Raw genomic sequence first — 144,179 nt, 5'->3', positions numbered from 1 at the left:
TTTAACAATCCCGGGCTAGCCTATAAGGACTCTTTCCAAGGACTCCTTCCATCCTGGCAAGACTTCATTTCTACAATTAGAAGAAGTTTCTGTCCTTTTCATTGAGATGCTATATTTATCATACATGCATGTGCAGACACTACCTGCAATATCAGTGTTATTGCTAGTCATTTGAGGAATTTTTCACTATTGCAAGATTTTTTTCATTTATTTTGATCATTCTTCATATGGACTAGAACATTATTTTTTACATATTTATATGTTTGGGTTTGAATGTATATTTGCCCTGTGTTATGACTTTTGATTTATTCATTGAGATGCAATATTTTGGTCATATGCATGTGCAGATACCATCTGCAAGATAATTGCTATTGCTATCTAGCTATTCCAGATTACTTATTGGTATTGTTGTTCTAGATTATTAATAATAATATAGCATCTTCTGGATTGTTAAATGTATACATGTGTCTTGTCTATTTCCTCCTCATAGATCTCTGGATTTTTACATGCAGCACAATCTGTGTTTTTGCAAATTGGTATCTTTTTCGTGGCCCCTTTGTCTCCACCTTTTGCACGGTTTCTTTTTCATTTGCGACCACACTTGGAGTACTGTGTACAATTCTGGTCACCACATCTTAAAAAGGACATTGTTGAACTGGAGAAGGTACAGAAGAGGGCAACCAAGATGATCAGGGGCCTAGAGCACTTTTCTTATGAGGCAAGACTACAACACCTGGGGCTTTTTAGTTTAGAAAAAAGACAACTGTGGGGAGACATGATAGAGGTCTATAAAATCATGCATGGCGTGGAGAAAGTGGAGAGAGAGAGATTCTTTTTCCTCTCACACAACACTAGAACCAGGGGTCACTCCATGAAATTGATTGCCAGGAGGTCTAGGACCAACAAACGGAAGTACTTTTTCACACAACGCGTGATCCACTTGTGGAACTCTCTGCCACAGGATGAGGTGACGGCCAACAACCTGGATGGCTTTAAGAGGGGTTTGGATGACTTCATGGAGGAGAGGTCTATCAATGGCTACTAGTCAGAGGGCTGTGGGCCACCTCCAGCCTCAAGGGCAGGGTGCCTCTGAGTACCAGTTGCAGGGGAGTAATGGCAGGAGAGAGGGCACGCCCTCAACTCCTGTCTGTGGCTTCCAGCGGCATCTGGTTGGCCACTGTGCGAAACAGGATGCTGGACTAGATGGGCCTTGAGCCTGATCCAGCAGGGCTGTTCTTATGTTCTTATTTTTTCTCCTGATTTGGCGTGCATCCCATTTTTTCTGCACTGGTTTGTCTGGTGGCAACACAGAGGCGGGCCTTCTCTGTAGCTGTTCCTAGGCTGTGGAATGCACTCCCAGTAGAAATCCACAATTTGAATTCTTTACTGGCCTTCAGGAGAGCCCTTAAAACCTGTCTGTTTGGCCTGGCCTTCCAGGGATTTTAAATAGTTGTGATTGGTTTAAATGTTGTAACCTGATTTTCAGGGTTTTTTAATTGTTGTGATTGTATAATTGCTGATTTATTATGTTTTAATCGTTGTTTTATACTGTTTTATAATTTTGTTTTAATTGTTAACTGATTTTAATGGTTATGTTTTAATTGTAAACCGCCCTGAGCCATTTTGGAAGGGTGGTAGAATGAATGAATGAATAATTTATTAATTAATAAAGAGCCTCCCCATCTCTGGCAGGGGTATCTCTGAGACTACTTTCCTGATCTTAGGGACAGCAGCTAAGATGCCAGGGAAACGTGCCCCCTGCCTTACATAGCCACAGGTAATCTGTCCCCTAAATCCGGTCATGTTCAAGACCAGTTGGTATATGTAGTAAAACAAAGAGAAAAATATCCTTAGCTGCTAACTCGAAACTTCCCTGTCCTGATTTGGGCAGGAAAGCTGGCACTTGAAATGTATAGCTTGCAATCTATCCCAGAGGCTAGGTCAAAAGTGCATTGCACAAGGACTGGGCAGACCGACTGTTGTCTTTTGGGTTGCCACACGGTAAACTGAGCTGTGCAATGAAAATGTTAACTGTGCCTGAAAACTGTATTTATGGAATTTAAAAGAATACTGAGTGAGTCACTGGTCCTGAATATAGGATCAAACGTCACCACAAAGTATGTGCAGAGTCTACCCAGCAACCTTAACACAGTCGCACAAACCTTTAATTTTTTTTTAATTGGTTTTGCAAAGTTGTGCTTACATAATAGCTGACTGACTGGCAAGACTAAGTGTTAAATTCTCTTGGGATGTTGTCCTGCAAACGGATAAATGCAACATTGCATAATGCATAGCAGACCTGCGTATTTGTGTCAGACGGACAGGTCAGAGCCACATGACTTTTGTCAGGCCTTGCCAGAGGGCATTCTGAGGGAGTCTCCAACAGTTGGAACCATTGGGAAACTCTCTGTTGTTGGTTTTTGAACTCTTTCAAAGATCCCACATCTCTGCTGGACCCCTGCCCTCCTCCATGCCCTGCCTTGCATTCTCCCCCCCCCCCCCGCCGCCTACCCTCCACTTGAGACTGACAGAGTAGAGGGAGCATTACAGTAGCCACTTTACCTTTTGCCAGCTGCATTGCAGTTTAAAGGGCACTTTCCTCACCCCTAAATTATTTTCTAGGTCCCCTGGAAACCTAGTGGTGCAGATGTTTCTGAGTTTGGGGAGGCACAGGTGATTGCAGAGGGAAGGGAAGATATTCAAATATTGTCCCTCCCCCATTTGCATGACAGAAAACACTGGAATGTTGGCCCAGTATTAGTCTGGATGTCATCCACTGAGTTTAATCACATTAATTCCCAGGTAAGTATGCATAGATTGCAGTCTAAGTCTATACAGTTTTCAAACTGTGTGACAGACTCCCCTTGGGGGCACATAATATCTGAAGAGAGGAGGAATCAAAGTTCCAGAGGCAGGCAAAATCCTGAGACAAGTGGTGCTTCCATCTCACAAGCAGCCAAAAGGTGGATGTGTCAAATGCTGCTGACAAATGATCCTCACTGAAATATGTTTGTTGTTGAGATGACTGCTGCTCCTCCATTCAAACCACCATCTCAGTCCAATTTGGATAGACCTGCTGCTTTGTTTTTATTATGTTTCCTCATTTGTGGTTTTAGGAGGAATCTTGAGAAATACTCTCAAATTCCTAATGACAATATTGGATTAATGCCACAACCCACATATCCTTATACTCAGCTAGCAAGTGCATGTACAAATCTCTGCCTGCTTAGCCCTCAGAACTTCAGATTGGTGCTGGGTTGAGAGGTTCAGAAAGGAGAGTAAGTATAGAAGGAGAGGCCTGAGGTCAAAAAGTTTAAGAAACATTGGCAGAACAGATATAGTAAGGAAAATTACTCAAAGTAAAGCCTAACTTGTTCTTTTAATTTCAACTGGACTACTTTGAGTAATCTTCCTCATTAGGCCATAATTTTAAGTGCAAATCTGGGTTTATCCCTATCACAGAAATAGATCTATTTTTGTTGTTGCTGTTGTTGAGAATTCTCTCTGGTAAGAGAAACCCTTTTTCATTATAGCAGAGTGCACAGAGGCACAACACAGTGGAATTTAGTTAGGCATGCGTGTATGCTGACAGTAAAATAACTTGAAGCCAGTTCATAGTTTCAAAACAATATAATTAGTATTTATTATAGAACTCCATTCTAGATAGAAAAGTGAGGAGACAGAATCTCTAATCTATCTAGCTGGATGCAGATGGATTCTGCATCTCTGCACACATGGTGCAGGGGAGAGGAGCTTGCATGTTGCAAGGCAGAAAGAAGGGAAGAGGAAGTGGCAGGCAAGAAGGAAGTCCCTGAGATTAGCAACCTACATATCAAAGGGATAGTGTCAGAGCAGTAGAGAAGGGATGACCAATGTCTTGATCCTCTAGCCCTCTGACTCACTAGTCTGTCCTCCTATGTCATTGAGACAAGAGACAGCACATAGTCCTTCACTTCCAACAGTAGTAGTTGTTGTTATGACTACTGCTACTACTCAGGTGCTTTGTGTAAAAAAAGGAAAGGAAGTAAGGCAAAGCAGCTTACAAAAGAGAAAAGCAAACCAAGAACAGGAGTAGTAAAATCATAGCGCAAAAGAAATGAAGTAGCAGATCACAAGTTACAAGTTCACTGAAACAAATTCTATTGACTTTGTGATCAACCTAAGAATGTTAAGAACTCAGCAGCCAACAGATGAACATAAGAATAGCCCTGCTGGATCAAGGCCAAGGCTCATCTAGTCCAGCATCCTGTTTCACACAGTGGCCCACCAGGCTACAAAGCACTTTTGTTGTGTACACTACATGGGAGAGATAATTTGTGTTGGTCTCCCCTTCCCTCAGAAGCCCACTGTGACTCCTGAAAAATATGTTGCTGAGGGCTGTACAACCCTTAGGTACATATTTTCAGGAGTCACAGTTCACTTCAGAGGGAAGGGTAGGCAGAGACAAAAATTATTCCTCCCCCATAGATGCATCACTATAGCGTTGCTTCATTTGTCCGAATGTTTCCCAGCATCTATCTATATTATTATTTCTCCTGGGTGTGCCTTTGAATGTGTGTCCCAGCGCCCCAGCTGATTGGCTGGGCACCAGGTGACACACCCAGGAGACCAGAAACATTGGGGGGGGCATGGCCGGGGAGGCCAGAGGAGGCAGGGGGCCTGGCCGCAGGGGCAAGCGGCAGTGGCGGGCCCAACAGCTGTGGACCCAAGCGGCGGCGGGGGCGCCAGTGGGCTTGGCCGGCAGCCACACAGGCAAAAGGCAGCAGCAGGCATGGCCAGGGAGGCCAGAGATGGCAGTGGGCCTGGCCATGGGGGCAAGCGGCGGCAGTGGGCCCGGCAGCTGCAGAGGCAAGCAGCGGTGGAGGTGGGCACGGCCATGGGCGATGCCAGGCCCAGCCGCGGCAAGGCAGAGTGCACTGGGGTTGCTGCACTGTCAGCGCCATTCATATTTCTGATGCCTTGTTTTGAGTTTTATTGCTGCATAGTAGTCCTATAACATTGTACTGTATATGTGTTGCAGGAAAGTAGCTGTATTTTTCCATTGTACGCGGTTTGCCCCGTCGTTTATGCATTGCAGTGTGGTGTGGACACACACCACAGCCTCTTTCCATCCCATTCATGAAATTATTTTTCCGGCCCATTCACGAAATGGATGCATGGTTGTTTCCCCCCACTTCGGTTCTTGTGCAAAGGTACAACCCGATTTTCATCTGCTTTTGGCTTTTGATTTTGATCGCATCTGCTTTTGTTTTTTATCAGACTTATTTTTCAGACACATTTATGTTTTCCCATTCTAGTATGCTGTGGATTGGCTGGCTCTTTCAGCAGATTGAGGATCTGTTGATATGTAAAGTATCATTTTTTAAAAAATATTATTGCTCCATTTCTTGTGCAAGGGCACAATCTCCTCTCAATTCTATTTCAGATTTCAGCCATATCTTTTGTGCACATTTGTCTCTGCCATTTGATATGTAAAGCCGTGTGTGTGTGTGTGTGTGTGTGTTTGTGTGTATAATCACCCCATTTCCTGCACAAGGGTGCAATTTCCTCTCAATTTCATTTCAGCTTTGAGCAAAGACACCAAGAATGTTTTAAAAGAGTTAGTCACATCAGCAGTTCCATGCCCCCTCCACGACCCCATTGGCCTGAAATGGAGGAGGAATGTGATTCAGGTGAAATATGGACAGCTCCTGTCCAAAAAACCCACTGCAGTGGTGGGTAATATGAACAGCCATAACCCTGTCATGAGGCATTGAAAAACACATTGAAAAAAGCTGTACTCAAGCCTCTGCTCATACTGTCACACTTTACAACACTTTTAGTGGTGAAATCTCGTAATCTGGAAAATGACCTGGGTAGCTTTTTCTCCTACCTTGCTTCCACATAATCACGTCTACCAGGTTTTCCTCTTGCCTTGCTTCCACACAACTGAAAACTGGGAGTGCACACAGCTCCCAAACTAGTGATGTGCATGGACTAGTCAGGAGGCCATTCTACAGGCCTCTGGACCCGTCCGAGCATGGGGCGGTTCGCAGTTTGAACGGTGTGGAGGGGGGTGTTCCTTTAAGGGCAGAGGGAGGGTGTACTTATCCCTCCCGCCACTTTCCCCTCACCAACGTGCCTTTTTTTGTTAGTATTTGTGGCGGCAGGATACTTCCCTGCCGCCCCTTCCACCTCTCCGCTGCAAAAGGGCTGAAATCTGGAAGCCTTTTGCGCGTGTGCACGTCGCGTGCACATCACCTTTTGCAGCAGAGCTAGAGCCTTTTGCAGCCGAGAGGGGAAGGGGCGGCAGGGAGTTATCCTGCCACCCCAAATGCTAACCAAAAAAAGGTGTGCTGGTGGGGGAAACACAATGTGAGGGGTAAGTACACCCTCCCCCCACCCTTAAAGGAACCCCCACCCCAGTGCTGGACTGCAGCTCCGCGGTTCCGTGCACATCTCTATCCCAAACCCGGGTAGAACACAGTTTTTGATTGTGTGAATGACCTCTATATGCTCTTTCCTAACGTGTTTTCCCCTTGTGCTCTTTCCCTTACTAGAATAGTTACTATAACAAAGTAGTTACTGTAACAAAACAAAGTTACTGTTTTGTACAGAAACAAAATAGTTACTGTAATGAAGGACAGAAGGAACTTTTCAGATAAGCTGATAATTGGTATTGGCTTGATGGTATCAGTATTGGCTTCATGTATCAGGATGGGGGTGGAGGAGGTGGGATGTGGTGGAAGGGCTCACCTTTTAATGAAGAGCCAGCTTCCCTGAAAAAATTAACAGCTTTCCAGGCAGCTGAGATATGCCTTCCCTTTCCTGGTATCACCTTACAGTGCACCAAGCAAAGAAGCAACTTCATGACCTTGTGTCTTTCCCCTGTCTTATAGTTCCATTCTACCTACCTACCTACCTATAGTTTCCCCCCCCCCCAACCCCCAGTAATGCACCAGCAAAAGGACAGAATGTCATAGGAACATAGGGAGCTGCCTTATACCAAGTCAGACCATTGGCAGTCCACACTGACTGACTGCGACTCTCCAAGGTTTCAGGCAGGAATCTCTCCCCACCCTACCTGGAGATGCCAGAGACTGAACTTGGGCTCTTCTGCATGCAAGCAGATGCTTTACCACTGAGCTATAGCCCCAACACCTGTGGGGAACATCTCACAGTGCTCACATGTAGTCACCGGTCCGAATGCAAGCCAGGATGGGACTGGCTTAGCAAAGGGGAACATTCATGCTAACTACCACAAGACCAGCTCTCCTCCCCAACCGCATGATGTTGCTTCTTTTCCTTGTGCTGATTTGTGACCATGACAATAACCCAGACTAAAAACTTCCTTTCCTGGTGCATTATGGGGCAAGGCTGTCATAAACCTGTCAGGCTAATCAAGAGCTATATATCAGCAGACAGAGCATGAAGTAGGCAAAAGGTCAAAAGGAGAATGTTAGAGCCAAGCAGTAAGCAATTTCCAAACCAAAGCCAGTCTGAGTTGTTACAATATCCAGTTGGTCAAACCAACTCCAAATCGAATTCCACAAACAGAGGCCAAATGGTCCGGAGTCAAAGCACAGTCAAAACAAGCAGGAACACAGCTGGGTAACTCACCAAAGCACGATGTTGCTACCAACAATGCGGTTGAGGTGAAGCCATCTTAAACAGGCTGAAGCCATGTGCTTTCAATCATGGGTCCCTGACTCAGCAGCTCTTCTTGTTAGCCGAGCCCTTCTGTGCATGTGTCTACTTATCTCCTCCTGTCTCTTCAACTGATACCTCTCTACAGCTGAGATCAGCTGCGCCTCCTCCACAGGAGCTGTCGTACTAGGCTCTGTTTCTTTTTCAACATCCCATGAGTCAGTCCTGCTTGCCTCTGCAACGTCTTGCCTTTGAGGTTGCTGCACTGCCTCCTCCACTGTCACACTGCCTGTCTCCTCCTCATCCTCAGAGTCTGATAGCATGCCTATGACAGAGACTAGGGAAGCAAAGACAACATTTTGAAAAACCGCTGATGCAGGCAACATATTTCTCTAAAAAAGCTGGACCACCTCATCCCCCAATATTATTTAATTGTAAACCGCCCAGAGACGCAAGTTTTGGGCAGCATAGAAATATTCTAAATAAATAAATATTCGACACAATACTGATACTGTGTGATATTGTATTCAATCTTTTTCAGATATTGGAGAGATTTTTTTTAATCAGAATCCTTTTGGGTGGGAAATGATATGATAGACTTGCATTGCTTCAGGCCGAATTATCAGTTCAATGTGATGTGAGCTCAGTTCATTTACTCGTGGAGTCATCATTGCAGGTTCATAGGGATGTGCACAAAATCAATTTTCCCAGTTTGGTTTGAATCCAAACCAGATTCAAACCAGACCAGACTGGCTCAGTTTTGGCACCTTCAAGCTGACTCTCAGTTCAGTTCGAGTTCAAACCGGTTTGGAACCGGCTCAAAGCCCTACTGGCAAAGGGGGATCTGGTGAGGATCCCCCTTTACCTGTAATGGGGTGGGGAGGATTTCCCTAACCATTATATAAACTTAATATGCCGGTCTGGTGGTGGTAGTGCCATCTGCGGCATCTGCGATGGTGGAGGGGCTCCCCCAATCCCCACTGGCCTCCCCTGGAGTCTCCTGGACCCAATTTGGGCTCATTGTGGGCTGTTTCAGGCCTCTGCACTGGTGCAGAGGGGCCCCCCCCCTTTTTTTACCTCCACACATGTGCACGGGCCATTTGCATCACCACATACTGGGTTATGGTTTTCTAGTCTATTATCCAATTTTTCTTCTTCTTTGAACTTAATTCTAGCTAAGAGCCAATACAAGAGCCAACCCACCGTGATACAGAACATGATATGCTGGGAATCCACTTAGATATGGTACCATGTCCCACAGAGATACAGTATGTTACCAAATAGTTACCTGTGGGCATGTCTGAGAACTTTTATTTAAAAAATTACTTGTTAAGGGAAAAAGGACTTGCTTAATGAACAAGTTGTTCTATCTTATCTAGAGACTATTCTGCAGTGATATTAAGTGAGGCCAAAGTGACTTGGGTTATCGCCTGCATATTTAGCTGTGCTGCAAGTTAAAAATTACCCAGAGAAAATTTAGGGTGTCTCTAATAATTAACAAAGTTTCCAAATAGTAACTATCTTGTCTGTTTAATGAGATGTTCTATTACTTGCTAAAGATTACAGGATGCATATTGGCAGTCATAGTAAATATAATAGCCTTAGCCCACCCCACCCGAAATAGCTACCTAACGGTGCAGTGGGGAAATTCCTATCAAGCTAGAGGTTGCCAGTTTGAATCCCCTCGGGGAAACTCCTATATCGGGCAGCAGTGATATAGGAAGATGCTGAAAGGTATCATCTCATACTGTGCAGGAGATGGCAGTGGTAAAGCCCTCCTGTATTCTACCAAAGACAACCACAGGGCTCTATGGTCACCAGGAGTTGATAGCGACTTGACGGCACACTTTACCTTTACTCCGCAATAGCCCACAAAAGTTACTTATACACAAACATGTAGGCTGAAAATATACATAACTTGAAAGGTGAGTCCCTATTTGGACAGGTGAACATGATTTTGAAAGGAAGTGAGCCTGGAGTAATTGGTTCCAGAAAAATGTAGGAGCTGGAACAAAATGGAACAGCCTGGAACAATTCCCTAAAAATCAAACTGGAGAACAATATTTTACATCTGAAATCTTTCCAACATTATACTGTTATTAACCCGCTCACAGCCAGGAATGGCAATTTCACAAATCATTTATTTGCCAAAAACAACAGAATGTGTTAAATATACATATGAACATTAGTTTAGGAATGTAACACAAACATTAGCAAACTATTAGTAACCCATTCCCAGCCCCAAACTCATTTTTATGGGTTGTTCTGGTCTATTTTGAGGTTAAGAAAAGTATAATAATTGACTACTTGCAGTTCTAACACATTTTCCCCAAGTGTCTCCAGCAGAACCCACTGTTTTCAGCACGCAGTTTGATTTTTAAGGGATCATTCTGTCCAGTTTTGGTCGGTTCCAGCCTGGCTTGGGGTTGATAAAAGTATACTGTTGGACAGATTTCAGTTCTAATACATCTTTTCTCAAGTGCCTCTAACACATCCCACTGTTTTGGAGATCCAGGTTGATTTTTAAGGGGTTGTTTCAGGCCCATTCCACTCTAGGTTTGGTTGGGAATGGATTAATAATGTTTCAGGGGCGTAACAAGGCTGCAGTGGGCCCAGAGACAAAATTTTAAAATGGGCCCCTCGCTGATACACACACACACACACACACACACACACACACACACACACTTCACAATATATAGTCATGTGACTTGCCTCTGGAGGGCCCCTCGAGGCGTGGGGGCCCCCAGGCAGCTGCCTCCCCTTGCCTAATAGTAGTTACGCTTCTGTAATGTTTGACCAATGCATCAATTTAATTCCTAAGCTCACATGTGCATTTGAAATTTACTTTTTGTGCTGCAGATGTCAAGGGAAGCCCCATAGCTCAGTGGTAGAGCATATGCCTTTCCTGCAGAAAATACTAGGTTCTGTCCCTGGCATTTTCAGGTATGTCTGGATGGACCAATGGTCTGACTTGGTATAAAGCAAACTCCTATCTTAATTACTAGCAGCCTCACACAGATTTGGCACTAAAGGAAAGGGCTACCTAGTTAGATGTCCAGGTAAACTTGAACTCTGGCACCTCTTATTTTGCAAGGCATTCCTACTGAGGGTAAATATTCCAAGTCAGCATGCATGTTAGACTAGGCTGCTACAGTGAAGAAAAGAGAAAAAGAACTGTGTGGGCTTGGGAAAGAAATGGGAAATATGGATGTTGTCCATATATCAGAGCATGAAAAAGAAATTGGGTGGATTCAATATGATGGCAAGTAAGTGGAGGAAACTGCTGGTTCCTAGTGAACACATGCTCCTGGTGCTTCAGGCTCGTCTATGTTGTGTAAACTTGACACTGAAGTTGTGCACACAACCTCTCTGGGATTGTACAACATGATCACCCTCCCCAGTTCATTCTGTTGCTTGCCGTGGCACAGAAGCCATGCCTTGCCAAGTCGTAGACCTGTAGATGAAGGCAGAAGTCTTCTGGTATCCCTCAATGCACCACATGAGGAGCACAGTGCACCAAGGGCTTACCCCAGAGCTGGGCTCTCTTGCCACCCAGCTCTGTGTGTGCTTGGGCTGCCTGCAGCCCGAGCACACACACAACCAGGGACTGGGGTAGAAGGCACACTCATGTCTTTCTACCACAGTAATAGCCTGGGGGAAATTCCTGGCCTACCCAGCAGAGCAGTGCCAGGATCAGCCTTGATTCTAATGCTTCACACAAGCAGTCCTACCCCAGTAGGGCTGTGCAAGCCTAGGGTTGCTCATGTGAACAGTTTCAATGTTGGGTGTAGAATTTGGGTTCTCCTCCACCACCCGACATTCACTTAACTCCAGTTATTGGTTATGAATGTTGGGTAAATGCCAGATGGTGAAAAGAATCTGACACTCTCTATCTGATATTGGTGAGTTCACATGACACAGAAGAGGTGGAAGTACTGGAAGTGTGCACTTGCTGGGAACCAGTGGCTTCTCCTACTTGCTGCTGTGTTATGGTAATCTGCCCATTGTGGGTGTGTGACATGAGAGAGAGGGGAGGGGGGAGAGAGAAGGAGAGGGAGAGTGGAGGAGGGAGAGGGAGGGAGGGAGGGAGGGATCGAGAAAGAGAGACAGAGAAAGAGAGGGAGAGGGGGAGAGGGAGGGAGGGAGAGAGAGAGGGAGAGGGAGGGAGGGAGAGAGGGAAGATATTTTAATTGTTTTGATAAACCTCTCTTTCCCTGTCTTTATCTTCCATGGCTCTGACTTTCTCAGTTTTATGTGGTTTACAGAAATCCTGCTGAAATAAGTGACTTGGTATTTCCTCAAGAGAAAAGAGAATGCTGCTGATCTTGTAAATGATAATAAATGTAAAATGATCCATTAATTTCACAGCTAATGAATGCCTAAACGGAGAGTTAATTGCTAATGCACCATCCGTATGCTGCAGGATCACTTGGTTTGTGTGTCCGATTACACAAATTAACTCTGTTTGCCGGACCAGACATTGGAGCATCGTCTTTAAAGACAACTAATTGGCTTTTAGGATCTATCTGAGCGGCAATAAAACAATGAAGGAGACTCCAAGATGAGTGTGCAATGACTCAGGATGCTAAAGTGCACAATCCCATTCTCGAAACATAAAGTTCTCCAATATCAGGCAAAATGAGGTTTGGAAGGCAGAATGCTCTGCTTCTTGCTTGTTCCAGATTTTGTAAACCCCAATAAGTGCCACCCTTCTCTATTATGTTAGCCTCTATAGTGAAGGGGTCCCCAATCCTGGGTCCCCAGTTGTTTGTTTTATTTATTTATTTATTGTTCAATTTGTATACCACCTTTCATAAAACTTATCCCAATGCGGTATTCACCGGTCAAAGATAATCTGCCTTTGGAGACATAGGATAGCCATGCAGGAAAAGGACTACAGCTACCATCATCCCAGCCACAATTAGATGATGATGTGGCTGGGGATGATGAGAATTGTAGTCCAAGACCATCTGGGGACATGGGGTAGGGAACCTCTGATACCAAGTACATTCTACAGGTATGTGTTCTTTCACCTTATGTTTCCAGGAATTGACCCTGGAGAGACAATTGAGGGACGTATTTTCAGGTGGCTCAGAGGGACTTCCTGGGGAAGGAGAAGTCATCAGCCATTACACTTTCCCCAGCCCACTGGTGCTTCCTTGCTCGCTCGCTCTCTCTGTCAGTCAGTCTTCTCAAGAAATCCTTTCTGCATTCAGAGGGGGGAGGGGGAGGGAGGCCATACCTACTGGCCACACCCCATGTGGCTGGTGTCCTCATGAGAAAGGTGCTGTACACAAACACACCACTGGTGCTGGAACTTGCCTGCTCAGTAGTTTTTATTCTATTTTATTTAAAATATTTATATCCTGCCCCTCCAATGTAATTCTGTTCAGGTTGGCTCACATCATCATCACTTTATTTATTTATTTATTTATTTATTTTATTAAAAATATTTCTATCCCACCCTCCAGTGCAATACTGTTCAGGGTGGCTCACAGCACCACCACATATTACTATTATTTCTTGTTTACACAGTCAGACAGGTGTTATTGACTGGTTTGTTTTATCCAGACATCGAGTCCTTTCCAAGGACCTGGAATTGCTGAATTTTATTGTCAATTGTTATAGATATCGTTGCAGAATATAGGCTGTTCCCAGTAAAGTTGCTTTTTGTAATTGGCTGATGATGATGATGATGATGATGATGATATTCAATTTCTATACTGCCCTTTCAAAAATGGGTCCGGGCAGTTTACACAGAGAAATAATAAATAAATAAGATGGATGGATCTCTGTGCCCAAAGGGTTCACAATCGAAAATAAATGTAAGATAGACACCAGCAACAGTCACTGGAGGTACTGTGCTGGGGGTGGATAGGGCCAGTATATGTTGCTTTTTAAAGCAATATGTATTGCTTTTCAACAAAAAGCATTTTCAAACCAATTTACACAGAGAAAAGAATATAAAAATGTCTCTCAGTCTCAAAGCACTCATAGTCTAAAATGAAACATAAAGTAGACACCAGCAACAACTACTGGAGGGATGCTGGGCAAATAGGAATAATTGCTCTTCTCCTGTTAAATTGAAGATAGCCACCCAAAGGTGCCTCTTTGCCAATTTAGCAGCATCTTCAGGTAACTATCTGTGGTTCTGCTCCATCTGCTCCTGTGACTGAAGTGTGGCAGGTATCAACTTGAAGCAGGGCTTTTTCAGTAGAGGTGCCAGCCTTACAGAATGTCCGTTCCAGGAAGGCACAGCTGGCCCCACCATCAAAAGCCTTCAGGTGTCAGACACAAGCCTGTCTTTTCAATGTAATAATTCTTACATCAATTGCTTTACAGCTGCTGCAGTCAAAGTAATTTCCCTTTCTGTTCATTACTGCTGATTTTATTCTGCTGTAACAACAAGCTGTAACAATTATTCTGCTGTAACAACTATATTTGTTTTATTGTTCTGGGTTTAGTCCGTTTGCTTTTTCTTTCTTTCTTGTTTATAGGTTTGTAGTTCAAGTTTTTTTGCCTTAAGGGGGGCTATTTTGGTTCATAATGAGCCATAATGATAAAACCATAAAATCACTTTTCAGTCCCATCTAGAGTGGACATTCTCTGCATTTGGAAAGAAGGTAGGAGGGAAACAGTTTTGTCCAACACTGACAAATTGGCAGAACATGTTGGAGACTATAAGATAAGGATAGATATGCAGGGAGAGGCCGAGCCGTAAAAGAACTTTAAAGGTGAAGGTCTGAACTTAAAATGGTACATCAAGGGAAATCAGTAGAGAGGCCTGGAATGCTGCATTCAGCTTCTGACAGATGACGAGTGGCTTTTGGATTGTAAGAAATGAGCAAACGGGGGTGGGGGGAGAGAAAAAAGGATCTAGGATTAAGCAACAACACCCTGAATTATTGGAATGCAAAACGAACGGATTTACCACAAGTCAGAGAATGCATTTGAAGCTTGTGAAACACTGGGGTTTACTTAATAGTAATAGTGCACAGGGAGCATTTATTTATTACATTTATATTCTACCATCCTCAAACTCAAGGCAGCATACATGGGGTTCCCAGGCAGTCTCCCATCCAGACACTGACCAGCTCTAGACCTGCTTAGCTTCAGCAAAAGGGTTGCCACTTTCAGATTGTGCCCTAAAATTGCAGGTGTTGCTAGCTGTTCTGTATCTGGCAGCCAACGGGAGACAGCAACAGCCGTGTACCCAGTTTTTGAATGCTAGAAGAGGATTACAGTGGTATTCAAAAGCAGTACATAAGTTAAAGGACATCCTACTATATTATCAAGCTCCGCCCTTGGGCACCTGGACAATGCCACAACTACAAATAATATGTGTTGATATTCAGCCTCAACATGTAGGCCACACAGCAACCCTGTGTTTACAAGGTTGTGGATTACTCTGTCACGGATTCTGCTGCATGGACATGTTCACATGGACCACAAAACAAAAGGAACAGGTAGAACAGTGATCTGGAACATCCAAAATAACAAACAAAAGGATTCAACCACAAGCAACAGACTTGGCCAGAGGAGGGGCAGCGTACGGCTTCAAAAGGTACATGGAGACACAAGAGAAGTAAAAGTGAGCACAAGATGTGACAGCCAGCAACCTGGATGGCTTTAAGAGGGGTTTGGATAACTTCATGGAGGAGAGGTCTAACAACGGCTACTAGTCAGAAGGCTATAGGCCACCTCCAGCCTCAAAGACAGCATACCTCTGAGTACCAGTTGCAGGGGAGTAATAGCAGGAGGGAGGGCATGCCCTCAGCTCCTGCCTGTAGGCTTCCAGCAGCATCTGGTGGGCCACTGTGTGAAACAGGATGCTGGACTAGATGGGCCTTGGGCCTGATCTAGCAGGGCTGTTCTTATGTTCTTATGAGCATCAAATGCTGTTGACTGAGCATCAAAAGGGAGCATCAAATGCTGAGATCCCAAAGACTTTGACATATGGCAGACCACACATACAAAAATGAAAATATGGCCATGTCTTAAACTGAAAAAGACTGTTGGTCTGTTGAGCTCAGTACTGTCTTCAGGGACTAGCAGGAACATTCTAGGATTTCAGACAAGGGGTCTTTCCCAGCCCTACCTGGAGATGCCAGAGCGTGAACCTTGGGCCTTCTGCATGCAAAGCAGATGCTCTACCCCTGCCGCAGCCCCTTCCCTAAATGAGCAGAACAGAAGAAGGCTGGGGGATTCCTTCTCCCGTATGAGTTCTAATAAAGAAGTCATAATTGCTTCCTTGAACATGTATGCACTTTTCCAAAGGAAATGGTTTTGTTTATTTTATTATGCCAGAGAAAGGAAATGTTGGGGGCGAGGTGGTGGGGGTTGGAGTGCTCTCAGATCACAGTCACTGGCAAAACAAGGTGATATCTGATTAACAAATTGTCCGTGCCCTTTAAAAACATTCACTTTCATGCTAGGATTCTCTAGAGAGAAGAACAATCTTGCGAAGGTTCCTTCTGGTCCCAGCCTGACAACACTCTTTGTTTTTTCCAATACTTCTACACCCCTTGGGCAAATGCTGTTACCTTGTGAATGAAACACAACACATGCAGCATCCAGCATAGCATTTTCTGAACTATAAGCCTTCAGAATCGTAAGTCACTCTTCAAATCATTTCCTCATCGAAGTTTTTCGGAAAACGATGTCAGATTTATAACATGATAAACTGCAGAGTTTATTTATAATGTGTAGTTTCTCAACTAGGATATTTTCAGCCTAGACACTGTTTCGCCGTAGCAATGTGCTTTAGCTGCAGGAGGTGACCTAGCTGTCTAAAAATATAGCTTAATATTTTTGCTTGAAGAGATTTCATATGTAAACTTTCAAATGTATGATTTTACCAGTACAGATGTATACTGTCTCTTTTTCCTTCACTGCTGGTCAAAGGGAAGATTTTTAATTTGAAAGATAGGAACAGAGGAGGCTGCTATATACTGAGTCAGGTCATTGGTCCATCTAGCTCAGTATTGTCTGCACTTAATGGCAGCAGCTCTCTAAGGTTTCAGATAGAGGTCTTTCCCAGCCCTATCTGGAGCTGTAAGGAATCGAACCTGGGGCCTTCTGCATGTAAAACAGATTCTCTACCACTGAGCTAGAACCCCCATTCCCATTTGAGCTATTCACACACACACACATGTGCAAAATCAGGCTAAGGAAGCCCAGCCTGGTTTTGCACATGCATGTGTACCACCGGGATCAGGCCCGATCCCGGCAGCACTACGGCAGCAAATCTGCCTACGGAGCCACCCTCCAAAATGAGGGTAAGAGAGCGAGCAAGCTCCTAACCCCATTTTATTGATTGTCTGCCATTTGAGGCTGCTTGCAGCCATGGCTAGCAGACTGAGGCAATCTTGGAGAGGGGAGGGGGGATACCCATAATGCACCACACACTTGGGCGGTGCATTATTGGGACTCTGGGGGATGGGGCAAAGTGGGGTGACACATCCCGCCCCCCCCCCCCCCGGCCCTCCGAGCTACCGCAGGAGCTGATAGTAGTCTGGGCGGGTGATTGCCCACCAAAAGGGAGCTCAACACTCATCTGCAGGGAGGTAAGTTCTTCAGGCTTCCTCCCCCTAACTCTCTTGCCCTTTCTCACTGCTCGTGAGAAAGGGCTCAATGTCTTGTTTTTTTTTAATTGAAACTGATCATGAAACATTACATCAGCAGAATTTGAGAAAAATCGTCCTTCACAAACTGTTCCATAGATGAGATTGCATTCATAAATAATGGTAAAATTCAGAGTTAATCTGTTTGAATTGATTAAAAGCAATGGGGCTTACCCTTGAGTTAGTATGCCTAGGATCAGGCTGTTAATAATCCAGTTTGTTTTTTAAATTATATCTATTTTAAATGTTAAAGGGTGGAAGGAGGGCCCTGAAAGGCTCAAAATGTGCTAAGCGTAACCTTTTAAAGAAGAATCACACTTGGAATCATCTCACGGATGCTTTTGGACACTCAACGGGGAAATTCTCCTGCAGAAGCTCCATTGAAATGCATGGGTGGACCAGTGGGTTCTCAAGCACCTCCTCTTCATTTCCTTGGAAATTTCCCAGTGGATTGGTGGGCTTTAAAGTTTCTCTTGTTGGCTTAAAATCCTTTCATTAAATACATGGCAAAATGCACACCCAGAACTGAGTGTATAGCAGGATTGTTGCAGAGCAAGAGGTTTCCTATATCCTTCCTGCACTATCTTGAGGAAATGAGGCACCAAATAAAAAGGGCGGAAATGGAAAACAATTGCCTGCAGGAAAAGTCCCACACCATGAAGGCATCCGTTTTTCTCCTCCTGCTGTAAATAAATCTCCAAGGCCATGTGACTTTCAAAGCCAAGACAAAATGGCTCTGGGGAATTCTTACAATGCCAAATGTCCTATTTGTGCTTCTCATTTTCCTTAGAAATGCACAGCCTGCTGAGAAGTTTCCTCTGACTAACTAGAACAGAGGTTCCCAGCCGTGGATCCTCAGATGTTGTTGGACTACAACTCCCATCATCCTGACCACCCAGGGTTGGGGACCCCTGCACTAGAGCAACCAGCCTTTAGAGATCGGCTGTACAATTTCAACCCTCAATTGAAACCCATCATTCCCAGCCACAGTAGCCAATAGTCAGGGATTATGGGGATTGTAGTCCAATGTCTGCAGGACAGTCAAAATTGTGCTGTCCTCTTCCCATCAGTCTGCAACATGGAACACATTTCATAATTTTGATCCTGTATGTTTGTGCTTCTTCCTTTCTAAATGGACCACATGCAATGGATGACAGGCTTCCTGTACCTTTAATTGCCATGCAGAAGAGGAAATTTTAACAGATGCAGCTTTTATCACTTCTGTGAAACAAGTGGCAGCTCTTTTCCTTTCCATCTTTTATATTACTATTAAAGGTAAAGGTGTTTTCTCCTCCTTTGCATCTGAACTCTTCCTGTTTCTCTTTTTAAAAGGAAACTCGAGGCAACCCCACCCCATTTGTGTGCTCCATTTTAGTTCAGAGTGCTATCCACTTGTCCTGAACTGCCAGCCAGAGTACAGAGTTCTACAAAACGGGCATAATTTATTTTTAAGAAAGAAAGCAAATATATGGTGATGATACAACTGGTGGTCAACTCAGGTCTTGGTGCAACCCACTTGTGAATTCCAGATTCTGAGCTGAAAATTCTCACGAAAGAATTTTCAAATGCTCCTTCAACACTGGCAGAAGCCAGTTTTCTCCCAGTTTCCTCCTCATTCCCAGTGCATTATGGGAGAATAATGATTTCAGGTAGCAGGAGCCATCCATACAAAAGCCTTCACCACTTCATGTTTCCCCTGTTCACATAGAGGGACTGTGAGCTGTGAGCTGTTTTGAGACTGAGATGTTCCTTGCTCTGAGAATATCTGAGACCTCTGCCTGAAAACATAAAAGCCTTGCTTGATCAGGCCCAAGACCTGCTTAGATCAGCATTCTATTTCCCACAGTGGCCCCCTGGATGCCTCTGGGAAGCCCAAAAGCAGGAGATAAAGGCATATCCCACTTTTACTCCTTTGTAACTGGCAATCGGAGGCATACTACTTCGGAATCTGGAGGTAGCATATCAGTTGGGCTTGCCAGCTAAAGAGTTCCAAAATAAGGAAAACATTGTAAGACCTTAATAAAATCACACACTCCACTGTATGAAACTGAGAAGTCTCTGTAACATACACTGCTATGAGCTTTCAAAGCATTATAATGCACTTTATGCAACAGACCTCCTTTCCCCATTCTTCACAATATTTCTGCATCCACCTGCCTCTTTTTGCTGGAGGGAGAGTGGAAGAAGATGACATGATGTCAGCAGGCTGCCAAAAGCTGTTCTAAATCAGAGAGAGAGAGAGGCTGCATTTGCACATAACATGGGACTGGAGTTGCAGGGATCTGCGGTTTCCTTGCCATTACGTCCCGATGCATCCTGTCTGAAGCGAGCCAAAGTTGCGCTCAGGATACTGAATTTGAACCCTCGGTTTGTAGTGAGTTTCAGTGCTCCACACTGAGGCCCAGGAAACCTCTCTTCCATCTGAATGAAGCACTGGAGGCAACTGCAGATAATGCTCTCCAGTACATCCTAATTCGGACTGGAGAGCAGGGGGAGAGGGAGTGTGCAAATGTGGGTCCATTAGACCTGAGGTTCTGCATTACATGCGAATGTGTCCAGAGAGAGAGAGGGAGTGAGGGGGAGAAAGTCTTAGCCACTCTTTTACAGGCCTGGCTGTAAGCTTCATGGAAGTTGTAGTTTCTACCACAGTGCAGTCTACTATCTGTCCCACAAGATTGAAAACTGCTTTCTAAGGACCTAGGCCACCTCTCCTGTCATTGTGTGTGCTATTCACTGTAGTCTGTGGCTGTGGCCCAGCCTCAAGGCCAAACAAGAAGTTCGGGTAAGAACTAATCTGCCTACTTTCCTTTCACTATACTCTTAATTAATAATTCCCATCTTCATACATTTGCCCACATGCACCTCATTTGTTCACACATCTGCCATCTTGAATTGTGGTGGATGACATCATCACAAACTATGCTGTTAAGGTGTCTCTCTGTGTTGCTACAGCTGTTCCAAATTTGGTTCAAAAGTTAGGCAGTTCACAAGTTATATGATCTGAAGAGAAACCAGAGTATGCAGTTCACAATTTAGCCCACTTGTGCCTCCAATGTTCATGCATCCACCATCTTGAATTGGGGTGGATGACATCATCACAAACTACACTGTTGAGGTGTCCCTATGTGTCCCTACAACAGTATCAAATTTTGTTCAAATCGGTCCGGGCACTGCGAAGTTGATATGGGGACACACACACATACACACGGCTAAAAACGGAACTAACTGTGTTCTTTATTAAGCTAGAAAGGAACACTACATTTTAATCCTAAATAAGGAACAGTTCTTTGGAACAGGAAACACATGGCAAGCCTATAGCATATAGCCATCAAGTCTAGTCATTATTAATAGACCTGTCCTCCATCTATTTGTCTAATCACCCTTTCCAGCCATCCCAGCTAGTGGTCATCACCACCTCCTATGTCAGAAAATTCCACAGATTAATTACTTGTTGTGTGAAAAAGTACTTCCTCTTGTCTGGCCTAAATTTCCTACGAGTCAGTTTGATGGGATGACCCCTGGTCCTAGTGTTGTGAGAGAGGGACAAATGTACACTTCTCTTGACTGCATGTTAGCTGCAGGGTTCTGAGATAGCCAGAGTAGTGCAATGTCAAAAACAAACAAAATAAAGGAGGTGCATATTTGAAGGGAGAAGTGAATTGTGTTAGTGGAAGGATAGTATCAGGAGAATGGTTGGGTTGTGGGCCAGCCAGTGTGAGTAAGAGATACCGTACAAAGGTTAGAAGTACCTGATACATGTTTCACAACTAACTCATAAATCCTGGAAATGGAGTGCTAATTGGTGCAGAGTCATAGACTGAGATTGCAAATGTTATTTGCAGTAAATTCAGGTACAAAAACCAGGAAAGGCATGCATACTCTAAGATCAATGGAAAAAATACAACCAGGGGCATGCCTTTTTAACATACTTTCTGATTCAATATATATAATGTGGTGTTTGTTTTTTAAAAAAATATCCCATACCTTTCAAGGTTTTACAGAGAAAAAGGAAAGATACATCACCTTTCCACAGAAAACTATGCAAGTCTTTGAGCTGCAAGAACAATGTGCAAGGAAAGCTATCTTTTGATATCTTTATCTCCTTGCAGACATTCAGAGGAGGTCTCCCCATGTAGAAATATTGCAGATGTACAAAACGACAACAGTAAGGAGGGAGGGGTGAAGCCTACTTTATCCTGAAGATTTGAAAAGGTCTACTGAAAATTAGTACATACATTCACTGCACCAGCTGTGCTTTAATTACGAATCCCTTAGGAATTCCCACATCCATTTTCAGGAAGGACAGGAAAAAGGTAACACACCAAATAATACAATGAGGCTATTCACACGATGGGGCAAAATTGGGCTAGCGGAGGCTAGCCCGAATTTGCCCCATCGTGTGAACCACCGGACCTGGCTGCGAGCCCAGTGGTTCCTAGGTGGGTAACCCGCCTAAGTACCCCTGCCCGTAAACCAGGTTTTTGAAGCGAGCACTCCGCAAACCTGGTTTTAATAATCATGAGTAGCCGTGGTGCGGCTTCGTGCCACGGTTACTCATGAGGAGACTCCCAGAGGGGAGGCGAAAAGCTGTCTCCCGGCTCCGGGGGTCTCGCCAGCATGCTCTGCGCGCTTGCACAGGGCATGCTGGAGCTTGCAGGGGCCGATTGGCCCCCGCTCCCCCCAGCCCCTGCCGGCTCCATCACGGAGCCGGCAATCGTGTAGGTGGCCGATCCGGCCGCCCAGGGCTCCCTCCCTGCTCATGTGCGGGGAGAGCAAGCTTAGCCTCTAACATTCTTTTTAGATTGTTATCCCTTTTGGGTCAGGGAGCCATCTTACTTACTTACTTATTTTCTCTCTATGTAAACCACTTTGGAAACTTTTTTTGAAAAGTGGTATAGAAATATTTGTTGTTGGTGATTACACATGTTGGGCAACTTCCTGGTGGTTGTGTGAATCTGCGTATGGATTACATGCTCACTTGGCAGGCAAGTAGTGTGCCAATTGTCTTTTCCATACAGCACTAGGGATTCTCAACCTTGGGTCCCCAGCCCTTGTGGCTAGGGATGATGGGAGCTGTAGTCCAACAACATCTGGGAACCCAAGACTGAGAACCCCGATGGACACTGTTTGAAACAAAAGAAATGCTTCGCTACAATCACAATCTCTGGGACCACCACAACACTGTATATACAACATGCTTACAATAGCCAGACTACGTCCGTCCCCCCACCACCCTGTCATTGTTCCAGAGCTTTGCCCTAGCCAAACCTTTAATTATCTCAAACTTAAGATAAAGCATTGAGGTTTCTCAAAAATGCCTAAAGATGAAATCTGATCCACATCAATGAGATTGAATTCACTGTGACAGCTGTGGTCTTTTATGGTGGGAATAAGACAGGATGATAAGACAGGATGCAAAGGGGAGAATAAAGAGAGAGCTTATTTGCTACAGATCAGAAGCAGCAGAACGATAGAGATAAGCAGAAACCTTTAATTTGCACGGTCAGTTTTGGCATCACAGGAGCCCTTTACATCATTATTGTTGCCTTGTGAGACTCCTGCCGGACTCCTGCTTTAGAACAGGAGTGTTCCTTCTCTGTATATCAGCTGGCAAATGCATTTACATTAGCAAATGTGGCCACACTCTGAGGGCTTCCTCTGCCCCAGAGGCTGGCTCCAAGGAAGGAGAAATATTTTTTAATTCTGTCCACCAAAGTAGGTTCAACAACAACAACAACACTTAACATTTAAGGGGTGCATTGTACATGTTCAAAACCAGGAGCGGAGGGAGGCTGGTGACGGCCCATGTTCAGCTGCTGCGGCGGCCCCCGGCCCCACTCCCTGCGTCTGATGTCAGAAGTATTGGGGGGGCAGCTTGCTACACCCCCACATCTGATGTCAGGTGCGGGGACGGGGTTTCCCTCCCAAACAAGGCCATGTGGGAACAACTCTCCCTGCTAGGGAGATCCGTTCTGGCCACACTGTCAATGCAGCGCGGGCTGATCTTCATGCCAAACAGGGCCACGGGGCCCTGTTTGGGAGGGAGATTGGCCCCGCTATGTTGGCAGTGAGGCCAGGAGCGGTTCTCCCTGACCTTTAAAGCCAGGGAGAGTCGTTCTGGCCCGCGCTGCCCTGTTTGAGAGTGAAATAATGCCCCCCCCATGTCTGATGTCAGACACGGGGTGTGTGTCTGAGGCCGCAAGGTGCAGCCCCTGGGGGCAGCGGCCTGGGTTCTTTGAACCCACTCACCCAATGGTGGCTCCGCCCCTGTTCAAAACACTTCATATACATCAAGGCTGTTCACATGCACAGCAAAGACTGGGTTTGGCTGCCTAAGCCAAATCTTTGCTGTGCGTGTAAACTGTTGGGAGCCTCACAGTTCCTGGTGGTGGCGGCGCAGCAGCGAACCTGCTTAGGGAGCCCGCCACTTAGTCAGAGTTAAGGGTTCAAGGGTGCTGTTAACTCGGGCTAACTGATTGTGTGTTGGTGCCATCCAGTTCAGCATGGCATCCACACACCTGCAGCCTCCCGGCCGGCGTCAATAAAACATGCATTCACACGGTGCCTTATGGGGGTTCTGGGGGCCTTCTGGCCCCCAAACCTCCAGGCTGCCCAGAGCAGCTGGCAGTCATCTGGGTGGGCGATCCGTCACCCAGCAACAGCAGGGAGATCGTCTGTAGGGGAGATAAGCATTTAGAGGCTTCCTCCCCTCGCCCCTTTTGAGCCCTTTCTCCCAATCATGAGAAATGGTTCATTGTCTCCTTATCCCTGGCAGCAACCCTGTAAGGTAGGTCATACATTGTTTCCTATATTGTAGATGGTGATCTTCACTATTTTTCAAGCAAGGTACACTTTGGCAAACGAAAAAAAACACACACACACACCCAATAATCCTCCCTCTAACAGCCATTTCCCACTGTGCTGACCTCAGAGTACTGCACTTTCCTCAGTGCTGGGAGGGCCCTTAAGAAGAGACAAAGCCCTCCTTAGGAGCGCTATGGGAGAAGCACTGGGAAGGGCAATACTCCCCAGCTCTCCATACATGCCTTCCAAGTTGGTGCAGGGGCTCAAGAGGGCTCCATTTCCCTTATAGGAACCCCACCCGCGGTGGACAAAGGGCAGCACTGCATGGAGGGAATGGTGACCTCCAGATGGTGCCAGGGCAGAGAAGTCAGGTTTGGCCGAAGCTTTGCACAGGGCCAAAAAACAATTAGTCACACAAATTTTAATCTATGTGCATTGGAATTTTACGCCCCTAGGCAGCATCCACACATTCTGTACAACTGATGCCGGTAAAAGTGGGGCCAGGATCCTACCTGTGAGGAAAGGGCAAGCGTGCTCTTTGTGCTTTCCTCCACAGGATGGGCCAGGGTGGGAGGCAGGCAAATATCATGCCATCCAGCCCACCCTTGAGTGAATTTAACTCTCCTAAATCTTTTTTTTAAAAATAACCAAGCATGTGATTTACCGCTCAATCATCTTTTTAAAAAATGTAAATGTAGCTCATAGAACTATAAAGTACTGAAATAATATCTAATGACAACAGATATATAAAAGGTTAAGTGTGGGGGCAGCGGAGGTGTAGCGAGACTGCCGGCGGCCCGTGTGCGGCCACGGCGGGTGCCCCCACTAACCCCGCCCCCTGCGTCTGATGTCAGACGCGGGGTGTGTGGTCTGGCTCCCGAACGGAGCCTTGAGGCTCCGTTCGGGAGTTGCAGTTTAACTGCCGAAGGGGCCGCATGGCCCCTTCGGCAGTTAAACTAAGGCGGGTGCTGCTTTCGCAGCCCAGGAGCAGCTCTTCCCTGCAGGGAAGAGCCGCTTCTGGGCTGCATTGTGAAGGCAGCGCCAGTCTTTTGGGGCGGCCCCTTCAGGAGCTAGTTAGGCTGGTGCTGCGAATGCAGTGCCAGCCTTAGTTTAGCTCCTGAAGGCATCGCGCGGCCCCCGCTCGGGAGCTAAACTACCACCCATGCATCTGACGTCAGATGAGGGGGGCGTGTCGGGGACACTCTTGCAGTCTCTTATTGGTCAGCGGCCCGGGTTCTTTGAAGCCGTTGGCCCAATAGTGGCTCCGCACCTGGGGGGCAGTGAGTGGTGCAAAGAACCTTTCCTGACATGGGCAGCTGTTCCATGGAACATAGGAACAAAGGAAGCTGCCATATACTGAGTCAGACCATTGGTCCATCTAGCTCAGTATTGTCTTCACAGACTGGCAGTGGCTTCTCCAAGGTTGCCAGCAGGAATCTCTCTCAGCTCTATCTTGGGGATGCCAGGGAGGGAACTTGGAACCTTCTGCATGCAAGCAGGCAGGTGCTCTTCCCAAAGCGGCTCCATCCCCTAAGGGAAATATCTTACAGTGCTCACACATCAAGTTTTTCATTCATATGCAACCTTGGTGGACCCTGCTTAGTTAAGGAGACAAGTCATGCTTGCTACCACAAGACCAGCTCTCCTCTGCGATGTCATTTGTGATGCACCGCGACAGGCCGATTGCCCAGAAGTAGTTAGCAATGGCTGGAGCAGTGGGAAGAGATAGCAGAGCAGCAAGGACAGCATGTGGGTAGGCAGGAAGGCGACGAGGACAGTCTACCTGCCAAGTAAAGGGGATTGTGAGGGATTGAACCTGCCAAGTAAAGCAAGTACCCCATCAGTGAATTACAGCCTCTCCCCTGGTTTGTTGTCAGGGCCATAAAGACGTGTTCAGACTACTTATATTACACTTACAAATGCTACTTGGGAAGTCAAAGTATGTCCTATCAGATGTATGTGCACCAAATAAGAAAAATGCTATACAGGAGCCCAAGTTACTAATCAAAGAGGGAATCCCTCTCCTTCCCAAAAACATAAATACAACCAACTCTTCTTTTTAAAATTTATTTTAAATAGTTATACTCCGCCCCTCCAGTACACTACTGCTCGGGGCAGCTCACAACATCACAAAACAGATGCAAAAGAGATACAACGTAAAGTAAGAGATTAATAAAGTTAAGCAAGTTGAGAGACCAGGCTAAAACCACATTGAAATTTACAAATTTTAAAAGTTCCAAATGGCCAAGTTATTAATAAAAAGCTTAAAACTGAGAACTAAAAAGCTAAAAAAAACCTTACCAGATAGCAGCAGCAGATAAAATATTTGAAAGCCTCTTTAAAAAGATGTGTTTGTAACTGTCTTTTAAAAACACTGAGGGAGGGGGCATGGCAAAGCTCTTCAGGGAGGGCATTCCAAAGCTGAGGGGCTGCAGCCTAAAAGGCCCTGTCTCTAGACCCCGCCAACCTGATCTCTGTTAGTGGCAGGGCCATGAGCAGAGCCTGTGAGGCTGAATGGAGGGCCCTGGCAGGTTAATATGGGTGAATGTGGTCCAACATTCTCTTTTTGCTGCCCTGATTACTATGAATCCCACAGGGTTAAGTAATCTTTCATATGTGCACCCTCACTGCAGAATTGACAAAAATCACATTTCAGCAGGTAGCAGGCAAAGAGATTTCAGTGGGGTGGGGTGGGGTGGGGTGGAATGGGATAGGGTGGGGTGCAGTGAGGAAGAGGTTCTACAGGGTTCAAGGACATTGCAAAAACAACTGTGTTTGATTTGATCATATTCTTTTTCATAGCTCAAAAGAACTAACTATAGCAATCTTGGTAGCACAGGACAAAACTAAGTGTGCATAGGTTTTTGCACACTTTCCTGAGAATAAGTCCCATTAAACACAGTGAGACTCGCTTCTGCATAAGCATGCACTGCATAGACTTGCCCTGGCCTGCATGGCATCCTTTCCTTTTTGGTAGTGAACACTGTGGTCTTTCACATCCTTGGATGGTTGTGAGCAAGCCCAACTGAATTCCAAGGGTTTAAAGTTGTCATTACACTTTAAGAAGCCATAATGGTGTTTGCTCACATTCTTCTCGCCCTACCTTTGACTGTCACTCCTAATGTTCTTCCTCTTCCCCACTCTGTAAGGTGCAATGCACAGTACGCTCACGGCACGGGTTTTCTATTAAGTAAATAACAGTCATATCAGGCCTCCATGGTTAGGTTTAACACTCTGCTGCTGCCATGATCAGCACCCTCCCAGTGCCCTGGGGTGGAGGAAAGCCCCTGTTCCTGCCAATAGGAACTCCCCCCCGCCAAGCAAATAGTATCTGCAAGGGTTGGGGAGGGAATCTGGATTTGGACTGTAGTGAGTGCTGTGAGATAACCCCTCCTCCCCGCTCCTTCCATGGTCCCAAACTATGTAGGGGGGGGGTGGCTTGGTCCCACTGCCATTTTACTGAATACAAAGCTGGTCCCCATCATAGCTTAAAGTAATGCTCTGGGGTCAGATGGTGTGGAAGATATTGCTGGTCATTTTTTGGAAAAGCCAAACCAGTTGCCCTGAGGAAGCATTCTTAGACTTGAAATGAGTTGGTCAAGAGAATCACAGACTATTAGAGTTGGAACCTAGGAACACAGGAAGTTGCCCTTATATACGGAGTCCCACCTTTGGCCAATCTAGCTCACATTGCCTACACACTGACTGGCAGCAGCTTTCCCAAGGTTTCTGGTAGGAGTCTTTCCCAGCCCTATCTGGAGCTGCCAGGGATTGAATCTGCACATGCAAAGCAGATGCTGTTCCATGGAGCTACGGCCCCATCCAGAACCTGTAGGTCCTCTAGGCTAGTCCAACCCCTTGCTCAGAGAGCAGGAAACTGTTAAGGCATCCCTGCCAGACAGCTATCTAACTTCTGTGAAAACCTCCAGTGAAGGTGAGCCCACCATTGCATGAGGCAGGCTATTCCACGGTTGAACAGCTCTTAGAGTAAGGAAATCCTTCCTCATATCTAGCTCAATCTGCTTCCTTGTCATTTCAACCCACTGGTTTTAGTCCTGACAGAGAAGCATCCAATACACCACCCTCAGTGTGCCTTGAGATTTTCTTTCTCTTCATTCTTGGCATTAGCACCCTCCCAGGTTTCCTTCTCAGTTCTCAGAGACAAGCCTGGTATACAATGTTAAATAGATGGTACACAACTCGACAAAGATCAAATAGTTTTTTCAGGGTGGTGGTGGTGGTTGTTTTTTAATGTCCATAAGGCAGATTTTGCATCCCGACATGTGGCCTTGCTGATAATTCAAGCATTGGCCACAGGCTACCCAAACAAGCTACCAAATAACAGGTAAGAGGCTGAAATGTGATGCTTTGATTGTTCTTTTTAACCATACAGAAGCTTTGTAATGGTTTTATACAGAGAGCGTAATGAGCTAGCTGTAATCCATAGCTTTGGTTGGAGGTGAAGTCTGTCGCTTCCCTGCCAAAGAAAAATTCTTGGCTGTCATGGTAGAGGTGGTAAACTGCACCGCCCAGGCTGAGTGCCATTCTGAGAAGATGGCAATAATTTTGAAGGCTGCTGAGAAGTACTTGGGTATGGGCTCGGTTATGGCTGGCCAGATTTGTGCGGAGTTGGGTCACCCTGAATCTTAGGTTGCGACCTCTAACAGTTGGAATGCTCATAGCCTTCTTGCTCACGGCCAAGAATTAAAGCTTGTCTTGTCCGGACTTTTGGATCCTCCTTTAGTTGTTTGTATTCAGGAGACTTGGTTGGTCCCTTCGTTGACCTTCCGACTGCCAGGATACTTTTTTTTAACGTAAGGACTGTAAAGAGGGGAGGGGTGGTGAAGTAGCTTTTGGAATTTTGGAGGGTCTGAATTTTTTGGAAGTTGATCTCAGGGTTGATGATATTGAGATTTTAGCTATTGAAATTCCATTTGATGGTTCTTCAGTGCCAGTTCGGGTTGTAAGTGTTTATAACCCATGCCGGCTTCTGTCTGGATTTGTTCTGGATGCTTTGGTTGATGGTGCCCGAGGTCTGGTTATTTTATGTGGGGATTTTAATAGTCATAGTCCCCTATGGGGTAGTTCCAAGCTTTATCCCAATGGGAAAATTTTGGAGGCTTTGTTTTTTAGTAGATAAGGGTCTTGTAGTCCTTAATGATGATACGCCAACTAGGTTTAATGCCAGTACTGGATTAATGTCTCCTTTGGATTTGGGAATAGTCTCTAGTTCTATTGCGGGGAAGTGTTCCTGGGAGATTTTGGCTGAATTTCACATGGGAAGCGATCATCTTCCTACTTTGCTGCATTTTGGGGAACAGGGTCAGTTTGAGCAGGGATCATTTGGCCCTCACTGGAACTACTCTAAAGCTGATTGGGGTTTGTTCCAGTCTTTATGTAAGCAGGAATTGGCGATGGTTCCTGGTTTGGTCTCGGTTGAGGAGTTTTCCAGTGTTCTTACCAGTGGGATTTGTAAAGCAGCTACTCTTGCTATCCCTAAGACTAGGGCCCGGGTTGGTTTTTGTTGCTCAGTTCCTTGGTGGTCGGAGGAATGTAGATTGGCTGTGAAAGATAGGAATCGTGCTTTTAGGTGGGCTCAGCGTTCTTTGTCTGGGGCTGATTTGATTTCATATAAGCGTTTAAGGGCGAAAGTTAACAAGCTCATCTGGTTGGCAAAGAGGAAGAGTTGGAGGTCTTATTGTGATAGGTTGTCATCAGATGTTCCAGTTGGGAATGTTTTTAGGCAAATTAAGAGGATGAATGGGGTTAGTATGAGATCTGTGGGCATCTCTGCTCTGAAGTCAGCTGTGGGTTTTGATTCTGTTTCGAACATGGAGAAGGCTGAAATGCTTGCTACTGTGTTCCAACGGGTCAGTAGTTCGGACAATTGGCCGGATTCCTTTAATTGGCATCGAGTAGTTTTTCTGGATCGCCATAGGGCAGTTTATGATGTGTCAGCTCCCTGTTTTGAGGGTGAACTTGAAGCGTTTTTCTCTCCTTGGGAGCTTCAGAGGGCTTTAAGTTCGGGTAAAAGGTCTGCTCCTGGGGAGGATGGGATTAGTTATGAGATCCTTCGGCACTTGCCTGTGGAATCCTTGGTGCTTTTGCTTCGCTTTTATAATTTAGTCTGGGAAATGGGTATTGTCCCTAGTTCCTGGAAGGATGCTGTCATGATTCCTGTGGGTAAGCCGGGTAAGAACTTGTCCGATCCGACGTCCTACCATCCCATTGCCTTGCTTTCTTGTTTATGCAAGCTTATGGAACGAATGTTAAATGATAGTTTAATGGCTTATCTTGAGAAAAACCTTTTAATTACGGATTTTCAGAGTGGATTTCAGAGGGGTCATAGTACATTGGACCAAGTGGTCAGATTGGAGACTGACATCTGGAAGACCTTCTGTTTAAAAGGGTTTTTGATAGTGGTATTTTTGGATTTGGAAAAGGCTTATGATATGGTGTAGAGAGAGGGTTTGTTGTATAAGTTATATTGCTGCGGTGTTCAAGGGAGACTTTTTCGATGGCTACAGTCTTTTTTCGTGGGACGGCGAATTAAGGTTCGGGTCCAGGACTTTGTTTCTGAGCCTTGAGATGTTCAAAATGGGATTCCTCAGGGCAGTGTTTTAAGTCCCACATTGTTTGACGTCATGGTAAACGACCTCCCTTCAGTTTTGCCACATGGTGTGGTTTGTAGCATGTACGCTGATGATTGCGCAATTTGGTGTAGGAGCAGGAATCTGGGTGGAGCTGTTGATAAGATGAATAAGGCCCTTCTTGCCTTGGAATCTTGGGGTAATGAGTGGGGCTTTAAATTTTCGTCTTTAAAATCAAAGGCAATGGTTTTTATGTGGCGGAGGGTTCTGGTGGCTCCTTGTTTGTTATTGTATGGCTCCCGACTTGAGGTTGTCTCTGAATTTAAGTTTTGGGGGGTTATTTTTGACTCCAAGTTGTCTTGGATTCCTCATATTCGCTATCTTGAGGATCGGTGTAGACCGCGTCTTAATTTGTTGAGAAGTATCTCTGGTACCCATTGGGGTGCTGATCGTAGGTCCCTTTTATTGATTTATCATGCTATGGTTCGATCGGTTTTGGATTATGGTTGTCAGGTTTTTTCTTCTGCTTCCAAGTCCGTTTTGCACAAGTTAGACGTGATTCAGTCTACAGCTCTACGAACTATCTGTGGGGCTTTCCTTACTACGCTGTGTAGCATGCTTCGGGGCATAACTGCCAAAATGCCAGGGAGCTTACATCGGAAATTTTTGGATATCACACTTTGGAATCGCTTGCGGGATTTGTCATTTGGGACTTGGGGTAATGTGTATGATCTGAGTTGGGAATTTAGTGATCCTGGGAAATTCTCCGGAGGTCGTTATCCTCATGCAGTTAGACTTTCTTTATGGCCTGGATCTGACCTTCCTGAGGGATTTCAGCGGGCGAGATGTGCCTTTGATATATCCAATATGGCTCTTTTGCCCTCCGGTGGTTCTGCTCAATGGTTTAGAGGTTGGTCCTTTTAATAGATCTAATGCTGTACTGAAGTCTTTGACTTTGGAAAGCTTGTCTACTGATTTGGACTTTTGTAGCATTTATACGGATGGTTCCAAATCTGCTCAGGGTGATAGGGTGTCTGCTGCTTTTGTTATACCCAGTTTGGGCATAGAAAAAGGTTATAGGTTAACTGGAGGCATTAGCATTATGACCGCTGAATTAACTGCAATGCTCCTGGCCCTGGAATGGGTTCAGGACTTGTGCCCTGGGGGATCTGTGATCCTTTCGGATTCCTTGTCAGGATTGCAAGCCATCCAAGGGGATAGTTTTTTGAACAAGTCTCCTGTTGTTGCTGACATCTGGAATTTGAATAATCTTCTTCATTCCCGGGGCTTTTGCGTTAGGTTCTGCTGGGTTCGTTCTCACATTGGGATCTTTGGGAATGAGCTTGAAGATACTATTGTGAAACGGTCTTTGGATCGTCTGGTTGTGGATTGCAAAGTTCCCTTAAATGGTATGGAAGTTAGGTCATGGGTTGGGTCGGAGATGAGGAAGATTTGGCAAGAGGCGTGGGATGTTGATTCTACGGGTTGGAGGGTTTATGCTTTTTGTCCGAATCGAAATGATTTTCAACTTTTCAGTATACCGGGTAGGACCCGACAAGTTTCTTTGTTTATTATTTATTTATTTATTTATTTATTTGATTTATATACCGCCCTTCCAAAATGGCTCAGGGCGGTTTACAATTAAAACAATAAAAAGCTAAAACAAGTTAAAAACAATATAGCCACAATTAACAATTTAAAAACATTTTAAAACAACAATTAAACAATTTACTGTAATTAAAAGCCCCAAAATTGGGTTAGAATTTAAAAACCCTGGAAAGCCAGGCCAAAGAAATACATTTTTAGGGCTCTCCCGAAGGCTAGTAGAGAATTCAAATTACGGATTTCCACAGGGAGCGCATTCCACAGCCCCGGAGCAGCTATAGAGAAGGCCCGCCTCTGAGTTGTCACCAGACGAGCTGGTGGCAACTGGAGACGAACCTCCTCAGATGACCTTAATGTGTGGTGGGGATCACGCAGAAGAAGGCCCTCTCTAAGGTAACTCGGACCTAAGCCGTTCAGGGCTTTAAAGGTAATCACCAGCACTTTGTATTTTGCCTGGAAACATTTTGCCCGGAAACGTTTAGGATGTTAACGGGCCATTGTTCAACTAGAGACAAGTTGTTTCTCCTTGGAAAATCTGAGGATGATTTATGCTTGTTCTGTGGAGTGTCCGAGACCATAGATCATCTTGTGGAATGAGGGGAAAATGCCTTTTCTGAAAGCTGCTTTTGTGGGACTGTATTCGGTTTTGTGATGACCGTGAACGTTTCCTCCTGTCTCTTCAGTCTGCTGATCTTTGTGGCGGGTCTCTTCAGGCATTATTTTTGGACCATCAAAAATGGAAGATTGCTACCTCTCTTTTGTGGAGATTTCTTCAGTCAACGCATCTTTTTGAGTCTTTATGAAACCATCTCCTTTTCCGGACAGTTGTGCTCTTTTTTGGACTTTCACTAGGTGGCGTTAGTGGGACCTTACGGTCCTGGTACGCCATTACCTTACACAAGAAGAAGAAGCTAGCTGTGGGTCTTCTTGCCACAGCAAGAATTGGGTTGGCCAGACTGTGGAAATCTGTTGCTGGGCCTACTGTTAGGGGAACACATGGAATCACAAGAATGGACAAATGGATGGGCATGGTTTGTTTGTTTTTAAGTATAAATGGCCTTCTGTTTAAATGGCAACTTCTGGAAGCAGCATTAGGAATGAGAGAGACTAAACCTTTTTGTACTTATTATGTGTAACTATTGAGTCATTTTTAAAGTACACTAGAAGGAACTCTGTGTGCTCTTGGCATGCGTACCTTGTCCATGTGCAGTGCTCTCCTAAGCATGTTTAGCCAGAAGGAAGGCTTAGAGAATTCAAGGAGACTTGCGCCCAAGTGGCTGGGCATGGGAGTGTGAAGCCTTAAGGGTCAGCGCATCGCATCGGGGAGTGATCCAGAAATGAGGATCACTGAGGGATCCTGCGGAATAATCTCGTGAAGCTCAGGGAGGGTGGGCGGGACGGGGGAGACTCCTCAACGGCACCCACCCACCACGGGGGGCCACGACCCAGCCCCTTCTCTCAGCGAGGAGTCAGTGTGCCAGGGCAGGGCTGTCTGTCACGAAGTTTGGCAGCTCCTGGCGAGCCGCACAGAAGGCGCTTGTTGCTCGTCTGACTCCAGCTGCTGCTGCTCCTCCCACGGTAGTCCTCGCTTTTTCCATAGGCTGCTGCTGCTGCTGCTGCCCTTCACGGCGCCTTCGGCTCGCCGGCTGCCAGGCCTCCTAGTCTCCTGCTCGGATCCAGACACCACCGCTTCCAGGAGCGACCGGATCCCGCGGCGATCCCCAGCGGCTTAGCGGATCCAGGGGCTCGCCTAGGGCGCACGAGGAGGACTGTCGCCCCCGAGCAGCCCCTTCCTCGCGTCTCTCCATCCCGCTCGGGGGAGCCGCCGCCGCCGCCGCTGGGCTGCTCCCCGGCTTCCTGCGGGACTCGCTGTGTCGCGCGGGCGCTCGCGGAGGCCGGGCCGGGCCGCGCCTGGCACTGCGCGCGCTATGGAGAAGCGCGGCGGCAGCAGCAGCAGCAGCGACAGCAGGGTGGAGGAGAAGCGGCTTTAGAAGGTGAGAGCTCTCGGGGTGCCGCCGACGCCGGGAGGGGAAGCCTGGCTGGGAGAGGGGTGTGGGAGGCCGGCTGGCCCAGGCGCCCGCCGCTCCCAAGAAGCCTGTTGACGGCGCAGGAATGGTTTCAGGAGCCGGGGTGGGACTTGTTTCTTGGGAAGCCCGAGTTGGGAATGCGCCGATGTCCCCCAGCTTGGCATAGAGCGGGAGCCCCCTTTTCGGAAGCCTGTTGTGAACTGCGGGGGAGAGGCGCCCTCTTGGCTCCCGAAACGGTCTCCCGGGGGCAGAACCATGCCCCCCCCAAAGCATTTGGAGGAGGGCCCCCCATTTAACTCAACCCTCATTTTATTACTGAGAACTCCCCTTTCTGCCAGACCTCATCACTCCTATCCCTCCCCAAGTGTCTTTATTTATGTATTAATCATATCTCCCCCCTCCAAAAATAATAATAATAATCAAGTGAGGAGTTGCTCCCCACGTTTTCTCTCTGCCTGCACCGTTGCTGTTCTCTCCCAACTGTGTCTTCCTAAGAGAAAAAGGATCCCGCCCCCTTCGCCCAGAAATATGCCCATGCCCAGTCGGGAGACGGGAGCCAACCATTCAAGCTCTCCCTGCTGCTGGCCTTTTACTCTCGGCAGCAGGGCAAGCGCCGATAACAGCCTCTCGAGTGGTTTTGTGGGCTGCTGCCAAAGCTGAAGAAGTGATTTCTCTAGATGAACTGTGCGATCCGCAAGCCACTCCGCAAACCGGATTCAGCACGCTTTCTCCCATTTGGATTTGCTTCGGAGTCTTTTCTTCTTCTTCTTCTTCTTCTTCTTCTTTTCTTTTAAAAAAGTATTTAGGATGGGAGAGCGAAGGCGCTTTAAACACGCAAGCATGTTGGTTTCGGTTGTGATTGGTTCAGGCAATGGCCGTGAATGATCGCGGGGATTTTTCTCTAGGTCTCCTGCCAAGCGTGGAATCTTGCTGTTTCCTTTTGGAATGCTGGAGATTTCCTAGGTTTCTTAGCACTGCGGATTGCGTTGCAGCTGGACTGTGCTGCGGTGGAAGAGAGCAGGAAGGACCTATAGGGGAAGAAGGGGTGACTCAGAACTGTCCCTTTCCTTTTCTCGCTCTTGGGATTCTGCGGAGGTGGGATTGGCAAAACAACTTCTAGTGAGAGTAAATACCAGAGGAAAACGTGCAAAGTGGCATTTTCCTCCTGCAATAAAGCAAAATATTTTAAAATTTTGCATACCAGAGGAAAACGTGCAAAGTGACATTTTCCTCCTGCAATAAAGCAAAATATTTTAAAATTTTGCATACCAGAGGAAAACCTGCAAAGTGACATTTTCCTCCTGCAATAAAGCAAAAAATTTAAAAATGTCACTTTGCAGGTTTTCCTCTGGTATGCAAAAGCATCCATTTTAGGGGGTGGGGGTGGGGGGCAGAAATGCTAAATGTTGTGGATGTATGTGTGTGTATATATATATATAAAAGATGGATTGAGTATTGGTCTCTAGCTTCTGTTTGACAAGGGAGAAAATGACTCTGACTCTTCTTAAACATTGCACTGGAGTATTAGCATTAAAAAAAGTTCTGATTTAAGTCCATTTGATGTGAAATTCAGATTAAAAAGTGTTGTAGAGGGGAAGGACGGTGCCAGTGTTCTCTCTAATTTTTTCATCTGTCTGCGGAATGAGTTTTGTTCTGGGCAGCAGTATCAAGGCAGTGTGTGTGCACATGCATTCAGAGTGGGACCTTCTTGATTAAACCTGAGCGGGATCTAATATTAACTGAATGGTCATCAAAAAATGTGTGAGTGCATGCACATGTGCACACCTTATTGGGAACACTGGATGCTGCCGGCATTCTTTCCCTGATACCTCCATAAGTAAAAGTGCTTAGATACATAGTTGTTTTTTTCCAATGAATGCTGAAATTGAGGAGTGGGGCTGAGGTACCCCTGCGGGGCTGAACCCACATAGGCTCCTTTGCCGTTTCAGCTCTGAACTGATCGTAAATTCTCACCAAGTTGGGTGTTACATTTGCACGGAAACACACATGATGCATCAACTTTGGTTCTGTCTCTTCCGTGCCTCAGTTCGAGATCTCCAAAGAACCTTGTGGATGCTGCATTGATTTTGCTGTCTGGAGGAAAGGGAAAGGGAAGACACACGTGTAATAAATGAACATGAAATTAACTTTAGCTTGACATGGGTAGAAAGACTGCTCGTTTTATGCTGAAAGTGAAAATGATCTAGCTAGGTTTTTGTTGTGCATTTCAACAAACGTGGTGGTCTTGCTCTATGGGAAATTTCCTCTCTGTGCAAACCTTCTGTTGAAATGTTTACAAATGAAATTCCAAAGGACTGCACAGGACGTTTAGCAGTTTTGTTTAAAACCTTCCCCTAAATAATGTTAGGGAACATTCATGTCTTTCATTCCAAATATGGGGTGCGGCGAAGTTACAAGCATTTTCTTTAGAATATTTAAAATCTGATCATGTTTCCTTTTTTAGATGTGAAGGCATCTTGGAGCCTGTCTTGTGACATTTGTACAGGATAAGAAATGGAAGGGGACAGTTTTTGCACGGAATGGAACTTCTAGTCAATGTATGTTATACACATGGCCTTCGTTATTTGCAGGGATTCCATTCTTGCTTATAGGCACAGATATAGAAACCATGAATAACAAAGCCTTACCCCTATGGGAATCCAGGGGTTAGGGTCCTTAAGCTTCAGTAAAAGCCAAAAGAGCAGAAATAAAGGGAATAAAACACAGTACCTGGCTCTCCAGGCCTGCAGCGCTCCAGCAAAGCCCCCCCCCCAACGCAACCTGCAAATCTTCCAAATTTGTGTGAATTTTGGACAAAAATCTCAGGGAACTTTGCAGGGGGCACAAAATGGGTCTTTGCTGCAAAATGACAGTCAAAAGTGACATTATTTATTCATAATCAAATAAATAAATAATACATAGTTTCCGGCCACCCAGAAAATGGGTGATTTATTTGCGCTTTTAAAAATAGGTGAATTTTGCCTATTTTTAAAAGCACGAATAAAGATACTGGGCCTCATTGACCCAGCCGTAGATACACAAAACCACAATCCACAAGAGTGCAGGTAATGAAGTCCACCTGTGAGTTTAGAGGCAGGAATTTTGTGTGTGTGTGTGTGTGTGTGTGTGAGAGAGAGAGAGAGAGAGAGAGAGAGAGAGAGAATGAATTCCCTTGACTGTTTTTCTTACTAATTTGATGTATTTAGCATTTGATGTGCAATATCGCTCTGATCAGAAATTTGCTCTGCTGGAGAGCTGTTTTGAGAAGAGCACGCAGGATTGTGGTCCAACACCTAAAATGGCCTGCTAGCTATGTTTTTATTTATTATTTTACTTAATACATTCTTGCCTTTCCTTTTGGATTCCATCACAGAACTCAAGGTGGCTTACATGTGATTCCTAGATAGTTACCCCTCTAGATACTGATCAGACCTAGATTTGCTTAGCTTCAGCAAGATGGCTGTATTATGTGCCCTTAGACCATGACCTGGGACCATATGCTACTTTCTCCATACCTCTTTGACCTCCAGGTTGACAGATGAATTCGGGGAGGATTGGGGTGAAGGTAATGCCCCTTGATGACCCAGATTCGGTTCCTTTAACTGAACCTCTATGCAATTGAAAGGAATTCTTAGGCAGATTCCGCCCCCCCCCATTTGTTTACAGTGCATCCATTTATGCAAAATTAAGAGTTTAGGACAAGAACAGATTTTTGAATTTGTTTGCAGTTACCAATTCATTCAATTGAGATAAGTTCAGAATATTTTAGTATAGTTGAAGCTTCTCTCTTTTTCTCGGTTTGGCACAGAGTTTGCACTTGATTGTCTTCTTGCTCCCTTCCAGCTCTGTGCCAATGTTGTTGTTCAGGGATACTGCACGGCTGCATCAACAACAACAGCAAAAGCTGAATATTATAATTTTGTGTAACTGTACACTGAGTACTGAAGACGTTTGTATGCAAACAAGTGCAACATGATTCTCACCATGTGCCAACGTGAAGCTCAGATGTACCTTTTGTGCTTGTGTCAATACAGGGCTCTTTAAATACAGCCCTAAATTTATTGTCTATTTTGGTGCAGTAGTTAATAGAATGTCAAATTTTGGTCTGGGAAAGGCTTTGGTTCAAATCCTGCATTATATGAAGCTCTCGGGGTAACCTTGTGTCTCAGCCTAGTCAATATATTTCATGGGGTTGTTGTGTAAGGATAAAATTTGTGAGGGAACTCCAAGAATGCTTTCCTGATTTATCACAGTAAAATCTCCATAAAACAATCCCCAGTTGCTAGAGGATAAAAGGCAGGATGGGGAAACACCACTAATGCTTCCTTGATCTATGTTTGACCTCAACAAGCAACAAATTAGTGTCAAAAGCCTGATATTGTTTCCCAGTCTTGCACTGTGCCTTATACAGAAAAAAATCACTTTTGAAATAAAATGCACCTTAGAGCTCTATTAGAGGAGAGTAACAACAAAAGCTACATGCTCCAGTTTATAAACACGATGCAAATATTTTATCAAAATCGTATTGAAAGTACCGAGATGGAAAAGTTTTTCTCATTTGTGTGCTGAAAAAATACCCATTCTAGTTCTCTGTGGAAGGTCTATTTCTTGCTGGACCCAGCTCTCCATATACAGAATGCTGGATTGTGACCATTGACTTTGGCCAAAATGCAGAAGCAGGTGTTGTCTGCCTTGTTTGAATCTGTGGATATAGATGAAGAGAGATGCAGTCTTTGTTGAGTTTTATTCCTTAGAAAAACTCTGATTTTAGGTTTTTAAAGTTATGGTTTGATCTTTTGTATATAAATACATTAGTGAAGAATGTAGTACATTGTTGAATTATTGATAAAAGTGAGAAAGCTGTTTAAGATTTTTCCTAAAACGAGTGGACTGAATATTTTGTTTTTTCCTTGCTAATGATTTAGTTCTTCTGCTGTTCTGTCCACTAGATTTGCTTCCTGGTACTTCTCGGCAAAGACAGCCACAGTTGAGATGTTAATGGAACTTAGTGGGTTTATAATCACATAATGGCTGAAGTCCATTGTTCTGGCATTACATTTGCCAAGTTGTAGTGAATGTACTTGAGTTCTCTGTATAGATCTCAAGAAGAATATTTATCCTGCGAACCAGGTGGCATCAGTTATGTTACAGCACTTTTTGTATGCACCTGGCAGTTTGTACAAGTGGATTTTAAGAGGGATTCCCATATGTTGTTGACTACAACTCCCATAATCCTCAAGCAAAGGCTATTGCAGTTGGGGATGCTGGGAATTGTAGTCAACAACATCTGGGAATCTCTCTTAGAGGGAACACTGCCTGTGACACGAACAGTTGCATGTAACCAAGTATGCTGTTTGCCTATAAAAGCAAATCACAATAAAATGGTTAGTCTTTATTGATTTAGAACCGGCTTTTCAGTTAGTACTAATCCTCCAAGTGGCAAACGGTCATAAAACAATATAAAATTTAAGCCCAGAATAACTAAAACAATTTCTAATCCAAAGTCAAACAGTTGCAGGAGATTTACAATTATACTAAATAAAAATTCCAACATTCTTAAAGGTTAAAGACCTGCTTTAAAAGGAAAGCCTTAACAGCTTTGCCTAAATGGACCATCAGATGAAAAGGAATTCCAAACACACACAAGGCCATCACTGAATATACTCTGTTGATTCTTGATGGAAGCCTGACCTCTGATGGAGGTGGCATCTGCAGCCAAATCTCCTTGCCAGGCCTCAGTGAATGAGAGGTGTGTGTAGGAGAAAATGCCCCAAGATTATTTGCTATATTTGCTGTATAGACTAACATTGCTGCTGCTGCTGCTCTTCCTCCTCCTCCTCCTCCTCCTCTTCTTCAAAAACTGTGCTTAGCATTTATAGCAGTTGTGAAGGTCATTCACATGACCATATTGGGGTAGGCTGGGGCAGCGGGGAGGCAGGCTCCTCCCTGCCTCCTCCCAGATGACCGGAGACTCTTCTTTGCTCTGTTGATCGTGCGCCCACACGAGCAGCGCGGTGGCAATCAGCAGAGCTGAGATCCAGAGGAGGATGAACTCTGGTATCCCACAATGCACCATGTGAGACACATGGTGCATTTGGGGAGTCCCATGCTGCCAGAGGCTCCTTCCGGCAGCCCAAGCTTCCACACAACTGGGTGGTGAGACAGAACAGTGCGTGTGTGCCCTCTTCCCTCACTTTTAGTCTGGGTACAAAACTCTGGCTATCATCTACTTCCCTTGGGATAGAAAGAAAAATAATCCCTTTTTTAAAAAATCCTGGTAATGAAGTTTGTGTGGGTATATGGGATGATAGGAATAGGGAGAACTAATATAGTCCTGGGTTGTAACACATACCTCCAAAAGAATAAGAATATCAGTATAAATGGGTATTTTATTATTAAACATTCTACATAGAACAGCTTACAACTCAGTACAAATAGTAATAGTAATAATAATTAAAAATAATAAATAAAACATTAGCAGTCTTCATACACATGAATAAAATAGTGTAAAGGTCCTAAGGCATATATAATATTTTTATTTCCTAAGTGTAAAGGTGTACAGGTCCTTAGTGTAAAAATAGTGTAAAGGTCCTAAGGCATATATAATATTCATATTTCCAAATGTGCTGAGATCCCCTTGGATTCTTATCAGTTCAGTACTACTGTGTTCCCAAGTAAATTAGACTTCTCTTAAGGTCTTTCAAGTCTGTTAAAGTAAACTGAAGTTCTGTTAAGGTCTCGTCAAGTCAGTTCTATGCGTTTTGGCTTAAATGTCTTCCTCAGTGACTTTTCATGTATTTTCATGAGGGCATACCTCCTCCAGATACAAGGTTCCCTTCTCGCTTAGTAGGACATTTTTCTTCCATATATCAGGCCCTTATTATAAAAGCTTTTTAAAAAATCCAAATACATTGGCTTAAAATACAACCATCTACTGCAAAGTTTACAGAATCAGGGTTATACCCTGTCTTGTGTTGTATATCACATGGGTAGGAATAGGACCTGACAAAATCGTCCTCCCTTTGAATTCAACCAGGGAACTGACTTTCCCCTGGTTGAACTCAAAGAACCTGAAGGATCCTTCTCCCACAGCCTTCTTGAGCTCACCCCTCTCCGGATGGAGCTGAAGGGTTGCTGTTCCTGAGGGACTCCTTCCCTCCACACACTGCCTCTTGCTGCTCCTTCTGGGTCTTTGTTGGCGATTACAAAGCCTTTCTTGGCCTGGGATCTTCTTCTCCCAGCCATCCTCTGGCTCTCTTGGCCAGCTGCCACTTCAGTGCTTTCTATTCTCTATTCTGTGGGAGACTAAATATGTGAGTGCACTGTAAGATATTCCCCTTAGGGAATGGGGCTGCTCTGGGAACAGTATCTGCATGCTTGCTTGCAGAAGGTTCAAAGTTCCTTCCCTTGCCTCTCCAAGATAAGGCTGAGAGAGAGTCCTGCCTGCAGCCTTGGAGAAGCCGCTGCCAGTCAGGGTAGACAATACTGAGCTACCTAGTAAGACCAATGGTCTTACTCAGTAGAAGGCTGCTTTTTATGTTCCACCCACACAAACTTCATGACCAGTTTTGGAGGACAGATTCATAGATCCAGCTACTGATTCATCTGCAAATTTAGCTCTATTCAGATTTTTTTTTTTAATTATAATAGCCCAGTACGCACTTAAATGTTCTATAAGTCCCACCTTGGCATATGACTCACCACTTCTGCCTCACCACTCACAGTTAAGGTGGGAAATGCTGTAACTGTGATGGTGGATGCTTCTGTTATTGAAGCCTGGAGTGATCCAGTCTGCCAATCATGGAAGCACCAGCCATCATGGTTACAGAATTTCCCACTGCAGATTTCCCTCCTGCTCTGTTCCTGATTGCTTGTCTATGTGCTGAAGCTCAGCATACCCTTTCTGCAGCCTGACTGATGAGTTTCAGAAAATTATCACTATTCTACCGAAGAAAACCACATGGCTCTGTGTCCAGGAGTCAACACCGATTCGATGGCACAACTTTACTTTACTCCCATTGGAATTAATAGGACATGGAAATTTGTCTTGTTATGAATAATTTAGTGAGCCAATGTGAGCCAATGACTGCCTCCCTATAGTATCCCCATAGTCTAATGGTGTGCCTCCCTAATTGTAACAGTTGAATTTGTGTTTGTATGCATACAGGCAAATCTCATTATCTGTGGATCTGCCATCTGTGGTTTCTCGTATCCATGGTCAGGTAATTGAAACCCAAGATCGGCACACGTGGGGGGGAAAGGGTCAACAAAGGGTTAATTCCACATATCCATGGGTTCGGGATGGCCAGAAATGAACTCTAAGGTAATTTCCATCTGCTATTTTAGGAAGAAGAGCCATTTTGTGGCTCATTTGTGTTTAAAACCACAGGGGGAACCACATTATTTCTCTCCATTTGGGACATGGAGGGGGGCATTGCTGGACATCTGGAGACCCACAGAGCACAATAGGGCACTTATTTCTTAATCTCCAGGGCCCTTTTAAGCTATTTTTGCCCGTTTTCCATGCCTCCAGGAACCTAGCCCTCTGAGACCAATTGACTCAATACATTCTTATCTGTGGTAAACTGAAGGAATGCAAACCCCACAAATAATGAGGGACACCTGTATATGTGTATACATACATGCACACAAGTTTAAATGTTACAGTTTATAAATATTCCAGTCGCTGGTTTACATCCAGATTAAGTTGAAATGAATGGAACAAGTTTACTTTCCCCATTATTTTCAGTGGGAATACTCATGGGTAATTTAGGCTGGATGCAAGAGGCAGCGTTGGAGGGAAGGAGCTATTTTATTCATTTATTTATATCTATGTAAACTGCTTTGGGAACTTTTGTTGAAAAGCAGTATATAAATATTCATTGTATTCATATTCCTGTAACATTTAAATTTTTGTGTGTGTGTAGCTATATCTATATATCTATATCTATATCTATATCTATATCTATATTTCTCTGTCTCTGTCTCTCTCGTACCTGAGCTGAAGGTTTGCAGAAGAAGGGGTGTACTTCTTTTTCTTCTTCTTTTTAAAGTTGGAAACCCCTTATGTAAGGTGAGGTGGTTATGGAAAAGTTTGTTGTAAATTGCTCTGTTTGATTTCTCGCGCTACATACGCAGTTATTTGTGTGAATCTGTCAGTTTTCTTCATGCCGCTGAAGGCACCTTTATTAAAAACACAAGTAAATAAAAGGACTGGAATGGGATTGACAAAATTGCCAGATCCATCTGGCTAGCTGCTGCATAAAAACAGTCTGTTACAGAATGACCTCATTGTTTAGAACACTGTAAAGCAGCCTTCTTGTGACAGCTATAACATGAGCCAGTATTGTGTAGTAGTTAGAGTGCCTGACTATAGGCACATTCGCAAGTTATGCTGAGCACTTGTACAACGAATGTACAGGGTACAAATGTACAGATCTGTACATAGGAACAGTCATGATGTACGTTATGCTGAACACAGGTACAGAAGTACACTTCCTATCTGTACCATGCATTTGAAGTTTCACTGGATTAGAGAAGGAAGTTTAAACCCATATGAATGAAGTTAATCATAACATTGGGTTAAAGTAACAATGGAAGATGTCTACTTGACAACAGGTTTTGTATTTAGAGAGGTTTAGAGACTATTTTTCTTAGAATTTTCTGCTCATGAAATTTGAGGATGAAAGAGATGAAAATATCATCATCATCATCATCATCATCATCATCATCATCATCATCTATATGGCAGCGGTGGGTGGGGGAGAAAGCAGCAGCAGCGGGTGGGGCAAGAAAACAGTGGCGGTGGGCGGGTGAAGAAAGTGATGGTGGGTGGGCTGGGAAAGAAATCAGTGGCAGCAGGCGGGCGGGCAGGGGTAACTAGAGGTGCAGATGCTCTGCGCCCGGCCCAGCTTGTTGTTGTTGTTGTTGTTATTGTTGTTATTATTATTATTATTTATACTTGTAAACCACCCCAAACCTCTGTCTCTGGGAGGTTTAGAACGACATAAAATAGAACAAGACAAAAAAATGAAATCTTTAAAACACAGTCAAGATAGATGCTAGGTTGTCTTTGGGCTGCTTCACATGACTCTTCCTTACTTCATGGTTTGTAAGTTGATACAGCACTCCTTGAACTATGCTCCTTGAAACTATCTTTTGTGAAATGCTTTGTGTATTCATTGCTGTGTTGATATCTTAAGCTTTGTCTATGTCAGTCTCCAGTGATTGCTGATCTACAACTCCTGTCATCCCTAGCTGCAGAGTTCAGCAACAGCTGGAGAGCCAAGGTTGCCTACTAGGGATGTGCCGAATGTTTCGCAGTCAGAACATTCTGACCTTTTGAGTATTCTGAGCTCAGAACGAATCTACCTCATTTCAATCAAAGTGTTTCGATGTTTCGAATGCCATTTTGGAGGCCTGTTTTCCCCTTGCTGATTGGTTTTCTGGCACTGGCTTCTGATTAGCTTGTGATCTCCTTGCTTTGTGGTTGGCTTGTTATCATACATCATGCTGACAGTGAGAGAGGCTTGGCTGCCGTGCAAGCAGGACAGGGCCTTCTCAGTTGTTGCCCCCAGACTCTGGAATGCTCTCCTAGTAGCCATCCACTCCTCAGTCTCCACAGTTTTTAGAAAGCATGTGAAATCTTGGCTTTTTATCCAGGCTTTTATATGATTGTTTCTATTGCTATCTTTTATGGTTATATTGTATAATCTTTTATTGTTGTATTGTTCTTGTTTTTTTAACCTTTTAATTGTATCTATATTTTTACATTATAAGTGATGTTTTAATTGTGTAATTTTTGTTGTCTTGTTTTAACTTTTGTGTGAACCACCTTGAGATTGTTTTAATGAAAGGAGGTATAAAAATTTAACAATTTAACAATAAATAAATCAAGTGTTGTCATGGGCAACTGTGCCCCCATTGGCTGGGGGCGGGGAGGAGCACAAAAGGAGGGAATTTCAAAATGTATTCAAAGGGGCTAGGAGGCAGAGAGGGCCCTCTTGAAGAGGATACATTAGGAGAGGAGATGAAGGTTTGATCTTGTGGTATTTGTTTCCCAGCACTAAGTATAATATACTGTTTTATGCTGCTGTAACTATCTGGTTTTGTTGGATCTCAGATTGACAAAGGCAGAATTTGGATTACTGCCTTTCTTGAGTTGTGATTTGTTTTGTTTGTGAGATAGTGTTGATGAGAAATGGACAGTAGCAGCTCTGTGTGTGTGTGTAATATTTCTTGGTGATTGCTGTGATGAGCTCCATGTCTTGAGTTGAGACTAACTTGTGCTTTACTCACTGCTCTGCTCTGCAATCTGCATTGCAAGGTGTACTAAGTCAAAATGTGGCTGAAGTTGCTCTAGCTGCACTTATGGTCATGCTTGCTGTTAAGGGTGCTGCTGTGGCAGCTGTTGGAATGCTAGGAAGTAATGTATTAAGAGTCATAATTGTGGGTGAGAGAGCAACTTGTGCCAATGATGTTAATGAAGTGCAGGGCAGGCACTATGGCTGGCAGTGTATTCTGGGCCAGTGATTCTTTTTTGCGGGTTTTTGGACTGTATTTGAAATGTGTGTTGGGAGGGACACATTCCTCTTTACTGTGTGCTTCTGCAGTGTTTTTCCAATGCAAAATGCATTGGAAATTGCAATGAAAAACTGTTCCAGCCATAGGGAACAATGGAGAACTCAAAACACCCCATTGCTCCCCATGGGTAGCTCCTAGGGACACCAAAGTGGATTATGTGGTAGGGCATGATTGGTGCTACCTACCACCCAACACTCAAAAGAAATGGGTAAGAGGGCAATTTAAAACAAGTTTTTAACCTTTTCCCCAAACCCCCATAAAATCCTTTTCTATATTTACCCAGCAAAATATTCTGGGAAAAGCAGCTGGTGTAGGCACACCCTTTCAAAATACAATAATTCAAATAAGCAGTGGAATAGAACAGCCAAATAAATGCTTCCGCATGTGGAGTGACTGCAATGGGAGATATCAGTTCTCTAGTGGAGGCATTCCATTACAATTCAACTTGCATAGTACTCTTATTCTTTTAGCACAATGTTAATGGTGTTCTTTCATTCGAGGCACGAAGCTGGACTCTTATTATCTGGTGTATAACAATTTGAAAAGTAATGGTCTTAATTTTAACCATACAGGGTTTTAAAAATAACAAACTGTCATCAAAATCACAATTTTAAATATTCACTAAAGTAAGTTTTAGTAAACTCTTTGATCAACTACTCTAGTTTTCTTTGTTAATCACCTGCAGTTCAAAGCTTACAAACACAGCATTTACAAGTAGCTTGTAAAACGTGTGTGTGCACATGTACTCCCTTTAAGGAAATTTTAAGCAACACTGGTTACTGCAGCTTTAAAGAAACTAATGCATTTGACTTAATTTTTGTACAGGCTACAATGACATTAATAATATGGTGCTGTTTTCTGAAATACAGAGCTAAATATAAAGATTTGAATTTGCCCCTGCCTCTTTTGTTACCCTTCCATTCTTTGAGAGCATGTATTGTCTTACTTTCCCCTACATTTTATGCAATTGTATAATTGCATAATTATACAATAATTGGCAATTGTAGTCTTTTCTGGGACTGTGGCCTTGTGGGGCCAAGGTTGGCTTGGGTGTATCATCCGAACTGGCCCTGTGTCTACTAATCAGTGATATAGTGCATGCCAAGACTCTTTGTCCCTAATTTTCCATAGTTTTGAGTACTGCTCTAGCTAGTATGATCCTGAGATTCTGAATATTGCCACCCAGTGCTATATTAAAGAAGCTGGGGAAAGTGGGAATCCTTTATTAAACAACATATTGTTGGTCATGTGTTTCCCATGACAAAGTCTGTTGGTTTCTGTGTGTATGTGAAGACAGACAGAACATCTGCATAGCAGTGGGACTAATATGGAAGCTTCCTCATCAGATTCAGTATAAATGTACCTTTCTCTCATCAAAGTTCAGCTCTGGGAGGCTAAAGGGTTTTACACATTTGCAAGGAAATGGATGATGCCTCTTGGCTAGTGCTCAGGATCAGGGATCCACAAACTTCGGCATTGCTTACTAAAGTAAGGTAAAGTGTGCTGTCAAGTTGATTCAACTCCAGGCGCCCAAAGAGCCCCGTGGTTTTCTTTGGTGGAATAAAGGAGGGGGTTAACATTGCCTCCTCCCACACAGTATGAGATGATGCCTTTCAGCATCTTCCTATATCGCTGCTGCCCAATATAGTACCAGCGGGGATTCGAACCGGCAACCTTCTGCTTGTTAATCAAGCATTTCCCCGCTGCACCACTTAAGGTGACTTCTATCCAGCAATTATTTGTGGTTGCCACCTCCTCTTCCCTCGGATCCTTTTCTGGCACACACACAGGATGAGGTCCTGGGAAGAAGCAGATCTTCTGTCATTTGCACTAGGATATGGAGATGGTAAGAAACAGTGGGAGACCTCCCCTACCGCTCAGAAAGGATTCCTGCTGTTTCTTACTTTCTGAAAAATGGCAGTGAAAATGAGACTTCTTGGGAGGAGATCTGTTTGGTGCTGTGGGTCCTGCTCTCCAGTGGACTAGGGGCACTCACCACTGGTAAGCTAATCTCATGATGTCACCAAGATACCTCCCTCAGCAGTTTTGTAACCTATTTCCACCCCCCACTCTGCTTTTCATGTTCTCAATCGATAGGGAAGACCATGGTGCTTTCTAACAGCCTTTTTACCAAAGAATAAGCAGACATCCCTTTCTTCAGTGCTTTATATATGACGTGATGAGTAGATAATATGTAGCAATAGCAATAGCTATTTATATACCGCTTTATAGCCGGAGCTCTCTAAGCGGTTTACAATGATTTTAGCATATTGCCCCCAACATTCTGGGTACTCATTTTACCGACCTCGGAAGGATGGAAGACTGAGTCAACCTTGAGCCCCTGGTCAGGATCGAACTTGTAACCTTCTGGTTACAGGGTGGCAGTTTTACCACTGCGCCACCAGGGGCACATATGTAATATATAAATCTTCAGACATAAATTTTGCTGACATACTGCCAAGGACAACTGTAAGATCTGCCAGCAAAGAGACTCTGCTGTGCTTTTTTCCTGTTACTTGGTGAGCCATCTCTCTTCTGGCTAATTGTAACAACTTTCAGTTGGGTTGAAAGTTAGAAGGAGGGTAGAAAGAGGGGCTGGCTGCTGTTGTAACTATAAAGGTGAGGGCTATGCCAAAGGTGCAGCCATCAGCACAGCTGATGCCTATGCTGGCACCATCGAGACTTGGCTACTACAATGTGCTCTGCATTGGGCTGCTCCCATTTTAAAAGAACTACACTAGCTGCCAGTAAGTTTACTGGCGAAATACAAAGTGCTGGTTATTACTTAGAAAGCCTTGAATGGCTTGGGCCCAGAATATTTAAGAGAGCCCTCCTTTGTCATGAACCCTCCTGCCTATAAAGATAATCTGTGGAGGTCCGGTCACGGTTGCCACCGGCTCAGTTGATGGTGACTCTTTTGTGAAACTGAGTCTTTTCTAGGGTGGCCCCAGGACTTTGGAAAGTGCTTCCTAATGAAATTAAAGCCTCCTCTTCTCTGGATGTTTTTAAGAAGGACCTGAAAACATATCTGTTTAGTCAGGCTTTTAGTTTATAGTTTTAGAGTTTTAGTGTCTCTATCTGTATTTTAAACTGTTTTAATGGTGTTAATGTTTTAATGGTTGTGTTTTTAGATTGTGAACTACCTACGGACTTGCTTATGGGGTGGTATAGAATGTGTTAAATAAATAAATAAATATTTCAGACTGAAGTTTGAGTGAGTGCATCTTCCTGTCGCTTGAGCTGGGTGTTAGTCCAGTTCTGCCATGGCTTATTGCCATGTAGATAGAATTTCTAGAATTTGAAAGCCAAGGTGGTGTAGTGGTTGGAGTGTTGGACTAGGACTGAGGAGACTTGAGTTCAAATCCCCATTCAGCCATGAAACTCGCTGGGCAACTCTGGACCAGTCGCTTACTTCTCAGCCTGACTGACTTCACAGGGATATTGTGAGAATAAACATAACCATGTACATCCCTTTGGGTTCCTTGAAGGAAGAGTGGGATATAAATGTAAATAAGTAGATTCATCCCACCCTTCTTCCGAGGAACTTGATACATGTAGTATGGTCCTCCCATTTTATCCTCACAACATCCCTGTGAGGTAGCTTAGGCTGAGAGGTAGGCTAGGCCCAAGAAAACCCAGTGAGTTTCATGGCTGGATGGGAGTGTCCCAAGTCCTAGGCTGACACTGTAACCCAGGCCTGCACAACATAAGGTCCGGGGCCCAGATCTGGCCTGCAGAGACTTTTTTTTTGCTGGCTCTCTGGTTGTATATCCTGCAGCAACAGCCAGGAGCCATGAAGAGCTCTAGGACTAGGAATTGCAGCCTGAAAGCTCTAGGAATTGCAGCCTGAAAGCAACAGCAGTTTAGGGAGAGGAGAGGACTTGGCATTTATTTTGGGATCGGCCTGTACTCCATTGACTGAGCAGGGTCAGGGCGATCCTTCCGTAACTAACAATGGCTTTCATTAATATTTTTAATAATTAATTTTAATGTAATGCACTGAAAATTGACCTTGGCTCCTGCTTGCTAAGCTGTGTTTGTCTCCGGACCACCGGATCAATTGAGTTGTGCACCCCTGCTCTAACCCCTGCACCACACTAGCAACCCCCATTCCTGCATGTTGAATGGTAGAGTTGTGAGCAAGCTGCCTTTGAACAGGCCAATTACTATGCAGATATTTTCAAGACCAGGAGGGTCTCTGAATTCATGAACTGTCTGAATACTCCTTCACTCCCACCCTGCCTCTCCACCCCCAGCTGCCCAGCATTGCTCTAACACCATAGGTCAACAGGTGTCTCTGCAGAGATCACCACTGGTAGAGTTTCTGTAACAGTATCAGCTGCAGTGTTGGATGGTATACATAAGATCACATCCTTGGCTTGAAATGTTTTAGTTCTTCCTGCATTTTGGCACTATGTACAGCTCAGATATTCCAAATCGGCTTTTTGTGTCAAAATTCTGAATAATTTATTATTAATAGGGTGCTTGTGGTCATGGAATATACTGCTGGCTGAAAGTGGTCCCCCCTCCCCAATCTTATTAAGGAATGAGAGCCTCTTACAGGAATTAAATTGATTTCTTCATATTCTACAGATTCCTGAAAGCTTAGATCTATACTTTCTGATAAATTACTGCGGGCTTAATATTATCAGTGTCTCCCAAGACCTAAAACTAATCCTTATTAGCTATCTGCTCTGTGTGTCCTATGTGGGCAGGGAGGGAACAGGCTGAAACCTGGCCAACAATCAAGTTAGACAATAGTTCTCTTCCAGTCATTGATTATGTAACTAGGCTAATGGTTCTCAAACCACTGTGGAGTGGCCCCCTGGAGTGGGGAAGGAAAGCTCCTGGCTGAAGAACCTCATTGGAATGGCTCATCATATGATAGTGTCCATGTTAGTTGCATTTCAGTTGACTGCTCTGTTATAGATTGCACAGTGCTGGAACACAGGAACATAGGAAGCTGCCTTATAGTCAGACCATTGGTCCATCTAGGTCAGAACTGTCTACCCAGGCTGGCAGCGGCTTCTCCAAGGTTTCAGGGAGGAGTCTCGCACAGCCCTATCTTGGAGATGCCAGGGAGGGAACTAGGAAGGAACCTTCTGCATGCAAGCATACAGATGCTTTCCCTAGAGCGCCCCTGTCCCCTAAGGAGAATACCTTACAGTGCTCACATGTTGTCTCCCATTCAAATGCAAACCAGGGTGGACCCTGCTTAGCAGGGGGGACAATTCATGCTTGCTGCCACAAGACCAGCTCTCCAGTCCCAAAACTGCTGATTGGAGGAAATTGTTGTACTCCTCTTTGATGGCTTGAGGCAAGTAGGTTTTGTGTATATAAGGGTGGAAGCAGTAGTCGGAACCCAGATTAGAGTGTGCGGAACTGGTCTTAACGTTCTTGCTTTGTGCCTTGAGGAATAAAACTGGCTCCTGCTTAAAAGCAGAGAACTCTAAAAATGGTGGTAGACTGGTGATCTTTGCCGGTCTTCACAGCTGCTAGCCTGGGTTTATTCATCTGCATATAGTCCTGAGAATTCTAGCTTTTACTTTGTGAAAAATAACACCCACTAACCTTGTTGTTGCAGACAGGGATACAAAAGCGAGCGCTCTGTTAACCTCGTCTTGTTGATCATGTGTTGCTGTGGCACGGCTCAATGCTGCGGCAACACATGAGGAGACCTCCACCAGGAGGCTGAAACAAGCCTCTCCAATCGGGGGGGGGTCCTCTCCAGGATGCCCCACGCACTTGCGCGGGGCATCCTGCAACTTCTGGGGGCCACACGGCCCCCGATCTCCTCAGTCCCCGCCAGCTCCGTGACTGAGCCGGCAGTCATGTGGATGGCCGTTCCAGCTGCCCAGGGCTGTCTGGGGATTGTCTGACTCTACGGGGAGAGCGGACTAAGCCCGCTCTCCCTGCAAACCCTCTTAAGGCGGGTCTCACTGATCGTGAGACTCGCCTCTGAGTGTTGATTCTGTGATCTCGACTGCGGCTGTACTGTACAGGTGGCCTTTGCAATTGGCGGGGGTTCCGTTCTTGCCCATAGGTGCAAATATGGAAACCACGAATAATGAAACCTTACCCATATGGGAATCCAGTAGGGATGTGCACGAATTGATTTTTTCTATTCGATTTGTACCCGAATCAAATCACCCCCGATTTGTTTTGGGTCCAAATCTGGCCAGCTAGCACAGGGATGATTTGTTTTGTCCACAAATCTCCTGAAATAGGTAGATTCAGGTACAAATCCTTTTCTACCCAAATCGATTCGCACAGACAGCAGGCACAGGCAGTGATTCTCTCAGCAGCAGGAAGGGAATGAAAAAAAAAATCCATTTCTTTTTTCCTCAAACAAGAAAGCAGGAATAAAAAGCAGAGAATCCATTCCAGATCTGTCTGGAGTGGTTCTCTGCTTTTTATTCCTGCTTTCTTTCAGCCGGCAGGCAAGGCAAAGCAAAGCTCCTTTGGCCCTCGTTCTCTCTTCTCTCACAAAGCAGAATTTTTGCTGGCTGCCTGCCTCCTTAAGTACATTTGAAAAACCCTTCCTTCAAACTCCCCCCACCCTTGTCCCTTCTTTTACCCTTCCCCTAGCCATGTGGGGCCAGTCACCTCTGGCAACACAAGATTTGAATGGAAACAAGCCAGTCTGGAACCAGGGGGGGAATCGTCAGCCAATCATTGCACACTGTAAGTCACCAATCTGAAGCCTGGGAGGGTGGGATTTTTAAAAAAAATTCCTGACACAAAATGGAGACAGCAAGAGAGATCACCACAAAATGGAGGTCTGAATCTACAAATTTTTCAAATCCGAAATCTGGGTGATTTGTTTTGGTCCCGGATCTGGCCAGCGAGCATAGGGGCAATTTGTTTTGTCCATTGTACCCGAATTGATTTGCACATCCCTAGAATCCAGGAGTTAGGTTCCTACACACCAAAAAAAAAGGCTAAATCGGAGGGTTGGGGAGCTATAAATAAGAGAAATAAATATGAGAAATAAAACTCTCCATGTCTCCAGCAATGCCCCCCGCAACCCCAATTCCTCCAATTTTCACAAAAAACCCACAGGATTTTTTTTTTAAAAAGAGCCACAAAATGGTTCTGTACTGCAAAATGGCGGTTGGAAATTACATTGGAAGTCGTTTCCGGCCCCTCAGAATTACGAATAGGTAAATTTTAGCCTATTTTAATACAGCGGATAAAGAAACTGGGTCTCTAAGACCCATCCATGCTTTCGTGAAACCGTGGTTGTTGAAACTGTGGATAACGAGGGCCACCTGTACTGTATATCCTCTCACAACTTTTAATCACTCTCCCTCTGTATAACAAGAAGGAGTGTTGCACTACAATAGACAGTGTTGGAAAACGCAAAAAGAGTGGATGCAAGAGAAGATCTATTGTGAAGCAGATTTCCTATGCTTACAACCTCTTGGGGTAACTAGTTGACTGTTACATTATAAAACTAATATTGTGATCAGATTTAATCTCCTCCAGTTTACTCCATGGTAGATGAATTTGCCTTACTATTTTGCAATTAAAAAGGGGTGCAGTATTCTGTTAGCATGCTGTTACAAAAGAAACTGCTCCCTCCAAGTTTCTCTTAAGATTTATTTCAATTAGCAAAGTCTGGAGAAAGCAGTCTCTTTTATAAGCAGCACATTGGAACAACATGCTGCTACAAAACTGCTGGACAAGTTTATCTCTTTGGGCATAAGCTGGAGAAGACTGAATTTGATCACTATACAGTATAGGTTTTTTTTAATCATGTAGTTGTCTGGTGTAGTTTCCCTTGAGTGCAAGAATGTATATGAATGGTTTGGGAACACCCCATCCTGGAATATTGTGGAAATGGCACTCAGTGCTGGAAGGGACCCCACTGGAAACCAAGGAAGAGCATACAGAAACATAATAAATCTGTATGTTTGAAATGCACTTGGGAATCTCGACATCAGTTTGTTTATTCCAGAGGGTTGGCTGTGTTAGTTCGTTGCAGTGAAAGCAGTGGAAAATGTTGTAGCCTCTTAAAGATAAAAAGAGTTACTGTGGTGCACTCTTTTGTGGGTAAAACCCACTTCTTGAGATGTGTGACCAATAATGCTTGTATTATTGGCAGCAAAACTTTGCATTGCCAAGGAATGAAAAAAGAGGAACCCTCCAAAAAGTAAATGTTGGTTTAGTTTAAATGTTGCTGGTACAGGACACGTTCTCTGCCCAACTAAAACCTCTGCACATCCTAATTATAAGTGCTTCTTTCTGGAGCGTTGGTTACCCTTTTAAAATTTTATTGATGCCAAATAACCTGCATATGCACGAGCTGAAAGGATTAATATTAGTTTGATTTTAGATTTGTATTTTAAAATATTCTTAAAATATTCTAAATCGATTAAGTGAATCAAATAAGATGATTAAGAGTAATAATTAATACTAGTTGTGCTTGTGCAGAGCATCTGCACCTCTAGTTCCCCCTCTCATTCCCCCCTTTACCGGCGCTGCTGCCACATCCTTCCTTTTGGCTGGCAGGTGAGTGTGCCGCCCTCTCTGCCGCCCGCCCACCCTCCGGTTCCGCCCACCCGCCAGGTGGTTGGGCCATCCTTCCTTTGGGCTGGCAGGTGGGCCGGAGAGAGATGCTGTGCGAGATAGGGGCCACTACATGCCCTCATTTCTCCTGCTGTTGCTCCCCTGCAACTGGTATTTAGAGGCATCTTGCCTCTGAGGCTGGAGGTGGCCTATAGCCACCAGACTAGTAGCCATCGATAGACCTGTCCTCAATGCATTTTTCTAAGCCCCTTTTAAAGTCATCCATGCTAGTGGTCATCACCACATCTTGTGGTAGAGAATTCCATAGATTAATCGTGTGCTGTGTGAAAAACTACTTCATTTTGTTAATCCTAAATTTCCTGGCATTCGGTTTCATGGGATGACCCCTGGTTCTAGTGTTGTGAGAGAGGGAGAAAAATTTCTCTCTGCCCACTCTATCTACTCCATGGTTTATATGGTTTATACACCTCTATCATGTCTCCCCGTAGTTGCCTCCTTTGCAAACTAAAAAGCCTCAAATGCTGTTGTAGCCTTGCCTCATAAAGAAGGAGCTCCAGGCCCCTGATAATCTTGGTTGCCCTCTTCTGCACCTTCTCCAGTTCTACAATGTCCTTCTTTAGATATGGTGGCCAAAACGGAACATAGTACTCCCAATATGGCTGCACCAGCACAGAGTTTGGAAGACTCCTTTCTGAGAAGTATTGAATTCAGGCTCTGCAATGGCTTGTTTTCCCCCCTCAACTTCATGGCAGTCACAATGAGTCTGAGAAGCTGGGGGCGTCAATGGGACAGTGCACAGTTAATTCACTGTGACGAAATATGGCACATTATGCATGTTGAAGTCTAATAGCGACCTAGTGCTCAAAGTGGGAGAAGAAAAAGAAGTGAGATGGTTAGGCCAGATTCCACTATGTCCAAAGAAAGAATTGGTGAAGTGTAGTGATTGGCGTGTTAGATTTGGACCAAGGAGATCTGGTTCAACTCTCTGCTCTGCCTCCAAGCTTACTGTGTGAGCATTTGTCAGTTTTACTCTCACAGTCTAACCTACTCATAGATTTGTTGTGAGGACAAAATGGAGGGGAAATGCTGTAGTGAGCTCCTTGGAGGAAGGTTGGGATAAATTGTGATAAAATGTAGCTTTTGGACATAGAACAGAAGTCATGGTAAACATAAATGTTCAGTCAACACATTGTCTGAATGGGGCTTGTATGCTTCTTCCCTGCTTTGCTGACTGGGAATTTTTGGACTGTAAATGGTTATCTTATCAGCAGCTAAGGTTTGGAATTCTTTTTGAAATGCTTGTGTGGCCTTTGAGCAGGAAGTGGTCAGCACAAGTTAATACAATAGGTCTGTCATTTAAGGATCTTTTGTTGGCTCCCCAGTGTGGCTTTATCTGTTCCTTGGTCTATTCAGAAAGAAGTCAACCTCTTAGATAGGACATACTCCTTTCCCCCTCTTGTGATCCGGAGTCACTTGTAATGTGCCAGGTACTTTCCAAAATGTTTAGAGGGGAAAAAGCAGAATAACCTTGCCTGGAAAAATCTCCATTCTGTTGAGAGTCTTCAAAAGAGGAAGACAGCAGAGGTGTGCTACGTGGCCTCAGCTTATTGACAAAGGGCCCTGTGTGTGTTTTTCCCTGTTGCCAAATCCTCAGCATTTCTGTTATCTTGGTGAGCGGTTTGGTTCACAAGATAGGGCAGAAGAGACTAAAATTGCCCTGGGGGCTATCTTGGATATCTCACTGAAATAAGCCAGTCTTGAGAGCCATCTGCCCTTTCTTCTCCCTCCCGCTCCAGTAACGTGAGTTTTTGCATGTCAGTTGCCCCGCCCTGGGGGCTTGAGAGAAGATCTCTTATCATCGCTATAATTAGCTCTTATCGATTTCTGTGTCAGAGACAAATCCTAAGGCAGATTAGTGTATCTTAACACACAGGAAGCTATGTGGCAGGAAAAGGGGAAATTGGTAAGACAAGGAAAATACTAGGTAACTATTAAACCTCGCTTAACTCTAAAAATTAACAGCACCTTTGTCTGTGTGTGTGTGTTTGCAATAGATGTCAAAATGAGCAGCTTAGCTGTTTCTTCTCTGGCTGTAACTTCATAAAAAGGGTTTATGCTTGTTCAGTCCCGAAGCTTTGTTTTATTTGTATTGAGTATCTTGTGACAAATTTATGTTGGGATGAAGAGTAATGGTATGCTAGTTTTATGTTTCTTCTTGCGATAAGACAGTAAGCAAGCCAAACAGCCATTCTATTTCTATGGGGTCTACACACCTTTCTCTCTAAATAATTTTTGAAATATTAAGTTTCAAATAGAACGCCATTAGCTTAAATCTGTATCCCACTTTCTGCAAACAAGTTGCAACAATAGCCATCGTATTATCATGTTCTCCTTGAAACACCCATGTAGGAAGGCTAGAGGGAGATAGAGAGAATGTCCCAAGGTCTCTCAGCAAATTCCATGGCTCAAGAGGGATGTGAACTCAGTTCTTTCCAACTCAAGTCCAGCACTCAACTCTGTTTCGAACCTGTTTCACTGTTGTGCGTCTATTGGCAAAAAGGGTTCAGATCAACTCTAGTACAAATAAATAGTACGTGCCATTACTGGTATGTTTTTGTCTAGTTCAGACACATGCTGTAAGCATGGAGGCCATAGGAAACTGCCATTTATTGAGTCAGACCATTGGTCCATCTAGCCCAGTATTGCCTACACAGACTGGCAGCAGCTTCTCCAAGGTTCCAGGCAGGAGTCTCATCTTTGTCTCATCTTTGTCCACGTTCTTGGAACCTTCTGCATGCCAGAACCTGGAACCTTCTGCATGCAAGCATGCAGATGCTCTTCCCAGAGCAGCCCTATCCCTTAAGGCAGCGGTTCCCAAACTGGGAGCCTCCAGATGTTGCTGAACTACAGCTCCCATCATCCCCAGTCACAATATACAATAAATTGTAGCTGGGGCTGATGGGAGTTGTAGTTCAGCAACATCTGGAGGCTCCCAGTTTGGGGACCACTGTCCTAAGGGGAATATCTTACAGTGCTAACATGTAAAGGTAAAGTGTGCCGTCGAGTCAGTGTTGACTCCTGGTGACCACCGAACCCTGTGGTTGTCTTTGGTAGAATACAAGAAGGGTTTACCATTGCCATCTCCCGTGCAGTATGAGATGATGCCTTTCAGCATCTTCCTATATCGCTGTTGCCCGATATAGGTGTTTCCAATAGTCTGGGAAACATACCAGCGGGGATTCTAACTGACAACCTCTGGCTTGCTAGTCAAGTCATTTCCCCGCTGCACCATTAACATGTAGTCTCCCATTAAAATGCAAACCAGGGGGGACCCTGCTTAGAGGGGACCGTGCATGCTTGCTGCCACAAGACCAGCTCTCCCTTGCCTTTAAGGCAAACCCCTGCTTTACTGTTCATTCTAAAGAAAAAGAGATGCTGCATGGGAATAGAGAACTGAGTACTGTATTGTCCAAATTCCCTTGCCATGACTCTTCAGGATTTTAGGCAGGGGTCTTTCTGAGCCCTACCTGGAGATGCCAGGGGTTGAACGTGGGACCCTCTGCATGCAAAGCTTAGATTCTACCACTGAGCCATTGGGGAGCGGGTGATCTTAAAACCTCTTTCGATGAGCCTCTGAATGGGTGGGGATCAGCAGGCATCATGCCAACATATCAGTGAAAAGTCAGCACCAAGTTGGTAATTATCTGTATTCCACACACTCTTTAACTGCCCAGAGTGCCTCTTGTTGGAATATATATTCTCAGAGACTTTCATTTTGTCTCAAGTGTTGCCATATTGAAATGGTGGGAAGGGGAATCTAAAGTTTAGATGGCAAAGACTCCCCCGCTAGGATTTGTTTTTAGATAATATGGTATGTTGAACAAAAGATAAGAGCAATGCATTATCCTGACAATTTATAAATTGATGTGATAAAGAATAGAAGTCAGGGACTGAAAGCTGTAGGTCAGCAGAGTTTCGCTCTTAAGAAAACAAGTTCATCTTCTATTTCTGTATCCACTGTCAGCCAAATTGGCAATTTGCTTTTGTTTCCCAGAAATGTGCACTACATCTGGCATGGATTTATAATTAGGGGGGGATTTTGGAAGCTTTTTATATTGGCAATAATAGCAGGATGCTTGAATCTCTTGAGTGTACTGCTTTCCTTTTCTTGCTCTGTGTGTGTGTGTGTGTGTGTGTGTGTGTGTGTGAGAGAGAGAGAGAGAGAGAGAGAATCTTTCTCACAAAAGCCCACCCATGTATTGGATATAATGGTACCTAGTAGCATCTCTGGTTCTAGCTTGAGTCCTTACCATTAATGCTTTCTGTACCTTGATTAGAAGTCAGATCCTTTTACAAACATGAAAAAAATCCTACTGGTGAGTATTGGCTTGCCTGCATGTCCTGCCATTGTCAGAGATGTGATTGGTGGAAACATGCAAAAGAGCCTTTTTTATAGCTGAATCTAAGCTGTGGAACTCCCTGCTCAGAGCCGATAATCTGGTTCCCTCCCTAATAACCTCCTCCTGGTGATTCCTAGAACCTTGTATTGGCAGATGTTTGGCTTGTCTGCTGTCTCACTAGGCAAAGAGGCACCTTCTAAGGTAGTAAAGTGTGCCGTCGAGTTGGTGTCGACTCCTGGCAACCACAGAGCCCTGTGGTTGTCTTTGGTAGAATACAGGAGGGGTTTACCTTTGCCATCTCCTGTGCAGGATGAGATGATGCCTTTCAGCATCTTCCTATATCGTTGCTGCCCAATATAGGTGTTTCCCATAGTTGGAAACATACCAGTGGGGATTTGAACTGGCAACACCTGTCTTTCTAGTCAAGGCATTTCCCCGCTGCACCATTAAGTGGCAACTCTCTCTTTTTTTTTTTAGCAACTTCCTCTTCAGCCGAGCACAGCATCCCTCTCAGTGACTGCTGCTGGTTTCTCCTGTATATTTTATTTTACTTTATTTTTAATTTTAAAAGATGATGAGCCCCTATCCCTCCTAAAGAGGAAGAACCATTTTCTCATTCCTTGTATTTTCTGATGAAACTAGAAAGATAATTTTCTGGTTTACATCAGGTCGAAACCAGATTTTGAGATTTTTATTTTGTTGAAAAGCAGTATATAAGCTAACAAAATAAATAAAAACAGCAAAACAAATATTAAAAAGAAATTGTGCACATTTTTATTCTTAAGAGATGTATATACATTCAACTTCCACCTTGCCTGTTTAGAAACATTTTCTTAAAAGTTGCAAAGCTGCTATGGGGATGGGGTAGAGATTTTGGAGAGACCATGGAGATATATCTGGAGATTTTTCTTTCCCAATATTTTTCCAATATCTGAAAGGCTGCCATCAAATTAGCTCCAACATTTGTGAAATGTTTTCATTGTCTTCATCCCTTTTCTCTCAAGCTAATAAGAGTGAATTCTTCTTATTCAAACACATCATTAATAAAAAAGCAGATTGAAAAGTTGGCAAACACATTGCAATCTGTGCCAGATTGCAATTCGTACATTTTTCTTATATCATATAAATGTGCATTGTTGGTAAACCTATGTAGTATAAAACATGGGTTCTTAAACTTGGGTCCCCAGATGTTGTTGGAATATGGCTCTCATCAGCCCCAGCCACATTGTGACTAGGAACGCTGTGAGTCAGAGGTCATTCACATAATCAAAAACTGTGTTCTGCCTGGATTTGGGAGCTGTGTGTGCTCCCAATTCTCAGTTGTGTGGAAGCAAGGTAAGAGGAAAAGCTGCCCAGGTAGGAGGAAAAGCTACCCAGGTTTCCCTCCTACCTTGCTTCCTCACAACCGAAAACCGAAAGCACACGCAGCTCCCAAACCCAGGCAGAACACAGTTTTTGATTATGTGAATGGCCTCAGTGAGGCTCTCCACACGAGTAATGTGGAGAGCCTTGTAGGGCTTATGCGGGAAGAGTGGGTTTGGCCCACTCTCCCCACAGATAATCTGTCGGTGAGCCCTGGGTGGTCAGATTGGCTGCCCACTCGATTACCGGCTCCGTCATGGAGCCGGTTGGGGTGGCAGGGATCGGGGGCCATATGGCCCCAGGAAGTCCCAGCATGCCCCGTACAAGTGCGCAGGGCATTCTGGGGAGGTGCCCGTGCGGGGAGGCTGGTTTTAGCCTCTCGATTGGGGGTCTCCTCATGAGTCGCCATGCCGCAGCAGCACACGATGCTGAAAACAGGGTTAGTGGAGAGTGCGCTCCACTAACCTCGTTTAAGGGGAGGGGCAGTTAGGGCAGTTTGTTGCCAGAAACCGCATGGCTCCCATTGCAGCACATGACCAGGAGAAAGCGGGCAAGGCTCCCTTAGCCCGGTTTCTCCTGGTTGTGGGAATAGCCTCAGTGTCTTAACAAAATCTGGAGAACCAAGGCTTTGATCCCCTGGTGTAAAGAACGTAGCTGCCAAATAACAAATCTGTTTTCATTCAGATTTCATTTTATTGCCAAGACGTAAATATCATAAAAATGTGAAAGTTGTATTTAAAAATTCTTACCGTTAAAAAAACACAAAACCTGAAAGAAAAGCAATGGCAATGCAGGACTGGAAGGCAGTGTTGGACTGGAATAATTTATCAGGGTGTTAAAAATCAGCCATATAATTGTCAGGTAACCTTTGATGTCAGATTGCAGCACTTTCCTAAACAGCTACTCTGTCAGATGCTGCCATAAAGCAGGCCTTTTATTTTATTTTAAATTAAAAGTCTTTATGTAATTACTTTTCAACAAAAATATTCTCAAAAAATATTTCCCTCTCTTTTCCAGCTTTTCTCTCTCTCACAGTTACAGTTTCTGCAGGGGAGAATTTGAGTCCACTCCTTATTTAGCAGAGAAACCCGGTATGATGAGAACATTGTTCAGGGAGGAGATCTGGAGGCAATTGCTTAAGGGCTAAAAGAAGTAAAGGTTTATTTGAAGAAGTTACAAACTTGGACAGAAAGCCTGCACCCTGTACTAGCTAACTCATGGTGGGAGGCAGAAGGAGGAAAGAATAGAGAGGGCACAGAAGAAGGGAGTGTCCTAAGATTGTCTGCCCATCATGACAGACCTCGAGCAGAGATACAAGGAAGGAGAGAGAACAAGGGGGCAGTCCTATCCTATACTCTGCACCTCTCCACCTAATATCCCTAGTGGTCAATAGAAGTTGTAGGTGTTGAGATTTGATGCCTGTGCAGTCTCATCTCCAACAAGTTCAACTGCCACCCTTTCTTAATAGTAACCTGCCCTACACCCCCTATTAATTCTTCTTAAGCACTGCATGTTAAGCTAGCTCGATCATCCACTCGAGAGATGCTATATTGGGCTGAATAGGCTCAGTTGTACTCCCCCTGTTAAATACATGATAACCCACCACTTTAAAAGATGCCTCTTTGCCAGTTAGCAAGGGTAGCGCACCATTTTAGGTTTCTTTGACTCCAGCCTCTTGGCTGAAGGCAGACACATAATTGAACTCTGTGTATGCCCATGCACCAATTGTACATGATCTGTATGCCAATGCAAAATAATACCACAGAGCTGTCACAAAAGGCAACTGTGTTACGACCGCTGTGTTTGACGCTATATTTGTATTGGATCAGGAATGGAGTTTTACTGGGTTGTCTTTTATTATTAGGTTGGTTGGTTGTGCCGTTGAGTTGGTGTCGACTCCTGGCGACCACAGAGACATATGATAGAATATAGGAGGACCACAGAGACATATGGTAGAATACAGGAGGGGTTTACCATTGCCTTCTCCCACGCATTTTTGAGAAGGTAAGAAACAGCAGGAATCCTTTCTGAGCAGTAGGAAACGGTTCCCATTGTTCCTTACCATCTCCATATCCAGGTAAAAATGACTGAAGACCTACTGTGTGTGTGCCAAAGAAGGATCTGTGGGAAAGGAGGGAATCGGTGGCGACCACACATAATGTCTGGCAAGAAAGCCAAGTCTAAATATGTGGATCCCTAGGATTAGCACTAATCCATGCTAACCATGGTGACTCCATGAGCAAGTCACAGGAAGATAGGAAGCTGCCCTATATCAGGGCTTGACAAATCCCAGGTGCCCGGCAGCCATGGCACCTAGAAATTTAACCATGATTCCTAGGCTAGGATGTTTAGAGATAGAGTTATTTAACAAAATCTTTCTTTCCCCCATTTTGTTCTAAGTGCGTTACTTGTAAAAGGAATAAAGAGGAGCCCATTCACCCTACCCCTCCACAGTGTCCATCACTAAGTCCAGTAAGTTTACCAAAGGAGACCTGGTCTTGTGGTAGCAAGCATGACTTTACCCCTTAGCTAAGCAGGGACTGCCTTGGTTGCATATGAAAGGGAGACTAGAAGTGTGAGCGCTGGAAGATATTCCCCTCAAGGGATGGAGCTGCTCTGGGAAGAGCAGAAGGTTCCAAGTTCCCTCCCTGGCATCTTCAAGATAGGGCTGAAAGAGATTCCTGCCTGCAATGGTGGAGAAGCCGCTGCCAGTCTGTGTAGACAATACTGAGCTAGGTAGACCAATGACTCAGTATATAGCAGCTTGCTATGTTCCTATCATGTGCCCATTGACTGGCTCCTAAATTTTTGAGCTGGCTTTTCAACCCAAAGCAAATTGGTCAAGACATGCCTTATACCGAGTCAGACCATTGGTCCATCTAGCTCAGCTTTGTTGACACTGATTGGCAGTGGCTCTCCAAAGTTTCAGGCAAATATCTCTCCCAGCCCTACCTGGAGATGCCAGGGATTGTACCTGGGACCTTTTATAGGCAGAGCAGATACTCCACCACTGAGCAATGGCCCCATCCCCTAAGTCCGTGGGCTCATTTGCCACTAGGAACTTGATTTTTGTAATGGCGAGACAGGATGACTTCTTTTTAAGAGGAGAGCTGGTCTTGTGGTAGCAAGCATGACTTATCCCCGTAGCTAAGCAGGGTCTGCCCTGGTTGCATATGAATGGGAGACGTGATGTGTGAGCACTGTAAGGGATTCCCCTCAGGGGATGGAGCCGCTCTGGGAAGAGCAGAAGGTTTCACGTTTCCTCCCTGGCTTCTCCAAGATAGGGCTGAGACTGACAGAGATTCCTGCCTGCAACCTTGGAGAAGCCGCTGCCCGTCTGTGAAGGCAATACTGAGCTAGATAGACCAATGGTCTGACACAGTATATTGTAGCTTCCTATGTTCCTAAATGTAACAAACAAGTCAGGCGACCCATGAACAACCACAAGGGAGACATCGTGGTAGGCAAGCGCTTTCTGGGCTGTTGGGCCTCAATTCTCTCTCTCTCTAGAAGGGGTGGGGCCTTGTAAATCTCCCCTCATGTCCTCCCTTGCCCTCTTAAGAGCCGTATTTCCAACATGGCCTTGTATAAATATTATTGTACACAACTGCCTAATTATCTTGCCGTGGAATGCACAGTACTAGTAATCCCGAATAGATAACAAAGGCAGGGCAAAAATGTAAACCATGTCCCATTTAGCAAAGTCTGCCTTTATGAAAGGTTTTGCAAAAACCAGCAATGGTTCATTCCTCACTGTTTTGTGTTGTGTGTGGCTGCTTGTAATGACTCCCTCATGCATGTTTACTTCATTGTTGGCATTCGAAAAGGATACTAGTTGGAGTGGAAAGGGAACTTGCCTTGAACTTTCACGAGAGTCTTACCATCATCCTCAACATGTGGTGTTCAGGTCACGATAAATGTTGGGCTCCCCAGCATTTACTTGGGTGGTGTTATGAAGAGACCAGCACCATATGATTAGGGCTGCCAACTTTGACTGAAGCTATATCTGGAGATTTTTGTTCCCCCAATATTTTTCCAAAACTTCAAGCCTGATGGATGGGGCTTTATCTCAGTTGTAGGGCTTCTGCTTCACACTTCTACCTTCCTCTATAATTGTGTAGGGGAGCAAATACATTTAAGATCAAATGTATTTACATGTATTTAAGAGAACACCTTCTTCATTATGAATGCTGCCACCTATTAAGATCATCAGAAGAGGTTCATCAGAAGAGGTTCATCTGAGGGTGCCACCGTCTGGTGACGACTCAAAGGCAAGCCTTCTCTGTAGTTGCCCCTGAACTGTGGAACGCATTTCCTGCTGAGATTAGTGCTGCTCCATCCCTGTTGGCTTTTGGGAAATAACTGAAGACACACCTCTTCAGCCAAGCTTTTTAGCTGTTTGGTTGTTTTCCTGGGCAGCTGTTTTAATATGAACTTTTTATATGTTTTAATGGTTTAAAAAAATTGTTTTGTTGTAAACTGCCTAGAGACTTTGGTAGTGGGTGGTATACAAATATGTTAAATAAATAATAAAATACAAATATGAAATTATGGATTTCCACTTGATTCTTCCTCCATACACATATAAGGATGCTAAGCAAGTGTGTAAGTGAGTAAGACAGATGCCCCAGATCTGCTGCCTGATGTAGCCACTTTCACCCTGCTGCATGATCATGCCGTCACTGTTTGCAGGGCTAGTCCTAGGATGGGCAAAAAGTGCCTTCAGTGCCCCTCCTGGCTAGTTCATCAGTGTTTTCCCCTCCCTCTCTCCCTAGCTCACTGCAGAAAGCACACTCTGCAAACAGTGAGCCACCAAGCTCAGTTTGGCACCCCAGGTTGGCACTCTGGGCGCCTGCTCGGCTTGCCCTCCCCTAAGGTTGACCCTCCCTGCTTGCTGTGCCAGTACTAAGCTGATGAAAGTGGGTGAAATGGAGCAGAGTGAACAAGTATTCCAAGCTGGGCCAGTGGGGAAACAGGCACCCTGTATGCTCAAGCGATCAAGACAAAGGTTTTGTGTAGGCAAGCCCTCTAAAAAGCAAATAGTGACGCAGGATTGTTGTCTGTTTGAACGATTTTTGTTTCAATTTCTAACTAAGCAAGGTGCTTGTTCAAACATGCCACAGTGAGGCCATTTAACATGCATTCAAAGTATACCCAATGCAAATTTGCAATCTGTTATGAACATGCATGATGAGATTTATTTCTCTCTTGCCTCGTCTTGCCAATTCTTTGGCGAATCGCAAAATGTATCGCTGGAAGGATCATGTATTGTAACTGCATACTCTTAGTCATGAGGAGGAGGAGGATACCATGCACCAGGTGTCTCAAAAAACATGACCCCGACTTTTGAAAATGTCTTTGGCACCTAGCAATTTCAAATACTCTTCCATGACTGACCATGAATTGGCAGTGCTGCTTTCCTAGGAAGGCAGCTGACTTTGCAAACGACATCAGCCCCTCCCTTGGCCTGACACCATCACCTGCTTGCTCCTCCTCACTCCATCATATAACTGCACTGTCTCAGGTGCTCGTTCTGGCACTTTACAGTACGCAGGGAGAGGCACCTAGAATAGCCGTTTGCGGTGAGCAGAAGAACTTTATGACCACTGAGCTGTTTTCCCCTCTGACTTTAAAAGATTGTTTTAAGGTAAGGTGAGAGAGGGCACGCACATTGCCTACAGCTGTGCTGGGTGGAGATCTGGTCTTGTGGTAGCAAGCATGAATTGTCCCTTTTGCTAAGAAGCATCTACCCAGATTTGCATTTGAATGGGAGACTACATGTGCAAGCACTGTAAGATAGCCCCCTTAGGGGAAGGGGCTGCTCTGGGAAGAGCATCTGTATGCTTGCCTGCAGAAGGTTCCAAGTTTCTTCCCTGGCATCTCCAAGATAGATCACTTACTCTGTTAACCTCATTTAAGGGGGGGCGGGGGCGGAATTAGGCAGGCTAGCCGCCTTGGAACCACCAGGCTTGCCTGTGAGCCCCGTGGTTCCGACAATCAGTAGAAAGAAGGTTAAGGAAGCCTAGCCCATTTTCTACTGATTGTGGGAATAGCTTCGTGTAGTGAGTGACACACAGGGATATCTCAATGGCATAGTTTGTGATGATGTCATCCACCCCAAGTCAAGAGGTGAATGTGTAAACATTTGAAACCCAATTGGGCTTATTTGTGAACTGCTTAACTGATTTGAACCAAATTACCTACGGGTGTAGGGACACATAGGTACAGCCCAAGGGCGTAGTTTGTAATGATGCCATGCATCCTGGTTCAAGATCACAGACACGTGAACATCTGAGTTGCAAGTGGGAACTGATTTGGACCAAATTTGGTGCAGTTGTAGGGGCACATAGGGACACCTCCAACACATAGTTTGTGATGATGCCATCCGCCCCAGTTCACGATGGTGGATGTGTGAACGTTTGAGGGGCAAGTGGGCTAACTTGTGAACTGCCTAACCAATTTGGACCAAATTTAGTTCAGTTGTAGGTTTAGTGAAAGGAAAGAAGTCAGATTAGTTCTTACTAAAACAACTTGTGATCAGTCTGTGTACAGTGTGCACAGGTACACATCTGTGTGCAGATACAGTTATTTACATATTGAGGCAAGTCTCATGATCAGTGAGACCCGCCTCGAGAGGGTTAGCGGGAAGAGCGGGATTGGCACACTCTCCCCGCACACGAGCAGGCTGCAGCCTTGGACAGTCATGGAGTCGGCGGGGGCTGCGGGGATCGAGGGCCGCACGGCAGGGACCGCTGCCTTTTAGCCTCCTAGCCAGGAGTCTCTTCATGAGTTGCTGCGGCGCTCGCTCCGCCCACGAGCCTGGTGCTGCTCACTGTCGGCTAAAATCGGGCTAGGCTCCCCTAGCCCGATTTTAGGCAATCATGAGAATAACCTCATTATGTTGAACGTAGGCACAGCAGTACACATCCTGTTTTTATTCTGCATTTCAGGGAGCTTGTACCCAAGTTCGTTTGTAAAATGAATGTAGGTGTAGTCATTCCCACAAAAGCATATACCTGTGTACAGACGTCTGAACACAGGTACAACAAAATGTCTGAATTAAGCTAGAGATGGCTTACAAACCCCACTCATGGAAAGACAGCTGTACAGACAAATTCTGTGCATTGCACTTCTGGCACTTTGCATGCAAGAAAGGAAGTGCCTTGTACTAGAAAAGGAAAAATGAGGTTGACTCATTTTTTGGCCATGGCAAAGCTCTTGCTGGTTTTGGAAAGATCCCATATGAGCCAAGTGACGGTGTGCCATATGAAAAGACTGAGACACTGTTTTGTCTTCTGCACAGAATAGTGACTTAAGTGTGTTTAAAGCTGTATTCAGTCCCCTATGAATGCATAGTAACATAAAAAGAACTCTACTGGAACACAACAGTTCTGTTCAATGGTCAACCAAAATGGTTTTAGCCACTTAGCTAAATATGAAACAGAAAAAAGAAAAACATGACACGAAGTACAATATAGCCATTGACAGTCCAAGACACTTCTTGTTTTCTCAAATACTTCCCAGCACTTCAGTGACAAAGGGTGCAGAAGAAGGTAAGGGGGGAGTTCACCAGAGGTTCTCCTTTTGGAACATTTACAGAGGATAATTGGTTGAAAATGAATACAGCCAAATAGAAGTTTCTTGCTTCAAAGAGACTGCCAAGTAAATGAATTTTATGAAACCATATGTTTCTCTTTTGCGCTCAGATTATTTTTGAAAGCCAAAGGTTGGCTCAGCTAATTACAAAGCAATGTTTTGGTCCAGAAGAGTCAACCACAATGCACTTGATTTTTCTGGCAGTATAGAAGAAAATACAAACTCTGCCCATAGAGGCCAAAAGGCTATTCACACAGGTGAGAGGCAAGGAGGGCAGGCGGGCGAGGGATAATGCGGTGCTTTACTTACCTTCCCCCCGGATTATCTCCTTGCCCGCCTGGCTGTGCGGCTCGGCTGCACACACAGTTGGTGCTCCAAGGAGGCACATGGCGACCACGCGTCCTGGCCTCCAGGAATCCCACAATGCATTAAGCGCTGAGCACAGTGCATTGGGGGATTCCCCCATCAGATGGATGCTCTAGGCACTCGTCTTGTGTTTGCAGCCTGAGCAAACACAAGAGCCTGGCACCGGGCCCTTAACTTCGGCTAAGACCCAGGGCAAAAAGCAAAAAGGTTAGGCTGGGCGGGAGTGCCGGGATCAGGAGCAATCTCGGCAAACCACACAGGTAGCCTAACCCAGGCTGGGCTGACCTGGCCTGGGTTAGGCTGCTCATGAAAACAGCCTTCAAGTATAATGCACAGTACTGCAGTTGTGCAAATAAAGATCAAAACAACTGTGATGCAAGAGGTCTGTGAACAGATCTCCTGTGTGTCTTTCTGTAAACCTTAAAAGTAGCCATGCTGATTCCTAAATTGTTTGGAACCAGGGGAGGAACCATTGACTTAGGAGTAGAAGGCACACTTTACACGCAGACCTTTCCAGGTCTGATCCCTAGTATTTCCAGCTAAGCCCCTGTCCTGCGAGTCCCCAAATGCTCCTGGACTAGAACTCCCATTATCCCCAGCCCCAAAGGCCTGGCACTCCAACAACATCTGGGGACCCAAGTCTGAGAACCGTTGAGCTAGAAGAATCTCTGGTAGCAAGGCTGGAAAGAGCCATGCTGCTTCCAATCAGAATAGAAAATACTGGGCTAGGTGGAAGAAAATTTCAACGCTTCTTATGTTCCCTGTGAACATCTGTCCTTCGGGGGTAAAATAAAGGTGACAAAAATTTATAATCTGTTTTTTGTGAATGGCTTGGGCCCAGGATATTTAAGAGAGCACTTTCGTCTCCACAAACCCCACCACTTATTAAGATCATAGGGGGAGATCTGGTTGCAGTTGCCACCGACTTGCTTGAAGGGGACCCAAAAGTGGGCCTTTTTTAGGGTTGCCCTGGGGCTCTGGAACACACTCCCAAATGAAATCCGAATCTCCCTATCTCTGGCTGTTTTTAAATGACTCTTGAATGCACACCTGTTTCATCAGGCTTTTAAAGTTTTATTTATGGTAATTTTAATTTGTTTTTACATGATTTTTAGGTTTTAGTAGTGGTTTGGCGAAAATGTAAACCTCCCTGAGATTTTATATAGGGTGGTATAAAATATGATGAAAAGAGGAATAAATGCGACTTTGTAAGTTTCTCTTAGGGGACAACTTTAATTGAAAAAGAGTCTTGCCGATTGCTCCGGGAAAATTAGGGAGACTAATGGCTAGCAGGGAAATGCTTGACTATCAAGCAAGAGGTTGCTGGTTTGAATCCCCACTGGAACTATATTGGGCAGCAGCGATATAGGAAGATGCTGGAAGGCATCATCTCATACTGTGCAGGAGGAGGCAATGGTAAACCCCTCCTGTATTCTACCAAAGAAAACCACAGGGCTCTGTGGGCACCAGGAGTTGAAATCCACTTGATGTCACTTTTTACTTTTACCTGAATATCTTAGTCTAGGCACCATTAAATTTCTAGGTGCCATGGCTCTCAGGGGCCTGGGATTTATCAAGCCTATGCCAGGGGATCCCAACCTGTGGTACTCCAGATATTGCTGAACTACAACTCCCATCATCCCCAGCTACAATGTATTGTGATGGAGATGATGGAGTTGTAGTTCAGCAATATCTGGAGTACCACAGATTGGGAACCCCTGCCCTATACTATCCACAGATCTCTAAGTGTCTTCATATACTTTCTAACCATTGCAAGTGATAACATTCAGATTTGAATATTTACACTCTCTTTTCTTTTTTCTTTTTAGAAAACCATTATTAGAGCCTATCTCTGCAAAGGTTGATGCTCTTTCCTGCTTGAGGTGACCAATTCATCCCAGACAATTATAAGAGAATGTGGATTAACCAAATTCTCTACTGTCTCTTGGCAGTAGCAGGTCTTTGTTTCCTGAACTCGGTCCACAGCCAGGAGGCAGGTTGGTTCAATTTGATAATTTCTGTCTATCTCCTCATGTGGTTTCCCCTTCTATATTCTCCACCCCACTGCATTTTATACCTGCTCTTCAATGTATTATTTAATACCATTTAATGCATTTAATATGTGCATTAGAACACAGAGGATGATTGTTATGGCTTTCATGTGAGCATTTGGAGTCAGGCTTTGTTTTTACATTTATATCCTACTCTTTCCTCCAAGGAGCCCAGAGCAGTATACATAGTTCTGTGTATCCTCACAACAACCCTGTGAGCAGTGTTCCCTCCCACCCCCCACACCACCAGAAAATAAGTAATGCACACAAAAAAATACCTTCCCCACCCCCCCCGGTCCCCACCTATATAGTACTGGACCACCAAAATATGTCTGTCAGATCAAAGTAATCATGATTTTGCTATGCAGACTATGGAATAAAAGCTTCCAGAAGTCAAGGAGTTTGGAAAGTGCAATGATTTTTTCAACAAGAAATAAAGAATTGATTCATGGCCATGAATTCACATACGGAAGGGGAGAGAGGCAGTTGCTTTAAGAGTGGAACACACAGAGGGCATTCCATGATCACTGGAAAGCGGGCTAAGCCTGCTTTCCAGTCATCGTGAGAACCAGTGGGCTTGCAGGCGAGCCCGGTGGTTCTCTGGCGGCTAGCCTGCCAGAGTAGCCCTCCTCGTAGCCCACGTTAGCGGAACGAGCAGGGCAACACACGAGGAGACTCTCGGCCAGGAGGCTGCAAGCAGCCTCCTGGGCTCAGGGGTCTCGTGTGGGGCATCCTGGAATTTCTGGGGGCCACGGGGCCCCTAATTCCCGCAGGCCCCCCCCAGCTCTGTTACGGAGCCGACAGTTGTCTGGGCGGCTGATTCAGCTGCCCGGGCTGCTGACTTGATCGTCTGCGGGAAGAGTGGGCTAAGCCCACTCTCCCTGCAGAACCCCTTCCGGCGGGTCTCACTGATCGGGAGACTCTCCTCACTGTCTTCTGCTGCCTAAATATGAATGTAAGATTATCTGAGTTGCTTACATGAAGTTATAAGGTATATGTTTGTCAAGTTATGGACGTAACAATAGGAGGTATAATGGAGGTAACAAAAGGAATGCAATAGAAAGCAAACATCTGGATTTCTTTCATGATAACCCAAATCAAACAAGTCCTCTTCTTACATTTTACCAACCAGAGAGCGGCAAATCCTAAAGAGACAGGGCACACTAGCAAACAAATCATAAACTTTGCTTTGCAGAGTTCAGCAATCCACCTCAAGGGATGTCAACAGTACGCTTTGCTGGAAGAATTCATTCATTCCCCATGGCTGATTCCAAACTTTTTGCTTCACTCCAAGTCTTCTTCAGAAGGACACATTCCTTTAAGCGTGTGCTTTGCAAGTGGTGGGGATGTTTTGTGGTGGTTTTTTGTTTTTGTATTTTTAAACCGCCAATACAAACATTTACCTACTGCTTTTCAAGAAAAGGAAAAGCATCTCAGCCATAGGAAAAGCGATAAGAGGGGGAAAATAATGTCTAAGTGAAGGCCAGTTGCATATTGGCACCACATGTTAGACTGGTGTAGGGCCCACTTCTTACAGATTTTTTTTTACCTCCCCCCTGCCCCCTAGCTCTGATCTCTCTGGGCTGCCGGGGTGGGGTGGGGTCTTCCGCTACCTCCTGTCTTCCTCCCTCAGGCCCCCAGCTCCGGACTCTGGGCTGCTGTGAGGGAGCTGCCACTGCTGCCTCCCATCCTCCTCCCTTCATCCTTTTCTCTTCTTCTGTCTCGAAGAGCTGGAACTGGAGGAGGAAGAGGCGGCGGCAGTGGCAACCTGGCCGGGGAGAGGGGGAAACGGGCTGGCAGTTGAGCAGCAGTGGTGGGTGCAGCAGAGACTATGTGCCCGCTGGAAACTGCTGCATGGGGTTCCCTCTCCACCTTAGAGGGAACAGTGCCTGTGAGGCAGATTAGGCTGAGAGATAAGACTCTGGCCCAGAATCGCCCTGTTTGTTTCATGGCTGAACTCGGGTCTCCCTGGTCCTAATCCAGTGCTCTAACCACTACACTATGCTGGCTCTCAGATTAGAAATGTAATCTGTTGTTTGACTCCAACTCTCACCATCTCCTTTGGCAATTGTTGGCTGGCGAAGATGGGAGCTGTAGTCCAACTCTGGCCCAGTTCAGATGAATTGCATTCCACATCCACATCCCCCCCCCCACAATCTCCTGTCTGTGTTTGGACAAGAGAGAGTTACCCCTCTGGAGGGGGAGCTGGCTGTGTGGGCTTCCTTCTCGACAGATGGACAGCCCGCACAGCCATTCAGTCCAGAGTAAGGGAGGAGCTTCCTCCCTCAACTCTGGTTCTTTGGGGCCCAAACTGCGGTGCCAGTGTTCAGATGTAATGTGGGCACCGGCAAACCAGCGTTAAGGACGGCGAAACTCCACTCTGACTGAAAGTTCAGAGTGGAGTTTAGTGAGGGAAACTGCAGTTCCCTTTTAGCCCTTAACTCTGATTTGCTGATTTTGGATGTGCGACTTCGGAAACTAGAGGTAAAGGGACCTCCTGGTTTCTTATTTTGTCTGAATTCAGCCAATACCTGGAGACCCAAGGGTGGGGATTCCTGTTCTAGTGTGTCCAGCTTAGCCTTGTAGCTGCCAGGGTAGCTTGTTCCCAGAGTGCGTTGGAGGCAACTGAATTCCTGGAGGGAAAGCAGTCCAGCCTGGCATGAAGCATGGATCAGGTTTCCCTGCTGAAAGGATGCAGCGTAGAAGGTCATTGTGGGGAGTCTTGTGTAATTGCAAGTGACTCATTGCAGTGCCCTGGATTATTTTTAAGATCTAGTGATGTGGTCAGTGATAAATTAGAGGGAACGCTTTACTTTCTCTTGGCCATTCCCTTTGTGCGCTCTGCAGTCTCTTTGACAGCTGAGACAAAACCTGCAGTATAGAGAAATTATGATCCCAGTGCATGCAGAGTATTTGGTAGAAACATGTGCTGTGTGAGATGTTTGGACCCTGATCGCAATACCCTGCAGCATACAGTGGAACATGTCAAGATCAGATGCCTTCCTTCTGAGAACTGTGTTTCTGGATCAGACCTAACATCACTCTATTTCAGCATTTCATTCCGAACACTGGTTAACCTCTAGAACAGGGCTGCTCAGCTTAGGCCCCCTCCCAGCTGTTTTTGGACTACAACTCCCATTATCCCCAGCCACAGTGGCCAGTAGGCAGGGATTATGGGAGTTGTAGGCCAACATCTGCAGGAGGGCCAATGTTGAGCAGCCCTGCTCTAGAAGCTTGTGAGGAGGCCATGAAGACAAGAGCCCTCTGCTCTTGGCCCCAGCACTGGCCGTTCAGAGAGATACTGCATCTGAAGGTGGAGGCTCTGTTTTAGCTATCACTGCTGATAGTCTTTGATAGGCCTAGCCAGCATAGACGCAGCTGGAGGTGGAAAGCTGACAAATGCAATTTAAAATATTGTAATGGGTTACTTTGGTTTGCTATGGCTTGCTCTGCAATAGTAGATCATATTATGACTTTCTAACTGTAGGTATAGACATAAAAACTTTGGGACAGAGCCTCTGGCTTACCTGGGACATTCCTTTAAGTTTGTTTACGTTTTAAGCGTTCCCCACACGGCTTGAACCATGAGATTTGTTTTGTGAGAGTGAATATTTGCTACTTAAATTATTGCCAGGCTTCTGTCTGCATAAAAAGGAATGAGGCATTTTACGATGCACCAGAAGCCAAAACATATTCATTCATCTGTTTCCCTGGACTGAGATGTTTGGTCGATACATGCTGAACAGATAAGGTAGCTGTCCTCAAGACGATAGGCGATACACTCTCTTTTAAAAAGTAGTTAAACAACGCAGTTTTTGTGACTTTGCTTCAACACTTGTATGGCCTTCAGAATGTTTCATGGACAGGCTTTCCTCTCTGCTGAACAAACTTTCTGAGCTGGCCATGACCCCTCAGGTGGTATTCTTAAAAAAAGGCTTTTGGAATAGCCCCACTCACCCATGTCTCGTGAGCAGTGTTCCCTGAAACGGGGATTCCCAGATGTTGCTGATTACAACTCCCATCATCGCCAGCTGCAACAGTGTCAACAACATCTGATTATCCCTGTTACAGGGAACACTGCTCTTGAGTAAAGAGCGGCAAACGTATGGGAAGGATGAAGGTTGAAGAGAGATGCAGGGCAGAGATTTTTCAGAAGCTTTTCATAAGACTGGGGTTCCCAACCTCAGTTCCCCAGATGTTGTCGAATGAAACCTTCCATTATCCCCAAAGGCCATTGTCCAGGTTTGATGGGGAAAAGACTTCTGTCCTGTGAATATGTTAAAATGAGGGCTGTCACTTGATCAAAGAAACGGAACTGAATTAATTGTACAAATATTAGTTTATTAAACAGTGTGTTAATTGATTTCAGTCTGCATGTGCGTAAAACCATGATGGCTCTTTTTAGCCTATTAACAAGCCATTACCTTAAAGCAGCAAAAGGAATGCAGAGCTAGAATCCCATTTGCAGAATGCAGCCCTTCTTTATTCAAGGGAACCTCCTCTTTTCTGAGTCTGGCGCTGTTGCATGAAGAAGCAGCTCTACATTTGGACAGCATGGCCAATAGCCATTGGTGGTAGTTTTTAAAATTATTATATAAACGTTTAAGTTACCAAAGCACAGATATTTGTGTATTTGATATATATTCCATACAATATTTTTAACTCCTTAAGTCAGGGGTTCCCAACCTGTGGGACGGCTGATGTTGCTGAACTACAACTATAAATTATAGCTGGAGATGATGGGAGTTGTAGTTCAGCAACATCTGGAGTAACACAGGTTGGCAACCCCTGTCCTGAATAGTTCCTAGCAAAGCAAATGGTTGTCATTTCTCCTGTACTTTACCCATTGATAAATCCCAACTAACCCAGCTAATCCTCCCTGCTTAGCTGCTTCTGTTCTGTTGCCACATAGAGAGGCTATTCTGACGATCAGGCGAAATCGGGCTAGGATAGCCTAGCCCGATTTCGCCTGACTGTGTCAACCACCGGGCTCGCAGGCGAGCCCGGTGGTCTGCAGGCGGTTAACCCGCCAAAGTAACCCTTCCCTTAAACCGGGTTTGCGGGGTGAGCACTCCACAAACCTGTTTTTTTTGCTCATGAGTTGCTGCAGCACAGCTCCGCACTGCAGCTACTCATGAGCAGACCCCTGGCTGGGAGGCTGAAAAGCAGCCTCCCGGCTTGGGGGTCTCTCCAGCATGCCCTGCGTGCTTGCACAGGGCATGCTGGAGCTTCCGGGACGGTCCCCACATGGAGCTTCCGCACAGCCCCCGAACTCCCCAGCCCCTGATGTCAGACGCAGGGGGCGGGTCCCTTCGCCGCAAGCCCCACACACCTCAAGGGATGGCACTGCCCCCTTCCCACGTAAACTCTCGCAAGAGCTGCTATGCATGAGATTAGCAATGGGTATGTCTAAGTCAGAGAATTATATAGAGCGATGTGAGTATTTGCATTATCTACTGGTGCTGTTTGGTTTTTGGAGCTGGACCTTTCCTACTTTTATCTGTGCTTTTCTTAACAAATGATGCAGTATGCCGAGGCTCTTAATAAAAGGTTTTAAATGTAAGCATAAGCTTGTGTGACCGTGCTGCCCTTGTGTCTAGCTCTGTGATATGATGCTGGTGACATTCCCATTGTTCCCCTCCTCCTGACCTAACAATTTGTCAGATTGGACAGCTGATGGGTAAGCCTTGCTGTTGAACAGCTGAACGATTGGCAAGTATGATACACCTTGCTTTGCACCAGGCAGTGCAGCGCAAGTTGCCAGCTTAACAGCATCCACCCATGCTGATTGTATGGTACAGGTGAGGTGTCCCGAGTTGGCCCATGATATCACTTCAGTGCTCAAGTTAAGATGCTGTCAAGCCAGTGGTTTGTGAGATTCAGCTTTGTCGTCTTTGAACAGTAAACGTGTATCGCGTAACTTGTTAAGGCCGTTCACGTGACCGGCCCTCTCCGGGCTTGGACAGCCCTACTCTAGGACTGGTCACGTGTAGCACTGTGCACCAGGGTAGCCCCGGTTTTGTACCCGGGGTTATAGTGAGGTAGAGAAGGGTGCAAGCACACCCTTCTACCCCACTCCCTAGTCATATGAATACTTGGGCTGCCTGTAGTCCATAGAGCTGGGTGGCAAGAGCCCCTGGAAGCAGGGAGATCCCCCAATGCACTGCACTGCTTGCATGGAGCATTGTGGGATGCGGAAGGCCACAGCCTGCTCCCACCCCACCCCCTCGCTGCTCGTGAATCGCTCATGTTTCGGTCATGTGGGTGTGTGGCAGGAATGATCCTAGAGCGGCGGGGATCTTGTGGGGGAAGGTAGATTGTATCCTGCCTCCTCACCCTAACAGTAATGGTTGTATGAATGACCTTTTTATGTAGCTTGGCATGATAAGAATCTCTGGCAAGCATTTCCAGAAATTATCTCTGAGGTTCTCTGTTCAAATTCCTTAACGGATTAAAAAAAAAAAAAAAAGAATCTTCACCCACTATCCAAAAATCAAGCCTGATCAAGCATTATAATAACTACCCCTGCTAACTTGGCAAAGAGGCACCTTTTAATGTGGTGATTCTCTTTATTTAGCAGAGGGAGATTAACTGGCCTTATCCACCCCCAGCACAGTACCTCCAGAGACTGTTGCTGGTGTCTTTTCTTTTCTTTTGAGATTGTGAGCCCTTTGGGGACAGGGATCCACCTTATTTATTTATTCATTCATTCATTCATTCATTCATTCATTCCTCTGTGTAAACCGCCCTGAAGCATTTTTGGAAGGGCGGTACAGAAATCAATCAATCAATCAATCATAGGTGCATTAAACAGGTTATTTATATCTTATATTTATAGCAGCTTACGACTGCTCCAAAGCATCCTGGGGCTTGTAATTTGTTCGGAGTATTGAGAATTTTATGTTAGCGATTCCTAGTCCCCTCACAGAATTATAATTCCCAGGGCTCTCTGGGGGAGACCAGATGACTGTTCAACCATATTTTGTGGTTATGACTGGGCTGCTAAAATGACTTCAGGTGTTCAAGCGACAGACTGTGTTTGCTTTCAGTCCATTTGCATTCATTACAAAATGTGCCGAAAATGTGTTGTTTATATTTTTGTTACTCTGGATTTTGGAGCATCACATGTTTTTGTTTGTTTGTTTAATAACGTTAATATTGTAATTCTAGATTCTTCATATACACCTCAGAACCTGACATGTATAACGCACGATTTGAACACAGTTCATTGCACCTGGACTACTGCCTCTGCAACCAGCCCTGAATTTACTTATAAATTCTGTCCCACGACCAGGTAACAACTAACAATTTCTTGGTGCTTTCTTGTGAAAGATTTCCTGTAGCAAGGGTGGGCACACGTGGCCCTCCAGCTGTTGTTGAACTACAACTCCCATCATCCCCAACCATGGTTGGGGATGATGGGAGTTGTAGTTCAATAACATCTGGAGGGCCAAGTTTGCCCACCTCAATCCTATAGCTTTGTCAATGTCCATGTTCATGAAATTGTTTACTGTTCTGGAATGACTTGCAACACACCAGCTTGTATCCATTCTATATCATGAATCAGTTTCCACTGCTTAAGGCACAGCTAGGAGATAGCAAAATTATTTATTCACATTGATTGCATTATACAGGTGGACCTTGGTATTTGCAGTGGTTCCGCTCTCTGCAATTACTGCGGATATAGCGAAACCATGAATACCGCGTCATTAAAGTATATGTGATCGTAGGGTTCAGGTTTCTGGAGGCCGCAAAATCTTACAGATTTTGTAATGGTGGAAAAAGGGCCTCCCCCCAAAAGCAAAGTAAAGTGCCCAACCATGTTCCATGGCCTCCAGCAGTCCAGCAATGCCCCCCAGAAGTCAGAATGTTGCCATTATCCCATGCTTTTTGGTGGGGGAAATGTTTTTTTTTAAAAAAAACACAGAATGAGCCACAAAATGCCTCCCACACGCAAAATGGCTGGAAATGACCTCCAAGGCCACTTCTGGCCACCCCAACCTGTGGATACATGGATTTAACCCTCCCCCCACCCCCCGCCAGTGTATGCTGAGGTTGGGTGTCAGTTCCCCAACCACAGATACATGAAATAGCAGATGCTGGATCCGTGGGTAAGGAGGTATGCCTATACAATTCCTTAGCATGGTAGTGGCTTTCAATAAAATGCAAAATTTAAAAGGTGAAGATTTTCCAAACCACTGTATAACCTTTCCTGAAATATATGCAGCCATGAACTAAAACCAGCAATGATCTAGCTGAAGAAATCTTCCAGATAAAAGTTATTTGAAATAAATTAGTCTTTAACTGCTTCATGATGGAAGCCAGGGAAGAAAGTCATGTAAACTAGATAGTCATGTAAACTTCCTTAGAAAGGGAATTCCATATCTGGGGCAACATCACAGAGAAGGCTGTAGATCTTAGACTAACCGTACATGAGAAACAAAATAACTGCCCACCCCCAAGAAACCTCTGTATGCTCAAACCTTGAACCCCCTCAGATCCTCCATATACAGTATATTGGCTGAATGTATTTTCAGCAAATATTCCCAGGTCAACATTAGGTTGGACTGTCACAAGAACCTTGTCCAAACCTTACAGCAACATAAAATAAATTAAAACGGAAATTAAAACCTTAAAACACTTTAAATTAACAAGTCTAGTTAAAGAGCTTTGATGCAGTATCATCTTCTCGAAGTGTTCAATGTAAGATGGCCTAAGTGTGGGTACTGAAATCTCCCAACCAGTGTTCCTTCTAACAGAGATTCCCAGATGTTGCTGACTACAACTCCCATAATCCCCAGCCAAAGGCCATTGTAGTTGAGGCTGCTGTGAGTTGTAGTCAACAACATCTGGGAATCCCTGTTATAGGGAACACTGCTCCCAACAGCCAGGGGTGATCCTTCTGTGTGGTGAGGTGAGGCGGTCGCCTCAGGAAGTGGATTATTGGGGCACCAGCACTGTGGCAAGATGCTTCCGGCTGCTGCCATTAGAGCAGCTCTTTGGGAACATCTGAGCCTCAGAAACATTGCAAGGAGCATCTTTCCACAGCACTCCTTACACATTTTTCAAGAAGCACGAGGAGAGAAGAGGGAGCGGTTGGCAACTTGCCCTCCTCCCTGTATCTCATGCCATTTTCAAAGCTTGTAAGAATTGGTTCTGAAGGGGGCTCGCCCCACCAGGGTCTTGGGGCAAGGCAGCATTTTGTGCCTCGCCTCAAGCTCCACAGCACCATGGACAGCCCCTGCTGACAGCTTTTGGTCTCCAATAAGGCTGTGCAAAGCTTCACTGACCAAACATGACCCACAGTGGATCAGCCCAATTCAGCCCAAACTGTTGGATTCAGTTTGAAGCTGGATTCAGCCGAACTGATTCAGAACCTGAACTGCTCAACCCCTGCTAATTGAGCAAAGAGGGACCTCAAAGTGGTGATTCTCTAAGATTTAGCCGGGGGAGAGCAACTGGCCCTAGCCAGCCCCAGCTCAGCATCCCTCCTGTGGCTGTGGCTGGTGTCTGTCTTATGTGCTGATTTTTTAAAGGTTGTGAGCCCTTTAGGGACAGGGAGCCATCTTATTGATGCATTTTTTATTTTTCTATGTAAACCGCTTTGAGAATTTTGTTGGCGAGATTTGTTGAAGAGATTTTGTTGAGGATTTATAAATCAGTTTTGTTGATATATAAATATCAGTAGCAGAAACAGTTCATCCTCCAAAGTATCCCCACTCCTCTTTCCTGTGCTTACTTTACGGGGCTTGAGGAGAGGTGAATCACTCCCCATGGTGAGGGCTCAGCAGCTCCAGAAATGGGCACAGCTGATGTATCAGCCGAAGCTGATAAAAAGCACTCCTGGCCACTGCCTCAGCCTGAAAAACCACGGAGAGTTTGGAATCCAGGAGCACTCCCAAGCTACATACCTGAAACGTATGTTTCAGGGGGAGTGTGACCCCATCCAGAACAGGTAAATTGACAGGGGCGGATTCTGATTTGGAGGCATTCAGTCATAATTACACAGATGGTAGTTTCACCCCATTGGCTCCTCAGCCAGGCACATACACCAAATGTCATGTTCCATTGTGTGTGTGTGTGTGTGTGTGTGTGTGTGTGTGTATAATTAAAAAAAAAATAAAAAAATTTTTTTTAGTGCTTCAGATTGTTCCGAAACTAAGGATAAAAGGACCAGTTTTCAACTTATATCATTTGATCACCCTGGGAACGTCGAGATAATTACCTTGCATTCTGGAAAAGCAATAGCTAAAAAAACATTTGTATTGCATGAGAATAATATTTGTAAGTATATATTACTTTTTATACAGAGATTGCCCTTACTTCAGTGCTTAATGCTTCCAGGGCATGTTTCCTTCTCCTCTTCTCACCTCATGCTTCACACTCACCCCTCTCTGTGAAGCTCTTCTGAAAGGGTATTCCAGAGCTGCGGGGCCTACAACCGAGAAGGCTCTGTCTCTTGTCCCTGCCTGCACCCTTCCCAGAAAGAAGAAGATGCTGCATTGTTGGGAGGACAGAGTTGGATCCTCTGTTAGAAGTTTCAGCAGTTCATGTTGACCAGGCCTGCTCAACTTAGCACCCCCCGCCCAGCTGCTTTTGGAGTACAACTCCCATCATCCCCAGCCATAGTGGCCAATAGCCAGGGATTATGGGAGTTGTAGGCCAACATCTGCAGGAGGGCGGAAGGTGAGTAGACCTGATGTAGACCTATATTAAAAACTTTGTTCTACCCGGGTTTGGGAGCTGTGTGTGCTCCCAGTTTTCGATTATGTGGAAGCAAGGTAGGAGGGAAACCTGGGTAGTTTTTCTTCCTACCTTGCTCCCACACAGTCACTTCTACCCAGATTTTATATTTCTATGTTTAATGCTGTGTGCCTTGCCCCTTCTCCAGATTGTGTGCGAGGTGGCAGTTTGGACAAAGTACCACTCCCCACACAATTAGAGAGGGAAGGCGTACAGAGAAGGGGAGAGGCACATGCTCTTGCATGTCCCTAATCGCAGGTGGGTGGGACTGGCTTAGATGTATCATCTGAACCAGCCCCTTTTTTGTCTACATTAGTTTGCTTGAACACTGATTTATGCTTTTCTACTTGGGTGGGTGACCAAAGTTCTGTATAAGAAAATATTGATTTGTAAGCTCCCAAAGGCAGGCATCTAGCTTTGCTCATGGTGCTCTGTAAAAGGCCTTCTACCCTGATGGTGCGATATAAATGCTGGTTGGAGCACCTAACGTAGTTTGGGTGAGAGCCACATTGAACTGGCTTGCATGAAGAGCCCAGTGCATTCTGAGCCATACATATGCATAATCTGTACACCAGTTGCGTCCCTACTTAGAGAAATCAGACCTGATCTCAGTCACTCATGTGTTGGTAGTCCAGATTGGACTACTGTAATGTGATCTATGTGGGGCTGCCCTTGAAGAGAGTTCAGATGCTTCAACTAGTCCTGAATGCTGCCACAAGATTGCCCATGGGCCATCGTTGCTACTTGAGTATTGCACCCATCCTGCAGCAGGTTCACTGATACGAGGCTGCTTCTGGGCTAAATTCAAAATGCTGTTTTCATGGAAGGGAGAAGCAGCAATTAAGTCATGCTTGCCAGTGTCGATACCAAGTGGTTCTGAATCTAGTTCTCTCTCTTCCTTTTTTTCAAGCACTTGTTCCCCTCACTCCACGCATTGAGCGCTTGAGTGCCAACTTTTCAACCCAAACATTGATTCTGGAGTGGAAGGATGGTGGTGCAGCATTTCCATATGAATTAGATGCACTCTGGGAAATTCAGATCCTGCGTAAAGACCCCATGGAGGAAGTAGCACGAGTAAGTTGTTGCTTTTGCCTTCTGCTGCAATATTATTTGTTTCATCCATCCCAAATTTGATACTTTTCTTTGTCACTTTGTACTTCTAGTCGCTAGGTAAAAACCGTTTTTTGTTCATCCAGGCCTTTTAAATTCTTATTTTCAGATTTGATCTGATTTTTAACTAATTTTAAAATGAGTTTTTAAGCTATTGTACTTTGTATTTTCTTTTCTTCTTTTTTGTCTCTTATGATTTAATGTATTATGTGTTTTTAGTGTATGTTTTAATCGTCTGTTGTGAGCCGCCCAGAGAACAATTTGTTATGGAGTGGCTAACAAATAAAGATGAGGAGGAGGTTGAGGATTAGAGGCAGATCCCTTTTTAAAAAGTAAAGATGCTTTTGAAGTTGTGTCACCTGAATTTGTTACAGATAATTTCAGTTATATCATTCGTATCTTGACATTTCTCCAAGGAGCTGTTACGTAAAGGTAAATTGTGCCATTGGGTCAGTATCAACTCCTGGCAGCCACAGAGCCCAGTTGTTTTCTTTTTGGTAGAATACAGGAGGGGTTTACCATTCACATCTCCTGCGCAATATGAGATGATGCCTTTCAGCATCTTCCTATATCACTGCTGCCCAATCTAGGTGTTTCCCATAGCCTGGGAAACATACCAGTGGGGATTTGAACTGGCAGCCTTCTGCTTGTTAGTCAAGCATTTCCCCACTGCACCACTTAAGGTGATCTAGTTGTTACATACATGAGGTTAATCCCATTTTGCTTTGGGTCAGCTTAGAGTGGGAAAGAGTGGCCTTCCTCCAGGTCACACAGGGAGCTCCCTCATGACTGAGCTGGATCCTGTTTTTGCTGCAAGTTATCAATGACAAATAGAATACCAGCAGTTAGACATCAGGCAGCAAGGAGTACTCTCTGTCTTTCTCCTGGACTCGCACTCGCTGCTCTTTATGGTCTCAGGCAGTCCAGTTTTGCTGGCCCCTGTGTCTTGCTGCCACAGTGCTCTCCCTTCCAGCACCCAGCCTTGACTGCATGACAGTGAGATGCACAGGTCAGCAAAAACGCACACTCCCAGGAGGTGAGGGGGAAGAGTGGTGGCATCCGTGCTGGTCTCTGCAACATGGGAACCTAGGAAGCGGCCTTATACCGAATCAGACCGTTGTCCATCTAGCTCAGTATTGTCTACACAGACTGGCAGTGGCTTCTCCAAGGTTGCAGGCAGCAATCTCTCTCAGCCCTATCTTGGAGATGCTGCCAGGGAGGGAACTTTCTGCCTGCAAGCGTGCAGGTGCTCTTCTCAGACTGGCTCCATCCCCTAAGGGGAATATCTTATAGTGCTCACATGTAGTCTCCCATTAAAATGCATCCAGGGCAGACCCTGCTTAGCAAAGGGGACAATTCATGTTTGACTTGCCTAGCGGGCAAGAGGTTGCTGGTCTGAATCCCTGCTGGTACACCTATATCAGGCAGCAGCAATATAGGAAGGTGCTGAAAGGAATCATCTCACACTGCACGGGAGGAGGCCATGGTAAACCCCTCCTGTATTCTACCAAAGATAACCACAGAGATGTGGTCTCCAGGAGTCGAAACTGACTCGAGGGCACAACTTTACCTTTACTTTACCTAGAGACCAGCTATCCTCCCTCTGACCTTGAGGGCAGGGTTAAAGAAGATTGGCCAGAGGTCAAGGCAAGCAAGGGGGTCAAAGTGGCATTTTGCAACATACCTGGAGCAATGAGTCCCTGCAAGCCACCTCTGGGATCAGCCAGTGGGCTTCATCCTGATTGAGCAGGGATTTGAACCTACAGGCATTCCCCAAGTTACAAACATCTGACTTACAAGCCCTATACTTACACACAAAGCTCCGTAACATAGCCAGCGTGGTGTAGTGGCTAGAGTGCTGGACTAGGAACGAGGAGACCCGAGTTCAAATCCCCATTCAGCTATGAAACTAGCTGGGTGACTCTGGGCCAGTCACTTCTCTCTCAGCCTAACCTACTTCACAGGGTTGTTGTGAGGAGAAACCTAAGTATGTAGTACACCGCTCTGGGCTCCTTGGGGGAAGAGCGAGATATAAAATGTAACAACAACAACAACAACAACATAATATTACATTTGTAAGTTGGAGACTTCCTTAAAGGCCAGTCTGCACATACAAACAGGCAGGGAACTATATGCATTCAGAGTTATGAACATCTGAATTCCAAACAAAAGTTTGGCACACAACTTGTTTGTAAATTGTGGACTTCCTGTATGGCTCCTTAGTCCTAGTCTGTTACTCTAAGATGAGAGTTTGAGATGCTTTACATTTTCACTCATGATATAAAACGAATGGGAATTGCAAGTTAAGCTGCCCATCTTAATTTTCACGCTATGTAAGCTGTAAAGGCTTTGTATGATCTGTTATGTGATGGTGGCTTTTGAAATGAGGCTCCATGCACCCACCCATAATTTTTCTGTGGAGATTTCTCGTCCTCCTGGGTTTTCTAGCTTGTTAGATTCTATCCCTTCTTTAATATACAGTACTACTCCACCCCACCATCTGCCCCTCCCTGTCCTTTCTGTAGAGTTTGTATCCAGGAATAACAGTGTCCCACTGGTTTTCACCAGGTTTCTGTTCCACCAGGTGTCCACTATATCTGTGTTTTCATTAGCAACCAAGCACTCCAGCTCACACATCTTGGCTCAGAGGCTTCTGGCATGGGTATAATACGCCAGGTTTCTTACCTGGAGTTGGTGTATGCTGTTTCCCTTACTTTCATCTGACCTTTCCGACTAGCTGTCATGTGTTTCCATCTGCTGTACTCCTGGTTCTACTCTGTTGCCTTCTGGTTTGTCTGAAAAATTTTCATCCTTGCACCTTAGGGGATGTTACTTGCTGAATGAGATACTACCCAGTTTCTGTCGGCAATCCCCAGGTATCATTTTAAAAGCTGCTCTGTGACCTTTTTAGCCTACTTTCCAGTATGCTTATGAGATCCCCTGGCTTTCTCTGTGTGTGTCCATGTGTCGGTGTCCCCCCCATCATCAACTTCGCAACACCTGGACCAATATGAACCAAATTGTAGAGACACATAGGGACACCTCAACGGTGTAGTTTGTGATGATGTCATCAACCTCGATCCAAGATGGCGGACGCGTAAACTTTTGAGGCACAAGTGGGCTAACTTGTGAACCACTAACCAATTTGAACCAAATTTGCTACAGCTGTAGGGACACAGATTGTGACAATGTCGTCCAGCCCAGTTCAAGATCTTAGACACGTAAACATTTGAGGCACAAGTGCTCTAACTTATGGACAGTCTAACCAATTTGAATCAAATTTGCTACAGCTGTATGGACACATAGGGATGCCCCAATGGTGTAGTTTGTGATTATGTCATCCACCCTGATCCAAGATGCTGGATGTGTGAACTTTTGAGGCACAATTGTACCAACTTGAGAACTGTTAGACCAATTTGAACAAAATTTGGTTCAGTTGTAGTGAGTAACACATAGGGACACCTCAATGGTGTAGTTTGTAATGATGTCATCCACCCTGATCCAAGATGGTGGACACATGAACATTTGAGATTCAAGAGATCTAACTTGTGAACCTCAATTTGAACCAAATTTAGTCCAGTTTTAGAGATAGTGAAAGTAGGCTGACTAGTTCTTACCAGAACAACTTGTTTATTTTAAGTGCCAACAGTCCGGTTCCATCTTGATTCAAGTGGAGTCTCTTTTGAATAGGCTTCACTTGCCCCAAAATGTATCCCAGTGCCTAACAAATCTAAACCTCTCCTCCCGGCACCACCGTCTCATCCACACATTGAGACCCCTCAGTTCTGCCTGTCTCGCTGGCCCTCCACATGGAGCAGGTAGCACTTCAGAGAACACTATTCTGGGGGTCTTGGACTTCAGTATGCTACTTAGCAGCCTAAATTTGGCTTCCAGGACCTCCTGACTACATTTCCCAACACCATTAGTGCCGACATTCACCACAGCAGCTGACTCCTCCCCAGCACTGCCTAACAGTCTATCTAGACACTGTGTGATGTCCGCAACCTTCACACCCAGGCAGGCAAGTCACTGTGCAGTCTACACATGGGTCACAAACCTATATAGATTGTAACTTAATTTGTTGAAACTCATATGACATTCACAGCAAAGTCAACAAAAATGTGATGTTAACAAATCAACCCTGGCATTTGAAAGCAGGTTGTTTTGATGGCTTATGTGCTTTGTTTACAAGCTTTTCAGGGAAGAGTAATGGACAATCTGGTATCCTAATCTGGATCTTCAAACCATCCTTTATGGACCCACCAGCTAAAGAAGAATGTCCATCCATGCTGAGGCAACCACTCTCTCTCGATCCTTTTATCAATTAACGCTAATTAACTGACTTGTTTGGGTTGATCAAAGTGCAACTGTCCACTTTTTAAAATGTATTATTGTAACTTTTCTGTTACCTCTTTAGGAGACCTATCATTCAGTATTAACTAAAAGTGACACTATCCTCCGCTGGAACTGGACGTCGGACTTGCCTTTGGAGTGCACCACACACTATGTCAGGATTCGCTGTCTTGTTGAGGAGGAACACTTTGCTGGGAGCAGGGAATGGAGTGAATGGAGTCAGCTTGAAAATGTTCCTGGTAAGGAACCGCTGTTGTGAAAGCTGCATATGAGCGCACACTGTCACATGATCAGCACTGATGGAATGTAGGAGGGGTTGCATGAATGGAGGCGATTGCTATGTGTGTTTGACTGCAGATCGTTGGCAGGCTGCCGATGTGAATATCCAGGATCTGGTCTGAAGGCAGATGGGGAAACAACCATGCTAAAACTAAGCAGTTCTGGGTCTGGCCAGTGCCTGGATTGGAGACCACCTGGGAACCCCAAGTGGTCTCCAATCTGGGGTTCTCAGATTGGATTCTGGGTCTGGCCAGTGCCTGAATTTCCTGCACAGAAGTAACACAGGGTGTCAGTGTAATAAATAAATAATAATGGCTGATATCGTAATGATGTGCAATGAACAAAGTCGCACTAGTGCAAGTTTGCAGAGTGGTGCTGAAAATTGTATTTTTGGAATAGTGCCATCGTTCTTTTGTGCAACCATTCCTTTTAATGCATGTGACACATGCCACATTTTGGTAACTGTGGTGCAAGCGAAACATGTTTATGGAAGGTCAACCCTGGTCTGAAACACATGCTCCAGGCTTAGCACAAGTAGCTAGTGCAGCAGACTTGCTCTAGCGCAACATCATTCTGCAAGCATATGGTTAATATCGGATTGGATTAGAACCAACCAATATTAGTAACAATGATGCTTCTATATGGTGCAGTGATATATGGAGCAATGATGTTCCCATGGACCAAATTACTCCTGTGTTGAAAGAACTACATTGGCTGCCAATACGTTTCCAGGCAAAACACAAGGTGCTGGTTATTACCCATAAAGCCCTAAACAGTTTAGGCCCTGGGTATTTAAGAGAACGTCTTCTTTGCCATGAGCCCCACCGCCTGCTAAGATCATCTGGAGAGGTTCGCCTGTGGTTTCTGCCAACTCGTCTGGCAGCTACTTGGGAACGGGCCTTCTCCGTTGCAGCCCCTGGACTTTGGAACACGCTCCCTGTTGAGATAAAAGCCTCCCAATCTCTGGCAGCCTCTAAAAAGGCACTGAAGACACATTTATTCACTCAGGCTTTTAATTAGATGTATAGTTTTAATATTTTTAATATTGGGTTTTAAATGTTTTTAATGTTTTTAATGATTTTAATTGTAAACCGCCCAGAGACACAAGTTTTGGGCGGTATAGAAATATTTTGAATGAATGAATGTTCTCTCAGGAATTGTTACAATAGACCTCTAAGGGAAGTCTGGACTTTTATCCCGATGTGGCACATGGGAGGCTGAGAGGGAATGGCTCACCTAAGGTCTTCTGCCAACTTGATGACTGAGACAAGATTTGAACCAGAGACTTCCTGCCTCATACACTTAGCCACTACGCTGTTTTCCTGGAATTGTCATGAATCTTTGCTCTTTCAGTGGTTGTCCTGAGCATGCAAAGTCAGATAGACCTTTTTCTTTATCACTAGAAATATGATTTGTGTTAATGGGAGGGATTTTACCAACATTAAGAGTGCTTCCACTTAGAGCAGGCATCTCCAAACTGCGGCCCTCCAGATGTTGCTGAACTACAACTTCCAGATTACCCAGCTACAAAAAATTGTGTCTAGTGATGCTGGGAGTTCAGCAACATCTGGAGGGCCACAGTTTGGGGATGCCTGGCTTAGATTCCCCCCCCACCCTCCAGGTTCCAGATGTGCTGATTTCTACCAAAAGTGGATGATAAATGCACTTGGAGTCCTTTTGGTTCTGATGTCTCCAGTCCTTTCCAGAAGAGCTGCTTTAGCTTGCACTTCACTCTTCACTTTCTAATTTCAAAAACTTAGGAGGATTCAAGTGTGCAGATACTCACTCAATGGAGTAGCTAGGGAAATGACCAAACATTGTGGATCTATTCTCTCTTGACACCCCCCCCCTCCATTTTCTATTGCAGGACAAGATAAAGGCTCTGTCTCTAAAGTTTATCCCGTAGACCCATTGGTGCCAGTGGGTTCCAACCTGACCTTCTGTTGCCTGTGGCACAAAAAACAAAGATTCATTTCCCTGGGGTATGACAGGTGTTCACCTGAACAGTGTCCAACTGTCAGTCTCTCCAACCAGAGCATGTTGATCTATGTGCGAAATGTCACTGTCAACGATTCTCTGAAGAATGTATTTTGTAACCTGACCCCAGAAGCAGACATGCAGTTTTTGGTCGGAAGTGTATTATTTGTAGGCTGTAAGTATTATTTATTTGATTGATTGATTGTATTTTTATACCACCTAATATAGAAATCTCCATGTGGTGTACAAATTAAAACATAATATGAAACAGTTAAAATTCATAAAACATTAAAATCTCAATAAATAGAAACACATTAAAAGTATGAAGAACTGTAACAGAGTGTGCAAACACATCTACTAGTAGCTTTGAGAAGTCTTTTGGAATTTGAGCTTCCCCACTTTGGAAACCTGTCTCTTTTCTGAGCTGTGCTTGAATCCCCTTTGAAGTTCAAAGTCAGTATGTAATAGGTTTATCACCATCACAGCCACCACCCGCTCCCTTGGTTCCCCCTCATCCCTCCCTTTTAAGTCCCCCTCTCCTAAGAAAATGGACCTTTGCATGGAGGAAACTGAAGACAGGGAATTCCCTAGCCTCCCCTCAATCATACTTAGGCTGGGTTCAGATGTAACAGTGGCACTGCAAATTCAGCATGTGTGTGCACCATACTTCCGGTCATGGGGGAGATACACCAAGATTGGACACGTTGTACAAACCTGCCCACCTCGGCATATATTATCCTAATTGCAATACATCCATACCTCACTTCAAATCTTGGTTATGGTTGCATGGACCTGAGAATTCATATACCAAGATTGGTCACTTTGGTTGAATGTGCCTATATATAATCAGTTTGGTTAGCCATTGCTGTCTACTAGGAATGTGCAGAAAATTTTGAGAGTGAAAATGCTTTGACTTGAAATAAGCCATTTCAAGTGTTTCAAGAATTCAAAAAAATAATGCCTTCTAAATAAAGGGCATTAAATGCAATAAAGCTCAGAATGGAACAACCCCGTTTCAATGGAAGCATTTTGACATTTCAAGCACAATTTGGGAGGCCTGTTTTCCCCTTGTTGGTTGGTTTTCTGGCACTGGTTTCTGATTAGTTTGCAATCTCCTTGCTTCTTATCATACAAATCAAGTGTTGCCATGGGCAACTGTGCCCCATAGGCTTGGAGGAGGGAGAGAGCACACAAAAGGAGGCAATTTCAAAATGTATTCAAAGGGACCGGGAAGAAGGAATCAAGGAAAGTTTGATTTTATAGTTTTCTTTTCTCAGCACTGGGTATAATGTGCTGTGCTATTGCTGCTATAATTATCTGGTTTTGCTGGATCTCAGATTGACAAAGGCAGAACTTGGGTGACTGCCTGCCTTGAATTGTGGTTTGTTTTGTTTGTGAGATAGTGTTGTAGCAAGAAATGGACAATGGCAACTCTACCTCCCTCCCTCTCTCTGTAATATTTCTTGGTTGATTACTATGATGAGCTCCATGTCTGGCCTTGAGATTATCTTGTGAGATAATCTCAATTTCTCTGGTCTGTTCTGCAATCTGCATTGCAAGATGTCAAAATGTGGCTGAAGTTGCTCTAGTTCTGCTTATCGCCATGCTTGCTGGTAAGGGCTGTGGCAGCTGTTGCAATGCTAGGAATTAAAGAGTCGTAATTGTGCGTGAGAGAGCAACTTGTGCCAATGATGTTACTGCAGCACAGGCACTGTGGCTGGCAGTGGATTCTGGGTCAGTGGTTCTTTTTTTGGTAATTTTTGGAATGTGTTTGAAATGCGTATTCTGTGTTAGAGGGACAGGTTCCCTTTTACTGTGCTTCCAATCTGCAGTGTTTTTTCAAGGCAGAGTTGCAAAATGCACTGGAAATTACAATGCAAAACTTGTGTGCAGTGCATTCTGTGAGGACAACTTGTTTTGGCCATAGGGAACAATGGGGAAACTCGGAACCCCTCCCCCCCCCATGGGTCTCTCCTAAGGACACCAAAGTGGGTTGGGTGGTAGGGCATGATGGGTGCTACCTACTACTCAACCCACAAAATAAATTGGCACCAGATGATTTTTTAAAAAATTAACCTTTCATCAAAACCCACATATGATTCTATGGGTGTTTGGGGGAAAGGTTAAAAATGTGTTAAAAATGTCCCTCTTGGCCATTTCTTTTGTGACTGGGTGGTAAGTAGCACCCATTTTGCCCTACCACACAACCCACCTTGATGTCCCTAGGAGCTACCCATGATGAGCAATGGGGTGTTTTGAGTTCCCCATTGTTCCCTATTATCAAAACACTCGAAATGTTTTGAGTTGGTTCCATTGAAACAGGTGGCTTGACCACTGTTTTCGATGAAACGTTTTGGCTGTTTGCAGACTGATTTTGAGCTTAAAATGAAATGCAAAATCTCTACTGTCTGTTGTAGATAGATGAGCACACACAGAGGCTATGCAGAAATTGTACAGCGTAAGGATGCATCTTTATACATGGAGTTATCAATGTTACATGACTGAAAATTCTGAAAAAGTTCAGAAAGGAATTCTTTCCTGGTCACGGTCTCCTCCAAGGCCCCTACATGGGGGATTCTGGAGTCTGGGGTCAGGACCTTGGAGAGCTCCCAAACGGAAATATCAGGACTAGTGGTGTGCACGGAACCATGCAGCGCGGTCCGACACTGAGGGGGGGTCTACCTTTAAGGGCGGGGGGCGTAGAACTTACCCCTCCCGCCGCTCTTCCCCCTCCGGCGCTGTGTTTTAAATTGAAGTTTTTGGGGCGGCAGTGTTCCTCCCTGCCACCCCTGCCCCCGTCGTTGCCTGGAAGAAGGAGTAAGATGAGCACGCATCGCGACACACGCGTACAGAGGCGAAAGACGTGCGCATGACAGCTCGTCTTACTCCTTCTTCCGGGCAACGACGGAGGCAGGGGCGGCAGGGAGGAACGCTGCCACCCCAAAAACTTCAATTTAAAACGCAGCGCCATGGGGGAAGAGCGGCGGGAGGGGTAAGTTCTACCCCCCGCCCTTAAAGGTAGACCCCCCCTCAGTTCCGGACCGGTCTGTTTCCGAACCGGTTCGGAGGCCTCCAACATGGCCTCCGAACCGGTTCGTGCACATCCCTAATCAGGACCTCAACCGTAGCTCTAGGTAATACAGGGACTAGGTGCTGCAACAAATAAGGAATGCTGCTCCAACAGATTCTTCCAGCAAACTCACCCTGCTCAAGCAGTGATTCAGTCCAACCCCTTCTATAAGAAAGTTCTGGCTCCTAAAGGGATGTTTCCCAATTTTGTAAATGCTGGCTCTAGCAGCACTGGGATACCTTTGTTGTGACTGGTAGGTCCCTGAAGAACAGTGGCAGGCCTGTGGCCTTTTGTCTTGTAGGATGTGTGGGTGTGCTTGTTTGGATTCCCTGGTTTACATGGTGTGGTGGCGGAGTTGCAATGGTCATGCTGTGCCTGAATTACAAATGCCTCCTGCTCTGTCTCTTCCCCCATTCTTTCCAACCCTGTTCCCTACCTGGGAGGCTCTGGGGTCAGGACAGGTTCAAAGTGTGTGGTGCATATATCTGCTTTTCTTTTTTCTCCACCTCTACAGACCCCCCTGATGTTCCACAAAACCTAGGCTGTGAAACAAGAGATTTTAAGGAGATAACATGCAAATGGAAACCGGGAAGACCCACTAACTTGCTAGGTAGACGCGCAACTATTTACACTGTTTTTGAAAGGTAAACTTTTTCATTCAGAGAATTTTATCTAGATTTCTTGAACTTGACCTAATTTGCAGACACATGTACCCCTACCTTTTTCCTTGTAAACATTTGCCATTTATTTAAATTGATTTTAGGTCTAAAGAATGGGCCTAGAAGTCTATTTTCTTTCTCTTCCCTAAATGTAAGGGGATCTGCTTATAAGGTCACTTTTAGATGGAACAGCCAGCAAAACTTTCCCATATGATTCCTGAGTGTTCACATAAATAGGATCATATCCATCTGCGGTGGTCTTCACCATGATTTAAATTATTTTGGCATAGAGTAATTCAATATATTAAGGAAATGCCATCTGTATTGTTGCTGTGGAAACCTGAAATAAATTTGCTAATTACCATTTCAAGAGCCACCAGTGTTCGCTTTATGTTTTATTATTGGCAACAACAATTTGCATTGCCAAGGAATGAGAAAGGAGGAACCCTCCAAAAGTTAAATGTTGGTTTGATAAAATTAGTTGCTGGTCCTCTGAACCCCTTCCAGTTTATCAATAGCTCCATTCAGATATTAATGAAGAAGACACTGTACTCGCATACATCATCTCAAACAGGACTGGAAGTCCCACCCCAGCCCTGTCACTCACCTCTACAGCCCACTGCTCATGATTACAGTGGCATTTGTCTGAAGATGCAGATACTGTATCTCTGTCAGCAGCTCCAGCCCAGATCCGCCTCCTGGGCAAAAAGTGTGGTAGAATGGAGAAGGAGTCCATCCTACTCATGTTTTGGTTGTGCGCCACTGGGGCTCTGAAAACGCCCACCAGTAGTAATGGCCATAGAGCTTCAACTGCAGCACTGCCCATTGCAGCAGGCTGCCTCTTTGCTGCCCGTGCGGTGCATTATAGGATGCAGGAGGGATCCTCCTGATCCCATGTTGGGCGAATGCTGCCGCACCAGTTGGGCGCCCAAAGGCTTTGATTGGGGAACAGAAGGTGTTCAATGGCTTTTATACAAAGAAGTGTTTAAAAAATGTTAAAAAAATAATAATAGTATTTTCACCATTTTTCTTAAATTTGCAGAATATCTGGGAGGAAAAACACAGCACGTGAAGTTTATAGCTATAAGTTCCCAATTCCCGAACATCAGAAAACATATAACATCACTGTCTATGCTTCCAATTCTCTTGGTCATACCGAGGCCTCTAATTCAGCAAATATAAATCAAAGAGGTGAGTGCTAAAGAACTAGTCTAAATAATTAGTCAATTTCTGAAGTTATTAAGAATGCTTTGTTCCCCCCTCCCCGCCACAAAGATCTATGAAACTGATATACAAAGAAGGTATTCTCTTTATATCTTAAGGACTCTTTAAGATATAAAGGATATAATTAGACACAATTAGCATGTTTTAAACATCATAGTAGGAATGATGCTGGCGCTGCTTGTTTCCATTTGAAAACAACGTAGCATTAAACCAGAGCTCAAGTTTTGATGCAATTTAGCCTGAACTCTTTGGCACCGAATCGCTTTCTACTCTTTTAACTTTACCCAAAAGGAGGCTATTTCATCCTAAAGGCAGGATAATTTGGGTAGTTAGCACTATAATAAGAATATTTGTACAAAGTTCCACAAACTCCTAATTTTGAGGGTGAAGAGCACCTGGATAGTCTGACAGCATAGAGGAAGGAATTAGTAGCACCAAGCTTGAGACCAGCTTGAAACTTGAAAGCTAGCTCCCTATTTTGTGACTTTTAATTGGTCCCAATAAACTGAATGTGTCATTTGGCACTTGGATTGTAAGCAGTCTGGTTGAGGATTGCACCACCTGTCTTTTTCAGGAAGAGCTGGCTTGATTTCATTCTTGAATGCTCTATCCTTTTTTCTTGCCTTTTTAAAAAAACCTAGAATCTCCATGGTCCACTGATGTGTATTAAATGACAAAGCCAAGGTATGTACTTGGGAGCTCTGAACTGTTAAGACATAACTGATTTGTACTGAGTGATCCCAAGAATGTGTTTTTGCTTAAGACAATTAGAAGTTTAAAAGATTCACCTGGGGGAGAACTGTAGCATAGTGGCAGAATACATGGTTTGCATGCAGAGGGTTCCAGATTCAGTCTCTGGCATCTCCAGATTGGTAGGGCAGGAAAGACTCCTGTAAAGTCCCATAGAGCTACTGACGGTCCAGATAGACAATTCTCAGCTAGGTGAATGGATGATCTGCCTTATTATAAGGCATTTTAGCCAACAGAGGTTAGATATTAAATGTATTTTGGGGAGCTAATTTGGCATTATTGTCTAAGGATCTTATAGTTTTCATGTTAACTGTGGCTAGATTATCTGTTGCACAATACTGGAAGCATAAAACCATGTCTCTGACATCTTGGTATCGGTCTAGGTGGCATATTGCCATATCTGAAAAACTGACCCATATTATTCGTCTTCAAGCGGGTCAAGCTAATTCTAATGATTTTTTCATGATATAGTCAGATTTTATTCTGTTCACAAATCAGGATAATTTTAGTCATTTTCCTCCAATTATTTACATATCTGGATGGTTAATGGTTAATGGATGCCATTATGTATCAGTTTTACTATTCATGTTTATGTATTGTCTTATTAATTTAAAAACAAGGCATCTTAGCCTTGTAATTATTACAGGGTATTATAAACGTATGATAAGGCAGTCTAGCATTTCCCCCCAAACAAAAAGTCTAGCAAGCAGAAGGCAGATGCTGAAGAGCCCACTTAAAAGTGGGGCCACTGGCAGAAGGCCTTCAGCCTTCCCTCTGTACTTCACCTCACAAAGTTTTGGCTGAAAATAAATAATAGGGCTGTGCACAAATGCAAATGTTGGGATTGGGTCCAACTCGATATAATACAGCCCCACAAATGTAGGTTCAGGGTCTTTTGGACCCTTCTGATATTGGAATAGGGGTCAGGATTGGAACAACCATTAAATCAATTTTAAAAAGTAACCAGAATACTCACTGTGAACCCAGAAGAAAAGTAACCTAACACCAGAGAATCACAGGGGAAGTTGCGTAACATCAGAGAATTGCAGGAGAAACCTAGAAAATGGCTGCTTGTGAGTTTGAAATGGACTAAAAAACTTTTAAAAACTTTTTAAAAGAGAGATATGCATGGGCAGGAAGCAGGTGGGGCAGAAGATAGCCCCTTCCCCTCGCCACCATGGGAAATGCTAGAGTGCTTATGGGTTGTTGTTGTTGTTGTTCCCAGCTGCGGGAAAAGAGCAGACACTCACTGCTATTTGGAATTCCAAAAAGCTGCTATTTTTTCGCAAGTCAGAAATCCAAACCAAATGCAGTCCCCAAGTTTGGATTGGAAACTTTTCCAGCCTCCTCCAAAATGGCCCATATTGAGAATTTTCCAGAGTTCCCATTTTGACATTGTACAGCCATAATGAATAATGACAACACTTTTTTAAAAATTCACTGCAAATTCACTGCAATTTTTATTTCAGTTTATCCACAAACTCCTTCTCGACTATATGTGAATAACAATAGTCCAACAAGCATCAGTCTGTATTGGGATCTACCAGGCAACTTCAAGCAAATTCCGCTTCACTGTCAAATTAACCGCAGCAGTTCCACAACACACCTGGTAGGTGCCTTTGTTGGTTTCTTTACTCTATATTGCACCATGGAACCTTGATGTATTTTGTAATATTTATTTTTTATTTTATTTTGTATTAGATTTATATACCGCCTTTCATAAAATTATCCCAATTTCATAAAATTATCACATAATAATTATTATACATGATTATTCATAAAATTATCCCAATATGACTGGTTGCCATCTATATAGAATGGCATATAGAAAAACTATGGCATATAGAAAAACTATGGATGGGGAAGGATTCATAAGCAATTTTTATGACTAGAGATATGAAGGCCAAGAAAAAAATTGGCGGGGTAGGGGGACAGGTTTTTGCATTTTCTTTTTCCCGGAAGGACTTTTTAATTTTTTCCTGAAATATTGAAAAAAATATTGAAATATTGAAAAAAATATGGAGTATATAATTTTATTTTGCAATTATGGATAAAATTTATAAGAAAGGGTCTTCAAATATATTCATATAAGGAAAGGTGTTCTGGCCTTTCTTCTCCCAAGCTTCTTGCTTGCTTCAGATTCCTTCATCTTTTGCAGCATGTGAAAGAAATTGGTCCATGTTTGGAAATATACCAGATCAAGAAATGAATGAATATGTGGGAACGTAGAGAGGCTTGTCTCAATCCAGGCAATTCAGTTTTCATAATTCACTAAGATGATAAAAATGAAGGCTCAGGAAGAGTGGAAACTGCTGGTAGTAATAGCTCAGGAAATAAGCTGTGTGTGAATTTTGCCCATCTCCCCCTGTGAACTGTAGCCCTCAGGGCCTTGGCCTACAGGAAAATATATTTTTGGTCTCAGGGGGCTGCTTTACTGAGGGGACATGGAAGTTTTGCTTGCACACACTTCCTCCTGCTTGCTCTTCCTGGCTCTTGGGATCCAACCCACTGGTTTTATGTTGCATGTTTCTAGGGGCCTAGATGAAAAGCACGGTTAAAATATAAAATCAAATAGTAATATTTCTAGCAGTCCGGCACTTCTGTTCTGAGGAATTGTTTGGGGATTTTTTTAGCTGCAGGATGTGTTTCTGGACGGTGAAGGAAATTCACGTTACCGCACCTCCATCGACAAATTGCAGCCCTACACAACATACACGCTGACAGTTCGTTGTGCAACTGCTCATCCTCTCTTCTGGAAATGGAGTGGCTGGAGTAAGGAAATGAGGCATAGAACTCTGGAAGCCCGTAAGTTGTTCTTGTTTTTAATAAGGAGTATTCCAATCTAAAGCAAAGGCTTTACCAATTCATGAATGAGCCAGGGAAAGTAAGTAATAACATTGGAAGACTATTTGAAAGCTGTTTCTTAGTTGAGGTTCAGCTGAACTCTGCGGTTAAGTGTGAACTTGGAGATTACAAATCTGTGCCCAGAATTTTGAAATATTTGAATTTTTATCTTCTTTGTGTGAATTATAACATTTAACATTCAGGATCTGAAACCTCAAACTTCAACACAAGCAAATTACTAGGAGCCAATTTGGCCCATTAGAAGTGGACTAAAGTGGTAATAGTGTGATACTCTTATTAAGACCAACTAAATGCCAAATTGCATGCTACTTTGACCATCATGAACAGATAGGAAACAAGAACATGGACCAGAAGTAGGTGTTTTAGGTTGAAGGTAGGGATGTGCACGAAGCAGATTTGGCATTCTCTTTCGAGATTGAAATGAAACCCAAATGGCCAAAATGTTTTGTTGAAACAACCTTTTGACCAGTTGTTTTGATGGAACAACTCGAAATGGTCCAAGTTTTCTGGCCACAGAGAACAATGGGGAAACTTGAAACACCCCATTGTTCCACATGGGTAGGTCCTAAATTTGAAACTCCCTGACCCCAAATCCCTTGATCCTTCCCTCAATCCTTGAGGGAGGATCCCTCAAATACTTCTGATATCCCAGAAGGATACCATATTGAGAGATCTAGAAGAACCAACAGAGTCACACTCCCTCTGTTGATTCCCTGGCAACCAAGGCTGTCTCAACCCCATAGCCTGTTCTAAAGCCAGTTTGAAATGGGTCAAACATATGACTACTGGAAGCAATCAGCAGGAACCTCATCTGTGGTAGTCAGTATTGGCCCTTGTCCTAAACAGATGGTCTGAGCAAAAAGTCAACTTCTGTGTTAATACTTATTATGTTATCGTTTCTTTGGTGCAATTAAACCTCTCCTTCCCCAGCTCCAGCAAGAGGGCTAGATGTTTGGCGAGAGAGAAGTACTGATGGAGACACTGTAAAGATCTTTTGGAAGGTACATGCTCAGCTGCTTGCTTAATTGTTCGCTAGTTTGCAGATGCAGTCCTGATTGCCTACATTAAACCATGATCGAGCCAATATTGGCAACCATTTTTGAAGCAGAATTGTCACTGTAGGGAAACCTTTCTCTCCTCTAGATCCTTGTGAGATTTAGGGGTTTTTTTGGGGTTTTTTTTAATTAAATAAAAACACTCCTACATGGTGCAATGGTAAATTTACCAGGTGTGACTGTTTGGATAGTAATTTTGTGTATGGCTGGCTGTGTTCCTTGTCCATCTTATTTACATTCATCTACTGTTTTGAAATGGCTTTAATTGTTTGTAAACCACCATGGTGGTCCCTTGTGACTGATCCTGTGAGTTATTTAATATTGTAATAAATAAAATATGTTGGTTTCAGAGATATCCCTGTAGTGTTCTTGTATATGTGATTCCAATCCTAGAATATTTATATTTACAGTATATACTGCCCTTCATCCTAAGACCCCAGGGTAGTTAAGAACAAGATAAAAACAATTCAATAAAAACAGAACAAATGCAGCTAAAATTTAGAAAGAGCCAGGGACAGCTCATTGGCCACAAGCCTGACTAAAAAGGGCAGACTTCAATTTCCTCCTAAAGGCTAGGAGAGAGGGAGCAATTTGGGTCTCAGTTGAGAGTGAGTTCATATGCTGGGGGCAACAACTGAGAAGGCCTTGTCCCACATGCTCGACAAATGGGCCTCAGCAGGTGTCTGCATGTAGAGCAGAACCCTCCTAGCTGATCTAGTCAGGTGGATAGATTCAGCTGGGAGCAGAGGGTCCCTAAAGTACCCCGGGCCCAAGCTATTTAGGGCATTAAAGGTAATAACCAGCACCTTGAATTGAACAGTCTGGAGCCATTCAGTACAGATTTACTGGTGTCACAGTTGTAACTGAATTTGATGGATCTTTGTGAATCTATATTCGATCACTTTCCCAACATTCTCACATGTTGTGATTGAGAGGTAGAAACAGAACTGTAGATACAGATGAAGGGTCAGGGTTGATTCTCAGCTGAAGTTACCAGCTAGACAAGGAGCCGGGTCTCACGATCAGGGGTCTCACGATCAGTGAGACCCAGTTTTGGAGAGTATATGGGGAGGGTGGGAGCCCTGGGCAGCCGGATCGGCTGCCCACACGATTGCCGGCTCCGTGACGGAGCCAGTGGGGGCAGGGGAGCTCAGGGTTCGCGCGGTCCCTGGAAGCTCCAGTATGCCCTGTGTGAGCATGCAGGGCATACTAGGGAGACCCCCGGAGCCGGGAGGCAGCTTTTCGCCTCCCCTCCGGGGGTCTACTCATGGCTACTCGTGGCGCGGAGCCACACCGCAGCTATTCACAATCTTTAAAACCAGGTTTGCGGAGCGCTCACTCCGCAAAACCTGGTTTTAGGGCAGGGGTACTTAGGTGGGTTACCCGCCTAGGAACCACCAGGCTCGCAGCCGAGCCTAGTGGTTCACACGATGGGGCAAAATCGGGCTAGCCTACGCTAGCCCGATTTTGCCCCATCGTGTGAATAGCCTCAAGTTTTGCCTCACCAGCAGTGGTATCTCCAAGGCATGGTCTGAGAAGCTCCCAGGGCAAGGTTTTGGAGCACATGATATAGCCACATTACTGAAGATAAATGAATCTGGGTCTAGTCAGTGCCTGGATGGTTGACTGCCTGAGGACCCTATGTAAGCTGCCAGAGATCCATGATGGAAGAAATGGGGATATAAACTTAATAGATAAATGAATATCTCCAAGTGCACCCCTTGAGTTCCTTGCATATAAGTGAATGAGGCTATTCTCATGATCTCCCAAAAGTGGGCTAAGGGAGCCTAGCCTGCTTGTGGGCAATTGTGTGCTGCAACGGGAGCCACGCAGCTCCCGGCAGCAAACCTCACTAAGTTCTCCTCCCCTTAGACGAGGTTGAGTAAGTGCTCCGTTAACCTCATCTTTTTGCTCGTGTGTTACCACGACACACAGCGACACATGAGTAGACCCCCAACCAGGAGGTTGCAAGTGGGCTCGGGGGTCTCTCCAGGATCGCGGGGCATCCTGGATCTTCTGGGGGCAGCATGGCCCCCGATCCCCGCAGCCCCTGCCGGCTCTGTAACAGAGCTGGCAGTCGTGTGGGTGGCCGATCCGACCACCCAGGGCTGCCTTCTGATCGTCTGAGGGGAGAGTGGGCTAAGCAATCATTTCTACCCAGGTTTTCCTCCTACCTTGCTTCCACACAAACTAAAATTGGGAGCATACACAGAACACAATAGAATACAATTTTTTATTGAGTGAATGACCTCAGTGTCATGTTCAGATCTCACAAACAATCAGTGAGACCCGGTTTCTGCAGCAGAGCGGGGAGAGCGGGCTAAGCCCACTCTCCCCGCTCACAATAAGAGTGGGAGCTCTGGGCAGCCAGAGCGGGAGCCCTGGGTGGCCGGATCGGCTGCCCACACAATTGCCGGCTCCGTGACAGAGCCAGCGGGGGCTGGGGAGCCCAGGGGCTGCGTGGCCCCCGGAAGCTCCAGTATGCCCTGCACGAATGTGCAGGGCATACTGAGGAGACCCCCAGAGCTGGGAGGAGGCTTTTCGCCTCCACTCCGGGGACCTACTCATGAGTAGCTGTGGCACGGAGCCGCATCGTGGCTACTCACAATCGGGAAGCCCGGGTTTGCCTGGGCTTAGGGGAGGGCTACAGAAGCAGGCTAGCCACTTGTAAGCCACCGGGCTCACCTGTGAGCCCGGTGGTTTACACAAGCAGCAAAAATCAGGCTAGGCTCTCCTAGCCCGATTTTTGCTGCTTGTTAGAATAGCCCCATAGTTTGGGTTTTTTAAAATGGCATTTGAATGTAGAATTTTGTAGCACCTCTCATGGGCCAGGGACTGGAGAGCGTATGCTCCCAAGGCTCAAACAAGTCATGCAAAACAAAGATTTAACAATCATTCCTTGCTATATCTGTGCCAGGCCACTGCTTTCCCCCATGTTTCCTTGAACTAATATTTTGTGTTATGATGTCTTTCTTCATAGCCTCTACCTGCTTCCAAAACAAATGGGGTTATACAAAGTTATAAAGTGTCTTGGTTCCCCCCAGAGATGCCTGAGAACTTTGAGGAGGTTAATCAATCTCGCAACAGCACTGAAATAAAGCTTGGGGGAACTGATTATGTATTTATGATTGTGGCGAAAAACCAGGCTGGCTCCTCTCCTCCTTCTTGGATTAATAGTGCAGAGATTCCAAATGGTAAGTACAAGATGAAACTGAAAGTTTGAAGAGCTGCAGTGTGGACTGCTGTTTGTATAATGGAAAACTGGAATGTACTTGGGGGGAAAACAAAAACCTGGTTATGTCTTTTTAAAGCTATTGAGGTGAGTCTCACGATCAGTGAGACTTGCTGGGAAGAGGTTTGTGAGGTGAGCTGGCTTAGCCCGCTCTCCCCACCGACGAGCAGGCAGGAAGCCCTGGGCAGCTGGATCAGCCACCCACACAACTGCCGGCTCCATTACGGAGCCGGCAGGGCTGTGGGGATTGGGGGCCGTGTGGCCCCCAGAAGTTCCAGGATGCCCCCCCCCCCGAGCCCAGGAGGCTGCTTGCATCCTCCCAGCCAGGGGTCTTCTCATGTGCTGCTGCGTCGCAGAGCCGTGCCTCAGCAACACACAGCCAAAAAAACCAGGTTTAACCTGGGCTAAGGGGAGCGGGAATTAGTGGGGTTTGCTGCTGGGAGCCATGTGGCTCCCATTGCAGCACACGGCCACCAAAAAGCGGGCTAGCCTGCTTTCCAGGGATTGTGGGAACCACTGGGCTCGCAGTGAGGGCTCCATTAACTTCATTTAGTTGCTCGTGTGTCACCGCAGCGTGCGGCAACACAAGTAGACCCCCGACCGGGAGGCTGCAAGCAGCCTCCCGGGATCAGGGGTCTCTTCAGGATGCCCTGTGCCCTAGTGTGGGGTATCCTAGAACTTCCTGGAGGGGCGTGGCCCCCCCAATCCCCGCAGCCCCTGCCGGCTCCACGACAGAGCCAGCAGCTGTGTGGGCAGCCGATCCGGCCGCCCAGCTACAAGAGGCTGCTCATCTGCAGGGAGAGCAGGCTGAGCCAATCTCCCCACAGACCTGGAAGAAGCTCGTGAGAAGAGCTTCGTTGTTAGATATGTTGTTTAGGAGGATTAGGTGGGTGGGAAGCATCGGGACCTGCAGGGATCCTGCCACTTCACATGACCAGCCTAACCCAGACTGGGCTGCCCCATCCTAGGTTAGGCTGGTCATGAGAACAGCCTCTCTGACTTGCTGAGGTCATTTACATAATCAAACGCTGTGTTTTACTTGGGTTTGGGAGATATGTGTGCTCCAAATATTTGGTTGTGTGGAAGCATAGTAGGAGGAAAACCTAGGTAGAAGTGATTGTGTGGAAGCAAGGTAGGAGGGAAAGCTACCCAGGTTTTCCTCCTACCTTGCTTCCACACAATGAGGCGAGCCTCATGACTAATGAGACTCGCCTGAATGGGGTTAGCGGGGAAACCGGGCTTAGTTCACTCTCCCTGCAGACAAGCACACTGGCAGCCCTGGGCAGCCAGATCGGCCACCTACACGACTGTCGGCTCTGTCACAGAGCCGGTGGAGGCTGTGGGGATCAGGGGCCGCGCGGCCCCTGGAAGTTCAAGGACACGCCGTGTGAGCGTGCGGGGCATCCTGGAGAGACTTCCAGGGCTTGGAGGCTTGTTTCAGCTTTCCAGCAGAGATCTCCTCATGTGTTCCCATGGCACAGAGCTGTGCCATGGCAATACATGATCTGAAAGACAAAGTTAACGGAGCGCTCGCTCCGGTAACCTCAGCTAAGGGGAGGGGTACTTTGGGAGGTTTGCTGCCAGGAGACGCGTGGCTCCCGCGGCAGCAGACAATTGTCAAAAAGTGGGCTAGGCTCCCTTAGCCCGCTTTTTGCCGACCGTGAGAATCTCCTCAATCACTTCTACCCAGGTTTTCCTCTGACCTTGCTTCCACACAACTCAAAACTGGGAGCGCACACAGCTCCAAACCTAGATAGAAAACAATTTCTGATTGTGTGAATGAGCTCATTGTTAGCTAAAGGGACACATGGCAGTGTGTTGCCAGACAGTGAGAAGTGCAGTAAAGAATTATAATTGCAAACCTAAAGAAAATGTATTATCTAGGAATGGAGGAACTCTCCCATGTTGCCATATAATTGGCTCATTTCTCCTCACCCCATACTTTCTCAGAAAAAGTTCAAAAAGACCACACTCGGGAGTGTTGTCCACCATTCGTCACTTTTCCAAAGTTTACCTAGTGAAGGGGTGGTGTTAGCAGGGATTATTGCTAGAAAGGGCTGTAGCATAGCCTTTAAAGCAGGGCTGCTCAACTTCGGCCCTCCTGCAGATGTTGGCCTACAACTTCCATAGCCTCTGGCTATTGACTCACTGTAGCTGGGGATATGGGATTTGAAGTCCAAAGGTAGGTGGGGGGCCCCAAGTTGAGCAGGCCTGCTTTAAAGCTTGATTGCTCCTGGGTTATTCTGAGCATGGTCAGAGGAATCAATTACTGCTAGGAGAATCTGAGAAATGGCAGTTCATAGTACCCCTTTGTTTCACTGATGAAGCAAAGGCAACTTGGGGACTCCATTACCCAAGCTCTCCTGAGCATTTTCAATGTAATTCAAAAGATACAAGGTCTTATCAATGAGCTGTATATATCTACTGGAACACTCTACTCCAGCTGTCCTCACGGCCATCCTTAGAAGGTCTCAGGTTGAACCTGCACCATTGCCCATTGAAAGGAAGTATGATAGTAGATTAGGAAAGATCTCTGTCTAAAAGCTGCCACCTATCAGAGTAGACAGTACGGGGCTAGATAGTTGGATGATTTGACCTGGTCTAAAGCAGGGCCTCTCAACTCCGGCCTTCCTGCAGATGTTGGCCTACAACTCCCATACTCCCTGGCTATTGGCCACTGTGCCTGGGGATTATGGAAGTTGTAGTCCAAAAACAGCTGGGGGTGGTGGCTAGGTTGAGCAGGCCTGGTCTAAAGCAATCACACGGGTACAATCAATGTTGTACAGGTATTGAAAGATGTTGGGAGAACAATTACTACTATGCATCTTTCCCAAGCATTTTAGACGCAGGAGACTGACTCTGCTTGAGCCCTTGGCATCCTACATAATATTGTATTACAAATGCCATGAGGGTCAGTTCTATTAATATTCTGTTCCAGGAGGGATTGGTTACAAATCAGTTCATGTTAGCAAGCCCATAGGGAGCTTTCAGCAATGATACTACTACATCTACTATTTATATACCGCTTTTCAACAAGGTTTCCAAAGCAGTTTACATAGAAAAATTAAGAATAAATACACAAGATGGTCCCCTGATCCCAAAAGGCTCACAATCTAAAAAGAAAGAAAGAAAGAAACTTAAGATAAACACCAGCAACAGCCACTGGAGGGATGCTGTGCTGGGGTTTTTATTTATTTATATTTTATTTATTGTTGCATTTCTATACCACCTTTCGTTAAAAGACAACCCCAAGGCGGTTTACAAAAGTTAAAAACATACAATAAAAAGATAATAAAAACATCAAGCTAAAAATATAAAAACATAAAAAACAGGCATAAAAACAATACAAGTAAAAATATACAGAAGCAGCAGTAAAATGATTATGTAAAAGCCCGGGTAAAAAGCCAAGTTTTAACAAGCTTTCTAAAAGCCGTGATGGAGTCCGAGGAGCGAATGGCCACTGGGAGAGCATTCCAAAGTCTGGGAGCAGCAACAGAGAAGGCCCTGTCCCGAGTGCACGACAGCCGGGCCTCTCTCATTGTCGGCACCTGGAGCAGGGCCCCCTCAGATGTCCTCCTCAAGTGGGCAGCAACCCTTGGGAGCAGGCGGTCCCTCAGATACCCCGGGCCCAAACCGTTAAGGGCTTTAAAGGTCAAAACCAGCACCTTGAATTGGACCCGGAAACAAACCGGCAGCCAGTGCAACTCTTTCAGAATGGGGGTGATGTGCTCCCAACGGGCAGCTCCGGATAGCACCCTCGCTGCCGCGTTTTGCACTAGCTGCAGTTTCCAGATATTCTTCAAGGGCAGCCCCACGTAGAGCTCGTTACAATAATCCAGCCGTGACGTGACTAAGGCATGGGTAACCATGGCCAGATCTGCCTTCTCGAGAAAGGGACGCAGCTGGTGCACCAGCCGAAGCCGTGCAAAGGCACCCCTGGCCACCGCCTCCACCTGAGCTTCCAAAAGCAGAGCAGGGTCCAGTAGTACCCCCAAGCTGCGTACTTGCTCCTTCAAGGGGAGTGCAACCCCATCCAGAACCGGTAAAATCTCCTCATCCCGATTGGCTCTCCTACTGACCAACAGTACCTCCGTCTTATCCGGATTCAATTTCAGTTTATTAGCCCACATCCAGCCCATCACGGCCTCCAGCCCCCGATTCAGGACACCACCGCCTCCCTAGGATCAGATGACAAGGAGAGATAGAGCTGAGTGTCATCCACATATTGCTGACAACTCAGTCCAAGTCCCCGGATGACCTCTCCCAGCGGCTTCATGTAGATGTTAAACAGTATGGGGGACAAGACCGATCCCTGCGGGACCCCACAGGCCAATGGCCATGGGGCTGAGCAGTAGTCCCCCAGCACCATCTTCTGGACCCTCCCCCCAAGAAAGGACCGGAACCACCACAATGCAGTGCCTCCGATTCCCATACTCAAGAGGCGGCCCAGAAGGATGCCATGGTCGATGGTATCGAACGCCACCGAGAGGTCCAGCAGAACCAACAGAGACGCACTCCCCCTGTCTAGCTCCCGGCATAGGTCATCCATTAGAGCGACCAAGGCAGTCTCAGTCCCATACCCAGGGCAGAAGCCAGATTGAAAAGGGTCCAGATAATCCATATCATCCAAGACCCTCTGCAGCTGGGATGCCACCACACGCTCTATCACCTTGCCCAAAAAGGGAAGGTTAGACACAGGTCTATAGTTATCCAGGTTGGAGGGATCAAGGGAGGGCTTTTTTAATAGTGGTCTTACCACCGCCTCCTTAAGGCACGATGGCATCCTGCCCTCCCTTAATAAAGCATTAACGATCACCTCCAGCCATCTGCCTGTCCCCTCCCTGGCAGCTTTTATTAGCCATGAAGGGCAAGGGTCAAGAGCGCACGAAGTCGCCCGCACACTGCCCAGGATCTTGTCCACATCCTCAGGCCGCACCAACCGAAAAGAATCCAACACAACGGGACCAGATGGTACCAGAGGCACGTCTGCCGGAACTGCCAAAACTCTGGAGTCCAGGTCAGCACGGATGCGAGCGACTTTATCTGCAAAGTGACAGGCAAACTGATCACAAAGAGCTGTAGATGACTCCTGCCCTATTGTCTGGGGGGATGTGTGGAGCAAGGTTTTTAGCAATAGCACTTAGCAATAGCACTTACATTTATATACCGCTCTATAGCCGGAGCTCTCTAAGCGGTTTACAATGATTTTAGCATATTGCCCCCAACATTCTGGGTACCACACGAAACAGCTCTGTTTGTCTGCACTGAGCAGATGCAATGGAGGCGGAGAAAAAGCATTTCTTCGCCGCCCCCACCGCCACGGCGTAGTCCCTAAAATGGGCTCTAGCCCATGTTCGGTCGGATTTGAGATGACTCTTCCTCCAGCATCATTCCAGCTGTCGCCCGAGTTGTTTCATCGCCCTAAGCTCTGTGGAAAACCAAGGAGCAGATCGGGCTCCACCAAGCCGGAGAGGGCATTTAGGAGCAACCGTGTCAACAGCCCGGGCCACCTCTCCATCCCAGAGATCAACCAGGGCCTCGACAGGGTCACCAGCTCTGAACACTGGAAACTCCCCGAATGCCGTCTAGAATCCAAGTGGATCCATAAGCCTCCGGGGGTGGACCATCCTAATCGGCCCACCACCCTGCAGAGGGCAGACGGAGCAGTCAAACTAAACCCCACCAGATGATGATCTGTCCATGACAAGGGAGTGGTCTCAAATTCCCCCACCTCCAGATCATTTATTTCCCGGTCGGCAAAAACCAGATCCAGAGTGTCTCCCGCCACGTGGGTAGGGCCCGATACCAATTGAGACAGACCCATGGTTGCCATGGAGGCCATGAAATCCTGAGCCGCACCCACTAGGGGGGCCTCAGCGTGGACATTGAAACCCCCAAAACAATAAGCCTGGGGGAACCCAAGGCCACCTCCGAGACCACCCCCACCTGCTCAGGTAGGGAGACTGAAGTGCAGCGGGGTGGTCGGTACACCAGCAGAATCCCCAGCCTATCTCAGAGGCCCACCCTCAAGGACAATCACTCGAAATTCTGAGATTGCCTGACTGGGCACCTGGAAACGGGGAGGGTCTCTCAAAAGATGACTGCAATGCCTCCTCCCCAACCCTCGAGGCGGGGCTGCTGCACGATCTGGAAACCTGGAGGACAGCCGAGAGAGACCAACCCCACCCAGCGCATCCAACCAGGTCTCTGTCACACATACCAGGTCAGCACGCTCATCCACAATCAAATCGTGGATGAGAGATGTTTTTGCATTGACTGACCTGGCATTCAGCAGCAGCACCCTAATCCTTGAGGGAGTGTCCTCAGAGCTCCCTGGGGTCAGAGGGTTGGGAGAAGGGCCGGAAAAAGGAACAGGCATCAATTGCCTGGACTGTGTTCCCCTGTAACGGCCTGCCCAACTCCCACCGCCATACCTCCCTCTGCCCGCTACCCGTGATATTGCTGCCCCCACTCCATGCCCACTTTTTCGCTCTCCCAGACACATCTCCCCAGACTAACCCACCACAGCTTCTTGGCTTAATAAAAACCAGAACCAGACTTGTGCAATCTCTTGCTGGCTTCTTGATTTCAGGAAGAAGGATCTTCAGGGCAGAAGGAGAAAGATCTTCTGGGCCCCAGGCAGCTTGCCCCACGGCTGAGAGCCACAAGGACGAGAGCCCTTGTGCCCTCACCCTTTGGCTCGTGCCCTTCGGCTCGCGCCCTTGGGCCAGCCTGCCCTATATAGCAGCAGAAAAAGCCCCAGCCACAGCAACAGCCCAAGGAGATGTTACACACCTGAGGAAAGGTGGGGCAGAAGCAAAGACAGCACAGTCAGTGCCCCACCCAAGCTGTTCCTTCTGTCTTCTTCCCCCAGGCCCTTGGGCCAAACTGCCCTATTTTGTTGGACAGGGTCAGTTGCTCTCCCCCTGCTAAATATAAGAGAATCACCACTTTGAAGGGTGCCTCTTTGCTCTGTTCACAGGGGTACAAGTGGCACAGAAATTTGGAATACAAGGATTTGAAAATGTACTCCCCCAGTTCAGAAAACAACAAGAAGCCATTATGAGCCAAGCTCAGATCTTCCCAAAGTTTGGGCCCAGTTCCTAACAGCTCACCACAGTGTTGTTCCCCTTTCTCAAACCTTATCCTGTTGAAGGACAGAAATGTAAAGCATGTTTCCTATAGGGAAAACATAATTGCAGACATAAAGCAAATGTCATCGCTAGCAATGGGTGAGCTCCCTGAGGTTGCCTCGTAATGAGCACATTTTTGCTGTTAAAATATTCTCAGGAAACCCAGTGACCTCTCCACCTTCTGGGGAAGGGAGGAGCAGTTTGCCTGTGGGGAGGTGGAACTGGCAGTGGGGTTCAGGCTCCTACTGAAGGAGAATCAGTGGCTCTGAGAGGTTGTCTTTCTCATATCACTTCCCCCTATGAATATTTTGGACTAGGGTTCCCTTTTGTTGCCCTTGTTTTTGAACGTTGCGTCCCCACAGACCACAGTGGAATCCTTTTATTCTGTAAGAGAACATCCCTGTTTGCAACTCTTGGGGCACCGCAGACAAGCCATAGAGCCAAGCCATAGAGCTTGACAACCACACGTGGGTTGCAAAAAGGGATGATTCCATCTGTCTCCTTACTACAAGACGCCTTGGCTTTGCAGAATGCCTTATTTTTCTAGTTCTGACCTGGCAGCTCCACTACTCAGCTGCACGGACTGTTGTGACCCACAGCTTTTCTTTCATCCCAGAGGGAGGAAGAGATGCAAAAACTGTTGGAATTTGTGATGTGATTGAGCATTCTCTCTCTCTCTCTCTGACAGTTTATTGTTTTCTTAGCCTCTGATTGATTGAATGAATGAATGATTGATACAGTACTACGCTTCCTGTCTGTACCCTGCATTTGAGGGTGCCCTGCTCTTAAAATGAAGACAAGTACAGTCATTCACCCATAAACATGTATGTGTGTAGTCACCTGTATGCATGTACAATGTCAGATCTGAACAGGGCTTTGGAAATGTGGAAAGCAAGAATGCTTGAAAATCACCAGTTTAACTAAACATGCTCCTGTGTTACTGAAACCACTTCTGTGCCACTCATTCAAATCCGGCATGAGTTCATTTCTTTGGCTCACAACTGCTGCCTGAGCAAATGGCTGCAACCCTTCTGAATCTAACAGGAAACAAAATGCTAGACTTATGTAACACTCTCCATGAGTAATGCGGGGGCCTCCATTCTGCAGAACTGTAGGCTGCTCCAGGTCACTTTGTGCTGTGGCTGTGACTGAAGTGAACATCTGGTATCTCTTCCCCCTCATTTGATCCTTCTTCGAAAGGAACTTTTTGAATGACTGGGTGTCTCTTTTTGCATTACGCACACCATAGCTCACTTCTAGGGCATTGTGAGTCATGGAGTGTACTCTAGAAGTTCAATATGACTCACCCAGAGAGCTGCACTAGGAATAAGCTGGCTGTTGCCTCTGACTGCATTCTGCACATACTTCGAATGCCTGCAAGAGACAATGGTGTGTCTGTGTGTGGTTTTTGCTGCTTCATTGGAGATGTGGTGTGATTTTAGTGAGCAGCTTGAAGTGCTATCAGCATAATGGGCAAAAAGAGTACAGGAGCTTAAGGGTTAAAACATACTACTTCCGACTGCCAGCAACATACGGAAGGTGAAAGTTGTAGGCATAGGGAAGTCAGCAAAAAACATTCACCTGGGAAGCATTCTCTTTTGCATTCGAGATGGTACAGGGAAGTCCCATGGAGGTCAATGAGACCTAAACAAAATCCAAAAGAACCCAGATTTATATAATTACTAATTTATATTAATATGATTTTTAAAAAACAACAACACCACACCCAATAAAAGCAGTCAATAACTCATTCATATACAGTCATAAAAATGAATATGCCTACTAGCTGCAACAAACTATGTTCGCAGAAATCGATTCATATCCAACAAATACAATACAATAATTCAGAAGTCCTAATATAGAACACACAAGGAGGCTATTCCCACGATCGCCCAAAAGCAAGCTAAGGGAGCCCAGCACGACTTTGGGTGATCGTGTGCTGCAATGGGAGCCATGCAGCTCCCAGCAGCTAGCCACCATAAATCCCCCTCCCCTTAAATGAGGTTAACGGAACGATTGCTCCATGGACCTTGTTTTTGTGCTCGTGTGTCGCCGCTGCAAGCAGCCTCCTGGGCTCGGGGGTCTCTCCAGGATGCCCCATGCACTTGCATGCGACATCCTGGAACTTCTGGGGGCCAAGTGGCCCACGATCCCCACAGCCCCCGCTGGCTCCATGACGGAGCCGGCAGCTATGTGGGCGGCCAATCCAGCCACCCAGCTACAAGCAGCTGCTCAGGGAGAGCGGGCTAAGCCCGCTCTCCCCACAGAACCCCGTTAGGCACTTCGCACGTGTTGTGTGAAGTGCCTCAAGGAACAATATTCACTGTTGATTCACTGGGTTCTTTGGGACTTTGTGAGTGAACTTAGACACATGTCTTTTTTGTTTCATTGTTCAATGGGAGCTACCCACAAATCAGTCTATGAGGCGATTCTCACGATCGCTAAAAAGTGGGCTAAGGGAGCCTAGCCCACTTTTTGGCAGTTGTGTACTGCCACGGGAGCCGCGCGACTCCCGGCAGCTAACCCACCTAATTCCCCCTCCCCTTAGCTAAGGTTAATGGAGCAAACGCTCCATTAACCTCATCTTCCTGATTGCGTATTCCTGTGGCGTGGCTCCGCAGCAACACACGAGGAGACTCCTGGTGGGAGGCTGAAACCACTTGCGCGGGGCATCCTGGAACTTCTGGGGGACTCACCTCACGAGACTTGCCTTGTGAGACTCACCTCGCCTCTCTATATTTGATGGGTCTTCAGCTATAATCTCCTGAAATGTTTTCACTGCATGGGCTAGACAAATTTGATAATTGATGGCATTATTTTCACCCCCATCATGAAGGAAGATGGCCCTGCCCCACCATCATTGTGGAGATGGCCCTGCCCCACCCAATGCAAGCATAACCTCATGGCCAACTTATCTTTGGAAAGGCTGGGATGGATGTGATAAAAATGGTTCTTTTGGAGGTGTTGAGGTGTCTGCATCCAAACTCATGGAGACTATCATGGAAATGTTTGAGAAGACGTGGTTGTACAAATATATATAGGCAACCAAATCACTGAGAAGTATCCCCTATGAAGTTCAACGATAATTGCTCACTATATTTGGTTTTACTGCTTTGCAGTTTTGTATAGCCCCACAGGTTTTGGTTTTGGGTTATCAAATCTTATCACAGTTGTTCATGGTCATTTCAAAGAGCTTGGGTATGGAGATATGGACCATTCCTTCTGAAAGTACAACTTCATACATTCATCCCAGATCGCCATGAAGTTTAATGTGGCTGAAAGATTGTGCTTATAGTTAAAAGGGATCTACTTGTGAGTAGTTCCTATTATCTCTGTGGGACTTGGTCCATCTGGATTGTGTGTGAGAGAGAGTCTCCTGGGTGATGTGCAAACGTCCATATGCAGACAACTTCCACCTGCAATATATGGCTATCAGCCAAAAGTGAAATGTTTTTGCAACACTCTTAAAAGGGCGTTTTTCATCTGCTCTGTAGTATGCCAGTTCAGGTCTATATTTGGAATTTGATGCTGTTCCAAGCTAAGCAGCTAATGACTCAGCACTTTGATGGATTGCTTTAGCTACCAATGAAGCCATGTGGGGAAAAGACAAAACATTTGATTACGCGGTTAATAACCTGATATTCAGGGCTTGGAAGATCTATTGGTTTTAGTTGAACCCTCATGTAGGTAGTCATGTTTTGTTTAAGACATAGAGCCAGGTCTCACAATCAGTGAGACCCGGTTTGGGGAGCTAAGCGGGGTGAGCAGGGTGGGAGCCCTGGGCAGTCGGATTGGCCGCCCACACGATTGCCGGCTCTGTGACGAAGCCAGAGGAGGCTGGGTAGTTCAGGGCCCACACGTACCCCGGAAGCTCCATTATGCCCTGCGCGAGCGTGCAGGGCATACTAAAGAAACCCCTTGGAGCCAGGAGGCAGCTTTTCGCCTCCCCTCCGGGGGGGGTTCTACTCGTGAGTAGCCACGGCAGCGCTCGCTCTGCAAACCTGATTTAAGGGGAGGCGTACTTAGGCAGGTTAACCGCCAGGAGGCAACCGGGTTCGGCTGCGAGCCCGGTGGCTCCCACAATCATCCGAAATTGGGCTAGGCTCCCCTAGCCGAATTTCAGATGACCGTGGTAATAGCCTTCATGTGAGGTGAGTCACATGAGCAGTGTGAGGCACTGAAAGGAGGTCTGTAGGGAGAGCAGGCTTAGCCCGTTCTCCCCACAGACAATCAAGCCTGCAGCCCTGGGTGGCCAGATTGACCGCCCACATTCATTCATTCATTCGATTTCTATACCACCCTTCCAAAAATGGCTCAGGGTGGTTTACACAGAGAAATAACAAACAAATAAAAAGGAACCCTGTCCCCAAAGGGCTCACAATCTAAAAAGAAACATAAGATAGACACCAGCAACATGTCACTGGAGGTACTATGTTGAGGGTGGATAGGATACTCTCCTCTTGCTAAATAAAGAGAATCACCAGATTAAACATGGCTCTTTGCCAAGTTAGCAGCACATGACTACCGGCTCCATCACGGAGCCGGTGGGGGCTGTGGGGATCGGGGGCTGTGCAGCCCCTAGAAGTTCCAGGATGCCCCTGAGCCCGGGAGGCTACTCATGTGTCACTGTAATTTTGGGCTGTGCCCTAAGTTGTAGCAGAGAGTCCAACACACAAGAATCCGTAATTATGGAAGACAGTTTTATTACTACGAAGGAGAGCTGACGAAGACAACACAGGCCAGCCACATAAGGCCTCCAGAGATGCTAAAGCCTGCCTCTCCCCAAAGGCAAGCTCCTTAAGTATCTTTCATGATCTACAGGTGTGCTAGAAGAGCACCTCCCAACAATTCCATTTAAAGTAAAACATACATCACATCTCCCTTCTCACAAAAATAAAAGAAATAAAACAAAATACTATTAAAATCATGAATACAAATGTATACACATTAAAAGAAAGACACAAAAAATAAAACAATTATCCAGGTATATATCTTTCTGGCGAGAAGACACACCTGCCATATGATGTTATGTACCTAGGACTCCTTTCCTCAGATTGAACAACTCATGTCTCATCTACTACATCATTTTTTGACTTGTCCTCTTCCATATTCCGATTAGATGTATTTGACAACTGATCATGCTGCGTAACTATAGGCATGCTCTGTACGATATCCTCCCTCATATCATTTTCTTCTTCATTCCTCCTGCGATACCTTAACTTCTGCCTATTTCGCCAATAACTACGTCCCTCGGATGTCATCACCCGATAAGTACGGGGTTGATCACCATTCTTTGTTACCACCGCAGGAAACCACCCTTCTTTGTTCTCTACCCGTACTTCATCTCCTTCTTGCAGGGGCTTAAGAGACTTTGCAGTTCGATCATAAAAGTAATTTTGCCTCTTCTGAACTCTCTGTAAACCTTTATAGATCCCAGAAGGTATCTTCGGGCATAATCAGTAGTCACCGGGAGTTTACTTCTCAACATTCTACCCATCAGCATCTGGGCTGGTGAATACTCCATGCCCGTGACTCCATCCATGCCCATGCATGAATACTCCATGCCCATGCCCGTGATATTCTAGCAATGCCATATATAAATCTACCTGGGCATCTTCTGCCTTTCTAATGAGTTGCTTTATAGAGCGAATTGCTCTCTCTGCCATCCCATTGGACTGGGGATATCCTGGACTACTGAAACACTGTTCAAAACCCCATTCCTGAGCAAATTGCCTAAACTCACGACCAGCAAATGGCATATTGTCACTCACAATTCTCCTTGGAATCCCATGGCGAGCAAACACCGCTTTCAGTCTAGTAATCACCGCTCCTGCAGTCTTATCTGGAAAATTGAACACCTCTGGATACTTTGAATAATAGTCCACCGCCAAAAGAAATGGCAAGGAACCATATTCAAAAATATCTATACCAACTTTTCCCCATGGTAATTCAGGAATCTCATGTGGTATAAGTGGCTCTTTTTGGTTTCCGGATGCATAATGCGCACATATTGAACAGTTTCCCACCGTTGTTTCAATATCATTGCCCATCCCAGGCCAATACATTATTTCTTTTGCCCTAGCTCTAGTCCTTTGGTCACCTTGATGTGACTCATGCAACTGAAGGAGAATTTCTCACCTCTTGGACAATGGAATAACTACCCTTTCATCTACATAAATAATACCATCCTCATAGCGCATCAAGTCCTTCATAGGCCAAAATGGCTTTGCAAGGAGAGGTACATCTTTCATATATTGTGGCCACCCTTGTCTTATAAGAGCCACTACTGTCTGGAGCTGACTTTCATGACTTGTTGCCTCCTGTATAGCAGATACTCCTTCTGAATGCATAGCTACCGCACTCGGCTTGTGTATAACTCTCTCCCCCTCTACCTGTTCTTCATCATTCTTAGGTGGATCTACTGCAGCCCTTGACAACGTATCTGCAAGATACATCTGTCTACCCGGGGTATATACTATATCAAGCTGGTATCTTTGAAGCTGTAATAACATACGCTGCAAACGAGCAGGAGCACTTCCAATCGATTTTTTAAATATTACCTCCAGTGGCTTATGATCAGTCTGGACTAAAACAACTTTACCAAATACATATTGATGAAATTTTCTCACAGCATATAACACAGACAGCAATTCTTTCTCTATTTGTGCATAATTCTGTTCTGATAAACTAAGAGATCTAGAAGCATAAGTCACTGGTTTGCCTTCTTGAAGCAAACATGCTCCCAGACCATCTTTTGACACATCTGCCTGCACAACTACTGATTTTTTGACATCAAAATATTGAAGTAAAGGTGCCTGACACAACTGCTGTTTAACTGCTTCAAAAGCCTTCTGATGTTCTGGCATCCACTGAAATAACACATTCTTTTTCAACAAATTTCTCAGAGGGGCAGTCAATTCCGCCTCCCTAGGAATATATTTTGACAAATATTGGACAGATCCTAGAAACCTAAGGACGCCTTGTCTATCACATGGGGGGTGACATCTCACGAATAGCCTTCACTTTCTCTTTGTCTACTTTAACCCCCTGAGCTGTTACTTTATGCCCCATATACTTCACTGAATCAACTTTAAACTGGATCTTCTCCTTATTAAATTTAATGTTCTTTGCCCTTGCTGTCTCCATTACCTGATGCAAAATCTGATCGTGCTCCTCAGAGGTTCTAGCTGCTATGATCATGTCATCAGCAATCAAATATACTCCTTTTATATGTCCGAAAGTCTCTTCATTTTTTTGTTGAAACACATCACTGGAAGATTTAAGTCCAAATGGCAAGCGATTAAAACAATATCTTCCCCATGGTGTATTAAATGTACACAAATATGATGAGGGTTCATCTAATTTCACCTCCCAATAACCATCCTTTTCATCCACAATTGTAAAAAAAATCATTCCAGCTAACCAACCCAATACATCATCTATCGTCGGAATTGTATAATGCTGCCTGCGAATTGCCTTATTGAAATCACATGGGTCAAGACATATACACAACTTCCCATTTTTCTTTTCTGTGATAACTAGGCTATTTGCCCAGTCTGTAGGTCCCACAACTTTAGTTATCACCCCTGCATTTTCCATTTGTTCTAGAGTCTCTTTTAACCTGTCTTGTATTACAAATGGTACCTTCCTACAGCCATGTATCACTGGGGGAATTGTTGTATCAACATGTATATGATAAGGACCTTCAAATTCACCAAGACCTTCAAAAACATCAGAACACAATGTAAACAACTGTTCACATGATACAAATTCAACTGATCTTATAACATCAACACGACCAAATCCAGAGTCTCACAAGCCTCCCTACTTAGCAATGGAAGGGTTGATATATCAGTCACATAAAACAATAATTTTACTTCTCTCTTTCCCGTATACGCTGGAACAACAATAGTGCCCAGCGGCTTTATCTGTACTCCCCATAGGCTACAAGAGTTGTTTCACTTTTGGTTAATACCTTCTGACCTGGTAACTCATTAAGTATTTTAAATGGCAACACATTTGCTTCAGCTCCTGTATCCAGCTTAAACTTTACTATAAGCCCTCTTAAATTCACATCTGCATACCATCCTGGGGCTCGACAGTCATCAGATTCCATTATATTCTGAGACAACTCTCCTATAAACAGACTATGCAACTCTAAATTATGCACTTGATGTTTTTGTTGTCCTCTATTATAACTCATTGACATTAAGACACACATGTTAACAAAATGGTTTTTCTTTCCACACTTGTAACAAGTCTTTCCAAAAGCTGGACACCTTTGAGGCTTATGAATTATGCCACACTGAGAGCATTCTTTATTCCTTGCACCATCATGTCTGTATCCAGAAGGTGACTTCTTATGTCCAAGTGTCTGAACGGGCTTTTCTTCATAATCCTTCTTTGCCATAGACATTTCATATAGTTGCTTGGAGCAGTCTGCCATGGTTTGCAGCTGGGTCACTGTTACTTCAGCTACTTGGCATATTTGCACTGCTTTCTCAAGAGTCAGGTCCGGTCATCTCAAAAGTCTCTCCTTTAACTTCTCTGTTGCAGTAAAAACAATCTTGTCTCTAATCAACTCCTTGCATGCAGAGCCAAATTCACAACTGTTTGCCTTTAATTTCAGTTCAGTCACAAATTGATCTACAGTATTTCCATGTTTCCAGGGATAGTTCCAAAATGAATAACATTCAAATATAACATTCTTTCTGGGAGTACAATATATTCTAGACTGTTCCAGCACCTCCTCCACATCATCTGGCTCACTGCCAGAAAAAACAAGCGTATTATAAATCAATACTGCTTCCTCTCCTACACAATTCAGGAGAATAGCTATCTGTCGCTCACTTGCTACTTTATCAAGTCCAGCTGCCATCAGATACCAACTGAAAGACTGATCCCATCGCTTTCAGTTCTCAGCCAAATTACCTTGTAGGATTTGGCTAATAAGGTGGTTGCGGGGGTCGAAATAAATCCCACTTCTGACACCATGTAATGTTGGACTGTGCCCTAAGTTGTAACAGAGAGTCCAACACAGGCCAGCTACATAAGGCCTCCAGAGATGCTAAAGCCTGCCTCTCCCCAAAGGCAAGCTCCTTAAGTATCTTTCATGATCTACAGGTGTGCTAGAAGAGCACACCTCCCAACAACTCCATTTAAAGTAAAACATACATCACAGTCACCACGCACCGCAGCAACACATGAGCAAAAAGAGAAGATTAACGGAGTGCTCGCTCTGTTAACCTTTCTTAGGGGAGGGGTATTTAGGGTGGTCAGCTGCTGGGAGCCGCTCGGCTCCCGTTGCAGCACACAATCACCCAAAAGCAGGCTAGGCTCCCTTAGCCCGCTTTTGGGTGATTGTGAGAATCGCCTCATAGCCTGATCTTCAATCCAGTTGATTCAGGCTCATCCACAACACAGATCTAGAAAAGCTGAATTTAAGCTTCTCTGCCCCATTGACTTTTTAATAGAAGTAAATCCGATTATTTGCAGGTACTCTGGCAAGTGGCGATTAAATTGGTGTACTCAGTATCTTGTGAAAATACTGTTGAGTATGATGTAGCCGTTTTACAAGTTTGGTTCCCTGTGGCCACAATCATGAAGCTGCCCCGTGCTGAAAAAGAAAGATTCAGTTATAATCACAGCAACCCTGTGCTTGATTGGTCTCTGAAGGTTAGAGTGTTGGATGCAACACTAACTAGCATTACTGCCACCTGAAAAGATAGTGAGCCCATTCTCATCTCCATGTGGGGGTGGGCTGGAGGGGAGGCATGCTCCTGCCTCATGTCTCCTGATGAACCGGACCCCTGGTTGGGGTAGGTTAACTTACCCAACGCCCAGACCATTGGGCTGCTACACATTCCAGGAGGGAAGAAAACCTGATCTGGGTCCTCCACTACCCCACAGTGCATCATGAGAGCAGCAGAGAGACAGCCCTCAGTCTTACAGCAGCTCAGCTCTGCCTGGCCTTGCAAGCCCAGCACTCTATGACAAACATGGCTGCTGGCAGCCAGAGCTGTATTTATTGCAGATTGCACACACAGACAACAACAGAAGAAGGTAGGATGGACTTGGTTGCCCTCCTAACTCACTCTTAACCTGGGTAGCGAATCTGGGCTACCCAATTTCTTCTTGGCTGGGTCGGGAGGGCTCCCGGTTTCCCAGATGACCACGGATCCCTGGTGTAACCCTCTGCCAGCCAGGGATTTCTGGTTACGTAACAGCTCCATTGGCTGATATCCTGATTAACGCTCCACGTGTGCAAGGGTGTTGCACTTGTTCAAGGCTGTTGTGCCTGCTACTTGCCCATAGTCTGGAGCTTACATTCCAGGGCAGTGTTGCACTATCATAAGTGTGCTTGCACTTGCACAACAAGGTGTACAACCTGTGGCACTCTTCATATGTTTTGCAGGGAGCTTTTGCACAGTTGCACAAGAGTGCAACTCCAAACATCTCTGTAGCATAACACAGCTATGCAGTCTTCTGGCACTAATGGAGTTTTGTCCCTTGCCCACATGTCGTGTTGATCAGGATGACAGCCAATGCATTCACTGGTGAAGCAAAAGAAAGCTTATTATTTTATTCTAAACATTGAGACCCCATCTTTCTTGCCAAAACTGCTTCAAGCCAAATATAAAACATCATCTTAATTTTGAGACTCTGAGGGTATTCTCACGATCAATGGAAAGCGGGTTAAGGGAGCTTAGCCTGCTCCCCACGGATTGTGGGAACCACTGGGCTCACAGGTGAGCCTGGTTTCCCCAAAGTGGGTCACCCGCTTAACTCTCCCTCCCCTTAGCCCAGGTTAGTGGAGTGAGCACTCTGCTAACCCTGGCTTTTTGGTCATGCATTGCCATGGTGCGCCTCTGCGCCACAGCAACACATGAGGAGACCCCCGGCCAGGAGGCTGCAAGCAGCTTCCCAGGTTTGGGGATGTCTCCAGCATGCCCCGCACACTTGCGTGGGGCATCCTGGAACTTCCAGGGCCATGCAGCCCGCAAATCCCCAGAGCCCCCACCAGGGGCTTCTGCTTGTCAGCGGGGAGAGTGGGCTAAGCCCGCTCTCCCCACTAACCCGGTAACGGCGAGTCTCACTGATCGTGAGACTCACCTCTATGTTTTATATTTGACTTTAAGCAGCTGTGGCAATAAAATAAAATAGTAAAATATAAAAATAAAGAATAAAATGCAGAATAAAATACAAAACCAGGAAAAAAGCAAAAGTCCAGCCCCCAAACTACCACTCAAAACAGCTGAAATCACCTACTGTTGTTTAAAATATATATTTATACTGCCTTTTAGGGTCATATACTGCCTTTTAGGCAGTATAAAAAGCCTATAAAAGTTCTGTAAGGAGATAACAATATAAAATAATTCAAAGTACATCATAAAAGCAAAAACAAATTTGAAACAAGATTTAGAAGCACAAGCGTGGGAGCCAGAACTCTGTAATCAAGTAATGGAGCACCTGTGTTGAATGCAGAATTTTCCTTGTTCAAATCTCAGCATCTCCAGGTAGGGCTGGGAAAGACCCCTGTCTGAAACTCTGGAGAGCTGCTGCCAGTCAGTGTAGACAGTTCTGAGCTAGATGGACCAAGGGTCTGACTCCGTATAAGGCAGCTTCATTTGTTCATAACTAACTCATTAGATATCAGAAAAGAGCATAATTGATATAAATGAATTCTGTCAATCTCTGCAGATAATCAGAGAGTTCCAAAGACTCGTTACAAAAGTGCCTGAATGCCAACAGGGAACGGATAGGATAAATTGCAACAGAAAGAGAGATCCATAGCTTTGGTACCGTTGCCAAGAAGCGCCCCCCCCCCCCCCCCCCCCGCGCACCTTAAGATGAGGTCATAAAGCAGTTGTGGAAGGAACCCCCTTTGTGGTGTTTAGATCTGATTGCTTCTGTTCAGGTTTCATTTTCTCTCATTGCTTCTAAAGCAGACATTGCTGTGATTCTTTTGTGTACAATCTTTTTGTAAGCCTCTTCTTTGAACAAGCTGGAAAAGTCAGGTATACATGATTCAATGAGGCCATTCACAGAGGTCATTCACACAATCGAAAACTGTGTTCTACCTGGGTTTGGGAACTGTGTGTACTCCCAGTTTTTGATTGTGTGGAAGCAAGGTTAGAGGAAAACCTGGGTAGCTTTTCCTCCTACCTTGCTTCCACACCATCACTTCTACCCAGGTTTTCCTCTAACCTTGCTTCCACACAATCAAAAATACATACAGTTCTCAAACCCAGGTAGAACACAGTTTTGGATTGTGTGAATGACCACACACAATCAAAAATTGTGTTCTGCCCGGTTTTAGGAGATGTGTGTGATCCCAGTTTTTGGTTGTGTAGAAGCAAGGAGCCGGGTCTCACGATCAGTGTGACCTGGTTTGGTGGGCTGAGCAGGGAGAGCGGGCTAAGCCTGTTCTCCCTGCAGATGATCAGGGAGGGAGCCCTGGGTGGCCGGATCGGCCACCAACATGATTGCCGGCTCCATGACTGAGCCAGCGGGGACTGGGGGGACCGGAGACCGATCGGCCCCTGGAAGCTCCAGCGTGCCCTGTGCAGGTGCGCAGGGCATGCTGGCGAGACCCCTGGAGCTGAGAGGTGGCTTTTCGCCTCCCCTCCGGGGATTTCCTCATGAGGAGTTGCGGCACGGAGCTGCGGCATGGCAACCCACGATGAAAAAAAACGAGTGCTCCGCAAACCAGGTTTTAGGGGAGGGGTACTTGAGCAGGTTACCTGCTCTAGAATCACCGGGCTCGCAGCTGAGCCTGGTGGTTCACATGATTGCAGAAAATTGGGCTAGCAGGGGCTAGCCCGGTTTTCTGCAATTGTGTGAATAGCCTCAAGGTCGGAAGAACACTTGGGTAGAAGTGACTGTGTGGAAGCAAGGTTGGAGGGAAACCTGGGTAGTTTTCCCTCCTGCCTTCCACACAACCAAAAACTGAGAGCACACATAGCTCCCAAACCCAGGTAGAACACAGGTTTTGGTTGTGTGAATGGCCTTATTGAATCATGTATTTGACTTGCGTTTTTGATCGTGTGAATGACCTCAGTATTTTAATACCCTTTTAGACGAATCTTTTGACATTATCTATGATGTTGCAGATGATGCCACAACAGAGAATGGGATTGCAACAGGAAATGGAATTTATCTCACTTGGAATCCTGACTCCAATGTGACCTGTGGCTACACAGTGAGGTGGTGCCATTCCTTTGGGTCTGAGCCCTGTGCTGTCAACTGGGAAAACTTTCCTTCAAATGTGACGAGTGCTGTGATCAAATCTGGTAAGGGAAAGATGTTTCAATGGTAGAGCGCATGCAGATTGATTAATTATTATTTGGTTTACTTACCATCCTGAGCCATTTTTGGGAAGGCGGCATATAAATTAAATACATACATACAGGTGAAACTCGGAAAATTAGAATATTGTGCAAAAGTCCATTAATTTCAGTAATGCAAATTAAAAGGTGAAACTGATATATGAGACAGACGCATTACATGCAAAGCGAGATAAGTCAAACCTTAATTTGTTATAATTGTGATGATCATGGCGTACAGCTCATGAAAACCCCAAATCCACAATCCCAGAAAATTAGAATATTACATGGAACCAAGAAGACAAGGATTGTAGAATAGAACAATATCGGACCTCTGAAAGGTATACAGTGTACTGTGCTTGATTGGCCAGCAAACTCGCCTGACCTGACCCCATAGAGAATCTATGGGGCATTGCCAAGAGAAGGATGAGAGACATGAGACCAAACAATGCAGAAGAGCTGAGGGCCGCTAATGAAGCATCCTGGTCTTCCATAATACCTCATCAGTGCCACAGGCTGATAGCATCCATGCCACGCCGCATTGAGGCAGTAATTGCTGCAAAAGGGGCCCAAACCAAGTACTGAATACATATGCATGCTTATACTTTTCAGAGGTCCGATATTGTTCTGTTCTACAATCCTTGTCTTCTTGGTTCCATGTAATATTCTAATTTTCTGAGATTGTGGATTTGGGGTTTTCATGAGCTGTACGCCATGATCATCACAATTATAACAAATTAAGGCTTGACTTATCTCGCTTTGCATGTAATGCGTCTGTCTCATATATCAGTTTCACCTTTTAATTTGCATTACTGAAATTAATGGACTTTTGCACAATATTCTAATTTTTCGAGTTTCACCTGTACGTACATACATACATACATACTGCAAAAGTTTCAAGGCAGTTAGCAAACGAGCAAAAACAGCCAAAAAATTAAAACAAAGACCAGACCATGTAATTTTTGTAAAATTCATGTACGATGAATACAGAATTCATGTAAATACCAGTTAAAACAAAGAAACAGTAAGCATTTAACCCAAAGCCTGGCTGAAGAGGTGTATCTTTAGTAGTTTTCTAAAAGCCATTAGGGATTGCGCAGCTCTAATTTCAACAAGAAGTGTGTTCCACAGCCCTGAGGCAACCATAGAGAAGGCTTGTCTCTGAGTCACCACCTAACAAACTGGTAGCATCTGCTTTGATGATCTTAATAGGTGGTGGCGTTCATAATGAAGAAGGCATACTCTCAAATATCTTGGGCCCAAGTTGTTAAGGGCTTTATAGGCAATAACCAGCCCTTTGTATTTTGCCTGGAAACAGAAGCTGGAATGGGAGACTAGAAGTGTGAGCACTGTAAGATATTCTCCTCAGGGGATGGAGCCACTCTGGGAAGAGCAGAAGGTTTCAAGTTCCCTTCCTGGCATTGCCAAGATAGGGCTGAGAGAGATTCCTGCCTACAACCTTGGAGAAGCCGCTGCTAGTCTGTGAAGACAATACTGAGCTAGATAGACCAAGGGTCTGACTCAGTATATGGCAGCTTTCTATGTTCCTGTGACTGCAATGAAACAAATAAATGCTCCAGAGCAAATAGAATGTTCCGGAGGGCAGGAGCCAGTTGAAAAAGGAGGGAGAAGAGAGGTTGGCAGCAGTTAGAAGATTGAGAGTTGCTTGGAGGAGGAGGAGGGAGGAGGAGGAGGAGATCTATAAGGGAAAGGAAAGGAGGAGGCTGAAGAAATGTTAGAAAGCCGGGTATCTTTCTTCCTGTCTAATACTGAGGACATCTGGGCCCAATCATAAAGTCTCTTAATGTGTGCGCCTTCAAAAGAGAGAAGAGTAATCATATCACCATTTGTGTTTATAAACAATAGCATGCTTATAATTTTGATTTACATTTCCTTACTATTTTCCATTTGTTCTGGTTACTTCCCTCTTTATTATTGCCTTGTATGTTTTCTTTTAATATAACTTGATTAGTACATGTATTTATTTATGTTATTGTTTGTATTCAGATTTATTTATTTATTATTTATTTATTATTAAAACTTTTATACCGCCCTTCCAAAAGGCTCAGGGCGGTTTACATTAAAACAATTAGATTGATTTTGAATTATATTATTTTCCAATTATATAGTGACCAGGAAAACTATAAATGGGCAGGGCCCAGAAGAATTATTTCTCTCCCCCCACCCCACCGCCAATGAATAAAGAACTTGGAACCCCCTTAATTAGGACTAATTTCCCTAAGAAGGGCTACATAAATTATTTAATTATTATTCTGTCCCACAGCTCACTTTCAAGCGGGGGTCCGATACTATTTCTCTGTCTATGGCTGCAAAACCAATGGATTTCAGCTCCTGAAACATGTAAATGGCTATACAAAAGAATTGGGTAAGTGCATTTTTTTTCTTTCGATGAAAGATATTCAGCTGTGAGGGAAGGATATAAGCTACTGTGCTCAGAGTTTATTAAGCAAAAGCCAGAATGTAAAAGAGCGGACTGATTTATATGAGATGCATTATTTTATTTATTTTTATTTATTTATTCAATTTATATATCAACCTTCTTAAAGTGGCTCAGGGCAGTTTACATTCAAATCAAAATAAAAGAATTAAAACATAAAACATTATGTTTTTATTAAAACTTAATAAAAGAATTAAAATAATAATTAAAAACATTTAAACCAGATTAAAACTCATTAAAAATAAAATTACCCTTTCACTTCCTGTGGAGTGTGTTCACACAACCTGGTAGCCTACATCAGGCTTCCCCAACGTGCGGCCCTCCAGATGTTGCCGAACTACAATTCCCATCACCCCCAGCTACAACTTATTGTGGCTAGGGATGCTGGGAATTGTAGTTCAGCAACATCTAGAGGGCCGCAGGTTGGGGAAGCCTGGCCTACATCATTGGTCTTCAACTGATAGATCTTGACCTCCCAACAGAACAGAAACAAAAGCAGATAGAGATTGGAGACTGGGAGCGTGAATGACTTGTGTCATTTTGGCTTGTTCAAGGCTTAATGTGAAGCAGAGGGGGGTGCTTTGATGTCCATTCTGCCCACACATAGATTGGAAGCCACCCAGAAAGATAGTGAGACATACGGGAAAAGAGAATGAGAGAGGAGGAGGACAGGCCTAGATAGGTGCGGTCCAGGTAGAACTCTTGAAAGTTCTCAAGGGAGAACTTGTGGGTTGAAATTAGAGTGAGTGAAATTTTTGCAGTGGAGGGGAAATTCTTCAAAATACTGGGGAGGGAATTTACTAGGTTGTAGGTACAGCAGAAGCCACCTACTGGCGCAGCAGGGAAATGACTTCACTAGCAAGCCAGAGGTTTCCGGTTCGAAGCCCCGCTGGTATGTTTCCCAGACTATGGGAAACACCTATATCGGGCAGCAGAGATATAGGAAAGATGCTAGAAGGCATCATCTCATACTGCGCAAGAGGAGGCAATATCCTCCTGCATTCTTCCAAAGAAAACCACAGGGCTCTGTGGTCACCAGGAGTTGACAGCAACTCAATGGCACACTTTACTTTAGATACAGCAGAACAGGGGTTTTTGTTCTTCAGTTTATTTTACTCTTGCAACCAGCTGGTGGCAGCAGCTCTTTTCAGCAGCCACATTTCTGATAGCTGCCATTTCCCCCCAGAATGCCTCAGAATGGTGCTACAGCTCTGACATTCTGGAAGATAAGATGGCAACTGTTGGGAAGGCTGTTGCTGAGAGGAATGCAGCAAGTGCCCCCCACCCTGAAAAACAGTGATGATCACTGGGATAGACTCTCCAACTGAAGATGCCCAATGGAAGATGTTTTCTGTAGCATCATAGAGGGAGTATCTTCCATTGAGCGTCTTCAACTGGAGAGTCTGTTACATGACGTATGAAAGAAAACTGGAATATCATAAGTCTTTGGGTTAAATAAACCTAAAACACCCGATTGTATACAGCTAATTGTTTTATTGTTGTTGTTATTTAAATCAAAACATTCTGTTTTTCTTTTGCCTCCTACCCAGAACCAAGAGCCAAACCAGTTTTCGACATGGTGGAAACCACGTCAGACTCCATCTTGATAAAATGGAAGGACATTCCTATTGAAAGCATGCATGGCTTTTTAAAGGGCTATTTGCTTCGCTTTGCCAAAGAAGGGGAAGATGCCAACAAGCTAAAATCGTTTGATTTAGGTAAATTTTAACTTGTGACAATTGATCAATACAGGAGACCCTTGTTTCCCACAGGTTCTTCTTTTGTGGATTCACCTGTTCGTTGGGCGTCTGCCTGCATACCAATTCAGTTACTGCGGTGTGTGTGGGGGGGGCTAGTTCTGTTTATTCATGGTTTTCTACCTCCACAGTAGCAGTAGTAGAATTCCCAGCCGCTCACGCTGCCTCTTTAAGCCTCCCAGCACACTAGCTGGGAAGCAGGAGACAAGCATTTAAATGGACACTGTCTCCGCTGCCCAGCTGGCATGCAGGGAGGGTTAAAGAGGAGTACGAGCAACTGGGTCCCATCCTTTCCATCTCTTTAAGCCTTCTGGGGCTTAGAGAGGCAGCAAGGAAGGCACTCACACCACCTCTTGAAACCTCCCTGCATGCCAGCTGGTCAGAGGGGAGAGTGGCCATTTAAATGGCTACTCCCCCTGCTTCCCATTTAGCACACAGAGAGGCTTTAAGAGGCAATGCAAGTGACTCGGATACTCTTAAGAGGCTATTCCCACGAGCAGGCAAAATTGGGCTGGGGAGCCTAGCCTGGTTTCGCCTGACCGTGAGAACCATCGGGCTCGCAGGCGAGCCCAGTGGCCTCCAGGCGGTTAACCCGCCAAACTACCCCTCCCCTTAAACCTGGTTTTTTTTGCTCGTGAATTGCCGTGGTGTGGCTCTGTGCCACAGCTACTCACAAGGAGACCCCCAACCAGGAGGCTGAAAAGCAGCCTCCCAGTTTGGGGGTCTCTCCAGCATGCCCTGTGTGCTCGTCCAAGGCATGCTGGATCTTCCAGGGGCTGCGCGGACCCCAATCCCCCCAGCCCCTGCCAGCTCCGTAACGGAGCTGGCAGTCATGTGGGCAGCCGATCTGGCCCCCCAGGGCTGCCGCCCTGCTCGTGTGCGTTCTTAGCCCGCTCTCCCCGCTAACCCCCTCATGGCTCTTCTCATTAATCGTGAGAAGAGCCTCTAAGTCAGGCTTCCCCAACCTGCGGCCCTCCAGATGTTGCTGAACTACAACTCCCAGCATACCCAGCCATAATAAATTGTGGCTAGGGATGCTGGGAGTTGTAGTTCAGCAACATCTAGAGGGCCACAGGTTGGGGAAGCCTGCTCTGTGTCCCAACCACTTGCATTGCCTGTGTGTTGAACCTAACCCCATTTTTTGTGTTAGGTTTAGCACTCAAATATTGCAGTTTTTCCATTCATGTGAATTCCCCAGAACAGAACCACCACAAAAAATGAGAGCCTCTTGTACTCATGGTATATGCTTCATAAGAAAAATCACTTTTCAAGTAAGGATGATGGTATTTACAAGCAGAGCAGAGACCGAAATCTTCATGAAGCTCCTCAGTAATGCATACATACAGTGACGGACATTCCCTGAAACTTATGAGGGTGTTGCGAGAGCTCTTTCCTTGCAAGGAGTCTGTAAACTAACTGAGGGCTTGCCTCTCAATGCAGTGCATGAGGAGGGGGAAGTGATATTCACTGCTCTCCCTTCCCTACAAAAGCCTTTTTCGCTGCCAGGAATACGTCTCTGAGAGCAGCGCAGCCCTCGTGGACAAATTCCTGGATACAAAAAGGGGTTTTGCTGGAAGGGGAAAGAAGCAAAAATAGCTTGCCATTCTCCCTCCCCGTGTACTGTGTTGCAAGGCAAGCCCTGTGCGTAGTTAGTTTGCTGGCTCCTTGCATGGACGAAGCTCTTGCTTCACCCTCATAAGGCTTAAGAGCATGCCAGCCAATCACATCAAGGCAGGGTGTGTTCTGTGGGAGCTGAAGAAACTGAAATCTATGGCAAACTGTCTGCTAAGCACTCTATACAAAATTCAGGAATAAAAGTGGTTACTACTAGTAGTAGTGGTACTACGACGATGATGAAGAACATTTATATACCGTGTTTCACCAAAACTTAAGAATGGCCCTGCTGAATCAGGCTCAAGGCCTATCTAGACCAGTATCCTGTTTCACACAATGGTCCACCAGATGCCTCTGGGAAGCCCACAAGCAGCAGGTGAGGACATGCCCTCTCTCCTGCTGTTGCTCCCCAGCAACTGGTATTTAGAGGCATCTTGCCTCTGAGGCTAGAGGTGGCCTATAGCCCTCAGACTAATAGCCATTTCCTCAGATTCCAGTTTCTCTTATCCTGGTTGCAAAGTGGAACTAAAGCATGGAACTTGAGAACTGAAGTTCTCAAAGAGGTTTACATAGTGGCTTACAAAGTGGCATCGCAATAGAATGTTGCTCCACTCGTAGCCTGAACCTCTGCTGCAAATGGTTTGCACAAAAGGGAGATCCTGTCTGCCTCCCATTTTGTTAAGCTACAAGAGTCTGAGACATTTTTATTTGTGTGCCCTTATAATGTCTCTACCAAATATCACACACTAATCTCCCTCAAGGTACTATTGTTTATTTGAACATTTGTCTAATTTTTTTTATATCTTCCTTATTAAAACCAGGCCGTCCATATTTTAACATAACTGAGCCAAATAAAAAAACATTAAAAATAACACACCTTCAAGGGAAAACCAACTACTGCCTTAAATTAAGCGCATATACTGCTGGAGGAATTGGACCTGAGGAAGAAAAGTGTGCATTGACAAAGGAGAATCGTAAGTGGTGGGACATTTTATTTGGTGCTAGTGTGTGATACAGTTAGCAATCATGGGGAAATGGCATGGGACACCACTATAGAATGGAGGATGTACTAACCTCTAAGAAATCCCTGAATAACAACTCCCAAAGGTCATCAAAATATTCAAAAATGGTGGTGGTGATTATGACTACACAATGCCATCAATGTCTATTTGCTTGTTTGTTCATATATTAATTTATGCATTTATATTAGGGGTGTACACAAATCATTCAGTGCCAAAACGGACTGGACCAGCTAGTCAGTTTGACCAAATCAGTTCGGGTACACATGGTTCGGTTCGAATTCAGTCCAAATTTGAACCGAACCATTATTTTAGGTTTGTGCACACCCCTAATTTATATCCTGCTCTTGCTCCAAGGAGCCCAGAATGGGTTACCTGTTTATGTTTCCCCACAACAATCCAGTGAGGTACATTAGACTGAGAGAGTAGTGACCGGCCCAGAGTCACCCAGTGAGTTTTCATGGCTGAAATGAATGGTGATTTGCACTTGGGTCTGCTCAGTCCTAGGCCAATGCTCTAACTAATACATGCTAGTGCACGCTATATATGTGGGACTGTGTAGCTGTCTGCTGCTGCTGTGTGGCTGCCTGCTAGCTGTCCACTGATGCCTGCCATTTGACCTGCGGGATTGTGGCCGCCACTGCTGCTCCATGGGGAGTCTGTGCAGGATTGTGGCCCAGGGTGAGTCAGCATTTCCTAGATACCACCTGCCCAGACTAGCCACCTTTACCTATAAAGCCCTGAGCAGCTTAGGCCCTGGGTATTTAAGAGAACGTCATCTTTGCCATGAACCCCATGGCCCATTGAGATCATCTGGAGAGGTTCATCTGCAGTTGACACAGGCTCATCTGGTGGCTACTCAGGGACGTGCTTTCTCCATTGCTGCCCTGAGGCTTTGAAATGCATTTCCTATTGAAATAAGAACCTCCCCGTCTCATATAATTCTTTAAAAGGCAGTTAAGACACATTTGTTCACCCAGGCTTTTAATTAGATCTACAGTTTTTAACAGTTTTAATACTGTGTTATATTTTAAATTATTTTAATGTTTTAATATTGTTTAAATTTGTATTTTGTTGTAAACCACCCAGAGAGATGAGTTTTGGTTGTTATACAAATATGTTAAATAAATAAATAGATGACTCTTAGAATTTTATAAACAAAAATAGACAGGCCCATGTCCTCATGATGGTGGGTGGGCGGCAGTACTTGCTGTCTTCTGTGCTGCTTCCTCCACCAAAGATGACTGTCTAACTCTGCCCCATAGAAGGTCCGCCACTCCAACGTCAGTTTGCATAAGACTGGAATCTTAATATTACAACTCCCTGTAGAGAGTCTGCATTTTTGTCGTAGGAGACTATGACAATGTTATTGGCTGCTTTGATTATTACTGTCTTCTCTAATTTTGTCTCTCAAATTCTTCAGCTGAACAACTGATCCTTGCAATCATAATCCCAGTGGCTATTTTTGTGGTGTTTGTTGTATTGACTAGTATTCTTTGCTACCGGAAGAGAGAGTGGTAATTATTTGCATTTTATTGCACACTTTATTTTCTTGACAACTAGAGAGAAAAAGTTGTGAGGGATGGCCAGCTGTTCTTAGTTTTGGTCTTGCGCAATGGTGTCTAATATGCTATTAAATGGGAAATAGGGAAAGGATTGGTGAAAATAGTGGATACTTTTTAAAAATAGGTGGACGTTGAGTCATATGACTTGGTCAGGAAGGCATGTGGCTAAAGGGCTGTTCACTGGTTCATCCCCTTCAAAGAGTGTGTTGTAGAGCAGGGCTATGTACGGTGATGATACTCCCCAATATCAGCATGGCTCATGGCCACACTACCCAATCTGTGTATTCAGCTTTCATAGGAACATAGGAAGCCAACTTATACCAGGTCAGATCATTGGTCCATCTAGCTCAATATTGTCTACACCAGGGGTTCCCACACTGTGGGATTTATTGTCACAATAAATTGTATCTGAGAGTGATGGGAGTTGTAGTTCAGCAAGGTCTGGAATATCACAGGTTGTGAACCCCTGGTCTACACTGACGGGTTCATCTCCTACCTGGAGATGAACCTGGGGCCTTCTGCACGCAAAGCAAATGCTTGGCTACTGAGCCACAGCCCAGTCCCTTTGTACAGCCCCACCATGACAAAAGCCTTTTTCACATGAAGTCTCAGTGGAGTGAGGTTGAGAGCATGGCCCATGGGCATGAAGCAGCTCTACCCATTCAGTATGCATTGGGCGAGGCGGGAGACCTAAGTGGGACACTCATTCTTTGCTGCCACCAGTTGTTGCGACACACAACTCATGAAGTGTGCCCAGTCTTTTCTGCAGTACATAGAAACATAGGAAGCTGCCATAGGAAGTCAGACCATTGGTCCATCTAGCTCAATATTGTCTACCCAGACTGACAGTGGCTTCTCCAAGGTTGCTGGCAGGAGTCTCTCTCAGCCCTATCTTGGAGATGCCAGGGAGGGAACCTGGAACCTTCTGCTCTTCCCAGAGTGGCTCTATCCCCTTAGGGGAATATCTTCCAGTGCTCACACATCAAGTCTCCCATTCATATGCAACCAGGGCAGACCCTCCTTAGCACAAGACCAGTACTGCAAGGTGTGTCTCATGCACTGCGTGCTGTTTCATCACACCCCAAGCAACCACTTGGAGCGCTTCTGCCATCCTCAAGAAAGCAAATTGCCCCACTTGATGTGGACTAGATCTCTTTCAAAGTACCAGCTTCAGTCTGGGGCAGCATCTTTTGAGAGGGACATTGTCAACCCAGGGTGGTGGTGAGGGTCACTTTTCACTAAGCACTGCGAGACATATAGTGGCTGGTGAGCGCCGTGCTGGTGGGCAGGGGCAGCTGGCAAGAGATGCCTTCAAAAATAAACAGGGGCTTACCAACATTAAGGCAGCACCTGCAAGCTGCCTCAAGCAGTGCTACTGGCAAGACAGATACCGGAAGGCAACATATACACATTTTCCCTCAGTTATGAAAAGTGTACACACACACACACACTTTATTTTTTAATATTCTAACAGGAGACACCTGCAAAAGCACCTCCGAAGCTCACCATTTATCACCTTCACTGGTTTTATTCATTGAGGCTCTTCTCACGATCGGTGAGAAGAGCCTGGGGAGGGTTAGCAGGGAGAGCAGGCTTAGCCCGCTCTCCCCACAAATGAGCAGGCAGTCTGCTCCGAGCGGCTGAAGCAGCCTCCCACACAACTGCCGGCCTCATTACGGAGCCGGCAGGGGCTGGGAGGATCGGGGGCTTGCACGGGGCATGCTGGAAAGACCCCCAAGCCAGGAGGCTGCTTTATAGCCTTCTGGTCGGGAGTCTACTCGTGAGATGCTATGGCACAGAGCTGTGCCATGGCAACACACAAACACAAAGACAGGGTTAGCGGAGCGCTCGCTCTGCTAACCTCGGCTAAGGGCAGGGGCAATTGAGTGAGTTACCAGCTTGTAAACCACCGGGCTGGCGAGCCCGGTGTTACACAACCAGCAAAAATTGGGCTAGGCTCTCCTAGCCCGATTTTTTCGGGTCGTGAGAATAGCCTCGTTGTATTGGCTGGAGAGTCAGGACCTTTGGCTGGCCTTGGTAACCAGCCAAAATGTGTGGTTGCCACCAATCCTGCCTTCCCAGTGCTTTTTGTGGTTGTTCCCTGATAGAATTTTAAAGAATAAAACTTACATATGTGTACAGTTTTTATAACTGAGGCAAGATGGATACATGTGACCTGATGTGCACACATGGCAATATTGTGTGTTCAGGCTTCCCCTTCATTTCACTGGAGGGATAGCTATGTAAAAAAATGTGCATGTGGAGCCACACCCTCCATTGAAGCAAATGAGGAACTGATACGTATGTGGGAGGGTATGCACCTTGGAGTGCATGCACCCACAAGACTATGGGAATAGATGCTTTGTATCAGTGTATCAAATTAGTGTGTGTATAACTGAAGGAACGGCATGCTGGATTATTTAATTAGGGAGCTTGATACCATGGCACAAAAAGCAAATGTCCTTTTAAGTTTGGAGTGCAGGATAATGGTAGAACAACTTGATAATAATTCCTGACAATAACCTCAATGTTCTCGTTTCCAAAGGATTAAAGAAACCTTCTATCCTGACATTCCGAATCCTGAGAACTCGAAAGCGTTGGAGTTCCCGAAGGATCCTGAGGTAATATTTTCTATTTTGCCATCCTGTGCTTTCATTAGTAGCTGTTTGGAAAGTAGTACTTGCTAGGTAGGGAATGAGAAAATCTCCCTGCATCCATTTATTTAATTAACTTATAAACAAACAATCTGGGCGCTGTACAACAAATTTAAAAAGACATAAAAACACACTTTTTTTGAGAGAGAGAAATTGAAGAACAGAGTAATCATAAAATTGTTCATGTTTTGCTGGAAAAGACAGGAGGAGAATTGAGGGACATTTGTGTGGAGGAAGATGCAGTGCTATGGCCTAAAGCAGGGGCATCATGGCTGAGGATGATGGGAGTTGTAGTCCAACAACATCTGGGGACTCAAGGTTGAAAACCCCTGACCTAATATATTTTCAAAAAGACATTTTAATTTATAGTCTACCCTTCCCTAAGTGGTTTTGAGCCATTATCCTTGAATCTAAAAGCTTGTACTCTTTTAAGACCTTCAAATATATTACGTAAAAACAGATAACAATACTTTGCAAAACCGTTGTTTAAAATGTTATTAAAAGCATAGTAAAAACAAAACAAATAAATGTTTTGACGTCAAGCACCACCCTCAGTGTTGAAGAACACTGAGGCTGGCATTTGACGCCAAAACGTTTGTTTGTTTTGTTTTTACTATGCTTTTAACAATGTTTTTACAAGGTATTGTTATCTGTTTTTACGTAATAAATCTGAAGATCTTAAAGGAGTACTTGGGAGTCACCTTAAATATGCTTTATGCACTGCCACCTTATCAATTTATATCTAAAAGCTTGACCTATGCTCTCCTTCAATAGCAGCGTCCAGCTTCTGGCAAGAGAATGCTATACATTATGTTGGCTGATAATTGGCTACCATGATTCCCCCATTTTATTATTATTATTATTTTAAAAACCTTACCAACTTACCCTTCTGATTGCAGGGTAACCCGAATTCCAAAACTTTGGAGATGAACCCCTGTACGCCCAATAACATTGAAGTAATTGAAACACAGTCGCCATGCCTGAAGATCGAGGACACAGCGATGACATCACCTGTGGCAGAGGATCTTCCTGAAGATGGGTTGGACTCTGAAACAGAGAGCCATGTGGTAGTCTCCTATTGCCCAGCAATCATAGAGGAGGAGATCTCTAATCCAACAGCAGACGAATCTGCAGGATCTTCCCAGGTCATTTATATTGACATCCAGTCACTGAAGGAAGAACCAGAAGTCAGTGGTGTAGCTGCAGCGGGCTATAAGCCGCAAATGCAGCTGCCTGTTAATAGCATGAGAAACATGGAGGAAGCAACATCTGCAGAAGAGGACTTGGACAATGCGGAAGGCTATCGACCTCAAGCGAATACCACCACCTGGAATACAGACTGTCTGGATTCCCCTACATCCATTGAGAGCAATATTGCAAATGTCTCATTTGGAAGCCCTTGTTCCATTAACTCTCGGCAGTTTTTGATCCCATCCAAAGAAGATGATGACTCCCCCAAAGCCATTAACACAGGGTGGTCCTTTTCAAACTTCTTTCACAGCAAACCCAGTGATTAAAGCTGGCAGGGGAATGGTTGCCCTGAAAGAGGCTTGTTTTGCTGGAACTTGTTTTAATGACAGCCTCAAAGACAGAGGGCTTTGTAATTTCATTTCGGTGGGACTGAACATTAACCTTGTTCAAGTTACGGTGGAAGTGGCAATATTTGTGTTTCTGGAGGGCTGAGATGCTAATTCCCAGCAGCTCTTTCAGGGATAGACATCCTGAGTGGACCCTTTCTTGTAACTGAAGCCAAAGTGCTCCAAGAGGTCAGTTTCTGCCTTTGGGCAATCCCCCCACCCACCCCGCTGTCAATACGGCACAAGGCACTTTTTGTGACACTCTTTCTGGTTTCCCGTTTTGCATTAGTTTCATTGCTGTACCCATGTCCTGAAATGCAGGAGAAAAAGCATGCAAGTCATGATGATAAGCATCACTTGTTCCCTGGCCACAATTGTACGTGGGTTTCGAAGCTTCCAAGTCATAGGGCCATGGAAATGTGTTCAGAATTAGGATCGTGCTTAATCAGAGATACTTTTTCCACACACTTTTGAGATTGTGGGCAGCTGTACCCAAGCACTTTACCACAGCTGAACACTGTAAGGCACTCATCCACCAGCTGCTCTGAAAAGCACGTTGATGCTTAAGGCAGTTTGTTTCTTTGGATTTCTCTGGGACTGAGCCCATTTGAGTGGAAGAACTCCAGCTCAAAGGGCTTGTTGATTACAGCCTCCGCTACAGCTTCTGTGGGTGTTCATTGTATTTGCCACAGTGATAGTGTCTGTAACTGCTGTACAAATGTATCTGCAGTAGTTGACTCAGGGGTGCAAAAGGGAGTGTGGCACTGATTTTAAAAATCTCCATCAGGAATAGATTGACTGTTCAACTTCCAGCTTTCTTAGCAATGTTTCCTAATTTTTTTAAAAAATGAATTCCTGCTGCTTCCTGTCCTGTGGTTATGCTAGGCTAGAATCCTCCCCCCTCATATGTCCCTTTTCTATATGGAGGCTGTTTGTTTTTTGTTTTTGTTTTTGTTTTAATGGAGGAGCAGGGCAGCTGGAAGTGGGAATGCAGGCACAGGTTCATCATCCGGGTAAGAACTAGCCCTCTATTTCATGAATGTACCCATGCAAATCACTCTAGTGTGCCCATGCAAATCACTCCATGGTCATCCTATTTCCATGAGAACTCCAAGTGAGTCAGCCTAAGCAAGGATACTTAACAGCCATGGGGTGCAGTCTTCCAAAGTTCTCCTAGAGAAGTGCCATTAAAATAGACAGGAGAAAACCATTTCCGTCCGCAGCCTCTTTAGAAAGACATTATTCGTGGAGAATAGCTGTGCCAACCATGCATACTTTCCATGTATAAACACCACAAACGGAGCTGCCTCCTCTGAACTTCCTTGCAAATGTTTGCCCATATCCCAAGCGGAGAGCAGATTGTGTTTGTAGATGTGCACTCCAGATTTCAGACTCTTCTTTAAAGCTCTCACAGGCCGAAGGAAAGAACTTTTAAAATCAGAGCCCTTGGGATACAAATGGTTGGGTTACAGTTTAAACCCAAACAGCTGGGTTTAAACTAAGCTAGCTCTTAAGATTTACAGTATATTCTTGCTTATGCAGTTATTGAATTACACACTACTTATGCACACTACAAATGTGAGATATTTAGCTATTTCAGATTTCCTCACTGGCAACTGGCTGTTCAACACTTTGTATGTAGCAAACTCTGGTGAAATCAAGTTGAGGGACCAACAGACTAACTGAGCTTCTTTCTTTTCTGAGCTTGAGAAAACCCCATGTTAGCTCACCCTGAGCTCTATTTAGACATTGAGGCGATTCATACGAACAGCAGAACCCAACTCGGTTTCTGCTGCTTGTGTACAACAATGGGATCCGTGTGGCTGCTGGCAGCAAGCCCACCTAAATGCCCTCCCCCTTAAACAAGGTTAATGGAGCGACTCATGAGTAGCCTCCTGACCGTGGGTCTACAACAACCCTCCTGGCATTGGAGGGGCCCCGAGAATGCCCCATGCACTTGCACGGGTCATTCTGGGACTTCCAGGGGTGCCCTGAACCCCTTCCACCCAGGAAGAACTCCCTGCTCATGTGCGGGGAGATTGGGTCAAGCCTGCTCTCCCTGCAAACTCCCTTTAGGCTCTTCACACTGTGGAGAACCTTACTGTGTGAATAACTGAATGTGTGTACAGATCTGCACGTGCATACTCTTACACAGCTTGTACATGCAGTGAACATAACATGTGAATTAGGGCTTATGCTAGAGATCTTCTAGTAAACTGTAGGATAGGCCTGACATTTCCAGGTGCTGTCCGAAGGTTTTTGATGGTTCTAGTTATGCTGAGGTCTGCATGCTTGTGTTTTAGATGCATTGTAAAGATTTGCTAGATGTGAGGGTAAGTTTCTAATTTTTAATTTTATCCTGAAAAGAAGAAGTACTTTAAAATTTAATCATGTTTATAGAGTGCCTTTAATGTGGGGGCACTTTTGGTGACTTGCAACCCCACCCCTGCAAAAAAAGCTCAGTTTCTAGTGTCTATCAGTGTCTCTGTGTCTGTGATAGCAGGTGCCTGCCCCACAGCCATTATACACTGCAGTCCAGTGGCCCTGTTTTAAAGGACTGTAGAGTGAATATCTACATTGGCTGATGGTGATATCAAATATTCCTTGAAACCTGAAAGTGGTCATAATTACTGGAGTGCCCTTTATTTGGTTGAACAACAGCTTTTTCAGGAATTGGGTTTGCTCACTGAGTGCACCTAATCCCTGCTGTGTGGAAAAGTAGTCACCCGTTACAGCTCATTTGTACCATCCTACTCAGTGGTGTAAATTTTTGTACCACTTTTAATGGTTAAATGGTCTCCTGTATCGTACCCAGTAAGAGACTAAAATATTGAGGCCTTACGCTTCCTGGGATAGAAAGGAGTTACTTCTTCCCAATCAAAGATACAGCTCATATATTATTATTTTTTTGGTTGTTCATCTCCAACCACCCCATCTTCACCCTTTGCAGTCCTCAGCTGAGCAATTGCCGCATAGTCCATCCCAACATTGGGCCACATTTGAAATATGTAAAAGTGCCCTTCATTTACCAGTGCATGAGTAAAATGCCCTAAAAGCTGTATCGCTGATTGATCAAAACCCTTTTGAGATAACATGCTGTGGTTGCATGTATAGTGTGGTTTTTGTTTTCAAAGCTTACCACCGTGCCTGAATTTTGCACTCCAATTTCATCTACAAAATTCTCCAGGGCTAAAATATGGGGGTTGGCGGGTGTGTGGGTGTTACATAAAGCCCAACACCCTCCCCAACTGTTTGCAGCCAATGTGTTTGTCCTCTCGGTGGCTTCTCCAGCACTATCTTCTTTTCTCTTACTGTATGATCCTAGCCTATCAGGGATCATGTAGTGTGTGAGAATGTCAAGACACTACAGAGCGAATTGGACTCAACTGCATAGTATGCACACCTGCTGAGGACAAGTAAACCGTGTTGCCTTGGCTCATCCAGATATAGCCCCACATTGCAAAGGCACAACATGCTACCTGTCTTCACATGCTGTGCTGCGAGGATGATGTAACGATCACTTCTTGCAGCAGAGCTTGCCAATTTTGGTAAAAGGGACACATCTCCTCTCTCTCAGATCTTTTGTGTCCTTTCCAGTTTTTCCTCCCCAAAACAGGGGCGGGGGTACTTTGTGAGTGGGTGTGTGCATCTTTGCAAAACTGCCCCATCCCAGTTTTGCTCATCTTTTGTTTCAGTTTTTAAGCAACTGATCCAGTTCAGTTGAGGTCTATAGCCCAAAGTAAGTCCAGTGGTTACTGCTACTTAGTCCCAGTGCTCCAACTTTTAAGTAGCTAATGAATCGGGCCTTAATTTAAAAATGAAAAAAAGTGGAAAGATAAAGGGAGCTGCCCATCTTCCATGCTATTTTTTCTTTTTTTCTTTCCCCCCCTTTTGTGCTGTTATTGTAAGAATCTAGCAATCCTGAAGTCTGGCTCTGTGCTTCATACCAAAAGGAGGCCTTGCCTTTTTGATATTTCAGAAAGAATGTCTGGCTTTACAATACAGAAATTAGCCTGCATGGTTCTCTAATTTCTACTGCTTAGAGAGCAGGAAATCTTGTCTTTTCTAGAGCAGTTCAGAGAAACACATTTCTAAAAGGGAGTCCTAGAAGCGATTGTGGAACCAGATGATCAGCTAGCTCTGTGGTGGCTTCAGCAGGGTGAGTGAACAGGCAGAGCGAGGAGGGAAATGACTGATTTTGTTAGCTTTTTAAAAAACCAACCCCACAACCCTATGCCTTAATTTTTTCATATATGTCGTGCTGTTAATTCTGGAAGCTGCTGTTAATTCTAAAGCTGCTTTTGTTTTCAGCCAGATGATGTTTTATAAGGGGTGGGTGGTTTTGTGTTTTTTTGGTAATTTCTGTTTTAAAGAGCAGAGAACATATTTCAAAGGGCGTAGTGGCATTTAAATCATTGGCTCACATACTGTGCAATGCTCTATCAGCCTTGTAACAGAGCAGTTGTGCACGAGCACTCTTGCAACGTGCAAGAATTGTGCAAACGCAGTTGTGCAATGGGAGGCGTGACTTCCTTTGGCTCTTGCACGCCTGTACAAATGCTCTGCTATGAGGCTGGCGGAGCATTGTGCAATATGCACAAGATGGCATTTTTGAATTCTGTCGTGTGTACATTTTGAATAACCCTTTCTTGATATACCTCACAATTTATTTTTTTAAAATCAGATGTAGTAAGCTAACTTTAAAACACTATAGGCCCTTTCTCACGATCAGTGAGAAGGGCGACCGGGCACGCAGGGAGGAAGACGGCTGAAACTGACCTCCCCTGCAGACTATTGTAGGGTCCATGCTGTGTGTGCGTATCAGAAGCCAAGATGGACACCAGCTGCCCCCGGCAGTGTGGAGGGTCGGGGGCTGGGAGCATAGTCCCAGCCCCCAGCAATCCCATAATGCACCACGTGAGCATGCGGTGCATTGGGGGATTCCCACCCCCACTGGTGCTGCTGGGAGGCTGCTCCTGTGTTGCCGCCGACACAGGAGTATTTAGCCTGGGTTAAGGGCGCACTTGTGCCCTTAACTTGGGCTAAGAGCAGTCCTCTTTGGTAGGTTTGCTGCTGAGGAGCCGCCAGTGGTTCTCACGCACAGCCAGGCCTGGTCTTGGCTGCCTTAGCCCAGTCTTGGCTGTGCGTGAGAATAGCCTCATCCTGTATTCTAGCCTACAGATCAGTTTCTTCCATGTACATGATGATCTCTGATTCATTGCTCGGTGATACAATCCATCAGCTGCTGGTTCTGTGCAACAGCCATTCTGTACAATGGAGATGACTCAAGGGTTGCTGGGTTGCGCCCTCAAATGCTTGCAAATCCCAGTTGGGCTACCCTTACTACTGTAAGCAGCAGGGAACACACCAGTGTGCATCATCCATCAGATTGCAAGCCCATTATTGTCCTTTACACAGTGTACTGCAAATGCCGATCAGAAGGGTTCAGATTAGTATTTCTGGTGTCTGCAGTCAACATGTGCGGAGGCTTCAGCCTGTTGCTGGTTTCTGCCAGCCCCTCAGACAGAGCAGGAGGCACTGTGGGTCACCACCACAGGACGTCCATCTGCAGACTGCTAGGTATTCACTGGTTGGGAGCGAGGGTCTGGGAAAAGACTTCCCTCTTTCTCTTCAGGATAATCACTCAAGTGCTGAACCAAGAATATAAGCGCACCATACAGACAAAACCAAAGATTCATTGCAACTTGTCTCCAAAGATGTTTTTCTTCTATTTGGAGATGGTTTATCACAATTCCAGAAAAGGCCTGTTGAGTGAAAGGTTGGTTCCCGCCAAAGTCCCTCCTTCTGCTGGGAAGGTGTCCATTTGCTTCAGTAAGGCTTGCTGTGCTGCACTCTGAAGTAACAAGGCTGGAGTGGGCCCTAGAAAGTGAAGATGGGTCTTTGCCCCCTGCCCTCTTCTTCAGAGTGGCATGTGGAGTGGGGGGAGCAAAGAGCAAGCTGTCACCTAGCCAGCAGGCCCCCCTCGCTGAAGGGCTCAGGGACATCCCCCATCCCCTTGCTCAGTCCTAGCTGTGCCCCTGGGTGTGGGTCTCCTCTCCTGCTTCAAGCAACTGAAAACCATGTGCTTCCACGAACCCAGGCTGCGTCCTTGGATCTCAGTGATATTTTACACTGTGGGATCTCTGTGACTCCACACTTGCTTTCAAGTTGTGGCTGTGGACCAGCCGGTCCGAGGCATGTTCAGATAAACCCTTTGAAAAGGGAACAGTTCACCGACCTCTTATAGCAGTGGTTTTTGGACTGAGATATCTTAGACATTTATTGAGGGGTTTCTCAGTTAAGAGATTGGTCATGGCTGAACATCCACTGCTGATCTTTCCTTGCAGGTGCAAGGAAGTGGTGTGTGTGTGTGTGTGTGTGTGTGTGTGTGTTTAGGGTGCACTCTGTTCTGTTGTGGTAAGGATGAATGGGGTGCAAGCCTGGCTACTAAAATAAGCCCTAAAATCCTCTGCAAGACTTAGGGGTTCCTCAGCAGACCTATCAATGTGGAACATGTTCCCCGAAGATAGACTGCTTGAAAACCATGGACTTCTACTGCTTTAGGGGAGCTGCACCACTGTGAATTGGTTTGTGAATTGTGCCCTGCAAGCAAGGCAGGGTACAGAGATGTGATTGCCCTTCAGTTTCTTTGCCTTCTTTCCATGTGGTTGTAAGGCCTTCCCGAGGCCTTCATTGCGACTGTGAAATCTCCTGCAGTGAGACTAAACAGAGAATAGAAGGAGTCATGGATGGGTAAGTTTTCTTGGCCCCCAAGGGCTGAATTGGGGTGAGGGGGTGGGGATGAGAGGAGCTTTGAAAGAGAATTGTAATTCAGTAAAGACATGTTACCTGTATGATAAATGCTGTATTTTATAGCTCAATAAAGTCTACTGGTTTTTATTAAAACCTGTACATAGCATATTCAATATCCTGTAGTAATGGATGTGAAAGTAATTCCAAAGCTTTTTGAAATATTAAACACGCATTATACTATTGAACAGACTGGAAGAATCAAAGCTGTCTATGGCTTTATCTCTGCAAGCAATTTGGCCTAACCCTAGCCTTGCTTTTTTATCTGTGGATATGGGGCTGCTGAATTTGACACCAAATGGCTCAGGTATAATTTTGTCTCTTAAGCAAACCTACATAATGTATGCAAATGAATGTACTTTTAAAAAAAAATTCTACTGTGTATATTGAAATCTCTGGGATGACTTTTGAGACGATTTTCAATCTTAGCCTGCATCCTTGGAGTTTCTGTCATGGATATTTATGAAACGCTAGTCTTGTGTTTCATCTTGTAGATCTTGTGTCCGAGTGAACATGCATGGGATTGCATGGTGAGTGCAAAATTAGATCTGTGAGTACGAATGAACCCAGCCCTCTCCTGAAGTAGCATACCCCTACCAATAACCGGTTTCATGTTGAGGGCGGGACCTGAACGCAAGCCTCCCCTCCTGCTCATCAGGGTGGTTGGTGCTGTCAAGATGTATGGAGCTCTGTTTTGTAAGCTTGTGTGCACAGCAGATCTACGTATTTGAGACCAGCCCTTTCATAAATATCTATGCCAGGAAATCGGCCATTTAGCAGTCATATGTTGCTAAGTGAAACTGTTCAAGGTTGCTCCTGGAATGGAGCACAATATTGGGATCTGCAATTAGGGGTTGTTGGGGAGGAAGGGGCAGCAAACTATAATAGATATGGTGCTAATATACTACATTTTAGCATGATCATAAAGCCAGTTTGCCCGACTGTTTGAACAGCAATGCATTGCTTATCCCTGATGTAAAAAAATATGCATGTATTATCAGAATTTGCCCGAACATTGCCTATGGAGTTTAATAAATGTATTTTCCTACACTCTCTCAAAACTTTCTTTCTCCATCTCTTCCCATTTTTGCTAGTGACATTTTCTCACTTTATACCAGTAGCTGTAAGAATGACTTTCACTTCTGCAAGCTTCTGTTGTGTAACTAATGATATTCTCCATTACAATGCTTTTCTATATTCAGGGTGAGTTCAGACAGGCTCTCTCCCCAACCCTAACAAAAAATAAATAAAAATAAAAATTCTTGCAGTTCTGTAGTGCTGGGAATCTGTTGAAAAAATGTTCTCTGTTAATGGAATGGAAAAGCTCTAGAAATGTAGCTTGCTGAAATAATTTATCCCATTGTGTATCCTGCTTGTCTCCAAGAGCAGAAGGCATCACATGTCAGGGGAAGAGCTCATTTTATCTTCATAACCCTGCAAGGTAGGACAGACTGAATTATTTGCTTGAGGAAACCTATTATGCTGTAATGTTAAACGAAAATCGGAGCCTGAGTTTCCCCATGTCCAAATGCAAGAGAAGGTATGACAACACATTCTACTCTTTTAATTTAATTCCACTGGATTCTCACTAGTTGGAGGAAAAGCTATTTGTATGGATCCATTTCCTCATATGATCTCTTTTATAAGAATAATAACTTCCCCTGCTAACTGAGCAAAGAGATGTCTTTTTAAAAGTTCCAATTTTTTATTTAGCAGGGGGAGAGCAATTGCCCTATCCATCCCCAGCACAGCATCCCTCCAGTGGCTGTTGCTGGTGTCTATCATGTTTCTTTTTAGATTGTGAGCCCTTTGGGGACAAGGATCCATTTTTAAAATTTATATCTATTTAAACCACTTTGGGAACTTTTGCTGAAGAGTGGTATATATAAATATTCATCGTATTCATAATATGAACAAGCTTCGTTTCCACTGAAGATGCTACTTCAACCTGTCAAATCCACAATTGCTGCTGGAGGCTGGAGCCACCCTATGCATATTTTGAAAATCCAGGCTAGCAAGTGAAATCCACACAGGAAAGTACCAGGTAGAAAACATAGATGTGAACTCTCTTCAGTTTTGTTTTGGTGCTTGTTTTTTGGTAATACGTTGCATCTCCATTTGTGTTAGTTAGTTAGTTAGTTAGTTAAATTTATATCCCACTCTTCCTCCAAGGAGCTCAGAGTTATTTTTTATGTTTGGTTATTTATACATGGTTATTTTTGGTACATGGTTATTTTTATCCTCACAACTACCCTGTGAGGTAGGTTAGGCCCAGAGTCACCCAGTGAGTTTGATGGTTGAATGGAGATTTGAACTCAAGTTGTCTCATTCTGAGTCCAACACTCTGACCACTATACTATGCTGGCTCTCAACGGACCCATGTTCTGGAGCCGCTGCCTCATAGGTATCACAAAGACACTTCCAAACAAATGTTATCATTTGCTTGAAACCACCACCTTCACCTCATGCTGTGCCGAGACCAGGGCGGCTGGCCTATACACTGGCTGCCATACTGTGCAATTCCATATGCACCATTTTGACACTTGTACAAGAGCACTTTCGTGCAACTGTGGAATGCAGCAGCAGCAGCAGCACAGAGAATTGCACAGTATGTCGCTCAGTGGTTTTAGTTGTGGTAGAAAAAGCAAACACCCCCTAGAGCTAAAGCACCATCTGAGCCAGAGCCATGTAGGTGTTACCACCTTCTATTGCCCCCCCTTTTTTTTCACCAGTGTGAGGGAGAAAAAGGAGCGGGGCTGGCACCATATAGGGCTGGCCTGCA

General features: G+C 45.1%; 1 protein-coding gene across 2 annotated transcripts; it reads left to right on the top strand.

The window, feature by feature from the left end:
- The first annotated feature begins 33,756 nt into the window (after window positions 1-33,756).
- LOC128345042 (leukemia inhibitory factor receptor-like) lies at window positions 33,757-142,447 on the top strand. Of its 2 annotated transcripts, none has more exons than XM_053296344.1 (20): window positions 33,757-34,245; window positions 69,947-70,114; window positions 77,339-77,462; window positions 80,307-80,452; window positions 81,822-81,985; window positions 86,439-86,613; window positions 88,521-88,805; window positions 92,215-92,344; window positions 93,402-93,550; window positions 95,803-95,942; window positions 96,967-97,138; window positions 98,129-98,199; window positions 101,234-101,447; window positions 121,731-121,910; window positions 124,228-124,329; window positions 125,952-126,119; window positions 128,594-128,746; window positions 130,215-130,308; window positions 132,902-132,977; window positions 133,910-142,447. In XM_053296344.1, the coding sequence occupies exons 2-20, from the start codon at window positions 70,033-70,035 to the stop codon at window positions 134,525-134,527; spliced, it is 3,243 nt and encodes a 1,080-aa protein (XP_053152319.1). In that variant the 5' UTR covers window positions 33,757-34,245; window positions 69,947-70,032; the 3' UTR covers window positions 134,528-142,447. The 2 variants fall into 2 exon arrangements, with proteins under 2 accessions (XP_053152319.1, XP_053152320.1); XM_053296345.1 differs by lacking the exon at window positions 33,757-34,245 and adding an exon at window positions 35,158-35,373.
- The last annotated feature ends 1,732 nt before the right edge of the window (window positions 142,448-144,179 follow it).

The sequence above is a fragment of the Hemicordylus capensis genome, chromosome 2 (genome assembly GCF_027244095.1).
Source record: "Hemicordylus capensis ecotype Gifberg chromosome 2, rHemCap1.1.pri, whole genome shotgun sequence".
Taxonomy (NCBI): Eukaryota; Metazoa; Chordata; class Lepidosauria; order Squamata; family Cordylidae; genus Hemicordylus; species Hemicordylus capensis.
The sequence above is the reverse complement of the archived record's forward strand: the minus strand, read 5'-3'. Positions and strand labels throughout refer to the sequence as shown.

Bases quoted from the DNA above. Each gene is read 5' to 3' on its own strand.
- LOC128345042 (XM_053296344.1), top strand. From the start codon at position 70,033: ATGTGGATTAACCAAATTCTCTACTGTCTCTTGGCAGTAGCAGGTCTT. The intron at 92,345-93,401 runs GTAAACTTTTTC...TTAAATTTGCAG, and splicing joins ATTTACACTGTTTTTGAAAG to AATATCTGGGAGGAAAAACA. The intron at 98,200-101,233 runs GTACATGCTCAG...CTTTCTTCATAG, and splicing joins CTGTAAAGATCTTTTGGAAG to CCTCTACCTGCTTCCAAAAC.